The sequence below is a fragment of the Nyctereutes procyonoides genome, unplaced genomic scaffold, assembly GCF_905146905.1.
Source record: "Nyctereutes procyonoides isolate TBG_1078 unplaced genomic scaffold, NYPRO_anot_genome, whole genome shotgun sequence".
NCBI classification, from domain to species: domain Eukaryota; kingdom Metazoa; phylum Chordata; class Mammalia; order Carnivora; family Canidae; genus Nyctereutes; species Nyctereutes procyonoides.
The window spans coordinates 42,403,347-42,519,276 of record NW_026575049.1 but is presented as its reverse complement, the minus strand read 5'-3'; the positions used below and the strand labels follow the sequence as shown (position 1 = coordinate 42,519,276).

General features: G+C 43.7%; 2 protein-coding genes across 2 annotated transcripts; both read right to left on the bottom strand.

The window, feature by feature from the left end:
• Positions 1 to 2,675: 2,675 nt before the first annotated feature.
• CREG2 (cellular repressor of E1A stimulated genes 2) lies at positions 2,676 to 38,589 on the bottom strand. Its single transcript, XM_055329389.1, has 4 exons — positions 38,152 to 38,589; positions 35,630 to 35,799; positions 10,100 to 10,213; positions 2,676 to 7,758 (listed from the first exon to the last, which is right to left on the bottom strand). The coding sequence occupies exons 1-4, from the start codon at positions 38,584 to 38,586 to the stop codon at positions 7,611 to 7,613; spliced, it is 867 nt and encodes a 288-aa protein (XP_055185364.1). The 5' UTR covers positions 38,587 to 38,589; the 3' UTR covers positions 2,676 to 7,610.
• Positions 38,590 to 55,505: 16,916 nt separating this feature from the next.
• Positions 55,506 to 111,985, bottom strand: RFX8 (regulatory factor X8). The gene is made up of 14 exons (XM_055328630.1): positions 111,871 to 111,985; positions 98,520 to 98,581; positions 97,356 to 97,442; positions 82,005 to 82,068; positions 77,514 to 77,624; positions 76,857 to 76,934; positions 74,231 to 74,344; positions 73,277 to 73,427; positions 70,617 to 70,675; positions 68,965 to 69,121; positions 66,719 to 66,813; positions 63,498 to 63,612; positions 61,006 to 61,322; positions 55,506 to 55,842 (listed from the first exon to the last, which is right to left on the bottom strand). Exons 1-14 carry the CDS (start codon positions 111,940 to 111,942, stop codon positions 55,702 to 55,704), a joined length of 1,623 nt encoding a protein of 540 aa, XP_055184605.1. The 5' UTR covers positions 111,943 to 111,985; the 3' UTR covers positions 55,506 to 55,701.
• Between the last annotated feature and the right edge of the window lie 3,945 nt (positions 111,986 to 115,930).

Below are 115,930 nucleotides of genomic sequence, written 5' to 3'. Positions count from 1 at the left end.
CTGTGTGTGTCTCTCATGAATAAATAAAATATTAAAAAAAAAGAAAATAAGAAAATAACAGGACATAATGCCACCATCTCTTCAACCCTTATGGCGAGCCAGGGGCTGGATGATAATCTTCCTACTTTGCACATGAGGAAACCAGGATTCAAGGGATTCACTCATTTTCCAAATTCCCAAAGCTGAAAAAACCGGATTCAAGCCATGCCACTCTATTTTAGAGGCTTTGTCAGCAGTGCTTTGCAAACCACTGCTGCTCGCCTAAAACAAGACACACAGCCCTGCTCCTTTAAAAGCTCACCACTTGGGATCCCTGGGTGGCACAGCAGTTTGGCGCCTGCCTTTGGCTCAGGGCGCGATCCTGGAGACCCGGGATTGAATCCCATATTGGGTTCCCGGTGCATGGAGCCTGCTTCTCCCTCTGCCTGTGTCTCTGCCTCTCTCTCTCTCTCTGTGACTATCATAAATAAATAAAAATTAAAAGCTCACCACTTGAGGTTAGTCTCAGCAGGTTGACAAGATGACAGCGGGCACCACCCCCCCAGCCCCGGGCTCGGTGCCCCTCTTGCCCTCCTCCCTGCTCCCTGTTCACTCACTGACTCAGGCACGTGGCTCACTGTAACCATCATCTTCTGGCCACTTCCGCTGCCGCTCCCACAGCCACGGCTGGCCTTGGTGATCGCTGGTAGCTGGGCCCTGGAGAGACTAGCACCCACATCTCTCTGCTTACCTGGCCTTCCAGCTGGGCGCCTCAAATGCCCCGCCCAGAAGGAAACCTCATTTAACCTGGCGCGACGAGGCCAGCAGGGGAGGCCCTCATGCCCCTCCCCTGGTGGCCAACTGCACACCCAACGGGAAGACTCACCCGCCAAGTAGACAGCTGCTACTTCATTCTCCAGGCAGCAGGGGGAAAGGGCTGTCTCCTGGGTGCTCCAACAGCCCGGCCAGGGAGAGACTGTCACAACTCAGCTGGTGAAAAGCCACTGCAGTTCGAATCCCAGTTTCCGCCAATGAACACTGGGTTCGTAAGAGCTGCCCCATCTCCTTTTCCACCATGAAGGACCCTCCCGCTTTGTTTTGAGGGCTTGGCTAGCATTCTGCTGAGGTTTGCTCGTCCCAAGTTGCCATTCTCTGTTATTCCTGAAAAAAGCCTCTTTTTGATGGGAAAATAACTGACACTTTTCTTTTTAAAGTTAACACACTATTCTTTGCTTTCCTGGGCCCCCTGGCAGCTGGTCCAGCTTCTCCCTGCACCCACCTCTCCTGACTTCACCTCCTTTCCCCAGCGTAGTTCCCATGAGGTGGCACCTCGGCTACCCTTCAAGAACAGCTTCGGTGCTGTCCCCAGTCCCACTCTCCTCCGGGTGCTGGCTTCTACCTCGCCATCACCAGTCCTTGCTGGGCACTACATCCTGCAACCGTGGCCGTGGCCTCGGTGGGAATCCTTGCAGCAGGGGAGCCCGTTGGAAGGGAATAGGAAATTCTGAACAGAGCACTGAGCTGAAGGCTTCAGAGTTCTCTGGGATGGCAGCGAAGTTGTGGGGTCCCAGGGCTGAAGACAGTGGAGAGGCCCTGACAGTCACTGAGGAGAACGGGAAGCTGCTGGTGGGGGGAGCATGCGGACGGCCCAGCTGAGGATGTGGATCTAGGAGCTAAGGTGGGACCAATTCTGTGGCTGTGGCCTTCCTCTCTGAATGTTTGGCTGCAGGGCTGAGCAATCAGTTTATCCAGGGCAGGAGGCTGCCAGGTGGTTCCAACAGAAAATGCTGGAGATATTGGCCAAAGTGTTGGAGTGAAATTTATAGACATTAACCAGATTACCTGACTTGAAAACCTGATCGTTTACTGATTGTTTACAAAACAGAAGCTTCCTGAAGGCAGGGCCTTGCTCTGCATGTACTCCTATCCTGTCAGGGGTCACTTCTTGAGCAAGTGAACTCAGACAGTGGGCATGAAGAACCTCAGTGCTCTGGCAGCAGGACAGAGGCAGAGGGAGAGTGAGAGAGACTGAAGGACGTGTCTGATGGCCCAGTTTCAGAGATGGGTCACTTCTGGAGATGATCTGCTCAGGACACCGGAGCCTGAGGTTGAATGCAGGCAGGTGACCAATACATCTGGCTTTGTTTGGACCTCCTTGACTCTACCATGGAAAGCCCTGTGTCCTCGAGAGCCTTCAGTCCTGGGTAAATTGGCCAACTGGTTACTACATGCTGGACAAGAACATCTCTGAGAAGCCAGAATATTGGTCAGTGGTCTGTGGAAGCTGCAGGATTCCTCACTCCTGTAGGCCTGTGTCAGTTTTTGCCACACTCAATGTGGGACTCCTTGGGCATGTTTTCCCAGCAGTGAAAGGGAGCTTTTTCGTAGCACTGAACTCCAGGAATAACAAGTATGCTAAAAATGGCAAGTACTTCCAAGAGTGGAAACACCAAGGTGTGGCTACATCAGCATTTCCAAATCTGCAAATTAAGTGCATCGTGCTCAGAGCCTTAAAAAAATCCTATCAACACAGCTGCCCTGCTAATTTTTTCTCTTTCTAGTGGAAATTAAACTGCTGATTTATTATAATAGCATCTATTTTCTTAGAACTCTAATAATGTCAATTTGCAATATTACATGAAATGCCTATATATAAACATCATAATTTTAATTGAGCACAAGAATCATATCAAAAATGAAATAGTCTTTGGTTAAATAGACATATCTAGTGTTGAAAATAGATTTCACACTCCACATGCATTACATAGCATAGACAAACCATAGCTTCATTATAATTCAAATTTTCTAATAACTGACTTGCTGTTACAGCAATCAAATGTGCATCGGTAAATTATTCTAGAGAAGCTTTATTTTCAGGACCATATTTGATGGATAAATCATTAAAAATGAAATACAGACTTTCTGGAAAAATTGCAGAAATACATTTCAACTAAAAAATAACTCTCATAATGAGTTAATATATACAAGGTACATTGAAACAAGTAATATCAGAATTATCCTATGTCAACATCATGGATATGTACAGTCACTATAAATAAAACCATAGGGGTCAGGATATAGCTGTTCACAGAAACAAAAGAAGACTTCTTTCCCAGAACATTTAGGAATATTCCAGGAATGTTACTAGGAGTATAGTTCTTTCCTATAATCAGGGGAGAATCAGTATATACAGACTCAGATTCCTACAGTACCTACAGCTTACTCAACATGCTTATGTCAGAAATTTGAAGACAGCCTCCCTTTCTATGTGTCCCACATAAAATCTTATTTGAATCTGTTGAATTCTTATTAATTTGGATTCAATATTAAATTGAATACATTTAGAAAACAAATCTTCTCTTTCACAAGTGCATACATTAATGGTTAACTAAAGAAAACTAATGTCTGTTCTGCTAGATTTTGGCACATAGTTGAGTTCTTCATTTCATTAAGGACCAATGAGATAGCATAAATGCCTTAGTAGGTCTGCTAAGTCTTATATTTTGTTTGTATTAAACTTTTTACTCTGAGATAATTGCAAATTCTAAGATAACTGCAGAAATTGTAGATTCACATAGAGTTGTAGAAAATAATACAAAGAGATCGTTTGCCTTTTATCCAGTTTCCCCCAAGGGTACTATCTTGCAAAACTATTCCATACCACAACCAGGATTTTGACATTGATACAGTCAAGACACAGAATGTTTCCATTGTAAGGATCCTTCCTGGTTACTCACCTCTCTTCTCCAAACTCCTCCTTAGCAACCTCTCATCTGTTCTCCATTTCTAGAACTTTGCATTTCAAAATGTTGTATAAAAAAATGTTGTATAAATGAATTGTACAGTATGTAACCCTGTGGGATTGACTTTTCACTCAGCATAATTCTCTGGAGATTCATCCAAGTTGTTGCTTGTATGAGAGATTATTTTTATTGCTGAGTAGTATTCCAGGGCATGGATGTATCACATGTTTAACCAGCCACCCATTAAAGGACATCTGGTTGTTTACAGTTTTTGAATATTATGAATAAAGCTGCTATGAACATTCATGGACATTTTTTGTGTGTGAACATAAGTTTTCATCTCTCTGGGATAAATGCCCAACAGTGCAATTGCTAAGTGGTATGGCAGCTGCATGTTTAGTTTTATAGGAAACTGCCAAATGGTTTTGCAGAGTGGCTGTTCCATTTTACGTTCCCACCAGCTATGTATGACTGATCCAGTTTCTTTGTATCCTTGCTAATACTTGGTGTTGTTACTATATGTTAGGAATTTTGATAGGTGCATAGTGGTATCTCATTGTGGTTTTAATTTGCAATTCCCTAATGATCAATGATGTTGAATATCTTTTCATGGTCTTATTTGCCATGTGTATATCCTCTTCAGTGAAATGTTTGTATATGTTCTCCATTTTTGAATTGGATTTTTTTAAAAAAATTATTGAGTTTTGTGAGTTCTCTATATATTTCTAGGTATTAGTCATTTGTCAGATATACACTTGCAAATATTTTCTCTCAGTCTGTAGCCTGTCTTTTCATTCTTCTAACATGGTCTTTTTCAGAGCAGAAGTTTGAAACTTTGATGAAGTCATTTATCACACTTTCCTTTATGGATTGTTTATTATCTTTATAGTTTAAGATTTTATGTTTAGAAGTATGATCCATTTTGAGTTAATTTTTACATAAGGTATGGGGTTTAGGCTGAGGTTTCTATTTGCCTGTGGATATCCCATTGCTTTAACATATTTGCTGAAAAGACTATCCTCCCTCCATTGAATTACTTTTGCATCTTTATATAAAACCCAGCCGAATATATTTGTGTGGGTCTATTTCCAGATTTTCTATTCTGTTCTGTTGATCTATGTATCTGTGCCTCCAGCAATAAAAGCCATACTGTCTTGATTACTGTAGTTACATATAAATTTTTATATTGAATAGAGTGATTTCTCCTACTTATTTTTCTTTTACAAGACTGTTTTAGCTATTCCAAGGCCTATGTCTTGGAATTCCTGGAATAAACTTGAATATGTCTACAAACTTTGCTGGGATTTTGACAGAAATTGCATTAAACGATAGCTAAATCTGGAGAGAACCGACATCCTTGCTATTTTGTGTCTTCCAATCCATGAACATGGTATATCTCTTCATTTATTTAGGTCTTTGATTTCTTTCATTAACATCTTTTAATTTTTAACATATAGATCTTGTACATGTTTTGATAAATTTATACCTATTTATTTCTTTGGAGTTATTATAAATGGCATTGTGCTTTTAATTTTGGTCTCCACTTTGTTCATTGTTAGTGTTTAGAAATGTGATTAAATTTTGTGTGCTGATCTTGTATCCTGAAACCTTGTTGAATCCACTAGTTCTGGAAATTTTGTTTTGTTTTTTTTTTTAGTAGATTCTTTGGAATTTGCTATGTAGACAATCCTGTCATTTGTAAACAGAGATATTTCTTTCCAATCATATGCATTTAATTTTTTTTTCTTGTTTATTGCCATGTGTGGAACTTCCAGGACAGCCTTTAACATTTTCATCAATGTAAATATCCAGAGATTTGCAGAAACATACTGTCCTGATGGGGCCCATCATTCTCAAACAGATGTATCTTCAACACTCTTATCATCCAACCTGTTTAGACTTCATTCCCTATAATTTGGATAAATAACTGATAACATTCAGCAGTGGTTTTTAATGGCACCCACAACTGCAAAGCCTCTTGAAGCTAGCAGAGAGGCCATTAATGAGCTAAGTGGAACCTCCTTATAAAAGCAAACTTAGCATAGGAACATTATTCGTAAGACAGAACTAGGAGGTAGTGATGCTCAAAGAATTAAGGTATGAGGTTGACTTATGGAGTATGTGGTTTATCCTTCCAGTTTTCCCCTCTTACCTCTAAATTGAAGGTAGCCATAATTTTTAACTTGGAAATAAAAAGTACCATCAAAGTTACCTTATTCTTATATATTAGAAATTGCTATTGTTAGGAATCCTTTCAGTAATTGGCTTTTGACAAAGAATTCCATGCATCTTTCTATGCTTTTAGTAATAGGCACTTAAAATATATTTTGACATCTCAAACTCTATTCATGTCTTAATTTTTTAAATAAAAGTATAACCATCAATAACATTTTACTTATTTAAAAAGTGTATATTTCCTATAGTTTTGTGTTTTTATGTTATACAACATACCTAACCCACCAAAGAGGGTTCATAGCCATTATAAAAAGACAGAAAACTGGGTACTACTAGATCTTTATAGAGGTCAATGTAAGAGGTCTTGGATGTATACACATAGGCCCTCTATAGGCCTTAGATGTGTGCTCAGGTACTACGTAGTTTCTTGCAAAACCAGGAGCTCCTGCATATAATTTGTAGAAAATTTTAATCTGTAGTAACAATAAAACTTCAGAGACTTTTTTTTTGTTTTTGTTTTTGTTATTTTGTTAGTTAACCATGGCAAATCAGCCACAGACAGGTTAATCCTCACTTTACTGATTTTGCTGATTCAATGACCACCCCTGCATTTCAATAACACTCTTGTCTTGTTCTTAAGGTTGGAAATCATCTAAGTACCACTTCACCAGAAGCAGTAGCTTCTGGAGTCAGACCATGGGACGCTGACTTAGCCTGTCTGAGCCTCAATTTTCTCGTCTGTAAGTGGCAATGATGATATGACTCTCACTGGTTGTAAGGCTTACATGAGATGATCCTGCCAAGGGCCTGGTCCAAGGCTGGGCAGGGAGTGTGCCTTCAATTACTGACTTCCTGGATTCCTCCTCTTGTATATTGTCCTTGCTTCCTTCTCTACTTCCCCCATGCCCTTCTCCTCTCTACACACCACAGAATGAGATGCTTCTTATTTTGGATGCCACTCCTCATGCCTAAGGGAAGGGAACCATCTGACAGAAGCATTAGCAGTTGGGATCTGGGGAGTTTGGTGCTGAAGCTGTCCTGCCTCAAGAATGAATTACCAAGGCCTGCTCACCAGAATGGGGCTGCACGCAGGACTCTGTGTTCTCATGCAGTTTGTCATGTTACAGTGGGACAAAGCCTTCCTAAGTGCCTAATACATTCTAGCAAATGTGACTTCATAATGCATCTGCAGTCCAGTAAGTAGCATGATGAGTGTTCCATAGACAAGCAGCCCTGCGTGCTCACCCCAAACACAAGACTGTAGCCATGTGAGGCATATCTAGTTCCTTTGTGGTTGCGGTGAGCTTCAAATCCAGACTGCTTTGGGCACAGCAAGCAATGAAAATATGCTCACAATACAATGCAATCACATTGCACATTTTTTTTTTTTTTTTGTCCTAAGCAATGGAACAGCAACTGTCTCAACAGGTCACTTTGACAACCAACGATGATTCCCAAGTCAGTGAGACTGGGTTGAGTACGATACAGAGGCTAAATATGTGAGTGCCTGTGGGAACTGGGGGTTTGCAAACGAGCACTCTAATCTCCAGCCTGGCACAGGGTTCCCTGGTCACCCTCCCTCGTTCTGCCATGATGATGACGGGGCGGCTGTGAAGCCTGCAACCAGACAGACAGCAGATCAGTCGCCGTCTGGCAGCGTGACTTCAAAGGTTTTCATTTCCTGCAAACCCCAAGGACTTTCTTCTTACTGCATCAGGCCTTTCTTGGGACTGCTCTGAAGTATTCATCCCTCGAAATGTCAGATACTCCTCCATACCATTTCTGAAGCCAGACATGTTCTATCCTCATCTTCATAAAGAACCACTCATACTGACGAGGCCACTTCCTCATAACGGGGTGTCTGTAGAAATAAAGGAGAGGTCACGAGAGAGCCACTCTCATCAGCGGGTGCGCCCTCCCCGGGCAGCGGTCCAGACTACTAGCATCGGCCAGGTGAGGCAGGCCTCCAGAACCCAGGCCTCGTTTGGGTGGATCCAGAGGCAGAAGCCAGGGAGCCAGGGATGGGGGCTGGGACATCCCAGGAAGGCAGGAAACTGTACCTCCACCGAGGGGCAAACCAGTCTTGTCCCAGGCTCCTTGGTTCCAATCCCAGGCTGACTGCTGATGAGCTATGATGCTTCATGGGCCGTTTGGCCTCTCAAACCCTGCTCTTCTTACCCATCATGTGGGATGATGGTCAGTGCTCAGATCATGGGGTTGTGCAGAGAGCAAACAACTCTGCACATGTGAAGCACCTGCACAGACCAAGTGCTCAGTGAATGCTGGTTACTGTTACCAGGAAACACAAAGACAGGCTTGATGCATCAAAAGAATTGTGAGCCCATGAAATGAATCTGTTCATGGGAAGATCTCCATTCCTGCCAGAGGCTTAGAACTGTTGAACCAAGTAGAGAGTTAGCCAGAATGGACAGGGAACGTTGCACTCCACCTTCACTGACTTGCTTTCTCACTCACGTGTAACCCTACACACACACATGATTCGTAAGGGCAGGGGCTTGGCTCACTTCTTTAAAATTTCATAAAATTAAAAAATTATATTCATATCAAATAATGTTAGAAACAAAATTCAAAGACCAAAGGCAGGCTGGGAAGGATGTCTGTGACAATGTAGATGCAGTAACAGGCTCATGGCCTCTTATAAGAGACAATTTGTTTTGAAATAACTGTAAACGCACAGAGAAGTTGAAAGTACATTACAATGAACTGGGTTTTTCCCCCAAACCACTTGAAATTAAATTGCTGATGTGATGGGCCAACACTCCAAATGTTTGCGCAGCCAAGATAATAAAAGGATTGTCATTATTTTAAGCCAACACCTTTTGTACTTGGAACTGGAACACACTTTGGCACTGGCAGGTGTGGGGCAGGTGTAGCAAATCCTAATCCAGGGGGCACCGGCCTTGCATGCAGGCAACCAGGGGCAGGTGGCAGGAACTTGAGGAGACTCACAGTGGGGGCTTAAAAGAAGCTAAAGATGAAATTAGTCGAAGTGGGAGATAAAGGGACCCATGTAACATAGTGGTGAAAAATTTGGCAACACCATGCCTGCGTGATGCAGACGGCAGGAAATGAATTTAACGAACCCAACGGTCTCCCTGAGATTTTGGCCTCTTCTCACTGCCTATCATAACACAAAAGAGGAGTGTTTAGAAGTAAAGAGGACAGCTGGGCTTGAAAGTATATCACGCATGCGGGCACACACACCCTCTCTGTTCTTCTCTCAGTCTATGTTCAGAAAACCCTGCGTTCGTGTTATGTATCTGATCACGATACGATTCAGGAGTTCGTTCCAATTTTCTCTGTGGATGTGAAACTCTTTTCCACTGCATTGAGAAGCCAGGGTTCCCCTCTCCTACTACTTATTTGATGCTTCTCCTGTATGCTTCACCTCCTGAAGTGTCACCCACACCGCTTCTCCACTTGCTTTCATATTACTCTAACTTAGACAAAGTATTAATCTGCCTGTTTCACCTGCAACTCTGGGAGGGTACCTGCCACTCCCTGGCCCGGCTCTGACCAAGGCCACCCCCCTGACCCATGGAGACAGACTCCACACCCGAGCGACCACCCCTCCATGCACACACCCTCCTCACGTTTTCATAAGCCCTTGACCTCTCACCATCTCTAACCTCCTGCTCACTGGGAACCCCTACAGCAGTGATTCTTAAACTTCAGCATTCATGCTAATTTCCTGGAATGTGCTTTTAAAATTTAGATTGAATCTTCTCTCCAGAGAATCTGACTCAGTCAGTGGGTGGGTTGGGTGGGTGGGGGCAGAAAGCCTGCCGCCGCCAGCATCTTCATGAGTCAGACGGAGGCATCACAGGACCACACTGGAGAGGCGCTCTTTCACCTCTGCACTGTGCTTTGCTTAGCGTGGCCCTTTGACAATGTTTGTTGGGTTGATTTCTCTACAAAGTCCAGGTATTTCCATTTCAAGGCAGGGTGTTGTGGATGGTTGCAAGGGCGCAAGGAAGAGTGCCTCAATTGGGATGCTGTGTAGCCTCTGCTGCCACCTGGAGCAGCCAAGACAGCCAGCGTGAGGTTGGCAGTGCTGCCACCCGAGGGCCACTCAGACCATTACTGTCATTTGCTTCAAAGGCAACAAATAGCACAGTCCTCACCTCTGTTTTTTATTGAGGTTTATTTTGGGGCAAATCAACTTGAAAGCATATACAAACCTTGAAAACATGGCCTGCTTGGCAAATTCTACTTCTTCTGGAGGCACTGCAATCATCTGGCCGGTGAGCGTCAACCGGGCACATCGGGGGTCTTCCGGGTCAACGATATTTTTTCTGCATTCAGAGAACGTTTTTCACATATTAAAATGATAGAACATTGACCTGAAATACTGAGGATTTTATTAAAAATTAAAAATAGCAGCCACACAGCTGGTTGTATCATTCAGGTTTTTACACTGTCCATAATCACTTTAAAAATACTTTGGCACAGGCTATGTGGGAGGTGTGCGTGGGTAAGTTACACATTGGCCTGCACCCCCGGGGCAGCAGAGAACCCCCAAAGGACCTTAGTCAAGGGAGCACGTGCCAGCTTGACCTCTGCAAGACTGCAGTCGGGAGCCGCTGTCCTGAATCATGTTGCTGCTCTGCACAACTCTAGGGGGTGCCACTCACTTAAAGACTGTATGAAAGGTGCTCCTGAAGTAGTGCGGTGCACCTGCCTGGATCCAGGGTGACTGAGACAAGGGTCTTCAGACGTCACTATCAGAACGTGGAGGCTCCTCCCTCAGCGTAAGGGACATTGGAAATAATGAGAACGTTATTGTGACTATATCTGTGACTGCTTGCTAGAAGTGCTTCCACGGTGGCAGACTTCTTCTAAGACCTGCTTTCACTGAAAGAGTCACCTGGCAGTAAGGGTGTATTCTGTATTCGGGACACCACTCTACTTCTGTAATATAATATACGGTATGATATGATATAATATAATTCTCCTAGTTAAAAATTCTCATTAGGATTGCCTGATAAAATATTGCATGACACATAGTTATGTGGGAAACATATTTGTTGTTTATCTCTTTTAATTTTTATAGCTTTACTGATATATATAGTATATATATTTACATAAAATTCACCCTTTTGAAGTGCACAGTTGAGAGTTTTTAGGATATTCAGAGTAGTGCAACCAAAACCATAATCTAATTTTAGAACATTTTCATCACCCCCCACAAAAACCCCTGTGCCTGTTGGGGGCACATTCCTTATTCCTGACCCTTCACTCCATCCACCCCATCCCGAGCGACCTCTGATCTACTGTCCCACCTCTATAGACGTGCCTGTTGGGTCGATCCGGATGGAGTCATACCACATATGGTCTTTGGCGACTATCTTCTCTCACTTAGCATAGTGACTTCAAAGTTTATCCATGTTGTAGCCTGAATCAGAACTTCATTTTTTTTTTAATTTTTTTTACTGCTGAATGTTATTTGATTGTATGGAGAGACCACCTTGTGCTTATCCATTCATCAGCTGATAGGCATGTGGGTTATTCCCACTTTCTGGTCCTTACAAATAATGCTGCCCTTGGCCCTTACAAATGATGTTTTTGTGTGGACATGTTTTTCAGTGGTGGAACTGTTAGAAAGGGAATTGCCGGATCCTATGGCAATTCTACGTTTAACTTTTGGAAGAATAGCTGAATTGTTTTCCAAAGCAGCTGTACTATATTACATCCCCACCAGCAGTGTGTGAGGCCAGTTCCTCCACATCTTTGACAACACTGTTTTAGTGAGTCTAGCCAGCTTAGTGAGTGTGAAGTGGTACCTCACTGGGTTTTATTTGCATTTCCCCCTAATGACATTGCCCACCTTTTCATGTGCTCATTGGCCATGTATCTATCTTTGGAGAAATGTTGCTCAAATCTTTCCCCATTTTAATTTCGACTTGATGTATGTAAATATAATTTAAAATTTTTTCATCAAGTCCAAATTACCTATTTTGCTTTTGTTTCCATTTATGTTTTTTTTTAAATCTCCCACCAAACTAGGGCAAAGGCTATTTATCAAAATCCTACACATATGTTATATTTCATGGATCATGACAAGCGTGTCCATATTACTAGATATTGTGGCTTCTATAGTAAGACAAGAAATAGAAATTTGTATAAAGATTGGGAAATAATAAACAAACGTGTAGTTATTTGCAAATAACATGACTGTATACAAAGGAAAATGCAAGAAAATCCACACTAGGAACATCAGTATTGAGAAGAAAGCTCAGCAAGATTGTTGAGTTTAGGAATAAGATTATGAAACAATTGCATTGCTACTTATAAGCAAAAAATCATTTTTAAATACTAAAAAGTATACAAGATGGTTAAAAAAACCTATAAAATACTAGAAATAAATGTAACAAATATTGTGTAATACCTTGGTGGAAAAAACTGTGACTTTATTGAAATACATAAATGGCCTAAGCAAAGGAAGAGTTATCCCATACACATGAATGGGGAAGCCCAATTTAATGGAGCTGTCAATTTTCCCAGAATTAATCTTTTTCTAAAAAGATTTCATTTATTTATTTGAGTGAGAGAGAAAGAGAACAAAAAAGGGAGGAAAGGGAGAAGCAGGCTCCCCACTGAGGAGGGAGGCCCATGTGGGGCTGGATCCCAGGACCCTGAGGTCATGACCTGAGCTGAAGGCAGATGCTTAACTGACTGAGCCACCCAGGTGCCCCTCAAAATTAATCTTTATAGATAACATAATTTCAATTCAAATTCTGGTATTTTTTAAAGATTTTATGTCTAAGTAATCTCTACACCCAACATGGAGCTCAAACTCACAGCCCCAAGATCAAGAGTCACATGTTCTGCTGACTGCGTCAACCAGGCACCCCAAATTCTGGTATTTTTAAAGTAGAACTAAGCAAGCTGAATCTAAGCTTCACATGGAATAACAAAAGTCTGAGAATAGTCAAAACCATGATAAAGAAGAGCAATATGGTGGGAGGCCTTCCTCTACCAGATAGCAAACCCTGATGTAGAAGAACCATATTAATAAGGCAATGGGTATTGGTGTAAGGATAAAGCAAGGGAACAGACTGGAAGACCCAGAAATAGATCCATGCTTACACAATCCTTGACATACACCAAAGACTGAATTAGAAATTAGCAGGCAAGGTTCTAATTATTCAATAAATGGTGCTGAAAAAAATGGCTATCTGTATGGGAAAAGAAATCTAAAAATAAATCCCTATATCACACCCCGTACAAGTAAATTCTACATTGAATTAATGAAATTAATGATTTAAATGTATAAAGCAAAGCCTTAATACTTTTAGGACAAAATCTTTATGACTTCAGGGTTGGAAAGAATTTCTTAAGCAACACACAAAATGCACAAACCACAAAGGTAGATGAATATGACTTATTAAAATGTCAATTCTTCTTTAATAAAATATTTCATAAGTCAGCTATGGGTGAAGTCTGTTAATTTCCATCATGATTTCTTATTCTCTCAGTGAGCGTGGTAGGCAGAATTCTGGGATGGCCTTCATCATCTCCACCCCCTACTGCTCCACCCTCTATAATCCTTCTCCCAGAACGTGGGAGCGTGGGAGCCGGCTCTCGCTTTTAACCAACAGAATATGGCAAAGGTCACAGGATGTTAATCCCATGCTTATAAGATGTCACAGGCAGTGAGAAAGACTTAGGGACTGTGGAAGAGACAGACTGTCTTACCCTTCCTGCTGGTCTGGAAGAGGTCAGGTGCTGTGAGGTGACCTGTCCTGGCAGTGGAGGGAACAGTGGTGGCCTCCGGGAGCTGAGGCCCCAGTCCTACAACCACAAGGAAGTGAACTGTTCCACCAGGAACAACACTCATGGGAGCTAGAAAGAGGACCAGAGCTCCAGAAAAGGAAGGATGCAGCCCCACTGACATCTTGCTTGCAGCTTCAGGAGACTCTGAGCAGAGGACTCAGTTAAGCCATGCCCAGAACCCTGACCCACAGAAACTGTGAGATAACCAATGTGTGCTATTCCAAGCCTCCATGTTTGTGTTAGTTTGTTACATAGCACAGAGAGTGAATACAGTGGGTCTGTTCAAATTGTAATTTTCAGCTGATAATTCTTTTTCCAGTCCCATTGTTTGTTACTGATTTCCAACTTAATTACATTTTGGTCAGAAAGTTATCCATATGGTATCTTTTGTTTGGTATTTGTTGAAATCAGCCTTGAAGCCTTGTGGTCAACTGCTTTATGCCTGAATAGAATGGGCTTTCTCTAACTGTTCAGTGAAGGTTCTACAAATGACCATTACGGCAAGCTTCTGAAATGTCTTCAAATCTCTTATATCTTTGCTATTTTTGTTGTTGTTGTTTGCTTGCTCTATCAATTACTAAAAGGTGTGTGAAATACTTTAAGGGCCCAATGTCTGGATCTCCATCCTTACACACATGCACACATGCACGCACTCACTTCTCTTCCTCCTAAAGTAGTTATATCATAATTTTTATTTTTATTCATATAAATATTGTGTTTACAGTGAACACAGCATTTACATAAGCCACTATGAATAAAGTTTTTATTCAATCTTTTGTTTTCATTTGGAATTAGTAATAACTTCCCCTTTTTCTTTCTTTTTTAATTTTATGTTAGCATTCTACAAAGTTACCATTTATTCATTCCCAAACTTCCTTTTAGCACAATCAAATATCAGATATATTCTATTATACTCAAAAGAACTGAAAACATGGGATGCCTGGGTGGCTCAGTGGTTGAGCATCTACCTTCAGCTCCGGGCATGATCCCAGGATCCAGGATCCGGTCCCACATAGGGCTCCCTGTGGGCAGCCTGCTTCTCCCTCTGCCTATGTCTCTGCCTCTCTCTCTGTGTCTCTCATGAATAAATAAATCTTAAAAAAAAAAGAACTGAAAACATAAGTTCATACAAAAACTTGTAATAGATGTTGCTAGCAGCGTTATTTATAATAGCCCTAAAGTAGAAATAAACCAAATGGCATCAAATAGACAGAATGTGGGATAAGTCATTCAGTGGAATATTATTCAGCTTTAAAAAGGAATGAAGTACTAGGGTGTCTGACTGGCTTAGTTGGTAGAGCAAGCAACTCTTGATCTTGGGGTTGTAAGTTCAATCCTCACATTGAGTGCAGACATTACTTAAAAAAAAATCTTTATAAAATCTCTCTCACTTCTAAAAAAATGAAGTACTGATCGTATGGGTAAACTCTGAAGATACTTCAAGGTGTGTATGTGTAATATAGATACATAACTCATATATATATGCGTATATATGTGCAGAATATGCAAATTCATAGAGACAGAAAGGAGATTAGTGGCTGTAAGGGCTGGAAGAAGAGGAAATGGGAAGAGAAAGCAAATACACATGGGGTTTATTTTGAGGGAAATGAAAATATTTTGAAACTAGGTAGTGGTGATAGATGCACAAACTTGTGAATTTACTAAAAGTCAGGGAACATCACATTTTAAAAGGTGAATTTTATGGTATCTGAACTCTATCTCAATTAAGAAAAAAGCCGTATTCCACTGAGTTCATATTTTTCTTCTTGGGAATCATCTGCTGGCTCGCACCTGTACAGTACAGGTACTTTCATGCTTGTTGCATGACCATAATCAGGGGAACTCGCTTTATCAATGAGAAATTTCCCTGGTCCTGTGTAGGATCATTTCTTTCCTTTTTCTTTCTTCTCATTTTGGTATAATGATTCTGCCCAAAATATGTACGTTTTCTGAGAAGAACTACATTGGAAGTAAAATTGAGGTTTTGTTTATTTGAGAATGTGATTAGTTTATTCTGATTTCTTTTTTTTTTCTTTTATTTATTTTTTTCTTTTATTTTTTTAAGTAAACTCTACACCTAATGTGGGGCTCAAACCTACCACCCCAAGATCAAGAGTAGCATGCTCCACTGACTGAGCCAGCCATGTGCCCCTAGTTTACTCTCATTCTTGATTGATAGTTTGGCCGAGTAGTAAATGGTATATTTAATGCTATACTAAATGCTGTAGTAAATCCATCATTCTGGGTACCTGGTGAATAGTTTTAAATCTGGAGACTCACGTCTTTTGGTTCTGAAGAATTTTTCTTCAATTATATCTGATAATTTTTTCTTCTATTTTCTCAACTCATCTTTCCTGGAATTCTTTTATTTTAACTGCTGGACCTTTTGGATTAGTCCTTTAATTTTCTTGTTGTTCTTCTCATATGTTTCATCTATTTCCTTTTATTCCACTTTTTGGAAGATTACGTCAAATCTACCTTCTAATATTTCAGTTGAGTTTTTTTATTTCTGTTATCATATTTTTAATCTTTAAGAGCTTTGTTTTTTGGTTAAAGCTCATTCTTCTGCTATATATTATCTTCTGTCCGGAAAAAATGTTTCTTTCTTTTTGTATTGTTTTAATTTTCCCTACTTCTTTTTATCTGTTCATTTTGCATGGTAGAGATTTTCCTCAAATGTTTTCCTTGACTGTTTATATTTAAAATGTGGTACCTCACAGCCAACTGAAAATTCTGACTGCATAGGTATGGCTTTCCGACTAGTGGACTTTACTCTAAGGTGATCAGCTTTGATGGTTTTGCTGAGGGATTCCCTAACTTTTAGTATCTCTGTGTTTGTGTGTGTGTGTATGTGTTTCTCTTGGGCTGTTCAGTAACCCTGGGGAAATCCTCAAAGGATTCTCAGACAAAGCTTTGTTAAAGATGAGCTCAGTCCATAATTCACAGGAATAAGCAAGAGTCAGTAGAAACATAAATAGTAGAATAGATGCCCAAGATACACTTAACTGATTTATAAGATAAGGATATCTAGGGCAGCCTGGGTGGCTCAGCGTTTTAGCACCACCTTCGGGCTGGGGCCTGATCCTGGAGACCCGGGATCGAGTCCCGTATCAGGCTCCCTGCATGGAGCCTGCTTCTCCCTCTGCCTGTGTCTCTGCCTCTCTCTCTCTCTCTCTCTGTGTGTGTGTCTCTCATGAATAAATAAATTTTTAAAAAATCTTTAAAAAATAAGATAGGGATATCTAAAATTAATAAGATATCCCAATCTTTAATTGAAAGTGTAGCTCTTTGGAGGTCTGATTTTATATAGGGACCTTATTTCTAACTCATCACCTGACCAGCCCAAGCTATTGTTTCTTCTTTCTTGTTGCATTAAAACCTAAGCCTTTATTTTTCCCAGACTAGTATACCCCACTAGAAAAGTTCTGGTTCTGGGGTTTTTTTCATCTTCATTTTTAACCCCTGGGGATTTCTTTTTGTTTCTTATGAGTATGCATTTAAAAGACTGTTTTTCTTCCTACTGTTTTTTAGATTAATGAAGTCTGCAGTTGTATTTTATTTTATTTTTTTAAAGATTTTATTTATTTATTCATGAGAGACACACACACACACACAGAGGCAGAGACACAGACAGAGGGAGAAGCAGGCTCCCTGCAGGAAACCTGACATGGGATTCGATCCCTGGACTCCAGGATCAGGCCCTGGGCCAAAGGCAGGTGCTAAACCGCTGAGCCATCCCGGGACCCCCTGCAGTTGTATTTTAAAACTTTAAACAGGGCAGCCTGTGTGGCTCAGCAGTTTAGCGCTGCTTTCAAGCCTAGGGTGTGATCCTGGAGACCCAGGATCGAGTCCCGTGTCGGGCTCTCTGCATGGAGCCTGTTTCTCCCTGTGTTTGTGTGTGTCTCAGGAATACATAAACAAAATCTTAAAAAAAAAAAAAAAACTTTAAACAATACAAATTTTTCTTTTTTAAGATAAAAACATAATTTTCATGTAAAAGATTTGGAGACTATAAAAACATACGCTAGAAAATAAAAATGTGTGTTTTAAAATAAACTTGGAATTTTCATCACTTGGAGTTGCCTCATATAGAGCTTTTATCTTATTTTTTCCACTTCAAAGTTAAATCATGAACATTTTATTTTGAGAAGTGCATGCTGTGAGGTCTATGTACTTGCAGAATTCTCAAACATTTTTCTACCATTCCTGTCTACTGAGTATCCAGAAGGGGCTGGGACGCTGCAGCTCTGATGTTGAATGACTTCACCCTGTATTGCGGGGCTGTGCAGAGAAGCTGAGTCATGGGGAGTGCACGGTGTCTGCTCTCGGTGCGACCACGGACCTTGTGAGCTGAAGCCCCAAGGACACAGCCTCACTTTCCTCTTTGGTAAAGTGAGGACATAAATTTCTTGCCTGCCTTCTTCACAGAGTTCAAAGGTATGTAAGAGCATGATGAGCATCATAAGGAAGTGTTCTCATCGAAACGTGAAACTACAGTAAGTTAACGTGAGTGGGTTCAAGACAGGGAAGCTCTTCTTTGGGGTAGACCGGATCATTTCCCTTCTCCATCAGTCTATAACCCCAAGAGATTATTCTGGCGCTGCATTTCATTATCTAAGGCTAAATGAGAAAATCTTTATGATGGATTGTTCTCCAACATCAAAGGAGAGAAGGCAGCGGGAGAGACCTTGCATTTCCCCTTTGCTTGAGGCCAGTTACAGTTAGGAAAAAGGGAGGTGGAGTACTCTTCCCTCGTCTGTCTTGTACAGTCAGTATCACTGAGCATTCTGATAGACAGTAAATGCAGAAGGACGTGAAAGGCATATAGTGAGGTGGTTAAGAGCATAGACTCCGGGCGCACCTAGCTGGCTCAGTCGGTGTTGTATGTGACTTCCATTCTCTCCCTCTCTCTCTATCTCAGGGTTGTGGGTTCGAGTCCCACGTTGTGTGTAGAGATTCCTTTAAATAAAATCTTAAAAAAAAAAGAGGATGGGCTCCTAATCAGCCCCTTAGACTTGAATCCTGTGACTCAACCTCTTTATGCCTCAGTTTCCTCACCTGTAAGAAACAGACACAAAGAGTTCCTGCCTCCTAGCAGCATTGTGAGGTACCAGTGTGGGAAGATGGAGACTTCCTGGTGCTGTGATGAGGTGGACTCCCCAGGATAACACTCCTGACTCTCTCCAATACTAAGACTTCAGTTAATCATTGAGTCTGAAAGAAGATACTGGACATCTTCTTGCAGGAAGAATCCATTCTGTTCTCCCCAGTCTCTGCCATAAACTGGAAAGACCTGCCACAGCTCAGAGAGGTCCTAGGGTGGAAGTGCTGTAGACTGTGTGAATCTGTCAAATTTGGGAGTCTCCTTGCCCACATTCTCCATGCTGGCTTGACCAATGTTAAAAGTGAGATTTTGCTGTTCCCTCTGCTTTACTCTTTTAGTTCTCAATTGGTTTAGACCAGGCAAACGATGGCCTCTCACTTGTGTTTGGTGTGACAGATAAGAATGGATTTTACATTTTTAGAGGATGGAGAAAAATCAAAAGAAGAATAATATTTTACAACACATGAAATCTATATGAAATTTGGATTTCAGTCTACTTGAAAAAAGTTGTATTGGAGTATAGTCTCACTCATTTGTCTGTGGCTGCTTTCATGCTACAACAGCAGAGTTGAGTAGGTGTGACAGAAACCATATGGCCCCACATCTAAAAAATTTGCCATCCTCCCCCTACAGAAAACATTTTCCAACCCCTGGTTTAGATCATGGGACTGTTCATAGGTCCCCTGGGACTCCTACATGAGGATGAAATGCATAAATTCATATAACATAATTAGAATAGTGCCTGGCCTGTAGTAAGCCCTCATAGAGTCATGCTGTTACCATTCTGCTCAGTTGTCTTGGGAGCTGAAAGGGTGGAGTGGCTGGAAACTTCTGGAATCTTATAGCCTTGATTGGTGGTGGTATTGATCATGAAATATCAAGAAGACTTCTATGGAGTGAGCTGTTTGCCTCTCAAATTCAAATGGTGAACCACCACCTCCCAGTGGGGCTGTATGTGAAAACAGGGTTTTTAGAGAAGTAATTGAGGGTAATTAATCAGTTAAGGTTAATGAGGTCATAAGGGCGGTGTCCTCATCTGATGGCACTGCTGATCTTATAAGAAGAGAGCAGGGAGGGACACGCAGAGGACGAAGCCCAAGGGAGGACCAAGCAAGAAGGGGGCCATCTTCAAACCCAGGAGAGAGGCCTCAAGAGAAGCCAGCCCTGCTGGCAACTTCATCTTGGGCTTCCAGCATCCTGGACTGTGAAAAAATAAATTTCTGTTGTTTCGGCCTCCCAGTCTGTGGTATTTTGCTAATACAAAGTTGGTGGGGACTGTACGGGGACTCTGAAATGGTGAGCACCAAAAGCCTCCTCCTCTGGCTCTCAGGCTGCATTTGTTGCAGAGGTAGGATATTATGGGATGGAAGGAATTAAATTAGTACGACAGTAGATAACACATAATATTGGTGGGAGTTAACCTACAAAATCTTGGGAGTATTTTTTTAAAGCTGAAAATGGAGACCGATTATGTGTGTGGCAGATCCTGTGCCCGTATTGGGAACCTTGGTGTCTAAGGAGTCCACGGAGATGTGGGAAAGACATACTTTAGCTGACTCCCGGAAGTTTGTGTATTTTTACCATCTGAATATTATGACATCCCCTGGCATCATGGTTAAAGCTGTCCCCACTTTAAGAACCTTGGCAGTTTCCAGCTGGGCTGTGCATTTCAATTCAAATCTACCCACCTGGTTACCAATCCATTTGCTTCACTTTGTAATTTGATTACTGCTTGAGAAAATGATATTTCTTTTTTTTTCCTTTTTGAAACAGGTATCACTATTTGCCTTTTACATATCTCCTTTACATAATACTATGTATCTTTTAGGGCATCTGACTTGTTTAATCCTCACGATATCCACGGGACGTAGGTAAGGAGCTAACTCAGCCGACCACAGTTGCTCAGGCCCTCCACATTCCAAAGAAAGACCTGTTTCAGGAGGACTGGCCCTCAGCTGGTTCCTGGAAGATAACTTCTGAGGCCATGACACATCCTCCTTCGTGAGAGTGTTTCTGTGAGGCCCTGGGCCACACAGGATCAACTTTACCTCTATGGGGCCCAGAGACTGAGTAGCTAAGATGAGTCATTTGGACACTATAGTGCCCATGTGACTGAACTACAATAAAAACACTGGATATTGAGGCTCAGGTGAGCTTCTCTAGTTGGCAACACTTTATACATGCTTCATTGCTGGGAGAATTCAGTGTGTCTCCATGTAATTCCGCGGGAAGCGACTCTTGGAAGCTTGGGCCTCCTTACTCTTGGACTTCACTTGTGCAGCTTTTCTTCTGATGACCTTGATCTGTATCCTTTCACTGCAGTAAAGCAAGAGCTCCTGAGTCTCATAAGTCATTTCAGCAAATCATCAAGCTGTTGGGGGGGTGGGGGTCGTTTGGGAGTTCCTGACACAGCTGGCCAAGCAGACTCCCATAGATCTATTTCTCCCAGATGGCATGTGTCATAAAATGGAAGCCTTGAGGCATGATTCATTAAAACTCATTCTCACCCATTAAATTGCATTAAAACCTTGAGAAAGGTGCATTTGTTAAGCAAAGCATATGTTTTGCTTATATTTAAGGAACTTGTTTTCACCTGCCTGGAAGCTTTTCTGTACGACACATCCTGTTGAGTTGTAACACGGGAAAGAGTGGACATGCCCACACTTTCAGGTCAATTGCTTCATGTGAGAACACTGTGTACCGTTTGAAAGTGTTATAGTCTGCTCTGTTTATGACACCACAAAAATGCAGTTGCTGAATTGTGAATTCTTGTGGGGTTATGATGAAAGAATGGTGGGAAGCAATCCACATAATAACTACGAATCTACATTGAACTTGGTGAAAAACCCGACAGGAGAAAAGAAGCAAGAACAGTAAACAGGAACTAAATTTACATATACTAGACAAGACTGTCAATCAGTTGCACCTAATTATTTGTTCACTATTAAGGCTAATTTCTTCACAACATTGCTCTTTGATGAAAGCAACAAAGTAGTACTCATAAGTAAGTCATTACAGGGTTTATATAGGGGGCATCATTTTTATATAGGGAGTGTTTTGCTTCTCCACTGGTGGTGATTATATAGAAAAGAAAGGAGATCATGTATTTAAATAGATAAATAGAAAACTTTCCATTTATGCAGTGGACAACCCAGTGAGACTCTGTAGTTCCTTCCCACCTGTGGCAGGCAGGATAATTGTCACCCCACCCCCCAACAAAGATGTTTGCATCCTAATCTCTGGAATACGTGACTGTGTTACTTTACATGGCAAAGGGAAAGTACCCAATGCCAGCTGGTTTTCCCATTTCTCCTCTCTGCCTTCCCTTCTGCTTCATTTTAAAGATGGCCCCACTTGTGTTCCAGATGTGGCACCAGTAACTTCAAGGCTGTTTGGCCAACCAGCTGGCATTGGATACGGAGACTATCCTGGATTATCCGGCTGGGCCCAGGGCAGTCACAGGAGTCATTAAAAGTCACAGGGGGAGACAAAGGAGAGTGTGAGAGAGATACAGTGTGAGAAAGACAACCCACCATCGCTGGCTTTGAATGTGGCAGGGGCCACAAGCCAAGGAATACAGGCAGTTTCCAGAAGCAGGAAAAGGCAAGAAAATGGTTTTTCCCCTAGAGCCTCCAGGAAGGCACGCAGTCCTGTCTACACCCAGATTGCAGCCTATGAAGACCTGTTTGAGACTCCTGACCTCTGTCACTGTAACAATATATTTGTGTCATTTGAAGCCAGTAGGTTGTGCTGCTTTGGTACAGCAGTAAGAGGGAACTAACTAGCATCTGAAAGAGGTGGGAACTGGGCAACCCTGGTGGTGCAGCGGTTTGGCACCGCCTGCGGCCGGGGTGTGATCCTGGAGACCCAGGATCGAGTCCCACGTGGGGCTCCCTGCATGAAGCCTGCTTCTCCCTCTCCCTGTGTCTCTGCCTCTCTCTCTCTCTCTTTCTGTCTCTCATGAATAAATAAATAAAATCTCTAAAATAAATAAATAAATAAATAAATAAATAAATAAATAAATAAAGAGGTGGGAACCTTTAGTTCCCTGCCCACCCCCCGCCACCCCCACTACAACATACTTGAGGTTCCTCGCAGCTGCTGCTCTTGAGATGGTCGGTAAATGCACCAGCTACCAGCGAGGAGGATGCCCTGTACCCTGGGGACCCTTCCAGTTTATGAGAGCCTCCTTTGGTGAACAGGGGCTGGAGACAGACTCTCCCTCTTCCTGACACTGTTTAGGCATCTGCTTGTCCCTGACACAGCTCCAGGGAACCCTATTCCACCACCCTGATCGTGAGGGCTGGGATTGCCTAAACCAGCCAGCACACTCTGTCCCCTGGCCAGAGTGATGGATTCAGGGATTGGCACAAGAAGTCCGGTCACTAAAGCTCAAGGTGCTCCTTGCTGGGGACCTCTGGAAGGGCAGCCCCCTTACTCTCCTCTGGAGTCTACCTAGAGAGGTGCTCATTCTCCCTGGACATAAAGAGGGAACAGCCTTGAAATTGCTGGCGCCACATCTGGATCACAAGTGGGGCCATCTTTAAAATGAAGCAGAAGGGAAGGCAGAGAGGAGAAATGGGAAAAGCTGATTTGGCCTGACACTGCAGGACCCCTAAGAAAAGCCTTCCTCTGGACTTCCAAATATGTCAGTTAATAAGTTTTTTTCTCTAAGCACTTCTGAGCTTATTTTTTCTATTTCTTGGCATTTCAGGCTCCTCACTGGTAGAAGGGTTTACAGTTCCTGGAGTTCTTCCTGTTCTTAGAATGGATCCTGTGGTTGAGGCATGCCCGCCTAATGCTGGTGGTATTAATAGTGATCCGCAAACTGTTCTCGATACAGGCAGTAAAGTCGTGATGGAACTGTGCAGAGGAGGGAGGTCCCCATCTGCATCCGTTTCTACTAACACAGTATCAGGCCAAGCAAAGAGGGCCCAGGTTTAAAAACTATTCACACTTTGATATGTTTTTTTAAAGATAAGACTCTATAAGTCTTATCTAAGCAGATCTCCAAGAGTATCTCGTGTTTCTGACCTCTTAGGAGCAGAGGACTAGCTTCCTTTGTTCAGGACCATCTTTTCCCAGAGATGTTCATAGTGCAAAGTGCCTTGGAGGGTACAGTGTTTCCCTCTGGGGCAAAGGGCAGGCTTGTTTACGTCCAGCAGGATGAAGATGCTGTCTTTCCCAGGACGGTGGGGGCAGGCAGGCTTGCTCTCGGTCACACAAGACTGAGGCTGAGAGGCTGAGAGTTGCTCTCCTGTTGTGCAACCCACTGTGTGTATAGATGCCACCTGGCCCTCTTCATATCCTTGTGGGAACTGGGGCCCCTGGGAACCCCGGCCACAAAACACTGCTGCACTAGCCACTGCCCTCGCGGTGAGCAACCCAAACCTTTGTCTCTGACTCACGAGTTTTGTGTCCTGTGCCAGCATCTGAGAACCACGGCAGGCTCACTGTTGGTTAGAACGAACGTGGCCAACTTGCTTGCAAATAGGGCAAAATCTTAGCCCTGTCACAGTTCTTGACACCATGTAAAACTGTTAAGTTTCTTTGCTTTGGATTGGAAGTGAATCACTTTGGAATCAGCGAAGTAAAAATAAATAGATCGTGCTGATTGCAAGCTCCGATTTGCATATGTATATATCTCTCTGAGTAATAAAAACAGAGGAATAAGTTATCTTAAAACGCCATCTGCCCATTAGACAAAAATATTTCATATTACATGGATTATAGAGTAAGATAATGAAGAAGGCGCTGCTGGTGCAAACTCTGGAGTCCACTGGTGGCCTTCTTCTTTCTGGATTAGTCCAGGGCCTTGCTGGTCTATCCCCAGACTGGGGGTGTGTGCAGCACTGCAGGAAAGGAACTGCCTCTTCTCCTTCAGAACTTCCCGCAAGTCTGTCCATTCACCTCTTGTTCCCTGTTATTATCTGCACAGCGCCCCAAGTCTGATACCCACCTGCTATTTCTTGACCTCTGACTCTAGCTTAACCGCATTTCTTGGCTCCCGGTGGACTCACCACTAAAGAAACACGAGCTGACTGCAGCTGGCCAGGAATTCCTGCGTTTCCGTGTGACTGGAGTAGAGGACCCGGTGGTGGGAACAGAGGGCAGCAAACACATCTCAGGAAGGGCTGCTCTTTTGTTTAGGAAAACGCATTAATGAGTCTTGATGAGGAGGACAAGGCGAGGCCCCCTCCCCAGGGCAGGGCTGGCACGTGGGAGGAAAGACGGGTCAGCGTGTGCAGTTCTGCAAATGATGCCTTCCCTTGATGTTATTGCATCTTGGACTCCTGTGCAGGCAGGAGACACAGAAGAGTTTGGTTTTGTTCGGGGAGAGTGCTGAGACTCAGAGAAGAGAAGAGCGGAGACACGGGAGTTGAGAAGGGAGGAAGGGAGGCCCAGCAGTGTGGCGGGAGGCTGGGGGTAAGGGGCAGACGTGCTCTCCATCCCTGCAAGGAGGGGTGGCCAGTGGTTGGAGCGGGGACGCCCTGGGATCCTCTGAGATGGGGTTAGGGTGCCCGGGCAGGCCTCACCTGCAGTGCCGGCCTCCGATTGGACGCAGCCCTGAAACCACTTCCGAGATTCCACCCAAGCTCCCCCTGCCCTTCTGCTGGCACTGCCTGAACCCCGTCGTGGGCAAACAGGCCTTGCGGCTCCGCTTGGGCTACTTGTGCTTCTTAGACCCACCATGGCCCTCCTGCCTCAGAAACAGGACAGCGAGTCCCCGTGGAGGCACACAAGACCACAGGAGCCCGCAGAGTGGGCTTTGCTTTTGTCCTCACCCTGCGTGCCCACGCTCTAGCAGTTGTGGCTCGAGCACACGTGCTGTCTAATGACACTGTCCTCAACTGCACGTTCAGCTGTCCTTCCCCAAACCCCACTGCTCATCCTACTCGAAGATGTGCAGCAGCCAACGAAGTAAGCAAGAGGAGCTGCCTGGCACTCCAACACTCCACCCCCTCGGAAGGAGAGAAGGCAAGGAGGCAGCTACAGAGGAGCCAAAAGCCGGAGGATGTGGGCGCTCAGTGGGGAGCAGAGCTGTCTGCAGAGACCATGCGGTGGGCAAGGGGTGACCGAATCCTGAGCCCCCATTTCTGGGCCCCGGCTTCCCGCCCCTCAGCTCCTAACCTGTAAAGTTGAAGGCAGTAGCCCATGGCCAGGCCCTTGCAGGCTGTAAGGACCTCTCAGTGCCCCGGAGCCTTGGCCTGTTGTACTGGGAGAGACTGTGCCCCTTGGAGAATCACGTCTGCCTGCAGCCCAGTCAGGCTCAGCTCGGGCTGCTCTGACACCTAAAGAGGAACAGGGCAGAAAGGCAGCGCAGGACGCACTAGGGTCAGCAGGTGGGGAGCACGCAAACACCCCACTGTCCCGGCAGGTGGGGGGTGCAGGGGAATGGGCTTCTCAGATCTGGGGCCCTGGGACGATGCAGTCCCAGGGGCTGAGACCTGGGCTTTCCTTGAGAGGCAGGCAGAAATGAAGTGCATCCTGGGGAATGAACTGGTAATTACTGGGACTAGAAGGTGTGTTCAAAGCCTTAAGATGGGAAGGAAGAGGCAAAGAAAGGAAGGGACTTTCAAAAGATTAACTTTCAGATCAACTCTTGTTGATTTTGGTTTTGGGTTTATTTATTTATTTATTTATTTATTTATTTATTTATTTATTTATTTATTTAAGATTTACTTTTTACTTTAGAGAAAGAGAAAGAAGGCATGCAAGCAGGGGGAGGGGCAGAGGGAGAGGGAGAGAGAATCTCAAGCAGATTCCGTTTCAGTGTAGAGCCCACCTAGGGACTCAATCTCAGGTCCCTAAGATCATGACCTGAGCAGAAATCAAGAGTCGGACACTTAACCGACTGAGCACCCCCCAGGTACCGCAGTGTCTTAAAGGACAGGTCAGGCTGAGTGGGATGAGATGGAAATGGTGGACAGACAGATGCCAAATGGAGATGCTAAGCTGGTGGAAATCACAGCTACCACGTGCATTTCTACTCATCTACCCCACTGCAGAGATGTGTGGTTTAACAGTTAGGGGCCCTTTACACACATAGTCACTTGTTTGATCTCCCTGTCTCAGTTCAAATGACTGGTGACAAATAAGCAGGGAAGAGCCCATGTCTTTAAGTCCTAATTATGTGCACCTGGCATAGAGGGAGTGTTTGATAAACATTGTTTGAAAGAAAAACTTCTTATTTTCATTACTATATTTAGCATGTTCCTTTGTATACAGTATGCTTAATTCAATTAAATTTTTTTAAGATTTTATTTATTTATTCATGAGAGATACAGAAAGAGAGGCAGAGACACAGGCAGAGGGAGAAGCAGGCTCCATGCAGGGAGCCTGACATGGGACTCGATCCCAGGACTCCAGGGTCACACCCTGGGCCGAAGGCAGACGGTCAACCGCTGAGCCACCCAGGCATCCCTCAATTAATGTTTAATTGATTTTATTGTCAGTATCTCCCCACCTCATCTCTACATTATTAGAATAACAGCTTTCCCTCACAAATCCCTTTGTGATCCAATTAATTAAAATCTTTTTTTCTGAAACATTTTCTTACCATTCTGCACATTAGATCAGTTAGGTGTACTTCTGTATTATCTCAGGAAAGTTACTTCAATTATGTCCTTTTCTGATGGGGGAAGTCCAGCTTATAGAAGCGAAAGAACACTAACCAAGAATATATATAATTTAAATGTCAATATTAAATCCTGAGTTTTTCTACTTCTTCCAATGACAAAAGAAGAGAAAATCAGACAAAAATGCATTACAAACATTTGCAAATTATACATCTGACAAGGATCATATCCAGAATATAGAAAGAACTCTGGCAACTGAATAATAAAAAGAGAAATAGCCCAATTAAAAAAGGGTAAAGGCATTAAATAGTCCTCCAAAGAAGATAGACAGATAGCTAATAAGAACATGTGAAGACGCTTAACATTAGTAGTCATTAGGAAAATGCATATCAAAACCACAATGAAACACCACCAGGATGACCATCATAAACAAGACAGACAATAACAAGTGTTGGTGAGGGTGTGGAGAAACTGGAAACCTCATACACTGCTGATGGAAGGTAAAACGGCGAAGCCCGTGAAGAAAACATTCAGTTCCTCAAAAAGCTAAACATACAGTTACCATATGACCCAGCAGTTCTACTCTTAGGTAGGTACCCTGGCGAATTGAAAGAAAAAGTCCATATGAAAACTTTTAAATATTCATAGTAGCATAATTCATAACAGGCAAAACATGGAAGCAAATGTCCTCAACTGATGAATACATAAGTAAAAATAGATACACAGAATGTGGCATTTTCATACAATAGGATAGTATTTGGCCATAAAAAGGAATGAGGTATGGATACATGCTAAAACATAATGAACCGCAAAAGCTGATGAGAGAAAAACTCTAAAGATCTACCCTCAAGGGAAGCCATTCTAGATTTCTAAGTCAGCATGACTCTAAACTTTGTTCAAACCAAAAGCCTGATTTATGGCCACCATGCATGTATTGTACATCTGCTTTGTGAATGAGTAACCTAAAGAAAAATCATCTTGTCCTTGAGATACGGATCAATGTTCCTGCTCCCTGCATTCCTTTATGATGTAAAACTCTTGATTCCTGCCTATATGCTAATCCATAATCTTCTGAGCTTCTACAAGATGTAAAATGTAGACAATCCTGTAAAAATGACTCATTCTTCAGTACACGTTCATCTCTGTGAAGAGCGTGTTTCCCAGGCAGCCTAACTTGGGCTCAAATAAAATGCTCTTTCTTGCTGTTAGAGATTCTAAAAGATTTGTTCATTTTGCATTGACAAAAACATCATGCTAAGTGAAAGAAGTCAGTCACAAAAAAGCATATATTATATAATTCCACTTAAAGGAAATGCCCAGAATAGACAAATTCAATAAATACACAAAACAGATTAGCAATATCCAGAGGCTAAGGGCCTTATAATAAAACCCTTACCTCTCTCTTAACAACTAAAAGCTTTCTGGAAGGTGTATATTTATAGGAGTTACTTATCATGAATTCATCTCATTTCAGCACAAGGTGAAATCATGTCTAACAGGTGAATAAAACACTGTAAACTGGATGGGGAGAGGTAGTCAGAGATGCCAGAGGGTGTGGTATGAAGACAGGGGAACCAGAATCACCAGTGGACCTGTGAAATGAGTGCCCTGGGATCCACAGGGACAGAACTTCATGGAGCTGAAACAAAATTAGGGAGAAAGAGGTAGCCACAGGTTCCCGGGAGCACTGGCCATGGCAATGAGTGGAAGACGGGAGAGAAAAAGCAAACAAACACCTGCCCAGGAAGCCTTCTCTCCCAGACAGTCTTTTAAAAGCAACTCAGGTTAATGTTAGCTTCAGGATTTCAGGGCTGTGCAGGCAAAGGAGAAGAGGCAACATGGACCTGGACAGAAAGCCATCTATTTAGAAGACCTCTATGCTGCCTTCAAGGAGAATGAACAAAATTCAGTTGAAGAGAAATTGAATTCAGCTTCTTTAGCTGATGAGGGCTGGGCCCTGCACTTTGGAACGCCCGTCACGTCTCAGGTAGACGGAGTGCAGACGGATACACATCTTGGCCGTTAGCAGGCAAGCTGTTGCAAGCACATGCTTACGCTGAGTGTTCACTTGACTGAACTCTTCTAGAGAACAATGGAAAAGAGCGCCTTCCACGTATAGTTCTAGGGGCACAGATCTTGGAGCCTGCATTTGAAATTGGGCTGGGCTAAGGTTTTCGGCTCCCATTTGATGTATCTTTTCTTCCTACGACAGCAGTTAAAAAGATGCAGGCTAAGGGGCATTTGTATTTCTGGAACTTCTTGTAATTTTCTGCAGAGAAGGAAGGATTAAAGTCACTACGCTGTTTGAGTTGTGTGAGCCCACTGAGCGTTTGTCCTGCCTGTGCTCCTGGCACAAAGGCAGACCAGCCCTCCCACGGACACCCTCCCACGTTTCACCAAAGGAGCGTCTTGTCCCGTCAATGTGCCTATCAAATGCGAGGGCTGCTCAGAGGATAGGGCGGGAACCTGTGTCCAAGCACATTGTCCCAAACTCTCTAGTGTGAGCAATACTCTTTTGATGTGGGATTCTTCAGTGTTGAATTCCCTGTGCTGCACGTACCCCTCCAAGCAAATCACGCTGAGGGACCATCGTTTCTGAAGGGCTCCCACTCCGTGTTTTACACACCCAGGGGGCTTCGATCCATTCAGTCCGGCATCTCCCTCTCAGAAACTAGATTCCTTTACAAAACAGAATCTCAGCATCTCCTTTGATGCCAAACCACTCTGAGCCCTGGTCAATTCAAGAGCTTTGACAAGCTCATTGTCTGGACAGGGACCCCTCAGCTGGGGGGAGGGGGTGAGTAGCGGGGGAATGAATGGGCCATGGCAATATTTCATTAAAAACCTTTTGGGGAAAAGGAAACAAGTGTCTTCAGATCCTCCTGTCTTGATAATTGAGTAGAAACCTAGCTTGTGTCCAAACTATCAATCAAATCTTTTTTTCATTCCAGGAAAAGCATCTGATAAACCCCTTTGGGTCCTATTTATTTCCAGATCTTCAAAGTGAAAGTTCATTCTAATGCCAACGAGCAGAATGTCACTCAATAGAAGAACCCTCCCTGGCCCAGAAGGCTTGATTTGCCTTGGCTCTGAGAAGATGCAAACCCTAATAAACCCCACAGTGTTCGAGCCCGCGCGCTCTGTAAGGAAAGATGTTTCTGCAGAGGGGAAGGTCTCCGATAGGCTTTCTCTGTCAATCAATATTTATTGGATATTCACACAACTGGGTCTCTGGTCTGAGCAAAAAGTCACTTAGGCATAGGAGCATCTCTACATCCTTATGCGTTTGAAGGAAGAGGAAAATGAGAGGGGAGGGGGTTGCTCATTGCTGGTGAACCTTGTGAACTGGAATCTTATGCTCAATTTGTCATGTTAACCTGAGCTGGGAAGCCTGAGCGTGGTCCTTTAGAAGCCACCAATCCTGTCCTTTTCCGATATTGAAAGTCACTTTCTGTTTATTGTCCAGTCGGATTCCCTTTCCAAATGATCTCCTCCCGGAGGAAGGGCAGGTAATAGCACCCAGTTCAATACGTCCTGGCATGGGAGTCCAGACAACTGCGTGCCATTACATCTAGTAACTTTACTGTGACATTTTAGGGTATGTTCAGGGACCAGAGAATCAGGGTGGTAAAAAGTCTGGGGGAAATCCCATAACCAGATGGGATGGAGGACCCCAGGCTGCATTTTTAAAAAATATTTTATTTATTTATTCATGAGAGACACAGAGAGAGGCAGAGACACAGGCAGAGGGAGAAGCAGGCTCCTTACTGGGAGCCCAATGCAGGACTCAGTCCTGGAATCCCGGGATCATGCCCTGAGCCAAAGACAGACGCTCAACCGCTGAGCCGTCCAGCCATCCCCCCAGGTTGCATTTTACAGATTCACCAAAAAACTCTCTAACGTCCCCGTAAACCTGTAAAATGTGGAGAAATACGTGTTCCTTGCTTATTCTCAAGATGTTGGTCAGCCTTAGTTAAGGACAGGACATCTGCTATGTATTTTCTTCATCATTAAACCTCCTCGGAGTTTTGGATATTCGATGTCTTTCACCTCTAGGAATTTATTTATTCATTTTTAAAGATTTATTTATTTACTCATGAGAGAGGCAGAGACACAGGCAGAGGGAGAAGCAGGTTCCCTGTGGGAAGCCTGATGTGAGAGTTGATCCCAGGACCCCAGGATCATGGCCTGAGCCAAAGGCAGTCAACCACTGAGCCACCCAGGTGTTCCACCCCTAATAGTTTAGATCCAACTTTATCTTTAATCTACAGGCCAGCTATAGACCTAAGCATCATTTTTGGGGCATGATCTTTGTCAACATACATGTGGTGTTACTGAATGAAAAGCACTTCTCATGTATACAGGAGGACATTAATCAGCTAAGAGAAAAAGGAAACTCTGCTATTTGGGACAACATGGACGCCTCCTGAGGATGCTTTGTTGAGCATGAAAAATCAGGTGGAGAAAGACAAAAATGGTATGATCTCACTTACACGTGGAGTTCAAAATAAACCAAACTCACTCACTCAGAGAGTAGGGTGGTGCTCACCAGGGCCTGAGGATGGGGGGAAACCAAGGAGGTGTTGGTCAAAGGACACAGGTGAGCAGTTGGAAGATGAATGAGCTCTGGGCAGCAAATGCACAGCACAGTGATCACAGGCAATGATACCGTATCACATACTTCAAAGATGCCAAGAGACCAGATCTTAAATGTTCTCACCACAAGAAAGAAATAATAATTATGGGACGTGCCAGAGGTGCTCGCTAACACTACGGTGGTAATCACACTGTAATATGTAAATGTATCAAACCAACACGTTGTACACCTTATATACTGTTCTATGTCAATTATATCGCAATAAAAAAGCGCATTTCTTAGCTACATGCCAAACATCCACATCAGCTTTGATCACAACATGCTTTCAAGGTTAAGCCTCTCAAATTAATAAAACGAGGATATAAATCAACTGGTAAGTCAATTAGCAAAGACTTGGGCTCTCTTACCTATTTTGAGAAAGAGGCAGGCTCCCGGCCATGCAGGGCCTCTCAGGCCATTTCTGAGGATTTTGTTATTTTTCCCAATGAAAGCATTTATGCAGGGGAATCCCAGGATCTGACTCGGGTTCTGAAAGATCAGCTGCTGGATAGAGGATGAGTTCAAGGTGACAGAGTAGACTGGGGGGAAGCCGGGGGCGGGGTGCTTGAGGTATATGCCCTCCGAATGGGTAATTGTCGAAAACGGGACAGTACGCACATGTGCACCCACGCGGCTCAGCCTGCCCTGGCAGGAGAATCCATGCGTGTGGCGCACCCTCGGGCAGGAATAGTGCTTGGCCCTGCTGGCACTGTGTCCTGCCCGGGCAAGTGGGGCTCCCTAGCCTGTCGCAGTGCACACTGTGGGCACCGGGCTAGGCCTGGGGCAGAGGCATAGCCGTAGCTGCAATGCTCCGTGGGCCATTCAGGAAAATGGCTGGGAAGGTACTTCTTTTCCTTCTCTCAGCATTGGTGGCCGCGTTGCTTCCCTCCCGTCTGGCCTCGGTCTGTGGTCGGGTTTCTGAGGGTTCCCCAGCCCCAGCGTGGCCCTCGGGGCCCGCAGAGCCCTCGCATGCAGCACGCAGGAAGAACGGGTCTGGCTTCGTCTGCCCACTTTGGGTGAAACGGGGAAGAGCCAGCCCCTCCCCGGGTGCACAGAGCGGAGAGCACCACGAGTGTGCAGAACGTACCAGACGTGATGGTAAAAATACTGCTGCACGTCTTCAATCCACAAGGACGCCAGCTTTAAAGAATGAAGGCAATTTTCACTTTTCTGAGTATGAGCTGCCTTCTGCAGGTGAAAGGAAGGTGAAAGGCTTTGGTTTATCATCATCATCAGCAGCAGCAGCAGCATGAGAAATGGGAGTTTTGGTTTTTTTTCTTTTTTTGTAATCCCGCGGCTCTGTGGGGAATGCTGTGAAGGGCTTGGCAAAGAGCCCTGGTCTCAGGGGCCATCTCTCTAGACCCAGGGATCAGGTGGGAGGGGCGGCTTCTCACTGCCTTGCCAGGCTGTGGCAGGTCCGAGTAGTTCTTAGTCATGGACATTTTTTTAAAAATATATTTATTCATGAGACACACAGAGAGAGGCAGAGGCACAGGCAGAGGGAGAAGCAGGCTCCCTGAGGGGAGTCCGATGCGGGACTTGATCCCAGGACCCCGGGATCACGCCCTGAGCAGAAAGCAGATGCTCACCCACGGAGCCCCCCGGCTGCCCCAGCCATGGGTATTTGTATCTGATGCCCTGTGATGATCCTGTGACCCGAGGAGCTCCCGCTCGGCTTGTTTGTTCAGGGCTCCAGTGTCTGCCTGGCTTTCTAGTTAAGTCTCTGTGCTCAACATCACCAAGATGCTGGACCCAAAGCCTAAAATATAATGCAGACCTTGGATGCTGAAGCTCACACAGCGGAAACACACTGGGGCATAGGCAGTTCAACGGAAGTAGTGGATCTTGGGGTGACAACAGGCCCCACTGCTTGGTCACCTTAGCTTTGGTGCTTACTATGGCTAACCTTGATTTTGTGTATGTTTCTTTAAGTTCTATTTTAATGCTTCAGAAGCTTAAACAGGGAAAACAGGGAGCAGTTCTGAGAAGTAGTTTCACGTGAGGATCTAAACACAGGGGTAACAACGGTGGCGGCTCATCCCTCCTCTTCCAGGCCAGGCTTATACGTGTGCTGAGACACTGATGCCCTCGGGCCTGGGGTGGCCACTCACGTCCTGAGCGGCCTCCTCCAGTGACCCTGGCGTGCTGCACAGGTGTCTGAACTTTCCAGATGTGGTCTGCATGCATGAAGACGGATGGCACAGATGGTTCCAGGCCACACACACACATACCCAGTTCTTACAGACCTCGATCACCCCAGCAAGGACTCCTGGAAGCCAGATTTCTCGTGGCTGCCAGCTTTCAGCTCCTGCTGACATCCGCCTGAGACCTTCCAGTCGACAATTCCTTCCGCCATCCGAACGCTGCAGCAGCCGTGTGCGCTGCTCTATGTTCTGTTGTCTGTCTCCAAGAGCTGCTGTGGGATCAACTCGCTCAGGCCTCATGACAACCTTTAGGATGCCTGATTTAGGAACTCCTCAGATGTTTAGAAAGGTATCCTGGGAATATACTTCTAGTGCCAGCAAGCTTGACTGGCCAAGAACAGAGAGAATATTCCATGAAAGAAGAACCATCCCTTTTCCTGGCTTCTTGCCAGACCCCACAGGGAACTGGGTCAGCTGAACTGTCTCTAGCCCAATGCAGTCTCTCCTTGTCAGTGTCCCAAAGGTAAGCGACAGAGTCTTTTATCTGAGTGGCATTTTACAGCATGTTGTTGCTTTGATTATTACCACCCCACACCCCAAAGAACTAATCAGTTTGTTTGCTTAATATGTTTTTTTATGCCTTGTGTAAAGAATAATAGAATTTTGGAATTGGGATGAATTCTATCCTAGTTCCTAAAGTGTCACCAAATTTTCCAGTGAAGTGACTGAGTTCTGGGGTTTAAGGGACTTGCCTGAGGCCACCTGTTGCATTTGCTGCTCCTCAGGGGGTTCCTGCCGTGTGACCCCCACACAAGCGTGGTGCAGACGTCTCCCTGGCAGGATGGGATTTCAACCTCTATGCTCTGAATGCAGACAGAAGTGTTGGATTAATGTTCCATCTGCACTTAAGTGTCTTTTCTTTTTAGAGGTTTTGAAAAAAGTGTGTTAAAGAATTTGGGGTCTTTGTGCATACATCTCTGGTGGGAGGGATGGCGGGTTCAAAATTAATTTGAAAAACAATAAATAGAGAGTGAAGTAGGTAGATCACTGGGGGTAGTAAATGGATTCCTTGCTACTCATGGACTATTGGACCTTCCTTCATCAACCTCCCCTCCCTACCCTATTTCCATCATAACAAGAGCTGCCAGTTGCCCACCAGGTATTGTACAAGACCCTCAACCCTCCCAGTAACCCTGTGAGGCAGGAATTATTATTCCCATTTCACAGAGGAGGAAGCTGAGGCTCCCACAGGTGAAGTAACTTGCCCCAAATCACATAACTTGGTGAGTGGTGGAATTCTATTCACCTGATTCCAAGGGGCGGATAGCCACTCCTTCCACTTCAGGTTGGTGAACACATCACTTTGCATCTCAGGGCCCTGGCAAAGTCATGCCACCCAGACAGGACCCACCCCATCGTCCCTCTTCTTTATGCAGAGGACCTGTGTGGGCAAGGCCAACCCCTTTGTCTACCTGCAGAACTCTCCTTCTGATTCTGGCAGCAGGAGGGAGGCCATGGGGTTCTTCATCAGATCGGCCACTGCAGGGTCCTTGGGTGTCACATAGAAGAAAGGAATCCCAGTGCTGTTGTCCAAGGGGCCGTCGCTGATGGGCAGGCAGTTCCCAAACGGCAGTCCTGGGATCTAACAAATAGCGAAAAAGGCTTTTTCAATGCAGGGTTTTGGATTGATCTGAGCTGGGAGCTTAGCTTGTGTCTCTGGTCAGGAAATGTAGCAACGAGGATGGCACGGCATCATCACGGGGTTGACAGGTAGTAAATGAAGCCACAGGGGTTCCCACCTGACCCAGGTCACCCAGTGATGGCTCTACAATTCTACAGAGAAGGTGAGCGGGGCCATTCTGTCTGGGAGAACAGCAAAGGGATTATTCTGGAAGTTGATGAAAAGCATTTGACAAAGAAAAATGCTCACTTTATGCAATTTAAAGCGATCTGTGGGAGAGGTGATGAAATGTATGGAAGGGTGCTAGAATATTTTCCATAAGCTGCCCCTAGAAGCCTCACTCTCCCAAGGTTTTGAAAACTTTGAGAACAGAACTCAAGTCTTAACTTTAATAACTGGTCTTTGGACTCTGGGAACTTTCTATTACTGTTTCTCTTAGGGCCACACCATTTTCTTAGGTATTAGTCACATTTTTTAATTGTAATCAATATTTCATTATATAGTCCAGCAACTCACCCTGGAAGTCCTAGGAACGTACTACACCCAGTTTTGTTCATGATCACCCAGTGGTGTGGGTGAAGTTCTCAGACATGTATGCAAATATATCTTAGGTTTGCCCTGACACCTGCTGGGTGTTGCATCCCTATCTTCATGAGCTTTATTTACCTTCTACAGAGTGTTCCTTATTGTCACTGAGCTTAGAACTCAGGGGCTGTCCTTGTCTTTAAAGTGTTACATGGCGGGATACCTGGGTGGCGCAGCGGTTTGGCGCCTGCCTTTGGCCCAGGGCATGATCCTGGAGACCCGGGATCGAATCCCACGTCAGGCTCCCGGTGCATGGAGCCTGCTTCTCCCTCTGCCTGTGTCTCTGCCTCTCTCTCTCTCTCTCTCTGTATGACTATCGTAAATAAAAAAAATAAAAAATTAAAAAAAATAAAGTGTTACATGGCAACAGTGGAATAAGAGATGGCTTTCATCTTTGAAGGAGACGCAATGTTATGGAGTCTTCCAAAATTGTAAGTTCATTCACAGATTCTTGTTTTTCAGCTTGTCATAAACTGCCTCGAGTCATGCTTTGCGCACATGACATGCATATGGTAAATGCTCTCTGAATGTATTGAATTTGGATTAAATGTCAATACCGCAATAATCAAGCTAAGAAAAGAGACGTTGAAAGTCAAAGTATCTTCAGTACACTGGCACTAGCCTTTTAACTGCTTGAAACAATCTGTGTATTTTTTTAAACATTCACTCTATCTAGATTCTTCTTTTCTAAAAAAAATTACTTTTAATTTAAGTAATCTCTATACCCAGTGTGGGGCTCAAACTCACAAACCCCAGATCAAGAGGGGGTTGGGCTCTTCTGACTGAGCCAGCCACACACGCTGAAACAATGTTTAAAATAAACCAAGATCAGCTTCATAGTTAAGCTTCATATCTTCCTAAGGTGTGTCTTAGGAACGTCATATATGACTGTGAGCCACCATTTGGATGCTGTGACAGGGGTTAAATCATCGCCATAATCAGAATAAACTTCTTGAGATATTTTTTAAAAAGTAAAACAGGAACTTCGAAACTATATAGTCAACCACTTAATTTCATAGACAAGGAAAGCAAAGTGGACAAGCCAGTGACTTGGCCAGTCCCCAAATGGGTGAGACCTGGGTTAAGAGCCTGCCTGCTGGCCAATGACCTATACATTCCAAAAAAAAAAAAAAAAAAAAATTTTTTTTTTTTGCATAAATTAAATAGGAGTTCTAATTACCTCCCTGTAATAAGACCCTTACCAGGCTTACCAGGCCTGAAAGCTTTCTGGAGGGTGTGTACTTATGGATGTCACAGCCTCGTATTTCTCCATGTCATTTTGACTTAAGGTGTGATCCTGGCTAACAGGTGAGTAAACCATTTGCGAACCGAATGATCAAAGTGGAGCAGAAACCGGCTCATTCCAGCATGTGTGTATATATATACATACACTTTGCACCCTAAACCTCCTTTCCAGAGGAATTCTCGAGGTCCATATTTCAAAACGTCACTGTGCACCCCCCGTCCCGTGGTGCCTCCTCCCAGCCGCAGTGTGGGCAGGTGACCGGGAAGCTGGGGTCCGCGGGGCGCCGAGGGCTGGGAGGCGGCGGCGTCCAGGGCCGCCTCAGGTGTGCACTTCGGGCCGGGTCCCCCGCTCCCCGCTCCCCGCTCCCCGTTGCCAGGGTAACCAGGGCGCCGGCCCCAGCCCCCGCCCCCCCAGCCCCCGCCCCCCACCCCCACCCCGGGCCCCGCGGGGCGCGCACCTGCAGCCGGCTCCGGGCCGCTTACCTTCTCGTGGGCGGACACGGTGGCCAGACAGCCCCAGGCGCTGGCGTGGGCCAGGAAGCGGGCGGTGCCGGGGCGCAGCCTCGGGCCGCCCTGGCGCCGGTAGGAGAACATCCCCGGCGGCGCGGGGGGCGGCCTGGCGCGGGCGGAGGCGGCGGCGGCGGCGGCGGCGGCGGCGGCGGCGGGCGGCAGGTGCGCGTCCTCCTTGTGCGCCGAGGCCGGGAAGCTGCGCTGCCAGATGCTGCCCGAGTCCTCCAGCAGCGCGGGCAGCGCGTCCTCGGTGGAGGCGCTGTCCAGCTCCTCGTCCACCTCGTTGGTGACGGCCCAGGACACGGAGCTCACGATCACGTAGCCGGCGGCCGGGGACAGCAGGGCGCCGCAGCACAGCAGCCAGGGGAGGCGGCCGGCGGGCCGCGCGGGCCGGCGGCGCACGGACATCTTGCGGCGGCGCGCCCTGCCGCGGGGGCCGCCTGGAGCGCGCGGGCGGCGGGCCGGGCGGGGGCGCCCCCCGGCGGCGGGAGCGCGGAACTGGGCTGGGCCCCCGAGCGCCCCCGAGCGCCCCCGAGCGCCCCCGAGCGCCCCGCCCCCGCCTCGCGCTCCGCGGCCGCCGGGTCCGCGCCGCCTGCCGGGGCCGGGGTGCGCTCTGCCGCCAGACCGGGTGGGCGCTCACATCCGAACCGACGCGCTGCCTCACTCACCGGCTCGCTTAGCCTCTCGGTGCCTCGGTTTCTCTATTGGAGAAACCGGCAAAGCGCAGGATCTAGCGCCCAGGGGTGCTCTGGGAGAAGTGAACCACGGCTTGCGGAGGCTTAGGGCAGCGCGGGCGTGCGCAGAGGCCGTTGTCATTTCAGAGAGTAGACGGCCAAGGTGAGCTTAGCACCGCGTCAGTCTGATGCAAAGGCCGTGCCCTGCCGGGACAGGAATGCGTCGCCCCCAGCTCCTCTGAAAGCAAAATCAAATGTTTACGAATCAACTAAAGTAGAAGGGAGCGGACGCCCAGAGACAAAGTGGCTGCGGTGGACTGGGCGGAGAATCCTCTGAACCTGCCGGGTTTAAAGCGTTCTCTTATTGGTGGATATTTGGGCTGTTGCCAGTAGTGAAGTTTTATAGACATCAACACGATCTAAATCATTTACCCTCTGAACCTCTGCTTATGGCATTCCCTTATCTGCCCCTATGGAGACATGGTCTGCGCTAGATTTCCTTTCCTATTCTTTTCTTTTCTTTTTTTTTTTTAAGATTTTTTATTGGGGATCCCTGGGTGGCTCAGCGGTTTAGCACCTGCCTTTGGCCCAGGGAGCGATCCTAGAGTCCTGGGATCGAGTCCGGTGTCAGGCCCCCTGCATGGAGCCTGCTTCTCCCTCTGCCTGTGTCTCTGCCTCCCTCCCTCCCTCCCTCTCTCTCTCTCTCTCCCTCCCTCCCTCTCTCTCTCTCTCTCTGTATCATAAATAAATAAATAAATATCTTAAAAAAAACTAAAGATTTTTTTATTTATTCATAGAGACAGAGAAAGAAGGGCAGAGACACAGGCAGAGGGAGAAGCAGGTTCCACACCGGGAGCCCGATGCAGGACTCGATCCCGGGTGGCTCCAGGATCACGCCCCAGGCCAAAGGCAGGTGCCAAACCGCTGCGCCACCAGGGCTACCCTCTGCTCTAGATTTTCTTTCTTTCTTTCTTTCTTTCTTTCTTTCTTTCTTTCTTTCTTTCTTTCTTTCTTTTTTTTTAATTTTTTTTAATTTTTATTTATTTATGATAGGCACACAGTGAGAGAGAGAGAGGCAGAGACACAGGCAGAGGGAGAAGCAGGCTCCATGCACCGGGAGCCTGACGTGGGATTCGATCCCGGGTCTCCAGGATCGAGCCCTGGGCCAAAGGCAAGCGCCAAACCGCTGCGCCACCCAGGGATCCCTCTTTCTTTCTTTCTTTCTTTCTTTCTTTCTTTCTTTCTTTCTTTCTTTCTTTCTTTCTTTCTTTCTTTCTTTCTTTCTTTCTTCTTTTTAAATTATTTATTTATTCATGGAGACAGAGAGAGAGAGGCAGAGACACAGGCAGAGGGAGAAGCAGGCTCCATGCAGGGAGCCCGACATGGGACTCGATCCCGGGTCTCCAAGATCACACCGTGGACTGAAGGCAGTGCTAAACCACTGAGCCACCCGGGCTGCCCTGCTCTAGATTTTCTATCCAAAATCTGATAGTCCTACTTCCAATTTATTACGGATGAAAGAAACAGGAGCTCGCACTAGCATTTTTGTAGCTCTTTTGGCAAATGTTACATGGTGCAGTAACCAGGGGATCTGTTGCCTACTCTGTCCCCCAATCCATCTGCCTCCTCCTTTCCCTTCTCTTCAAAGCCTTTCTTTTTTTAAAAAGTCGGCTTCATCTCCTGGGTGCCCTCCAAGCTGACCTCCTCCCACCCCACCCCCCACCTTTCCACGATGCCCTCTTTCTACCGAGAGCCTAAGGGGAGGCCTGGTATTCTCTCCAGTGATCGCCTCTCCTCCGTGGCTCTGCCATCCTTTCGTGCTGCTGACTTGCCAACCTCTCTCACTCGCCCCAGAGTGATGCGTGCCACGGTCTTGGAGAGGCAGCGTAGCAAGTTATTAAAAACGTGGGCTCTTTCAAATGACTTCAAATGAATCCAAATCCTGCTCTATGGCCTACTAGCTGTGTCTGCAAAATAAGGACAGTCACATCTATCCCAGTGGCCTAGGAGGTGCACGGAGCCGCCACGCCAGATCCGTGTAGCACAGCCGCTTCCCCTGCCCCGGCTCTGCAGGCAGCAGGGCAAGCGCCGCGGCTACTCCTGCCACCGATGCTCTTGTTCTTGACTGTCGGGCTGCGTCTTACTGTGAGGCTCTGGTGAAGGTGGGTGTTGTCCTCTGCCGCCCCAGCACATGATGTGAAGAAGAAATGCCTAATTCTTACTGTTCATTGCCAGCAGGATCAAGTCCAGGTTCCTTAATTCGATATACAGGACCCCTGTAACCTGGTCCCTGCCTGTCTGTCTGTCCCTGGCCATCCTCCACTGCATCTCCCTCGCACACTCTGCTGCAGTCATACCAGCCTCTTTGTGGTGCTACAGTCAGCGAACACCCGCACTGGCACCATGTAGATAATGCAATTACCATTCTGATCTACTTGTGTCCTCACTCTTTATCCCTCTGTTCATTCATCAGGCTACATGATAATAATTTGAGAATATTTTGATTAAGAGATAGGACATATGCAGCAAATGCATAAAATACATGTGTACGATTTAAAGAATCACTAACAAGAAAATCTGCTAAAATCATTCAGTGAGGAAATATTACCATTACCATTACCAGTTCCCCAGAAGCTCTCCATATATCCCCCTCCCCAAATCACAACGCCCTGCCCCCTCTCCTGGAGGTAATTACCATCTTGTCATTTGTGACACACATTCTTTGCTTTTCTTCATAGTCTGACTTCCTACGTATGCACCCTCAATGCTATGGATTCATCTTATTTTGAACTTCATATAAATGAAATCATACTTAATGTATTTTTTGTGTCTGCGTTCAGTCAAAATTCTGTTTGTGGGAATCACCCTTGTTTTGTTGTTTGTGGATGTATATGGCAATACTTTGCATTGTGTGACTATCTGACCATTTATTCAAGTACTGTCAGTAGATGTTTTGATAGGTTTTATTATTCAGGTAAAGTGAGGCCGGCAGATCAAGAGATGACTGCCATGGCAAAGGTAATTTACTCTACTCGTAGATCTCAAGAAAAGGGATCTTTGACTAATGTGGACAGGAGCCCTAGGATAAATACTCCCCATTTCCAGGTCACGGGTGGGCAATTTACTTTACACAGTTTCTCGGGGGGTATCCAGCAGGAATGAGCATGGGTTGCTCACCCCCTTCGAATGGTTTTCCTTCCTCACTGGTTCAATCATTCAAATGATGCGCCACTTCTGTTCTTCAGGACTGACTACATCCCGAAGTAAACTACTGTGTGCCAAGTCCTGGTCTCAGAACTTTGGAGGAACCTAAGCTAAGGCACTGGTGCACACATTCAAGAGTTTCTCTAGGAAATATCACTTGTAGTAGGATAGCTGATTGTGGGGTATAAGCGTGCTTAATTTTATTATATAATGTCAAACTGATTTCCACAATAATTGTACCAGTTTACATTGCTACAATCAGTGTATGATAGTTGCTGTTGCTCCACATTCTCATCAATACAGATTATTGTCAGATTTCCTGGTTTTTGACTCCTCCACCCAGTCTAGTGGATAAATAATGGTAATGAGTGATTTTTGTTTTAATGACTAATGTGGTTGGTTGATTACCTTTTCATACTTTTATTGGCCAGTTGGATATCCTCTTTTGTGAAACGCCTTAATGTCTTTTGCCCATTTTTATTGGGTTGCCTGTGGGGTTTCTTTGGTACTGATTTGTAAGAGTTAATTTTATTTTCTGTATGCCAGTCTTTTGGTGTTGAAAAGTGCCACGGCTTGTCTTTGGGCAGCTGTTAATGCTCATGTTTTTATGCATCAACTTCACCGGGCTAAGGGATGCCTAGACAGCTGGTAAGACATCATTTCTGGGTGTGTCTGTGAGGGTGTATGGGGAAGAGATTAGTGTTTGAGTCCATAGATGAGCAAAGAAGATGGGTCGCACCACTGGGGGTGGGCATCACCCAGTCCTTAAGGGTCTGAATAGAGCTGAGACACCCATCTCCTCCTGCCCTTGGACATCAGCACTCTTGGTTCCCAAGTTTTCAGGTTCACGCTGAGATTTACTCCATTGATACCCCTGGTTCTCAGAGCTTTGGGTTTGGACCGAGACCACATAAGTGGCTTTCTGGGGCCTGCAGCTTGCAGTGGGCAGATCTTGGACTTCTCAGGCTCCATAATCACATGAGCTAATCCATGTTGTTCTATGGATCAGTAGTGCTTTCCTTTTTCTAGGTGACTAATATTCCCTCGTGTAGATATACCACATTTGTTTATTCATTCAACGGTTGATATTGTGTTGTTTGTTTTTTTTTTTTGCTGTTATGAATAAAGCTGCTAATAACGTTCACATACAAGTGTAGGTGGGGACACATGTCTTCATTTTTCTTGAGTAACACTTAAGAACAGGATTGCTGGGTTGGGTTGTGTGGTAATTATCAATTTACCTCTATAATGAATCATCAAGATTTTTTTTTCCTAAAGTGTCTATGCCATTTTGCATTCCCACTGACACTACATGACTGTTTCAATTGCTCCACATCCTTGGCAACACTTGGTATTGGGTGGCTTTTAATTTTAGCCATTTACTGGGTATGTAGTGATATCTCAATGCAGTTTTAATTTACATTTCTCCAATGACTATTAATATTGGGCAGCTTTTTATGTGCTTACCTACTTTTTACCTATCTTCTTTGGTGAAGTGTCTCTTTAATTCTTTACTCATTTAAAAAATCTGGTTGGGTCTTCCTATTGTTGAGTTGTGAGTTATTTTATATATTCTCCATACCAGTCTTTTTCCAGGTATGTGTTTTGCCAATATTTTCTCCCAGTTTATGGCTTGCATTTCCATATTCCTACCAGTGTCTTTTTAAAAATATTTTATTTATTTATTCATGAGAGACACAGAGAGAGAGAGGGGCAGAGACATAGGCAGAGGGAGAAGCAGGCTCCATGCAGGGAGCCTGACATGGGACTCGATCCCAGGTGTCTGGGATCCGGCCCTGGGCTAAAGGTGGTGCTAAACCGCTGAGCTACTGGGGCTGCCCTTACCAGTGTCTTTTGAAGAAAAAAACATTTAAAATTTTGATGGCATATAATTTACCAATTTTTTTCTTTCATGGTTTGTGCTTTCTATATTGTTTCTAAGAAATCTTTGCCTGACCTAAACCCATGAAAAATAGCTTTGATGTTGTATTCTAGAAGATTAATAGCTTTATCTCTTACATTTAAGTCTATAATCCATTTAAAGACATTTTCTGTATATGGGTGAGGTTCATTTTGTCCCCAGAGATTAGATTGATCCATCACTCTTTGTTAAAAAGACTATCCCTTCTTCTGACTTACATGTTATTGTTGTTTTAATATTTTCTTAATACAATGAGACATTGTTATTCTTTTATCCAGTCCACATTTATTCATTTTTAAATATTTTATTTATTTGAGAGAGAGAGAGAAACAGAGAGAGAGAGAATGCGCTAGTGGGGGGAGGGGGAGAGGGAGAGAATCTCAGGCGGACTCCCTGCTCTCAAGACCCTAAGATCATGACCTGAGCTGAAATCAAGAGTTGGATGCTTAACTAACTGGGACACACAGGCACCCCCAGTTCACATTTATTTAGATTTAGCCACATATTCTCCAATTTCCTCACTCTGTCTTTTCTTGTATCTCAGATCTTCCATCTGTAATCATTTTCTTTCCTCCTAAAGGCCCCATATCTAAATATCATCTAAAAGATCATTCTAAAGGAATTATATCCTTTAGAATTCACTTTAATGAGGGTCTACTAGTGGCAAACTCTCTGTCTGAAGTGTACTTCTCTTTCACTCTCAGCAAATATTTCTGCTGAGTATAGAATTCTAGCAATAGGCATGTCTTCAAGACATGGAAGTCATCATTCCACTTTTGGTATCCATGTTGCTGCTGAGAAGTCAGATTTCAGCCTCATGGCCACTCCTTTGAAGACCACTGCTCTTTAGTTCTCCTGTGGCTTTAAAACTCTTCTCTGTGTGTTTGGTATGCATCTGAGTGGGGGTTTCTTCCTCCTCCTTTACTTCTTCTTTCATTGGAAACATTTTAGACCTCTCTGGTCTTTAACCTTTTATATTTGTTGTCTCTTTATCTTTGTGCTACATTTTGGATAACTTATTATTGTGGACAGAAGCTTTGTGTCTACCCCCACCCCCAATTCATATGTTTAGGGGTAGCTATATTTGGGGATCGGGCCTCTCATGAAATAATTAAAGTTAAGTGAAGTTGTAAAGGTGGGGACTGATCTGACAGAATTAGTGACCTAATAAGAACACCAGAGAACTCTCTTTCTGTGTATGAGCACCAAGGAAAAGCCATGTGATGACATAGCGCAAGGGTGGCCATCTGCAAGCCAGGAAGAGAGCTCTTACCAGAAACTGAATCAGCTGGAAACTTGATCTTGGACTGCCCAGCCTCCAGAACTGTGAGAGAAGAACTTTCTGTTCTTTAAGCCACCCAGCCTGTGTATTTTTTTTTTCCAGCGGGTGTATTTTTTATGGTAACCTCAAGCATCTGAATACAATGAATATACTAAAATTGGTTTGTCCTTGAACCTATTGATGGATAATAATCTTGTTACCAGATATTGTCTATTATAGCTAAAGCATCTATAAGTACCCTTGTACAAGTCTTTTTGTGAATATATGTTTTCTTTCTTTTGGGTAAATACCTTGGAATAAAATCGCTGGCTGATAGAGTAGCTATATGTTTATAGAAAACTGTGTTATGGACGGAATGTTTGTGGCCCTGTCCATATGTGGAAGCTCTATCCCCCATTATGATGATATTTAGAGATGGGGCCTTTGGGAGGTGATGAGGATTAGATTAGGTCATAGGGTGAGACCCTATGATGGCATTAATGGCCTTATAAGAAGAGGAAGTGAGAAAGTTCTTCCACCCACCTTCCTGCCCTACTGTGTCTATGCACCAAGGAAAGCTGTGTAAGGACACAGCAAGAAGATAGATAGATGAAAGCTAGGGAGTGAACTTACCAGGAACTAAGTCATCTGACATCTTGATCTTATACTTCTAGCTTCCAGAATTGTGAGAAAATAAATGTCTGTGGTTTAAGCCACTCAGTTTATGATATTTTGTTATGACAGCCCAGGCAGACTGAAACACTGTCAAACTGTTTTCCAATATGATATTTACCATCTTATAGTCCTAGTAGCCTGGTAGCAGTGTATGAGTACCACATGAGGTCTCTAAATGATGCATGTGGTCATAGCACTTACACAGAAGAAGTTATTTTGAATTGGAACTTGGGTTACTTGGCTTAGTAACATTTTCCAGTGATTTTAGGTTTGTTTTACCATAAGCAATCCAGAATCATCGGGTATGTGTTGCTCTAGCAAAGGACTCTCCCACTAGGAAATACTCTCAAGTTTGGTTGTAGGAGACGGGCCATTGGTACCTTTACAAGAATATTTGACTAGTAATGGGAGAGAACAGATTGCAGATCTACTGCTCACCCATTACTTCCCACTCACAAATACTTTGTCAAGAACAATGAGAGGCATGTGGTAGGAGGAAATAGAGCACGGTTTAAAGTTTGAGGATGGGAATGTACAAGATGAGGCTGGGATGCCTTCTCGAGTTAGAAAAGAAAGCTAGAAAAGATTAATAGATCATGTCAGAAGAACACAGGAGGCAACTGGAAAGGTCTTCCCCTGGGAAAAGATGGAATAATTTAAGTATCAAAAAGAATAATAGTGGCAGTTATTTTAAACACTAAACATACATTTATTTACCGTACTCCTCAGCAATTGCTCTCCTGGGCATTTTTCCCAGAGAACTAAAACCATATGTCTCCCACAAAAACCTATAGACATCAGTGTTCACAGCAACTTTATTTGTAGCAGCCTCAAACTGGAAGCAACCCAAATGTCCCTCAATATGTGAATGGCTAAACAAATGGTTCTATCCGTATCATGGAATACTACTCAACAATAAAAATTGATACATGCAACAACTTGGGTGGATCTTAAAAGCATTATGTTGAGTGAAAAAAATATCAGTCTCAAAAAGTCACACATTGTATGATTTCATTTATATGACATTCTCAAAATGACAAAATTATAGGGATGGAAAACAGGCTAGTGGTTGCTAAGGGTTAATGATGGTGTGTGGGGGTGTATAACTATAAGGGGGTAGCATGAAGGAGCTCTTTGTGGTGGTGGAAGAGTTTTGTATCTTTTTTTAAAAAAAGATTTTATTTACTCATGAGAGGCACAGAGAGAGGCAGAGACATAGGCAGACAGAGAAGCAGGCTCTCTGTGGGGAGCCCAACGCAGGACTCAATCCCAGGACCCCAGGATCACGCTCTGAGCCAAAGGCAGATGCTCAACTGAGCCACTCAGATGACCCAAGAGTTCTGTATCTTGATTGTGGTAGTGGTTACACAAATCTACATGTGATAAAATGTCATAGAACTACACACACACAGCACCAATGTTGAATTCCTGTTTTTGATGTTGTACTATAATTGCATAAGATATAAGTCTAGCTAATGGTACTGGTCTCTTGAGTTAATAATGATGAAAAACAAAACAAAAGACAAAATCTCAAGAGTCTTCACTGGAAGTTATCAGGACATCTGATTTATTCTATTTTTTTAAAGATTTTATTTATTTAATCATGAGAGAGAGAGAGAGAGAGGCAGAGACACAGGCAGAGGGAGAAGCAGGCTCCATGCAGGGAGCCTGATGTGGGACTCGATCCCGGGACTCCAGGATCATGCCCTGGGCTGAAGTCAGATACTAAACCGCTGAGCCACCCAGGGATCCCTCCTACTCTATTTTTTTTCTAATGCAAAAATAATCTAAGCATTTATCCTGCCTTTCCTCTTATATTTCAATTATATTTCAAGGTAACCAATTGTTGATGAGGGAAAGATTTTCTTTCTAGATAAATTCCAGCTAATACATCTAGAAGGAAATAGAAAATGATAAAAAAAATCATTTTGCAACCCCTAATGAGGCAATCAATATAGGCAACAATAATCAATATATAAGTACAGCGCAGCCTGGGTGGCTCAGCAGTTTAGCACCTCCTTCAGCCCAGGACCTGATCCTGGACACCTGGGATCAAGTACCACATTAGGCTCCCTGCACGGAGCCTGCTTCTCCCTCTGCCTGTGTCTCTGCCTCTCTCTCTCTCTGTCTCTCATGAATAAATAAAATCTTAAAAAAAAATACTAAGTACAAGTTCAGGTGGAATTTTACACCAGTCTGGTAACACTTGAACCCTGGGATCGATCCTAATTCCTAATTTCACCAAATGTGGGACAAAGGACTGTCTTAGTCTGTTTGGGCTACAGTATCAAAATACCATAGACTAGGTGGTTCAAACAACAGACACTTATTTCTCACAGTTCTGGAGGCTGAGAAGTCCAAGATCAAGGTGCTGGCAGATTTGATGTCTGGTGAAGGTTCTCTTCTTGGCTTGTAGATGGCCACTTCACTGTGTGCTTAGATGACTTTTCCTCTTTTTTTCTTTTTATAAGAGCACTAATACCATCATGAAGCCCCCATCCTCAAGGCCTCATCTAATCCTAGTTGCCTCCCAAAGTCCCCACCTTTAAACACTGGGGTCTCGGGCTTCAACATATGAATTTTGGAGGAACACATTCAGCCCATTACAGTGACATCAAGTATTTCCTGATGTGATGCAGTGGTGTGAGCACAAGTAGGAAATGCACAGGGCTGTCTATGAAGTGTTTAAAATAATTTGGCCTGATCTCTGCAATGGGAGAAGATATATGCAACTGACACATCTGATAAAGGGTTAGTATCCAAAATAGATAAAGAACTTATCAAAATCGGGATGCCTGGGTGGCTCGGCAGTTGAGTATCTGCCTTTGGCTCAAGGCGTCGGGATCAGTCCCACATCGGACTCCCTGCAAGGAGCCTGCTTCTCCTCTCTGTGTCTCTGCCTCTCTTTCTAAGTCTCTCATGAATAAATAAAATATTTTTTAAAAAAGCATTTATCAGAATCAACATCCCAAAAACAAATAATCAGTTAAGGAAAGGGCAGAAGACACAAATAGGCATTTTCCAAAGAAGACATCTAGATGGCTAATAGATACAGGAAAAGGTGCTCAATATCACTCATCATCAGGGAAATACAAATCAAAACTACAATAAGATACCACTTCCCACCTGTGAGAATGTTCTTCACAGGAAACAGCAGATGTTGGCAAATATGTGAAGAAAGGGGAAACCTTCTTTTACTGTTGGTGGGAATGCAAGCTGGTCCAGTCACACTGGAGAACAATTTGGAGGTTCCTCAAAAAGTTAAAAATAGAGCTACCCTTATGACTCAGCAATTGCACTGCTACGTATTTATCCAAAGGATACAAAAATACTGATTTGAAGGGGCACCTGCACCCCAATGTTTATAGTAGCATTATCAACAATAGCCAAACTATGGAAAGAGCCCAAATATCCATCAACTGATGAATGGATAAAGAAGATGTAATATATATGAACAATGGAATATTACTCAGTCATCAAAAACAATGAAATCTTGTCATTTGCAATGATGTGGATGGATCTAGATCACTTATGCTAAGTGAAATAAGTCAGCCAGAGAAAGATAAATATATTACTTCACTCATATGTGGAATTTAAGAAACAAAACAGATGAACATAGGGGAAGGAAAAAGAAAGAGAGAGGGAAGCAAACCATGAGAGAATCTTAACTATAGAGAACAAACTAAGGGTTGCTGGAGGGAGTTGGTTGGGGAATGGGCTACATGAGTGATGGATATTAAGGAAGGCACTTAGTTGGGATGAGCACTGGGTGTTATATGTAAATGATGGATCTAAATTCTACTCTTAAAACCAATATTACATTCTATGTTAATTAACTAGAATTTATTTTTTAAATTTTTCCATAGAACTTTTATTTTTAATTGAATTTTATTTGAATGCAATTAATTAATATACAGTGTATTATTAGTCTCAGAGGTAGAGTTCAGGGATTCATCAGTTGCATATAACACTCAGTGCTCATTAGATCATGTACCGTCCTTAATGCCTATCACCCAGTTACCCCATTCCCCCACCTACCTTCCCTCCAGCAACCCTCAGTTTGTTTCCTATTAACGAACTGGAATTTAAATAAAAACTTGAAACAAAAAATTTGGCCTGAATCTGCCCAAGCTTCTATTTTAACTTCTAGATAACAGAAATATGGAATGCAATGGAACAGGTTATATAATTCAGAATGTGGAACACTCCATGGTACAAATGACTCCATTTCCTCAACAAATAAGTGGCATGAAAAATTATGGGTGTACGGTCATAGATATGAAAAGATTTAGGAGACATAGATGAAGTGCAATGTATGGGCCAACTGTTAAAATCTATTATTGAAGTAAGTAGCGAAATCTGGATGTGGGCTAAGAATTAGATGATAATGAAAGAATGTTGTTATATTTATTAGATGCGATAAAGGATTTTTTGCTAGGTAAAATATTCTGTTACAGAGACATTATCTGACAAGGGACTTGTATCCAGAACACCCAGAGACATCTACAACTCAGTAACAAGAAAACAAGCCTCTTTAAAAATGTGCAAATGGGATCTCTGGGTGGCTCAGTCCGTTAAGTGTCCAACTCTTGATTTCAGCTTAGATGATGATCTCAAGGGGAGATCAAGCCCTGTGTTGGGCTCCATGCTCAACAGGGAATCTGCTTGAGATTTTTCTCTCTCCCTCTCCCTCTGGCCCTCTCACCACTTGCATGCTCTCTCCCTCTCTCTAAAATAAATAAAATCTTTAAAAACTGAAAAATTAAAAAATTAAAATGTGCTAAGGATTTGAATAGACATTTCTTCTAAGAAGATATGCAAATGGCCAATAAGCACACGAGAAAATGTTCAACATTATTAGTCATTAGGGAAATGCACACCAAAACCACAATGAGATACCACTTCACAAAAAGACAGGTGATAAATATGCGGAACTTTTACCCATTTTTGATGAGAATATTCGGTCTGATAACAGGAAATAGGGGTGCTAACTGAATTAATGTTACTCATCTTTTGGGCAATTTTCTCTTTTTCAAATCCCCTGATAACAGCCAGGATTCCCTCCAGCCAGGATTCCCTGTGTACTATCCACACAATTGTTGGTCAAGCTTCCTAGGCTGTGGAGAAGTTTCATAAAATAAAGCTATTTCTTTGGAAAACAGTTGTGTTTTCTTTGGAAAACAGTTTGGCTGTTCTTGAAAAGGTTAAACATAGAGTTAGCATATGAACCAGTGGGATGCCTGGGTGGCTCAGCGGTTGAGCGTCTGCCTTTGACTCAGGGCCCGATCCCAGGGTTTGGGATCGAGTCCCACATCCGGCTCCTGCATGGAGTTTGCTTCTCCCTCTCCCTGTGCCTCTGTCTCTCTCTCATTAATAAATAAATAAAATCTTAAAAAGAAAATAAAAAGCATATGAACCAGCAATTTAGTTCCTAAGTATATACCCAAGATAAATGAAAATGTATGTCCACACAAAAACTTGTACACCAATGTTTATAGAGGTGTTATTCAAGTGGAAATGACGTCATTTCCATTTCCATTCAGGGAAAACAACCTAAATGAGGAATGGGTAAATGAGATGTGGTATATTCATCCAATAGAATACCATTTGTCAATAAAAGGAGTGGCTTCTAGGGGCTGGGAAGAAAGAGAGAAGAGAGGGTGACAGCTTTCCCCCCAACCTGTTACACCCAGCAACTTTGTCACCTCCTGGGTATGGAATAGGGTGGGTGGGGAGGGCAGGGGCACGTTCACTTCTGACTCACCCTTACCTGGAGTGTATAAACCTTTGGATATTCCAATTTGTGAGGTCTGCTATTAGACTCCACACCCTGGAGAGTTTCTGGTATTTGACTACTGCTCTCTTCCCCCTAGTGGCCATCAAACCTGAAGCTCAAAGTTGCATAGATTGGAAAAAGTAGCCTTGGTGCTCAGCTTATCTCACTTAACTCCACTTTCTCTTAGATTTTGATCGGGAGGGCTTTTTCTTTTTTTTCCATCTAGTCAGCTTTCTGATGCTTTTAAGAAGACATTTCCTATTTTTTTCCAACACATATAGTTGCTTTCACCTGATGAATTCATTCCAATATAGTAGCTTGCCATATTTCTGAAACCAATATTGATTTTAAATCCTTAATAGTTTTAAGTTCATGGTCATTAACTTCAAGAGGCCACTGGGGCTGCCTGGGAGAGCTACTCAACTACCCTGATTCATTGTCCCACCCTTCTAGAAGATTCTCACAATTTCTTTTTTCTTTCTTCAGATCTCTTTTCAAATTACACCTTGTGACAGAGACCTTGCTTGAGAACCCTGTAAGAAGCAACACCTGCCTCCCCATCATTATCTCCATTATTGTGTATTATTTTAACTATTATACTAGGTAATAGCAATAGCTACCTAACATATCAGACTTCTGTTGATTAGTTTGGTGTTGGTCTTCTACCAGGAATATAAGCCCACAAGGAGCAGGGATTTGCCTGTTTAGTTCCATGATGATCCCCGATGCTTAAAGAGTAGCACATGAAAAAGAATACATATGACAAATAATTTTGGAACACATCACTATACATTTTAGATCAAATGCCTGTGTTTGCAAGATCTGTCTGTTGCCAGAATGTTGGTAGGCTTCCAATTTTTTTTTTATTTTTAACTTATTTATTAATGAGAGACAGAGAGAGAGAGAGGCAGAGACACAGGCAGGCAGAAGGAGAAGCAGGCTCCATGCAGGGAGCCTCATGCGGAACTCGATCCCGGGTCTCCAGAATCACGCCCTGGGCCGAAGGCAGGCGCTAAACCGCTGAGCCACCCAGGCACCCTCCCTTCCAATGTAACATCACTGTGGGTACAGTTTTATGTTCCAAGATCTATGTACTGTTTGATGTGCTTCTCTTTCTGCAAGCACCATATTGACACTAGTGATGGGCCCTGGGAAGATTTCTGTTTGTACAGGGGCTCATTATTATTTCTATTTCAAATGACTGTTTCAGGAAATATTATTGCCTCTGTGGTAGATGGCTGAGTGAGTCCAGCCAAGGTTCACGGGGTCCGGCCCAGATCAGCATAACCGTCCAAACAACCTGAGGACCCATGGGGGGAATAATACACACATTGTGGCTGTTTGAAGCCATTAAGGCTTAGGCCGCAATCGTGAAGTGATAGATGGTGCAAGCAGGAAACAGTCTTTGCCACTCGCTCTGTAAATTATTTCTGGCTCTTTGATAAAAACCCAGGTTTGGGGAAGGGGCCAGAGGGAGGTCCTATTTATGCTCACGTTCACGTTCACATCATAGACCACCCGTCACTTTCAATCGTAAGCACTGCCATGATTTCAAATCCACTTCTTCATGGTTAAGTGAGGTTGTCTGGATCTAAGGGTGACTTTGTTTACATTCGGGTGCCCATGTCAGAAGGACGTCACAAAGCTGCTGTGCTGAGTGCTTACAGATACCAAGAATCTGTGAAGCCTTACCAGAGTGTTCTGTCCAGGCAGGGCTGCTCTTTGGCGGTCTAGATAGCTCTTTGAAGACCTTGGGACAGTAGCTCCTGCCGTGGCGAGGCTACTCCTTGCTGGCCGTGGTGCAAACCATGCAGTGGCCCCCTGAAGGGGATCCTCTTCCCCACCAACACCAGCGCTTTCGCTCTGCTAGCAAGGTGCTCCAGGGACAAGGCGCCTTCAATCTGTGCTGGCAGCTGGCCCTCAGCTCTTGGTTGGCGAAGCTGACTCTTCTGAGAACCAACTTGTGGAAAGGCACACCTCAATTAAATTTGGATTTTATATCTTTCATCTCCCCTTTGCCTGGAACAGTAGTGTAATTAATCTATTACTGGTTTGGAGTATGTTATTTCTTTATTGGCTCATGAAGAGACATTATCCTGGATGCTGCTGGCTTGTGACATATTATTATTATAAATTATAATTCCCGCAGTGAACTTCCGTTAAATGAGTTATTGGCAAAGACAATCTTGGTCTCTGAGCATAATTTGCCATGAATGAAACAAGAACCCTCTCTGTTGAGTAATTAGAATGTCCGATCCAGTGTAATAACCCAAATGTCAAACTTTATTAAGGATAAGAGCTTCTCCTCTCTCCTGGCTGAGAACTCTGTTGGGTGTTGAGGGAGGTGGATGTGGTTAGATTCTCAGCTTCCTTGCTCGGTCTCCTGCCTCAGCTCACAAGGGGTAGACTGAGAGGGAAAAACACAGATGTGCAGGGCAGGTGTGGTTCCATTTTTGTATCAGGACTCATGGGCCCTGGTGGCTTTTCAACCTGGCTTACTGTCTCTTGAACTCCAGTGTGCTTCTTAGCCATTCTCCCACCAGAAACTTCCAAAACGATCCCCATTATGTATGTAATGCCTTCTATCTATAAAAATACATTTTCGGATATAATATAAAGCAGAAAAGTAATCAAATCAAACCACAAACTTTGTGACCCTTTTTCACAAGGTGAACACACTTGTACGGCCACCCCCTACCCCAGCCAGGAACTGGAGACTCTATGAGGGTCCCAGAAACCCCTTCTTCTCTTCTTTCTTACAACCCACCCCCATCCCCTACCCTAACTTCTAACCCTAGAGATACACAATTCAGATTGTTGCCTTTGACAAACCTGGTTGGCTTTTTCAAGGACAGAATGTCCTCTGCTAGTTCTCAGCTTATCAGTTTACCCCAAAATATGCAAACAAAATTCACTGTTCCCAGACTGATACATCTTGTTGTTACCTTTGTTTCTTCACTCAGTCTCCCATCCCTTTACTTACATGTGAGCAAACAAATGATATGCTAAGTTATTGAACAGTGAGCAAAGGAGTATCTCTGAGTTATTCTTTGATAGACAACCCCTCCCAGAGAGCTTAAGGAATGAGGTAACATATTAAAGGTTGGGGGGAGGGCCCTGAAATATGATTACTTCTTTAACTATAAAGATGAAGAATTCTTAATGGATCTCGAGACATATAGTTCTTAGGTTTCTTTAAGACTTCCAAGCATTTAGGGAAACCTAACTCATTTCTTAAATAATATGAGATCAATAAAATATTATCTCTTCTCTCCACTTACACCAGAAATCATGTTGAGCATGAATTGTTAAATTCCTTTTAAATATTATAATCGGTTATATAAAAATTGATCTGGTTTAACAGGGATCTATTCTTAGTTTCAGCATTCCTTAGGATTTTGCAACAGAGAGGAATGAAAAGTGATTCAAAGCAGGACATCATTTGCTGCAGACACTACTGCTTTCACAATTCCACCTCACTTTACGAATATTCTTAGTGGACCACTGTGTAAGCCTAACGGTGGGTTCAAATTGCATTTTGCCTGTCCCTCACTGCCTGAGGGGATCTTTCTGCAAGGGGAAGAAAAATGTTACCATTGGCATTCTATGGCTTGTATCAGTTTGTGTTCTTCAAACTTTATCTTTCTCTAGAGATCTATCCATTTCTCTCCTCCCAACAAGATTTCTCAAATTTCTCTTCTGTTAAGTCCCCAACAAACATACTCAAAAATCCCTAAAGAAAAGCAACAGAAGCAACAATTATTCTCCAAATCAGTTTATGAGATTCATCAAAACTGGCTCCTTGAAATACAAACGCAAAACAGACAATGCTACCTCTCCCATGTACAGAAAATCTTCTTTCTAATCAATATAAAAGCTTTAGCATTTAATATATCTTTATTTTTATTTTTTTTCATTTAATATATTTTTAAGAGTGAAAAATCTGTCTTCTCGTGTCCTATTCAAATAATAACCTTATATATTAGCATTGTTTTCCCTGAAAAAAATATTTTCAGAGCTTTGGGGGTACATCTGATATGTGAATTACAAATTTTTGTCCATCTTTTAGGGTCACAAGGGCTTCTTGTCCCACAGGAAGGCTGAGTTTGACAGTGCTTTCCATGGCCCTGTCTTCTAGTAATACCTGGATGAGCTGCAAGGAGGAAATGTTTAAATGGCAGGGAAAGATAAAAAAAAAGAAGTTACTCCCTGTTGCAGGACCCACCACTTGTATCCTTCTACCATGCCCTCAACCCACCTAAACCGCAAGCCTGTGCCCTTATTTATTCCTACTACATGAGGTCCTAATTTCTCTGAGGAATGCTCAAGGCCTGGTGAGGACTTCAGGGAAGGAGTCTCATCCATGGGATGGTGCAAGAGAGAGGGGCCACGGGGAGGGGAGGCAGGTGGGCTCTCTTTAGGAAAAGGAGTAGGCCTGCAGTTGTTTGGGAGGAGCAGAGATCAAACCAATACTCTGCTATTAAAGACAGGGGTGAGTGTGGATCCATTGTCAGAAAGGAACCTGTGAAATGTCCATGGGGCTCCAGGTGGCTGGCTGAAAAGCTCATCGCTTTGGCTGCCTTCCAGATGGATACCAATCCCTGTATTCTTGGCTCAAATTCCCACATAGATCCTCCCTCCACCATCCATCAAACATACCAGTAGATAAGGGATGGGCGGGGGGGGGGGGCATGAAAAAAGCCATTGATTAAATTAACACTCCTGGGTACTAATAGATTTGAGAGATTCACAGATTCTGATGTTAGCTTAGTGCCTGCTCTTGGATAAGGCATCTAACTTGCCTGAGCTGGCCTTGCTATCAGAGAAAAAAGGATAATATGCCTCCTTTCCCTTAGCTCCAATGGTACTTGGAAGATTAGTAAATCCTTGGACATGATTACTTTTAAACTGATAGATACATATTTTCTTGGTGTGGTTTCATCGATAACCTCCTTCACTCCCCAGAAGTGAATACATTTTGACAAGGATGTGCACAAGACAACTTCAAATGCAAGGTTAGTGAAATTATTTTTCATTCTTTCTCCCTAAATTTGACAATAACCATCACCACCCAATGAGAGGATGTTTCTCTTCTCTCTCAAAAAAATCATCTTTACCTTTGTCCTATAGCTAAAGAGTCATTTGTTTTTAAATATTTTTGCCATGCTTTAATCCTTCCTTGAGTATATACCCTAAAGTGAAAAATGTTTAGTATGTTATTTATTTTTTATTTCTAAATATATATTTTTTTTATTTTTAAGTGATCTCTACACCCAATGTGGGGTTTCAACTTACAACCCCGAGATCAAGAGCCAGATGGTTTACCAACTGAGCAAGCCAGGTGCCTCCATGTGGTATGTTTTTAAAAAGAATATTTCTTATTTAATATCAGTATGATTTTTTACTTTATTCTTAAAGACTCCTTGGCACCTTCCTATCTTGAATGTTGTTGGAATGTAGAAGAGTGACAGATGGATATGCAAGTCCAGAATGCTGACTTCGGATGTTATCATAGGTGCAGGGCAGCACTAAATTGTTCAAAGAATGAGGAAGCCACAGATGTACCGCTGAATGAGGCGTTAACTCGTGGCAGATGAATGCAGATGGGACACAGAGGGTGTGCTTTTTTGTTGATGATGAGTGCAAATGCTGAATAATGAATGCAATAAAAATTAGATGAGCGTAACTTTTTGGTGTTAGAGTGTTTAAGTCATTATAGCTAATTCAGCAGACATGCACAAATAGAAGCAGGTTTAATTAATCTCTAATGCATATTACCTTGGATTATCTGACATTCATCTGCCTGTATTGCTTTATGATGTAGTTCAATTAAGTATTTAATGTTTTTCTCTATTGTTTCCACCAATTAAATATAGGTCAAAGCCCACTGCAATGAACTTTGGAGTTGCTAGGAGATTGGGTGGAGTGTCAATGGAAAGGCACTCAGATTAGGTTTCTTTGGAGAAATAATAATGATGACTAACGGTTATGGGTAATTACTATGTTCAAGAATTTTGTAACGATTGGCTTATTTAAATTTCATAACAGCCCTATGGGATTAGATATTATTATTCCCATTTTGTAGATAGGGAAACTGAGGAACAGATAAATTAAAGAACTTGCACAAGGTTCTCAGCTAAGAGGTGGAAGATGGGGCATTTGAACCCAGGAAGTTAATGTACATAGAATTTCCCACTTATATTCCCAAATCTTCAGACTTGAAGGTATTTTTTATTTATTCTTGAATCACCACTTTTGGACTTAAAGCACATAGTAGCATCTTCTGGGAGAGAGAAAGTGCTAGAAAAGGATGGTCTTGCAAGGAGATTTACAAAGGTTTGACTCCCTGCTCTGTCAATTACTAGTGAGGTGACCTTAGGAACATTACTTGACACCTCATGAGCTCAGTTATGCTATCTGCGAAATGGAGGCAATGATGGCATATCTTGAGTTGCTGAAGTGATGCATTTAAATGCCCAGCATAAGGAGCTGACAGTGTCTGCTCTCCAGCAGCTTCCAGCTGTGGCCAAAGAAGTGAAAATTTACTCCCAGTTATCTTGGTGATCAGGGGGCATGTCAGATTATCTACAGTCCTAGTTCTCTCCCCAGCCAGGGAGTAGAGAGATGTACACACTTGGAAATGAGTGTCTAGTACAATTGCTTGTCCTGCTAGGGTTCCATAGAATGTTCCAAAGTGTACTCAGGCAGACTTCCTACTGGCCAGCCCTTGTGGGACCCTGTTGTCAGGACAGGGCACATCATCCAGAGGGTCAGGGTGCCGGGAGAGACATGCCCCTGGGCACAGCCTGGCCAATGGATCTGACTGAGCCTTCTGACAATAGCCCTGAAATACTAGCTCATGAGTGATCTCTTAAATGTCCCTGGCTGTTCCTCTCCTAAGGGGGCCCCTGCCACTGGGTCCCTGATTTGAGGCAAGTATGTCACTATATCACTATTTCATCCCTATCTGGCATATGTGCTTCACATACACACTCACAGAGGAAGTGAGTTTCTTATTTATAGACACACATCTGAATCTCCTTCACCAACAGCATCAAAGGCAGCTGGATATATGAACTTACGATTGCAAAGTAAGAAAGCAAAGACCAAAGGCAGAGAATTTGTAAACCTGAGATGCATTTTTTTTGCTCCTGCTCATATTATTTTTGTCTAGTATGGTGTTCCATCCACACATTGCTCAATAACATGGTTCTCTGGGGGTGCCTGGGTGGCTCAGTCGGTTAAGTGCCTACCTCCTGGTTATAGCTTAGGTCATGATCCCAGGGTCTTGGGATCGAGCTCCTTGTCGGGCTCCCCACTCAGCGGGGAGTCTGCTTGTGGATTTTCTCCCTGTGTCCCTTCCCCTTCTCCCCAGAGACCGAGAGCTCTCTCTCTCTCTCTAAAAATAAATACATCTTTATTTAAACACACACACACACACACAAGGTTCTCTGCACTCTGGAATACTTGGAATGAGAGTTTGTTCAGGAAGAAAAGGTCCCTGGGAGGTTCTGGTTATTATGATGACTGACTGGAGGGCACGAACAGTTTCAGGCTATGACTCAGTCCCATGGTCAAGACCACTGTAACTCAGGTGAAGGGCAATGCCTCTGCCTGGGTCTCCTACTCAGCTCAACTCCTCATCTTTCCCAAAGGGGAAGGAACTTGAGGGTGCAATAGAAATAGTATGCAAAGTGGCTAAACTTCCAAACGTGTATAGAAGTTTTAGAAATTAGTACTAAGACAATTGTCTTTACACCAGCCATCCCTGCTTCCTCAGTCAGCAGAGTAGTTTTGGCAGCTTGTTCCATCAGTCTGGCTCCTCTTTCTGGCACTCAAGGCCCCTGCACATCTGCAACCCGTGTCATAATCTTCTGGGGGCATGGATCACCTTCTTCTGATCTTGTGTTATGGGAGAAGAATGGATTGGAGAATAGGCAGGCCAGGGCTCCACTCTCTATTCCATTATTTAGTGCTGTGTGACTTTGTGCAAATCACTTAGCTTCTCCAAGCCTCAGTTACCTCAGCCATGGCATGACAGTGATAGCAACAAATATTCCACAGGACTGTATGGTTTCGAGATAATGTATATAAAGGGTGTGTAGTGGGTGTTAGATAAATAGCAATTCCTTTTTTTTTTTTTTTGAGAGGGACAGGGGAGGGGCTTAGGGAGAGGGAGATAGAGAATCTTTTTTTTTTAGAGTGGGGAGGGGCAGAGAAAGAGAGAGAATCTTAAGCAAGTTCCACACCTGGCATGGAGCCTGATGCAGGGCTCAATCTCACAACCCTGAGATCATGACCTGAGCTGAAATCAACAGTCAGACGTTTAACAGGCTGAGCCACCCAGGTGCCCCAGCAATTCTCATTTTTACATCTTTGAAGAGATAACCCAATTCTATCTTTTCAAAATCCAAAACACCAGACGTGCTTTCAGCGCTTATGTCTTAGTTGAGTTAGCTCAGTTAGTCTTACCATGCCTGGTAAGCTCTGGAAAGACAAGACCCAGGCCATCCAAATCTTCCATACCTCTAAGTGTGCCAGGTACCTATCTATGCACCACAAACTTGAGCCGACCAGTGATCAACATATAAGCTACTATAATCACCTCTGGCAAAATCTCCCAAAGCCAAGATGAATCTAGAATTGTGTATCATTGTTTGGACAAAGTGATCTTTATGGGTTTCTTTTTCTTTCTTTCTTTTTTTTCTTTATGGGTTTCCTAACCATATGATAGTGTTAGGAGTTAGCTGACCAGGTGGGTAGTCAGGGCCAGGGTCCCCAACAAGAAAATATGGAGTCAGGACAGCTAAAATAAAACAGCATTGACAATCTGCTTTGCAGGCCTTGCAGAACTAACTTCTGCAAAATGTCCTAAAACAAGACAATTAACCACAAAGCATTTGTCAATATCATGGGCAAGGGGCAGTGAAGACTGAAGCCCCCAGATGTCAACAAAACAAGACCATCAGCACATGGACATTAACCAAATGGGTAGACAGATAAGTGACCAAAGCCCTGATTGGCATGACTCAGCATACCTTGACTGCTTAAGAAAGTTCTGCAAAAGAGCTCATAAAAAACCCTAAACTTAGAAATTCCGAGGGTAACCCACTCAGGCTCCCTTCCCTCTCAGGGAGCTTTATACTCTTGCCCAATAAACTTTGCTTTGCAGCCCACCACTCTTCATCTGGTCTACCTCTTCATTCACCGAAGCGGCATGACCAAGAACCTGGGCACTAATGGGACAAAAATCCTATAACAATGGTTCTTGCTTCCTTTGCAAAGACTGCAGAAGCCAGGGCCCCTGTATCTGTACCTTATTGCCTGTGTCAGTGTCCACCAGGAAGCCCAGGACCCTGAGAACCACACGGCTCGCACCCACAGGATATCGGCTCTGGCCCATGTGTTTCAGGGTCACCCGGTGTGGATCCACACTTGGGCTGTCATACTCCTGAGTTAGTGAAGAATCTGGAGGGTGGAAAAGTGCCTGGTCTGGCTGGACAAGAGACTGGTCATCTGATAGCATTTCCTTGAGATTTCCCACGTCGTTGTCCTCCTCTTCCTCTTCTATGCATGACTGAAGTATATGAGTTACAAATTCCAAAAGCAGCAAATGAAACAGATGCCAGGAGCCTACATTGAAATAACAACCCCCAAATGAATAATTAGATAGGCAGATGGACAAATAAACAGATCATTGTGGAACTACCAACTTTTCTGGAGCTTTTAACTCCTGTGTATGGGGCCCTTCTCAGTCCTTTAGCAGATCCTTGGCGGGGGAGGGGGGGGTCCTGGGCAGGCATTCCATACCCGTGAACCCCAGCAAGGCGACTTTTGGACAGAAAGCACAGACAGCTAGATAGCCTGAGCCATGAAAGGGAACTTAAAACCCATCTAGTATGAGGTGGGAGAAAAGCAAATCCTACAGAAAAAGAGGTGCTATTCCCAGAGCTGGGGAATGCGCCCCTCAGCACACAGGGCACACAGCTGGCACACAGCACACAAGGGACAGGCTGGGAGAAGCCGTGGAGGCAGAGTATGGAGGAGGCCAGCTGGCGTTGGGAGGCTGGAAATGCAGCCTCGCCTTTCCCCTGTTGCAGTCTGTGGGGTGCCTGTCCTGGGGGGGGAAGTGGGAAGGGAAGCTGGCTGACATTCTCTCCTGCCCACCCGCCTGCAAGGGCTGCCATCAGGGACATTATGTGGGGAAGACAGGAGGGCCTGCGACTCAGCTGAGTGTTCCAAATCCCAAGGTCTTTGGTCTTCCAGGAAAGAAGGATAATTAATGTTCAGCTGAAAAGCAGGGAGGGGGGCCTGGCTTATTGCTATCATTAAAAGATACTTTTTTTTAATGAAGGGAAAACCGTGGATCTCTACAGATATAAAATAAACCTGCATCAAAGATCTTATGTAAGTCGTTTATTAAAGAGGAATTAATAAAATGTTGCAATTGGTTCAAAGGAGAATTCAAAGCACTAAACATATATAGACAGTAAAGAATTCACACAAAGATGCCCAACAGATCTGTCCTCAGGGCAGTAATTAATAGCATCCACCTGACACAACTAGTTTGCATTTCCCTGGAGGAGAATCATTTGCATTGTTATTGATATAATTTAGAGAGTTGCAAAATAACTCAAACACAATGAAAGGTGGAGATAGCTCAGGAGTGTGTACTGAACCTTTCGTTTTTTTCAAAGCCTTTTGTCCATTTCAAGCAAACTTTTGTCGATTTCAAAGCCTTATACAGAGTTTGTTTTTCCTTGATGGATCTGGGTGGGATGGGATGATCTGACCTGGTCTGGAATGAGCCTGACCAGCAACCCCTGGCCTATTTAACTATGTAAAGAGAAGAGACCAATGCAAACACTTTTCTTGGATGTCCTACAGGGGTTGTGTCGGGGGAGGGGGCAAGAGCTTCAGGGCTGGGTTTCTTTCTGTGATTGCACTCCATCACTTTGCTCTGGGAGAGCATTAGCATAAAGCAGAGTCATTTTGTACTTCATCAAAGGGGAGAGTCTCCTTACCAATGGGTGTCACCTACGTGGCAGCTTACAGCAGCCACTCTCGATCGAGTTCCAGAGTAAAACTGGGAAAACTGGACCACAATAGGTTTCACCTACCTGGTGTGAGGGCATCCGGCAGCTCTCTGGAGCCGGGAGTCTTCACCCTGCAAGCTCACAGGGTGGAGACTTTATCCTCTCACTGCAATGCCCTGGAAGGTGCCTGGGACTTTGTAGGGACACAATAAATGTCCACGGGAATAAACGATCCTTTCCATGAGGCTGGAAGGCTCAGGGGTGAACTGCCCTTCCTACCGCTCTCCTATGCGGCATCTTTGCCACAGATGCGGCAGAGGTGACCTTCCCAGAGAAAGACCACCTCTTTGACCAGAAAGTTTGCAGTGGATGCTGCTTTACTCTTTCCACTATCTGCATACAATGATGACTATATGGACTATTATTCACGAAATTTAAATAGGGGTGCCCCAAGGAACCCATGTTCCTTCCCATCTCCATCGGCTCCCTGGGTGCTTTTCTGAACACACTCACTCAAGCACACAACTCAAAAACAGAAACAAGGAGAAGTTTCGTCTGCATCGGACCAGGATGGAATGGGAATGGGAAGCGTGCTGTTTGATGGGCTATCATGTTGCCATTAAAAAAACGATTATTAGGGTTTTTGTGTCTATGTTGTATTTTACATACACAGGTGAAAAGAAAAGAAGGTGACTGGATTCTGTGTGAAACACAGAAAATGCTTATGCCCTAATAGATTTCAATACAAACTGTTTGGTATTCTCGGACTTACCGAAACTCTCTCTGTGGCAGAGGGTCATGGCTTTGCTCACCGCAGTGAGAAGGAAATTCCATCGTAGCTGGAAGCTGGCGGCCAATTGGACAAACTCTTCTTTGTTTCTGCTTGGCTATTACATTTTTGTGAGGGGGAAGAAAAATGCTGGGGTTTATGACCAAGTCAAGAAGATCATGTGCGCACAGCTGCCCTGCACAGATGCTCCCAGGTGGCCGAGCGGAGGAGGAAGAAATGGTCAGGCTGGGACGGGGGCAGAGGCACACTGGCCTGTTTCTGGTCTCCGGCATCTCCTGTGGAGATGATTCCAGGCCAGAACCCTTTGAAGTCGGTGGAGAGTAGAAAAGAGGTGGGAAATTGGCCTACATTTTTTTGTTTTGTTTTGTTTTCATCCCACACGATTGTTTGAAGGCGGTCACCTGCGGGGCGCACAGAGAAGGGCTGCAGGGGCGGCCTCGCGGATGCCATCGGGAGAGCTGGAGGCTCTTGCGCACCTGCCAAGGCCCGTGGGGTGGGGGTGGGGGGGCACAGAATCCCTTAACGACGAAGGTAATTTGGAAAGCACAGAGCTGGCCGCCGCGCCGCGTGCACGGCTGAGCCTGGAGGGTCCTGCGCGGGCGGCCAGCGAGGGGCAGCCTGGGCAGCCGGTACCCGCGAGACGCATCCACGCGCGGGCTGCGCAGCTCCCCCCGGGCTGAGGCTCGCCCTGGGCCGCGGGATCGTGTGGCTCGCGCGCGCGGGAGTGAACGCTCCGAAGCCCTCCCGGGTCTCCCGGGCCCTGGGGACCACCGGCCGGCCGGCCCGCAGGCTGGGGGGAGCAGGCGTGGAGACAGACGGCTGCAGAGGGAATGCCCTCTGCTCTAACCCTAACCCTCCCCCTCCGCCCCCACCGCTGCGGGGCTGCGGGGGGGGGGCCTCCGGGGGGGGGGCTGGGACCCCGGCCAGGAGCAGCGCCCTCGCCCGCGGCCTTCGGGCCCCCGGGCCAGTGCTTCTGACCACCCAAAGCCGGCCTCCCGGGACCAGCCCCGCTCAACACATTCAAGGATAACTTTTTAAAAGCATCGAGAGGGCAGCCCGGGTGGCTCAGCGGTTTAGCGCCGCCTTCAGCCCAGGGCGTGATCCTGGAGACCCAGGACCGAGTCTCACATCGGGCTCCCTGCTTCTCCCTCTGCCTGTGTCTCTCTCTGTGTGTATGTCTCTCATGCATAAATAAATAAAATCTTAAAAAATAAAAGCAATAGAGAAAGTAGCCCTGGGTGACCGGCTCTCTGCACGAACCTTCAGACTCCAGGGGGAAACGGTGAACGCCCTGGGGTGTCCCTCTGGTGCTCTGCTCGCCACCCCACTGGCACTTCAGATTTCCATGTCCCGAAGCTGCTCCAGGCCCGACCCCGCAGGAGCTGGGGGGAAGGGACCCGAGCCCCTGCGACTGTCCCCAGTGCTAGCCCGCTGCCAGATGCTAGCCGCTGAAGCCGTGAGTCATCTCCGGCAGGCCTCGGGGCTTACATCCTAACAGTCTGAGTATTTTACTGACAGTAGTCTGTTTTTTATCAGCCAGGCTGTTGTACAAAAACAAGCCCTTGGAAGGCACGGTTACAAAATACACCATTTTTCTAACATGCCTCATTTGTGAAGGGTGAAGATACGAGGGCGGAGTCCGGGGAAATCCAGCGGGTCCTGCCCCAACACAGGGCGAGCCTCTGGGGCTGCCCCCAGGGGGGGGGGGCATCAGTGGTCTCAGACACAACTTGGTTGAAGTCAGAGGTGGCGTGAATACTCAAAACAAGGGACAGAGGCTTGAAGGCTTCTATGGAGGAAACTTTCCAATGAATACATGTCTCCACAGCAACGCAACCCTAGACACAGGCTTACCACTGTTACAAATAAGCTTTGCCAAAGCCCAATGAGGAGGAATAAAAGCCATACAGAATCTGGAATGATTATCACCCAGAAGCAAAGAATGGGGACAGACCCCTGCCCCCTGCCAAGGATTGGAACTGACTTTCAAGCTCCTTCCTGAAAAGTTTTGTGGTTCATCTCTCTCTATGAGGCGTGTGACCCCACGGCTGCCCGCAGTCTTTGGTCTTTTCTGCGCCCTCTCTCTTCAATGGGCATCCAGACAAGATCAGGCAGGCAGGAAGCGGGAGAGAAAGAAATGTGACTGAGGCTTAACAGAGAAAGCCCAAAGTCGAGTTTCTGGTCCAGGCCCTCTAAATCTTTGCTTTCTGTTCCAGAGACATCTGCTTCTTCTTCAGGAAATATGTCCTCCATTTTTCCATATGCTCCTTCTGCTCATGCCAGTCTCATGTGGGCTGTTCCCTTTCAGAATATTGTTTTAATCCTATTCACCTTCCACATCTTGTTTAAATCTCACCTCCCTCATCAAGGCCTTTTCGAAGGGCCCCAGCCTTCAGAGGACAATGCCTCAAGGTGGGGCGGCCTTGTGCTACCTTGTTTGGGTCTAAGTTTTAATGCATTGCCCCCAGCTCCTCACCCACCACCCACTTTGGGCCACTGGGGCAAGGGTGCTGTGGCTTTCTCTGGCGGTACTCTCAGCTCTTACAGTGTGGCTGCTGAGGCAGAAGAGGAGGACAAGCAAGCCAAAATAAAGCCCTATTCAAGTAACACCCAAGTTTCAAGCTGACCAGAAGGACCAAACTCATCTGTATCCAAAACAATATGTCTTTGATTTTATGAAATCAAGCCTGACACTCTACTGGGATAGTTCTGCAAAGTACCCAGACCTGCACCATTCTCCCCAAATAGACAAAATCCCCCCCCCTTTTTTTCCCTAGACACTCTTGCTTGGTGTACACATACACTCATCCATGCTCATCTGCATACACATGCTCACCTCCACACACATGCTCAGCCACCCTCACACACACTCACCTACATATTCATGCTCACCCCCACACACATGCTTATTCACTGTCACCCAACTCACCTGTATATATGTGCTCACTTGTACACACACCCGAGGCTACACATGCTCACCCACAAACACACGCCTGTGTGTGCCAGCCTCTGATTCCCGTCTTGCTACAGGAGTCAGACACTACTTCCCTATTCTTAATATATGCACCAGCCTTGATACATTTCTAGCCAGAGAAAATTCTTTCATTTCATCAAGCCATGGGCACTGGTGCTAAAACATAGTTAGAATGAGCAACAGCCCCTTCTTCCCTTAAAAAAAAAAAAAAAAAATCATGGTTTTGTACCTGAAGAACAAATGTTTGGAGATTTGAATACAGACAATTCAGGAATACACTGAGATCTGTGGATGTCCCCAGCAAAGCAATCAAACTGCTTAAACCTGTAAACAGAAGAAACAAAAAGACCGTGAGCCAAGTAGCAGGATTTTACTGGAGGTATTTGTATACTAGGTAACCTGGGCACAACACTGGACCTGCGGTTCAAAGGAATTCCCTGGGGCCTCACACTGCTTTTGAACACAAAGGATGAATTCTAAAGCTGTATTTGTCACTTCTGCGGTCAGCTGGTTCAGAGTTACAAGGTCTTGCCTCTTAGGAACCACCTCTGTCGCTTGTTGAAATGGAAAAAAATATATTTTGAAATAATAACCACACCTTGTAATTATACAGAACCTGGCTACAGATGAGCTCATTGCATGATACAGACATGAGCTCACCTCCCCTTGCTGTTTTCACAAAAGGGGTAGTTTATTCATGTCCTTTAAGCCAATGGTGGACCTCAAAGCTGCTGAAGGATGTGCCTTGCCTGGGGTTACAGGCTCAGTGAGTATAGACCTGAAGGGAGCCCAAGCATTTGTGATGTTGGCATTTGGGTCCTCCACCTTCACGGGGAACACTGAACAAAGAATAGCCTTTGGCTCTCCCACCTTTTTGCATGCAGCTCTGTACCAAGCAGAGTTTAGAAAACCAAGTAGGTTGCTGAGGCTGGGCCAGGCCTCATCTGGAGGATCCTCCAGGGATACCTCAAGCATTTGCCTTCTAGGTATCAGCAGTGGGTACCAGAATACTGTCTCCTTGCTGGCTCTGTGCCCCCTTGGAAGTTCTTTTATTCACAAGAGTGCCAGCAGGAGCACAGGAGCCCTGGGCAGGCATCTGGGGAGAGGCCTCATACCCTCCTGGGGCTCCCTGGGCTCTGGCTGGGGGCAAGAGCAGGGTTTGGGCAATCACCTGGAGTTTGGGGAAGAACCATTAGCCTGGGAGGGGGGCCTTTTGGGCTCCTACTAATGAGCATGACTTATCCATATCTCTGAAGCTTGCTAGGTTAGGCATTTACCTTCTCTTTCCTGGTTTGGGAGGGGAGGAGCTGGGATTTGGGACAGTAGAACAACAGGGGCAGGGGAGACCAGCCAACAAGTATGGACCTATTTAAATATTTTAATAACTGGTACAATCCTACCAAAGTCGGCCCTACTTCAAGGTTAAAGAAAGAGGCCAGGATAATTTGTGGTTCATTTATGTACTACTGAATCCCTGTATTCATCTAGTTATGAAGTATGGAAGTATTACCATGTGCCGACACATGAATGAGCCACAGCTGACACCTGAAGAAGCCCACAGGTTCTGGGGAGGCAGTTCCATACACTGTTAAGTGTATCAGGACAGGGCCAGGTGTAGGGGGGAGTAAGGCCATTGTGGTGGAGCACTGGGAACAGGCACGAATGGAGCAGGGCCCTCTTAGCCCCCTCCTGGCAACTCTCATCCAAAGGCCTAGAGATTCGCCCATCGTCTGGGGAGGAGGTCATGCACCTTCTGTAGCTCTCCTCCTGAATCAGCATCCAGCTTCTCCCCATTGAGTGAGGACAGCTCCTTCTCTCACTTTGCTTCCGGGAGATGGAACCGTGCTGTCAGGCAGCTTGCTGAGCCCTTTGTGGAAGGGAGATTTTTTTTTCCCCTTGAAAAATAATTACAACTATCAAATAGCAAAGGGCAGGAATATCGGCCTGCTTAATATCACTTGTTTGGAAAGCAGAGGAATATGGTAAGAGCACCGTGGCTAAACTTGTTCAAAAGAATACTTGGTGATGCTAACAATAGTGAGAGCAGAAGCTGGCCAGACTGGGAGCTAACTGAATCCAATTCAGACAAAGGTAAAAAAAAAAAAAAAAAAAAAAAAAAAAAGACACTGCTGAATCTGCATGTGTGAGATCGATGTGGAAACGTTTTTTTCCAAAGGAGACACTCCAGATTGATTTTTTTTTTTTTCCAGAAAGAAATACGGGAAGCAATAACCAAACTCATCTGTCCATCCATCCAACACTCGTGCATCAGCACTGCTGGCAGACCCAAGGGGAGGCCCCGGAGCGCGTCCCCTTGGGTGCTCCTCACCCCTGCAGGACGAGATGTGGGAGCAGATAAATCATCATACCAAAGAGTAAAGTAGGTTCTACCTCTATTAAGAATTCATAAACTACTCATGGCCACGCCAGCCCCAAATAGATCCCACATGCTTTAAGCCGCAGGAGGAAGATTACATTTCATCTCCGTGTGCATCTCCAGGTCAACCGAGCTACTCGGGATACTGGACAGGGCTTTCTTAGAGAGGTCCAGAGTGCCTTGTTCGATGATGGCATGCAGATCTGACTTCAAAACGTGGACTCCTCTGTTATTTTCCAATAGCATTCTCATAGTCTAAAGATAATGGAGAAGCGTAATACTTCATTAAGTCTTGTCCTTTGACTTTTGCCTAATCCCTCTCTCCAAATGACCATTTTTTAAATTTTAACTTTTATTTTTTGAGGAGAAAGACAAGTGGATTTGGGTATTATCCTTTAAAACTGAATCCTAAATGACAATTGAAATGTTTGAATTGCACACATTCTAGAAGAGCCTGTCTGAAAAATCACCATTCGGAGAGCTTCCGCTCAGAGGCAGATGTGGTCAGGGCTCTCAGGGCTCTGTGGCTCTTCTTCCCCAGTTCTTATTCTCTGCACCCCATTCCATGAACCTGAATTACTCTAGAGAGGAGCACAAAGGCTCTGCCTGAAGTTCTCCAAGGAGAGTGTGGTGCTGCAGACATGACTATTGACCTAATCCAGACGGTGGCTGTGGGCCCCCAGACACTGTCTCTGTCCTTCCCTCTTGGAGGTTTGGGCCATGAATTCAGCTGCTGGGAACTGATTTCCTCAGCTGTCCAACAGGGGCAACCCAATTCCTTACATACTAGAGTCCATCCAGACTCTAGATGGGGTGGGTCATCCTCACACCAGCCTGAGGAGCAGACACTAGAGCCACCTCCTCCATCTGATAGGGGAGGACCCCGAGGGCCCCTGGGTGTGCGTAAACTTTCCCAAGCAACAGTGTTCAGAAAGAGATTTGCCACTTGGGCTGGGGTTGGGATGGAGGCCTTGCTGTGGGGCCATCACCAGTTGATCAAACAGAAATGAGAAAGTGCTGGAGAATGGGATGGGCTGCAAGCACATAGGCAGGAAACAACCCCAAGAAATGTGAAGTCAAGAGGGAGTTTTGTGCTGCGGGGACAGAGGTGGGTAAGTGGAGGGCCCAGCACAGCTCCTGCCGAGCCGGGATTGGTTTGGAACAGAGCAGCAGTCTAAGTGCTGTCCTGATCTAGTGTAACAGGATTTCAGAACAGGCAGCTGAGGGGCCAAACGCCGGCATTATATAACCTTTCTTTCAGCCCTTCTCTGCCTTCCTCTAACACTGAAGCTACATAAATAACCTGGGAGGGGAAAGGTCAGAGCTGAGAGACCTGGAAGCCCAGACACCCGGAGTCCATGGGGCCACACACAGGGTGAAGGGCTCTGTCTGGCTGTCCCAGGCTCTGTTTCGATGCCCCTTCACCTTTGCCACTGGCTGGCCCTGGTCAGCACTTCTGTGGGATCCTCCTCTGGAACTTTAGAATGTTGACCTGCTTTTGCTTTTTCTCCTGCAGGGAGAACCCTTCTCAGGAGGGGAGCAGAGGCATTGGCTTCTAGCTGAGTTTGGGGTGCACTGTGCCTTCCCATCAGTAGCCAGCAAGGTCCTCCTGTCTGCCTCTGCCCTCCGCGTGGATGGACACAGCCTCCCTGCAAAGGGAGCTACCCCTGCTCTCAGGGGAGACTGGCAGCTTTCACTTTTTGCTGCAGGAAACAGCTTCATTCCCTCCTTCCTGCGGGCTGAAACCTACCTTTGCCATGTTGGAAAGGTATGTCTTTCTTCTTAGTCTCTTGACAAACACAGTAACTTCTGTTGAGAACAATACACATGGCCGTTATTGACACTGTGGGGACGAGGACATGGCATAGACACGAGGCACACACGTTTGTCTAGGCAGGTACAGCCGCCTGAATTGCCCTCCACACAGGGAGGCCTGGTCTTCCCACCGCCCACTGACCCTTTCCCGAATGGCCAGGAGGTGCTGTTGGGGGCCACTTGACTACAACACTGCTTCCCCCACCCCTCCGTACCAGGAGGTGATGCGCTCCCAGCATCTGACGTGCCTGCTCAAAGGAGTTTAGGACTTTTGCCCAGGAAGCTTGAATTTCCCCAATTTTGTCTTCTCTACAGTGCTCCCCTCCAAAACTGATCCAAGGAGGAGCCTCCAGGAGCCTTCTGGGGGGCTCAGTCGGTTAAGGGGCTGACTCTTGGTTTCAGCTCAGGTCATGATCTCAGGGTGTTGGGATCGAGCAGTGCATCAGGCTCTGTGCTCAGCAGGGAGACTGCTCAGGATTCTCTTTCTCCCTCTGTGCTTCCCCCAGCTCTCTCTCTCAAATAAATAAATAAATCTTTAAAAAAAAAACAGATTCAATAAAAGGAAAGGGTGAAATGAGGAAACAAAGGGAGTGTGTGCATGTATTCATCTGGCAAATATTTATGAGGGACACTGGTGCAGTGTGTGCTCCATAAATGTGTGTGGGGTATTTGCTGGATTGTTGGACAAAGGAGGGCAGCCTCAACTCTCTAGGGAGGGCCTCACCTTCTGAGGATGGGTCACCAGATGTGCAGACGCCTTCCTCAGAACAGGCTAAGTGCCCCCCTGTCCTGGGGAAGAAGGAAGGAAGGGGGAGGGATGTACAGAGGGAAGGGAGAGGCCTGTTTGGAAAAAGATGTCAGGTGTGGCTCCACTTAGAATGTGCAAGGTAGGAGTTAGGGAGGGGTGAGGGCTTGGCAGGGGGGGGAGGCAGGGGTTGAGGATGGGTTTGGCAGTCTAGGCAGAGACAGGAGCAGGAATGTGGACCTTTTTGGAGACAACCCGTGTTGTGTTGCTGGGGAGCACCCATGGGAGGACTCCCTGGAGGCTGGGGGCAAAGATGAGGCCAGAGGCCAAGCTGTAAATGACTCTGCCTAGTGAGTGAAGGTGTGTGGACCATCCAGGCAGCAGAGGTCATGGAAGGTTTCATGGGTCAGATCACTCTGTAGAAGGATCACGGTGGTTAGAGGGAAGTGTGACAGAGCGGGCGAGGCTGGAGGTGGTGGACGATCAATGAGGAAGCTCTGAGGCAGCTTGGGGGAGGGCCAGAGGGAGACTGGCCTTGAGTGCTGAAGTTACCATAGGAAAGCTGGAGAGGGGCTTTGTCTCCTCACTTGACCCTCTGCCACAGCAAGTTTCAGACCTCATGTTCCCTGCAATCCCCCCTCTCTGCCAGTCCTTGTCTGGCAGTCTCACAGCTCAGGGCCCCTGCCCGGCCATGGAGCACTTCCAGGGGTCCCACAGGATGGAGATTCTCCTGTGAGTGCTGAACACAGCAAAGGGTGCAGGCTGGTGGGTTACAATGAGATATGGTGCTGTTCCAGGAGACAGCAAACAGTATGCTGAGTCAGCCCAGAGCAAGCTGGGCCAGGAAGACAAGGGCCCAGGTAAGGAAGGCATTGGAGGTAGCTATGGGTGGTGGAAGACCCCAAGGGGCAGGAGGGAGAAAAGAGGTACTTTCAGGACCATGTCACACAAATAAGGGTGAGTGCTGGCATTGTGAGCCATTGTAGGCCTTGAGTGGACAAGCAGCCTGGGGGCAGTAGTATTCAGAGACTACCACCTGGCAGTAGGATGGAAGGGAACATGTTCTAGAAGGTGAGCGGGGAGACTGAGACCACCAAATTGTGAATGCCTCAGTGGCCCAAGAGGTATGAATAAGTTAAGGACATGGGAAGAATTTCTTTCTTTCTTTTTTACCCTAAAGATTTTATTTATTTATTCATGAGAGACACAGAGAGAGAAGCAGAGACATGGGCGGGGGGGAGAAGCAGGCTCCATGCAGGGAGCCCGATGTGGGACTCGATCCCAGGACCCCAGGAACATACTCTGAGCCAAAGGCAGACGCACAACCACTGAGCCACCCAGGTGTCCCAAGGGAGGAATTTCTAAGGAGGGAGTGATGTTCTTTGAAGACTTGCTGGGAGGCCACACAGAGCACAAAGAGGCAGAAGACTCTTCGAGCCAGAACCCTGTTCAGTCCTGCTCACATGGCCCCTGAGCCCAAAGGCTGCCCTCAGGGGACTGCTCTAAGAAGGCACACATCAGCCACCAACTGGACGCACTGCTGGCTTCTCTCCTGCCTGGACCATAGTCAGTGGCACCTTTTCTGCACCTCTAACTAATAACCCTGTGGGCCTGTCAAAAATCTACATTAGTATTTATAAGGGGCAGTCCATGAAAGGGTGTGGATGGATCAGCACAAGGACCTAACACCCTAAAGAAAATGCCAGCAGATCCGAACTGGTCAGGCCTTGCGGACTGCAGTTTAGCACAGGATGGGAAGAGTTACCCAACAGCTGGAGTGACCTGTCTCAGTTTGAAAGTTAGATACCTCACCTACTCTCACCGAATTTCTGTCTTTCATTGAAACCTACCTTTGAGTTTGGAGATCTGTACAAGGGCTGGAAAACCTTCCAAAGCATTAAGTAGCCACAGCTTAAATTTCTTACTGAATAACCGGACAGATTTCAGGTACTGAATAGATACATCTTCCAAAAAGTCATGAAGGAGAATGTCCTCAATGCCCTACAACAGAATTGTCAAGGTGTGGTGACTGCGGGCCAAGGCAGGCATTCTTTAGTTGCAAGTAGCCACAGTCATACATGCCACAAACTCAGAGAGAAAGCTACCATGCAGCCCTAGCCACTGCTCATGGTACAGGGTATATAGCCAGAATGGGATTTTTTTCAAAGATCTTAAAATATTGACAATTGATTGAAAATTTGAAGAGATACTATTTTAGCCAGTAGTAGGTGGATCAAACCCAAATATACAAGGGTTGAACCCAGCCTCCAGTTTTCAACCCTTGTGTTCAAAACTTTGAGGCACTAGATTATTTCTAAAAAATAATCTAAAAAATAAGTAAGAGGTAAAGGTTCATGATCAGCTTGAGGAGAACCACAGAAATTCTATATAACAGATTCCCAAGTAACAATAATCACTTTAGAGATAGAGCATTAAACAAACCCAACAAGAACCATATGTATATTCCAAAGCAATTATTCCAATTACTCATTTTTAAAGGCTTCTTTTGTTGAAATTACCAGAGAAAGAAGTTTGACTCAGTGCAGGGTTCACTAATCACTGGAACCATACGTTACCATGTGTATTGGCTTTTTTGTTATATGAGGTAACTCTCGCTGAATTTAAAAAGAAAAGCTGAGTTTTAGGGAAAGTTCAAAATGCTCCGTCAACACCATGATTTACTTCTTAGAGGGCCTGAAGTCCACAGAGACTGCAGAACAGAATCGCTGCAGTTCTAACCCTAGCATTTGGTATCAGTTTCTGGAAAGGACACAAACCAGCAAGGCCAGTAAATGTCATCCTACCTTGTACAGCTGCACATCATAGTATTTAAAGAGCTGGCACACATCGGGCAATGACATAAGCATGACTGTGTCTTGCTGCAGAGATTTCCAGAAGGAAGTGAGCAAGTCCTCCACCTGATGAGGGAATAGAACATACCTCCAAGTGATCCCCTCTTGTATACCTAATCAGCCCTAAATGATAATGGGATGGATTTCAGTCCAGTTAATGTAAAGCTTGGCCTTTGAACTTTTCCAAGCTGTGTTTTAGAGGTGTTCTGCCCAGGGATCCCTGGGTGGTGCAGCAGTTTGGCGCCTGCCTTTGGCCCAGGGCACGATCCTGGAGACCCGGGATCGAGTCCCACGTCGGGCTCCCGATGCATGGAGCCTGCTTCTCCCTCTGCCTATGTCTCTGCCTCTCACTCTCTCTCTGTGTGACTATCATAAATAAATAAAAATTAAAAAAAAAAAAAGAAGTGTTCTGCCCAGCAATCCATCAGTGAGCAACTGCCAGGTGGATGGGATAATGTGGAACATGGTTTTTCATGAAATTTTCTGGAAGGAAGGCTGTTTCTGACCACAAGGGGGCTCCTTTTGATTGTAATAGGATAAGCCACAGGGCATAGACCACGGTTTAGAATAAATGTTCATTGACTGATTGACTCCCTCAGTTATTTGTCAGCTCAGAGGATGTGTAACAGTATGTAATCAAAGAGGTCTCCTTGAGAAGTTAGAATTCACCTAAGGACCGTGTGAGCAAAAGGGCACCTGTATCATTCTACATAGGAGCCTTCTTTAAAGACTACAAAAGGTAGACACCTTTTGTTGTGGAACAAAATGGTAGCTTCCTTACTTTTTTTTATGTTTGTCCATGTTGACTCTTCAGACTCTATTATTGAACCAGGTGGCCAATCTGAGATGCCAACTGAGAAAAACTCTTGCCTTTTTGGGATTTTTGCAGGCTCAAATATTTTGCAGCATTGAAACCCTGAAGTGAGGACCCAACAATGACTCCAGGCAAGGAACTATTCCTGTATATAGGCTGTGAAGGAAGTTCTGGCCAACTCTCAACATACCTGATGATGAGGCTGTGATTTGGAATCCTATTATTGGGGCATTAATTTTAGAGAAGTCATCTCCAAATGACTCATAGATACTGAACAAAAAATACAATAATAAGATGAGCAGGATTATTTAATTCTTTTACTGTCAGGTTGGTAACTTTGGAGCATGGCTCTTTGAGGTTGGTGGGTCTGAATGAGGTAGCAATCAAATGCTCATCTCTGATGACTCCCTCATCACCTTTGTCCAAAGTCATCCAATCCTGCTGCATCTGGTTCAGAAACATTTCTCCAGTCTGTCTATCTTTCTCTCTGATGTCATTGTCACTGCTCCAGATTGGACACCACCTCATATACCACCATGACAAAGCCTCCTGAATGCTCTCTGCTCCAATATGGCCATCTTGCATCATTGCTCCCCCACCTCCTTCTCAATCAGAATTCTTCACAGGGCACGAGGCCCTTTCTAGCACCAGACTATTTCCCCACATCCCCTCTGGTTCTCTTCTTAAGAGATATTAATTTAGTCAGAGTGACCTTTCTGCTGTGTCATGCCTGTGAACATCTTGCTGCTTTTGCCTACACCATTGGTTCTACCTGGAACCCCTTTCCTACTGCACTTTTAAGAGTATTTGAACCTTTGCTTTTCTACTGCAATCAACAGTATCATGGATTCCCCTTGGGAGACTCTTTGGCCATCTTTGTTCCAAAAATCTTCCTCCTGGCACCCACAAAAATCTAATCAAGTTGTCATTCTAGAACTTGCCATATTGTATCATATTTATTGACTTATATTCCTCTTTTAGTACCTGACTATAAGCTTCTTGAGGCTTATGGAGAATACCTTCCTAGTTCTAAAATGGCACTAGTCAAGTGTAAGAATTAGGTTAATGTTTGATGAGAAAATAAAGGAAAAGAGTATATTAGATATTTAATGTGGATGGATATTTCTAAAATTTCATTGGTAGAATAGGGGCCATCCTGAAGACATCTTGGTCTCCACTATAATGCTTTACACTGAATAAGTACTAAATGAACTCATGCTAAATGAATATTATCACCATACTTAAAGTACTTCTAACACTAGGCATCAGAAAAGATTTCATTTAAATGTGTGCCCAGGAATTTCTACTTCAAAGGATAAAATTCAGAATGGTTAAAAGATTTGTTTGTGTTTCCCACAGTCATTTCTAGAATAAAACCCAATCATTACAACACAGATGACCCTGCTTCAAACTCTTGCTTCTTTTTAGTTAGTATGTATCAATAAAATGGCTCTTTAGCATTACTGAAAATTCTAAGGTGGACAGTGTTACCAATACTTTATTCAAAATCAGCAGGAATTAGATCTTTAAAAATAGCTGAATTATATTTGAAGCATAAGGCTATATTCGCACCTCAGAAAATTTCCAAATGATTAAAACTGAATAAAAATATCACCTCAGATATCTCCTCAGTATCCATAAATAGCTGACTTCTAAGCACTACAGTGCAATAAATTACCACTTGATACCCCTTCAGGGGGTCTTTTCAAGTGAAAGGATTAATAATGAGCCATAAATACTTGTATTTTATAGATAAAACCCTACCCTCTCAAATTCTTGGTTCCTCACGTTTTGTAGAATGTCTTGGCAATAGTTGTAGTAGTCATCAGCAAGAAAGGCCATCTAGGAAGGATATGGAAAATAATTTCAGGTGACTTCAAGAATGAACTGATGCTTAAAGGCCTCTTTAAGCCCTTTAGAAACTGCTGCTTATATTGCGATGTTGCAATTCTGATATGACAGTAGCTGAGCTCTTCCAGTGTTGTTTATTTTTGGGTAGCAATACATACATATTATTGGCCTAACATCAATATAGCTTCAGTTTTGATGTCATAACTCCAGGGTATGTACCACCCACTAAAGAGGCCACCAATCTCTGACATCTCTCTCCCTAAACCCCAATTTCCCCCTCCATAGTCCCCAGTCCCAATTTCTAGAAAATCTGCCTATCTATTCTCTGCTCTGTCACTCTAGATGACAAAGTGGTCTCAGGTAGAGCCTTTCTATATAGGATGTGAGGGGAAGACCTGCATTTCCTAACTGCCAGCAAACCCAGGAGGGAACACTGGTGCTCATGGGTTTGGGGAGAAGGCAAATGTTACTCCATTTGGTTCAAATGATCATAAGCAAAATAAGAAGACATTTACTCCTCTAAGCATCAAAAGCATGAAAAGTTAGTTTCTCCCGAGTGTGCAAGCCTACCATTTTGTAGGAATACTTCTTTGCCAGTTCTTGCTCCCAGAATGGACATCTCCTGAATTCAGACAAAGGGGATCCAACTGGGTCTGTCTTTATCGGTGAATGATTTTCACACTAGAAACCATTTACACATGGATTATCTCTTTAAAATAAAATGGATTTTCTTTCATATAAACCATGTAATAATCACATTGCTAGTACAGGTTAATGTTCTATGTAACCTTTATCCACACCTCTGGACATATTATTGATCCTAGCAACTTTTCCCCCTTATTTCATTCCAAGTGATATTAACTTTCCCCTATGTTCCATAAACTGTGGTCATCAGGAAGCAGTTAGGACTGAATATATTACTCAAATGTCACTCTTGTGGTCATGTATTACAAGTGCTGTATAGCAACATGGGATGAAAATATTATCTATGAATAATTTAATACCACAAATACATTTATAAAATCTTTGTCTATGTACCTGTCCCTCCTTGAAATAAAACCATATCCTGCTAGGTCATGATGCCTGTATTATAAAAAGGATAGTTGTATCAGAAATCTTAGGGCCTAACTACCATGGAAAACGAAGAGCACAGACTTCAGAAGGACAAACTACAGAATGGCAAAACATTCCATCAAGGAAAAAAAAGGCAACATCGCAGAAAGCAAATCCAACATTCCTTCCTGCTGTCCCCTTTGAGCAAGGGAAGGCATGATCCCTCCTGATTGATTGAAGGACCTTGATTTTTTAAATTTTTTTTATTTATTTATGATAGTCACAGAGAGAGAGAGAGAGAGAGAGAGAGAGAGAGTGAGAGAGAGAGAGAGAGAGGGGGGCAGAGACACAGGCAGAGGGAGAAGCAGGCTCCATGCACCGGGAGCCCGATGTGGGATTTGATCCCGGGTCTCCAGGATCGCGCCCTGGGCCAAAGGCAGGCGCCAAACCTCTGCGCCACCCAGGGATCCCAGGACCTTGATTTTTATCTTAAATGATTTCTTCAAGATTTTTCAGAACAACTTTTGAATAATTTCCATGTCAATAGAGTAGGATGAAGTCATTTCTAGGAGTTGGAAATTGAGCTGGCTACATTGGATTGTAACACGTGTGAAAGTTTTCCTCTTCATTCTCCAACCCAATGGTTTGCTCTGTGACAGTACGGTTCCAAGATCAGTATTTCACCCTTAGATCTTATATCCTCAGATCTTACATACTTAGAGCCTCACTGAGCTACTCACTTATATCTTGCTTAGTAGATTGTTTATGTGGGTTTGCAGTATGTTCCTGTCTACAAGTCATGTGAGGGAAGAGCAGCCTTCTGAACTGCCTGCCTCACCCTTATGGAGAGGAGTGGCACTCAATGACCACCCCACTTGGGGCTTCCAGCTTCCTCCTTCTCTCATACTCTCCTGTTATCAACCCATATCACAGTGAGGATCAGTGGAGCTTCAGGGTCATGGCCAACAGTCTTCTCAGTGTCCTAAAATCTTTACTATTTAACTCTTCATGGTCCTGAACCCCTTTGAGATCTGATGAAAGCAACTGACCCTTTCCCTGGAGCCATGCACACTATGCACTTGATACTATGAAGTGCCAAGTTGAAATTCCCCTTGTTGATATTTTTGGAATAAATAGAGGTGTGGGTGTCTAAATACATAAAGTAGTCGCACAGAAAGGTGACAGCTCAAAGGATGTCATTTCCTATGGCTGTTTGGTTTCTACTGGGTTTGCACTGGGTACTATTCAATTCCCATTTCTCTCACTTTGGAACACTGGCTTTATTTGGAGTCATGGATGGACAGCCCTTGTAGTACATGGGTGTGGGTCATCAAGAAGGATGGAGCTATTTCATGGAGTTCACTGGTGTGGCCATCCATCTTCTATTAGAGAAGCACTAAGGAATACCAGCATTGGGCTAGCTTCTCCTACCTTCCACATTTTACCCTAACTATATCCGTTTTCTGTAGAGCACACCTTGAACTCCTGTATTCATCAATGCTCCTGAGGCTGATGTTGCTATGATCAAAGCCCGTATTTCTCAAGTGTGGTCCTGATACCATGTACATCAGAATCCCTGGGAGCGCTTGGGGTTATATCCCGAGGGCCCTAGTAGATCAGATGAAGGCAGAAATCTGTCATTTTAATCAGCCTCCCAAGGGAGCCTTACACATGCTCAAGTTAAGAATCGCAGTTCCAGGCAGACTGTTCTTTGTCACGCTGCAGAAATTGCTACATTTCAACATGGCAAATATATCACAGTTCTACCTGTTTAATGTACTATGTACTATTGTAGCAATGTACTTTTGTAGTAACGTAAGGAAAATGTAAAAGTAATCAATTACTAAGAAATAACAAAAAGCAAAGTTGTGTGTTCCTGGAGTTCATCCTTTCCAGGCTCTTCCTGTGAAAAGAACTGATCTTTCAAAAAAATTTTGTTTTAAAACCACAAATTGAAATCTTTTCCTTACAACATAAACAATCAGAAATCTAACGTGGAAGTATGTTACAGAATCGTTGAAGTCAGAATTTCCGCAGGAGAAGGCATTCAGGAAAGAATCAGAGGAATTCCCATTCTGGAGAAATAATTCAGCAAAATGACAAAGAAAAAAGTGAGAGATTCTATTTAGATTTTCAAATATCTATTCAAACAACTATTTAGTTTTTAAAAATATTTTTAAATTTATTCATGAGAGATAAGCAGAAAGGCAGAGACATAGGCAGAGGGAGCAGCAGGCTCACCATGGGGAGCTTGATGTGGGACTCCATCCCTGGACCCCGGGATCATGACCCCTGGGTCATGAGTGGTTTAGACCCTCAACCACTGAGCCATCTAGGTTCCCCCAAACATCTATGTAGATGTCAAATGCAGTTTGGGATTTTCAACAGTTCCAAAAAATGTCATTGTAATCTTCAGCAAGCGCATACTGTGTGTCATACCCTAGAGATACAATGGGAGACCTTTCTAGTCAATATTGATCCTCTAGGCATTGTCTGCCTTCCCTATCAATTCTCCTGGATGCCATTGGTCCTTCCTGCATCCTTGACAACACTCATGCCTCTGTTATCACCCCCAAAGCAAACATAACCTGTCATTCTTCTTCTAAAGATGCCTCAATGGTGGCCTATAGTCTCCACCAGTCTTCACTATAGGTGAAATGTAAATTCTTTGGCCTGACATTGACAAGCTGTCTACCATCTGACCCCACAGAGTCAGAGTGCAGAGAGAGCAGTACAAAGTCTACTGCCCACACACCTCCCAGCATGAATGCAAAGTACACCCTCAACATGAATGCCTCCTAAAGAAGATCCAAGTGATCCCTCCAGGCTCAGCTTAAGGAGGAGTGTGGCAAGCAGAATAATGGCCAAAGATGTCCACATCCTAATCCCCAGAACCTTAGATGGTGAGAGGGACTCTGCACATGTGATTAAGGATGTTGAGATGGGGAAATTATCTGGATCATCTAGGCAGTTCCAATGTAATCACAAGGGTTCTTAACAGCAGGGAGCCCTTTGCAGCTGCAAAGAGCCAGAGGGATGGCAGTATGAGAAAGACTCAGCCTGCCTTTGCTGGGTTTGAAGACTGGTGAAGGGGTCATGAGCCAAGGAACATGGGCAGCCTCAAAAGTTGGAAAAGACAAAAGAACATGGATTTTTCCCCCACACCCCCCAGAAAGACTGTAGCCAGCACTTTGATCTTAGTCTGGTGAGAACCATGTCACACTGTGACTTCTAGAACTGTAAGAAAATAAGTTTGTGTTTTAAATCACTACATTTGTGCTAATTTGTTATAGGAGCAATAGGAAACAAACACAGGCCACCTCTTCCATGAGGCCTTCCCTAATCACTCTGGCCCACTACAGTCTTTCTCTTCCAATCCCACTTTGGACTTCCCAACCCACCTATAGCCTACCCTGCCCATATCATAGCACACCAGTTATTTCATGTCTATCTTATTTCCCCAACCATGAAACTGTATTCTATTCAAGTATAGAGCATATGTTTTTACTTTTCTTTCATACCTCATTCAGTCCTCAAGAGTGTTGGTCACAAAAAAAGGTTTTTTATAAACTCATCCATTCAATGACACCGATCCACAAGACAGTATCAAAGTACTACCACGTCATCTCAGACAACTTAAGTAAAATTCAACTCGTGATGTCATAGATTAGCTATGAATAATTCTGGTGTCCTAATTCAAAGAGCTATAATTGTAATATGGAGATGCTTTCACACAAATTGATTGCTAACAACTTATACATCCTTCTTAATTATAGCAAAAGAAACACAAACAGCTGATGTGCAGTGAACAGTATACTCCTTGAGGACATCTGTCCCAGCACAGTGTGTGGCACATTGTGGATAATCAACAACCCTGGCCAAATGGGTGAGTGTTTAAGGGTCACACATAATATGACCATCAAACACAGGAAAACAGTTGCATCTGATCTAGCAATTACTGACTATTGCAGGGTCTGTTATAGTAACTCTATTTTATTCCATACTCACTGTTCCTTTTTGTTGGATAATGCTGTTATAATTAGGAGATTTTTCAAAGGCAATGATGTCTCCACTGTGACAGAACAGATAACAGAGAAATAATTTTAGTAAGCCACCTGTTTCTGAGCGCAAGCATGAAGTAATTTTTTTTTTTTGCAGCAAGTTTACTTATATGGGGTATAACTTTTATTTCAAAACTCTCCTCCAAGTTTCTATATATGACTGGTGATTAGCACCTGCTTGGAGTTAAAAAAATCAATTTCTGTGACTGAGACTGCCATGTATTTCTTTTTAAGGGTTTATTCCTAAAAAAAAAAAAAAAGGGTTTATTCCCCCTTAGAAGTAAGGTTATGATGTCACCATGGGTAGAGCTTGCTCCTGAAAGAAAAGAAAAATCATTATGGAAATGAAGTTTTATACTTCCTGATTTGGGGCTTTTAAATTGACCAATTCAGAAATGATAATATCTTCTGAGTTGATGATGTAGTAGGCACCTTCGCAGAACAAGGAAATGGAGGATAATGAGATGCACATTGCATTTCCCCATGCCTCTTGATTCATACCTTATAATGAAGACATTTGTATGTCATGGAGAACAGATTCAGTCCTCTCCATGTGGTGTGGTACATTTTCCCTCTAATTCTGGGTATTTGAGAAACTGGGAGCCCAGAGATGACCCCCTTTGCACAGGAGATGTGTATTTGCTGGCTGCCAGAGGAGGTGGCATCTCCTTCCCAGTTCCCCTACCGTCCTCAGAGCTGTGGAGGCTCTGTCCACTCCAACTCAATGCACATCATTACCCCAGATTGTTTCAACTCTATGTAAACATACAAAGAAAAGAGGAAGGCAGTAGACTAGTTCTTTACATCTGGAAGCAAGGCGGTGGTCTTCAAGATAGGATGGCCTGGGAGGAGGTCAGAGTCCAGGGGAGCAGGGGAGATGGAAGCCAATGACTTTTATCTCACACAGGGAGAGACTACAGCCCCTTCCAGCCTCTCCAAAGCCCCAGAAGCTCCCTGCTGAAGGTTTCTGTGTCTCCAGTCTCCAACCCAACTTGTAGGAAACTGAGATTACTTGATACCCCTCTGATGAATGTTTCTAAGTAATATTCTATTTCAAAACAGGGCAAATAGATTAGGGTTTGGATACAGAACCACTAGAAAGCCACCCTCTTCACCTTCCATTAAGAGTTGTTATCACAACGGAATTGTACTTTGGAGTGCTCAATGACAAGAGGGTTTCAGAACATGGGATCTGAACAGAATCTGGAGGAAAGATATATTTATCTTTCTCTACATAGCATGATGGATTGATGGATGGTGCAAGGAGAGCCACAGGTGAAGAATTTGAGATGTCTTGGAATTCTACTTGTCATATCCCAGTGGTCTCTCGGGTAGGTATGGACAATGATGGAGTTTCTCCAGGTAAAATATGTAAACAGCCCATTGCCACTCAGGTTCTGAGACAGTTCCTCAAGATCAACAAATAATAAACAAAACATTGGATAAAACCTAGAATGAAAGAAGACAGAGGAAGGGTGCCTGGATGGCTTAGTCGGTTGTGTCTGCCTTCAGCTCAGGTCATCATCCCCGGGTCCAGGGATTGAGCCCCACATCAGGCTCCCTGCTCAGTGGGGAGTCTGTTTCTCACTCTCCCTCTATCCCTCCCCCCTGCTTGTGTTCTCTCTCTTGCTCTCACAAATAAAAAATAAAAGATCTTAAAAAAAAAAAGATAGGTCAGAAAGTTCACTGAGTAAACGGCTAATAGAAGAGGAATTTATATAAAAATATATAGTCATCAGCCTTGAAGAGATGTCCTAAAAATCACTTGTGAGGCCTCTTGTCAACTAAATTGGAAGGAAAAAATTTCTCTATAATTCCATATTCTGTTAATATGCTACTCCTAATATATTCTCTTTGGAAAAACGAATGCAAGATATTCATTCAAAATATGAGTGTATTCAGTGTCATCCATCCATCCATCCATCCCTCATCAAATATTTACTGCATGCCTACTATATGTCAGGCACTGCACTAGGCTTTGGGGGATATAGCTATGATCATGGTAGAGAGGCTGTTCTCACAGAGGTAACAGCCTATAGAGGATAAAAGATGCTACATAACTGCAAAGATACTGCATGGGAGTTAAGACGGTTGCAGTATGGGGTGTTAGGGGAACAAATGTCGGGGGGCCTGTGCTATCCCATTGTTAGTCTACGTGTCTGTAAATTATCAGTTTGATAAGCTCAGGAGAGCTTCACTTGTGATTAGTTAGCCCCTTTGGTTGGTACTTAACAACACTTGGACAGCACTTACTAAACTCTTTTGATGATGACAGCAATCTTCCTGGGACATTCCTTTAGCTGCTTAGAAACAGGAATCTGGAAGCTAGAAGGTTTGATTTCTGACTTAAAGCAAGACAACAGGGATGCCTGGGTGGCTCAGCAGTTGAGCCAATGGCTTCAGTTCAGGGCGTGATCCTAGAGTCTGGGATCAAGTCCTACATTGGGCTCCCTGCTTGGAGCCTGCTTCTCCCTCTGCCTGTATCTCTGCCTCTCTCTGTCTTTGTGTCTCTCATGAATAAATAAATAAAATCTAAAAAAAAAAAAAAAAAAAGGCAAGACAAGGGCAACCCTCTTGCCTTATTGCTCAGCCCCTCTGCTCTGACCCTGATTCTGGCAGCTTTGGAAGCCAATCAACTGAGAGTATAAATGCGAGTCCCAAGTTTCTGCCATGTGTTTAACATAGTATATGAGTTTAATTTAACAACCATTGAAAGGAGCATGGTGTTACCCTCCTCACTGTTCAAAGGAGGCTGAAAGGGAACTTCCTGCCATATAGAGGCCTTTGTGTATCAGACTAGGAAACACAAGCCCCCTATTCTCAAGGGGGAGTTGTTTTATTTTCATAACATTTAGATGGGGGATTTTATCCTTTGAAACAATAGTGACAGGAAAAATAAAATCTCATCTTCAAAGAGAGATGTTACAAAAAAGTGTCCATCTCTTTCTGGCCAGACAGTGACAGCTCACTTGTTCAAAAATGGCAAGGTTTTTGCCATTTTTGCCAAAGGTTGCCTCTTCCAACCTTTGGATCCCTTAATTCAGGTCAATGGCTCATAACATGCATCTGGGCTTAGTGTAATCCTATCTATTTATTTAAAAAATTTGCTAGTCTCAAAGGCCCCCTTCAAGCAAAGATGCATGAAAGTATGCACCAGTTAGTGAGAGAGAGGGAGGCAGTATGAGAGCAAGGCTACAAAGCAGGTGAGCAGAGGGTTGCTGTTGGAGACCAGTCTTGTGGCAAGAGGGGGATCCATGGAGGCCCAGGGTGAGGGCATTGGTGCCCAGAGGATCTGGCAAACTAGGCCAAACAGACACTGTAGACATTGGCCCCATGCTTTAATCTTAAGACAAGGCTGGGCTGAGCTAGAAAGGGAGACTGGAAGACAGGATAGGTCTATCACTCAAGGAGAGAGGCAATCAGGGTGGAGAGGGTAGGGAGGCCAAAGCAGCATTGGAGGTGACAGTTTCAGCTCTTTGGGTGCCAGCCAGGATGGCCTCGTGTTCTAGGGGTCACTGTTACTGCATCACTTCCCTTGTGTGGTTCTGATTCAGTCCTTTGGGACATTTATTAGGTTGTGGTCAAAAGCATAGTCATTGCTGAAATATGGTTCTAATAAAACCACACTAACATCCAGAGCCAGCCTTGCCATGAATGAAGGGCTTCCAGTCCACCAGGTCTTCTTCCACCATTCCCTGAGGCCTGAGGTATTTCATGGTGTCAAATCCAGTGAAGCTCAGGGCTTAAGAGAAACCCCGAATCAAGTCTGCCCGGTGAAGTCACTTGTGTTCCTTATGAACTGTCTCCTGAGCCCCAGGCCCAGGATGTCAGGATTTAAGCACTAGGGATGGGGTGGTGGTGGTCAGAAGGGGCCACAAAGGGTCCCCTGGAAATGGAGGGAGAGAGACTTAGGAAGAAGGAAGGCTCAGAATTCATACAGTACGATAGAGAATCTGGAGCAGACTCCCTCTTGAGCATGGAGCCCGATGCAGGACACAGGGCTTAATCTCATGACCCCAAGATCATGACCTGAGCAGAAATCAAGTGTTGGGTGCTTAAGAGACTGAGCCACCCAGGCACCCCATTACTTGAATTAGTTTTTATGATAAATTTGGCTAAAAAAGGATCCATCATGAGGAGGACTGCTATGTGGATTATATGGCACACAACTCATTTTTTTTTTTTTAACCATAAAATCTTTCAAATGCAGTGTTAGCTCAATACACTTTTTGGCATTTGACTTTCTTATAGTCTAAGTACAATTTGCATTCACATTCTCAGGTTTTGACATCATTTGTCATTAATCCAGACTTTCATTTACATCATTTTGGCCTCGTAATTTGTCCTCTCAAATCACTCCAACAGCAGTGAAACAACTTGAAGCAATTACAAAGGTAAGAGGATAAAAATGTAATAAAACCTAATTCGTGGACCATACTTGTTTGGTGTCAGATTGCAGAGCAAAGGTGCTTCACTTTCCAGTCATTAAAGGGTCCAATTTCAATTTTTACTCAAAGCACATGAATAATTATATTTCAGTTTGATTAGATGAACTTAACTTGATGAATATTTTTATAGCTAAAATTAAAATAATAAATGTATGTAGCTGTAGAAGGACACATGTCATTAGGATTGAAAAACAAAAGCTTTCTTTGATATAATTTTGCTTTTACCAGTGATAATAATCCCTACAATCCACTGAGCACTTAATTATTGCTAAGTGCTTTACTTTGTATTACCTAAATTCTTCCAACATAACAATCCACAAGGTAGATAGATAATAGTTCATTATTATCCCCATTTTATGTATCAGAAAAGAGAAACAATTCAAAGAGCTAGAGACCCAGCTCTGACTGCAGAGCCTTATCTCTATCCATTCTGTCTTGCAAGATGTACGTTTAGGATAAAAAACAGTGTACATGAGGACAGAGTAAGACATCAGGTATTTGAAACTTAAAACAGACAATAACTACCTTATTTTAAAAACTGGTTTGCTGAGTGTTCGTGGATTAGTCATGTCCTGCATTGGGGGCTGCTGGTTTTTATACTGCTTAACCGTACCCTGACCCATTAGATTTTATGAGCAACTTAACTGCAAAATGATGACTGCAGGGAACACCTTTGCAAATGTTGGAAGTCTAATCCATTCACCTTCACCCTCCTGAGGTAAAACTCGGCAACCAGAAGTCAAGTTTCACCGGCAGAGAGCAAACAGCACGTTGCCTTGTAGCGGCCCATGGGTGAGGGAGGGAGGCTTTGAGCAAACCGGATCATCCAGCATTCGCGAGCTCGGGAGTGCTACCTGCTTTTATAATCTTTTCCAGGCAAGGCGCAGTCTAGGGTATAATTCCCCACACGTATGTTTCTCGAGCTGCTAGACAGCACCCAGGTAATGCGTATTTTTTTAACCTTCGCATGTTCTAACCAGCCTTGAAAACTATAGGGTGGACAGGGCCAAAAAGCGGGTTGCAACTTGGACACCTTGTTAGTACCTGAGAGTCAGGCCCTCTGGGGCTCACCAGAGCCTGGGGCCGCGACCCAAACCGATGGAAAGGAAGCCGTTCTTGGGTCTGGAGAAGGACTCTGAAGGAACTGCTGGTGTTCGCTCTGACATCATTAGGTCTGCGGTGCCCACAATTGCCAGGCTGACAGCTCCCTGTGAACTCATTCTCCTCAAGGGTGGTGTGGTCTGAAAGACGAACCCTTTGCCTTTCTGCTTTGTCGGCAGGACTAGCCAGCCTTGGACTCACAGCCCTGGATCCCGCAGGCCCGAGGCCCACCGAGGCAGCCCCCTGAGCTCATGAGCTGGCCGAAGAACAAAGGGCCAAAGAACAAAGCCATAGAATGTCGAAGGCACAATTTTAGAAGATTTTAAAGGGCTTTTAATCTCCTAAGTTTGAAAAGCTGGGAGAGAGAGAGAGAGAAAGAGAGAGAGAGAGTGAGAGGGAGAGGTGGAGAGAAAGAGAGAGAGAGAGAGAGATTGTTGCTGGGAGAGGAATGAGGGCAAGGGTTAGTTTCCATATTTCCTGAGAGAAATATGAGCCTCTGTACAACTGATTTCAGAATTTACATTAGGTAGAATGGGAATTCATCTATTTGCAACATGACAAAGACGTTTTCCTTGGAACATACTAACGGGGATTTTGCCTCAGAGGAAGAGCCTAACCGTGAATTAAGCAGGGTTGTTTCTCTAGATGTGACAATAATACACACACTCTCCTCCCATTCCCCTCTTTTTCCCCAGACAATAATAAAGCATTTTATACTCTGGCCTCAATTCTTCAGTGAGTTTCTAGGTCAGCAATTATACCCAGGTCCAAGTCTCAATCTGGTTGCCAGCTAAACAAGATTGGAATCTGGGGAGGCCTATTCCCTGTAAAATTATGTTACCCCGGAGAGGGGAGCAGGAGGGAAAACGTTCTGGATTTTGTGAAGGGGTCCTTTTCATATGGTGCACACTGCATATTTATAGTTATTTTTCTTTTTCCAAAAAAAAAAAAAAAAGGGAAGAAGAAGAAAAGCCTCAAACTTTTCATTTGCTTTGAAAATCAAACCTCGGTCTCTGCTTGGTTCAGGGCAGACGCTGCCTCAGCAGTTTTTAGTGAAATTCAGCACCACCCCCACTCCACCCCACTGCAAGCGAATGCTGTTGACACACTGGACTCCTGATCTGCTCCTTGGCCACCTATTTAGGTGTCCAGTGAAGGGAATCATCAGTGAATGTGGCCCCTGGCTCTGAATCATGTCTTCCTGCTGCTTTTGTTTGCTTGCATGGAGGGCTTGCATGGTGGGATGGATGGTGTCAGAGACCTGGGCATCAGAAGTTCTAGACTGATGAGCCTTTGGAGGAACAATATGGAGGAAATAGGGAGGAGATAGGGACTTATTTTGATACTAAATCTATGTTAATTAGGTTATATGCTTCTTTGCAGCGCTTGGTGGTGGTGGTGAGGAGAAAGCGAAGTCCCCCAAAGCAACCTGGGTTCCTTGTCAAATCTATGTTGACACTCCTATTGGTGTTTCCATTTCTTTCCTTAACACAAGGTCCAGAAGGCATAAAAGGCAAACAGAATGCCCTCGAACAGCATGCACACAGCTCAATAACTCAGGTGGTTGTTGCTGGAAATGGAGTATATTCCACTCTAAGACCCTGCTGACAAGCCATGCTGTTAAAAATAAAAATGAAACAAAACAAAAAAACCAACCACAATAACAACAAAACCTAAAAATTCAGATTCCTATTCTTCTCATAGGCAAATTTTCATAAGATAGTTTTTGTAAATTAGTCTTCACAGAGAGATGTGCCTGCTTCATTGGGACATTCAACTTTTGGAAACTATGAATATACTCATCTGTGGTTTGCTGTGGGTTTCCTTCTGTGTTTTAAACACTGGGGAGATCATGCTCCTGAAGGTGAATGTAAACATGCTTCAGCAGCAGATGCAGTTGCCCACTGCCCACAGGGCTTGAAGACTTTCCCAAGCCTGCAGAGGGCCCCTCCAGTTCTGTGCCTCTTGGCTCTAACGAGTCTTGCTTGGTTATGGTAATGAGGCCATTTAAGGTCTCCAGAGGAAGAACAACTGGGCTGCCATTGCCACTTCCACACAGAGGAATGTGCAGGAGAGTGCTTTGAAATAAAGAACTGAACTCTGTGAGAAGAGAGAATGGGTGTGGGCAGAGGAAACCCTAAAACCTTGGCAGATACGGCCTGGAAAAATGGGCAAGGGAATACTGTGGGGATACTTCATTGGACCTATCATATAGGATTAGGCCTCATTTATTATTTGAAATCGAAATTTTTAATTGAGTTAACTGTAGATTGACATGTAGTAAGGAATGATTTGAAGAGCTTCCTTTTATACTCTGTCCAATTTCCCCCAATAGTAACATTTCACAAAACTATAGTCAATGTCCCAACCTGGATGTTGACGTTGATGCAATTCACTGATCTTACTCAATTTTATCAAGTTTTACCTAAACTCATTTTTATGTGTATTTAGTGCTATATAATTTTATCACCTGTGGAGATTCATGTGTCCATCCCGCCACAGACAACATATAGAACAGTCTCATGATCACAAGGATCCTTGTGTTGCCTATCTATAACCATACCCACCTCTTGCTTCTCTACCCCTGGTCCCTGGCAACCACTAATTTGTCCTCTATTTTAAAAATTGTGTCATTTAAAAATGTTTTATAAATGGAATCATAAGGCATGGAACCTTCTGAGACAGGAGTTTCTTCACTTAGCATCTAGAGATTCATCCAAGCTGTCAAATCAGTAGTTTATTCTTCTTTGTTGCTGAGTAATATTCCATGGCATAGATGTACCAGAGTTTGTCTAATCATTCACCCAATGAAGGAAATCAGGGCTGATTCTAATTTTTGGCCATTATAAAGAAAGCTGCTGAACAGCAGTTGTGTTGTTTTATTAAATTAATTAATTAATTAATTAATTAATTAGAGATAGAGTGAGCATGTGAGCACAAGCAGGAGGGGCAGGGAAAGGGAGGAGAATGTCAAGCTGACTGTGCTGAGTGTGGACTCTGACATGGGGCTTGACCTTATAACTGTGAAATCATGACCTACAACTGTGAGATCACAACCTGAACTGAAACCAAGAGTCAGATGAGGAACTTACTGTACCACCCAGGCACCCCATACAGATTTTTATGTGGATCTAATTCTTCATTTGTATGGGATAAATGTCCAAGAGTACGATTGATGGTTTGAATATTCATTGTATGTTTAGTTTTATAAAAACTGCCAAACAATTTTTAATTCTTACCAGCAATGTGTAAGTGATGCAGCTTCTCTGGATCCTCATCAGCATTTGGTGATTGCTGTTATTTTATTTTAGTCAGTCTGATAGGCATGTAGTTATATTTCACTATGGTGTTAATTTGCATTTTTATAATGATTAATGTTGCTGATCATTCTTTCATGTTCTTATTTTCCATTTGTATCTCTTCTTCAGTGAGATATATGTCTTTTGCTCATTTTCTAATTTTACTAATTTTTTTTACTGTTTTGAGAATTCTTTATATATACTAGTTACTAGTCCTTTCTCCCAATTTCTATATTGTCTTTCCGTCTTCTTCATACCATCTTTCACAGAAAGCAATTTTTAATTTTGGTGAGATCCAACTTATTAGCTTTTTCCCATAGGCTGTGGTTTTGGTATCAAGGGGCACCTTGGTGGTTCAGTCAGTTATATGGCTGCCTTCACCTCAGGTCATGATCTCAGAATCCTGAGATTGAGCCCTTCCTTGGGCATTCTGTTCAGTGGGGAGTCTGCTCCTCTCTATCCCTCTGTGCTCTTTCTCTCTCAAATAAATAAAAATAAAATCTTAAAAAATATTTTCATGGTTTAAAAGTAAGTCTGTGATCCATTTTAGTTAATTTTTGTATAAGTTGCGAAGTTTAGTTGTGAGTTGTTGTTGTTGTTTTTTTTTTAATGTGGACATCTTAGTTGTTTCAGCACCATTGAAAATCTAGTCTCTTTCCATTGAACTTCTTTTGCACCTTTGTGAAAAGCCAGTTGAGTATATTTGAGTGGATCTATTTCTGGATTCTCTACTCTGCTTGATCTGTGTCTGTGCCTCACCAAAACCACACTGCAGTCTTGATTACTGTAGCTATATTACTTGACATTTTTTTTTTTTTACTTGACATTAAGTATCAAGTAGTGTTTCCTCCCACTTAATTCTTCTTTGTCAGGACTGAACTATATTAGGGCCTTGCCTTTCCACATAACTTTTAGAATAAGATTGTCTATGTCTACAAAAAACCTTGCTGGGATTTTTTTTAAACAACTTCACTGAGAGATAATTCACATACCATACAATTCACCCATTTAAAGAGTGCAATTCAGTGTTTTCTTCATATATTCACAGGGTCATACAATTGTGCAGAAAACAGATAACACAGCGGCACTGAGACTGCTCTCCTTAGAAAGGCCTGCTTGCAAGATTGGCCCTTGGCTGGAGTCTGGGAACTTGGTTCCCAGAGTGTTCTCAGTTAACAGTTACTGATAAGAGTGGTTCCCTGTGCCTAGACTGTTTGTGCAAACAATATAATTTATGTTGAATAACATATTTTCTTTCTGGGACTCCGTCATTTTGGCATATGCTAGGAAGAATATGCTTATGACCAGCCCCCAGTAAAAACTTTGAATGTGGAGTCTCTCAATGGGCTTACCTGAATAGAAACATCACATATCTGTTGCTGCATTTTTGTTGCACAGAGGAGTATGCTCTGTGTGATCCCTCACAGGAGAGCAAGAGCATATAGAAGCCTAAACATGCATGCCTCCAGACCTCTGCCTCTTTTCCCCTTATGTTCCAACTGTGTATCCTTACTATGTCTCTCTAGTAAATTTTAGCCATAGGTATGAATATATTATTTTGGTTTGCTTAGTTTATCTAGTGCTACTGGGGCTCCCTCCTAGTGCTACCTGAGGGAGCTGGAGGGCTATTCCAAGATTGGGTGAGGGGTTTCTCTCTGTGGGGCACGGGTTCCCTCCATTGGTGCTCCCCAGCTCCCTCTGGGTGCAGTAGAGACAGAGGTTTCCTAGACTAGGCCACTTGCTATAGCTGGGTCTCCCTTGACAGATTAGCTCAAACTCCTCAGTGTATCTCTTGGTGGAAAAGGGGTATCTCAGACCCAGAGAGTAATGAGAGTGCTTTCTTTGGCTACTTAGTTTTGGTGAGACTTCCCTTGGCTGCTATTAGAGAAACTAGAGGAGGAACAAGTCTACCCAGATGCCTTGTCTTGCTAGGTAGGGGGCTGGGAACCAGTGGGTCTGGGTGAATGGGGGAAGATACACAGTGCCCTATCACAGTGCTGGTTGTGCAGTCCTGGGGTCCCCAGCCAGCTCACTTTCTTCTTACCACCTTTCAGAGTTTTCCTTTCTTCTTGCATTATTACCAGGGTTTACAGATGTGCTTAGCAAGGAGGAGCAGAAAGAAATGGGTGTATGCCATCATCTAGGCCTGGCCAAAAGTCCCTACCATCATTTTTAACTCATCATATTTTAATTTGTTAGGCACAATCATATAATCAAGCATTCCAATCACTGGTGACATTAATTTATAATGTATACAAGGTCTGCTTTCAGAAGGTTTTGGATGCAGCATGGATGATGTACAGGGAACAAGATACTCAAGATACTGTGGATTCATTTTTCCTTGCTGATTCCCTCTAATACAAATAGATACCCTGGAAATTTTTCAATGGGACATGATGAAAGTGCTCTGAAAGCTGGAAAGTAGAAGGTAGACTGACCAGAGAAGAGATAGTGTGGCAAGTGCCTGAAGGCACTTTTCTTTTTATGTCCCACTCATAGTTGGATTGGGTACTGGAGAGACCTGTAACCCAGAACTGTCAGTAGGAATAGGCATAAATCCCAAGAAAAATCTACACTCTCTGAACAAAGTGCTAGGAAAGGGAAGTCTAATAGAGACCCAGAGGGGGCTGCAACCTTTGCTTCTGGAGCATGGACTGGCAACCCAGTTTGACCACAGTGGCAGTCTCAATACCCAGGATGCTGATCCACCTGCAGAGACAGTACTGAGTTCTTTGGGAATTCAATGGAGTATAGAAGGGCAAGCATGCTACCCACAGGAGCAATGCCAGCAGAACCTAGTACTTCCCTGCCTGACACCAATTAGCATAAAAGGACCCAGACCCAGCCACTCTGGCTTTCTGCATTCCCCACAGAAGATGGCCCAGGGGAGCAGCAGGTTCAGCCCCTGTAGGTAGCACCAGTAAGGAATTGACCAGCAGTCCCTGTGGTGCCAGAAGAATGAAGCAGACCAGAACAGCATGCAAGGGCTCTGAAAATTAAACCATCTTTAGTCTACAGCACACAAAAGTAGGCCAGAACCTATATGCTACACCTAAACAGGGTGACTGGTAAAGTAGAAGATTTAATAGGATTGAAAATCTTCTAACAGCATAACCCAAATGCTTGGGATACAATAGAAAATCAATAGAAAAAGCCCAAAATAGAATAGAAAAATACATAGATCAACAGACCAGAATAGAAGGGCCAGTAGTAAGCCCATACATTTATTGTCAATTAATTACAACAAAGCAGCCAAGAATATACAACAATAAATGATGTTAGGGAAACTGGACAGCCACATGCAAAGTAAATGCTAAAGATTTTATTTATGCATGAGAGACACAGAGAGAGAGGCAGAGACACAGGCAGAAGGAGAAGCAGGCTCCATGTAGGGAGCTCGATGTGGGACTCGATCCCGGGACTCCAGGATCACGCCCTGGGCCGAAGGCAGGCGCCCAACCACTGAGCCACCAGGGATCCCCTCATGCTGCCTTCTTGAGAGAATTAAACTTATTTCAGTGAGAAATATCAATGGGCTAGCTCCGCCAGGGCTGCTGAGAAAGTCTTCCATCTGGTCACTCTGCCTCCATTTAAAAGAGGCAGAGGCAGAAGGATCTCCTTTTAAAATACGAATCAGAAACACCACATGACCCAGTAATTCTACTGCTGGGTCTTTACCCAAAGAAAAGAAAGACGCTAATTTGAAATGATGCATGTGCTCCTCTGTTCATTTATGCAGCATTATTTACAATAGTCAAGGTATGGAAGCAACCCAAGAGTCCATCCATAGAGGAATGGATAAAGAAGATGTGGTGTATATATGCACAATGGATAATATTAACTATAAAAACGGATGAGATCATGTCACTTGTGACAACATGGATGGACCTAGAGGGTTATTATACTAAGTGAAATAAGTCAGATAGAGAAAAAAATACCATATGACTTCACTTAACAGTAGAATGTAAAAAACAAAAATGAATAAACAAAAAGCAGCATCAGACCTACAAATAGAGAACAAACTGGGGGGTGCCAGAGACAAGGAAGGGGGAAGGATGGTCACCATGGGTAAAGGAGATTGGGAGGTACCCCCAAATTCCAGTAATGGGGTGAGCACAGCATAATGTATATAGTTGTTGAATCACTATGTTGTACACCAGAAACTAATGTAACAGGTGTGTCAAGTATACTCAAATTTTTAAAAATTCAAATAAAAAGAAATCAGATTGCTTCACTACCCAGCCTGAGACTCTCAAGTGGCTCTTTATCACACCCACAACAATATCCAACCTCCTTGCCAAGACTTTTAGGTCCTGCTTGTATGTTCAGATACAAGAACTCCTCCCACTCTTCTGCTCATTCACCAACCTCCACCCTCAGACTTTCTTGCTGTTCTCTGGAGTCATCCCTGCCTCAGGCCCTTTGTGCTTGCTCTTTCCTCTGCCTGGAATACTTGTCCCCCAGATCTTCACTTGGCTGGCTCTTTTTTTTCACATTTCTGCTCAAAAGGCATCTTTTCAAGGAAGTCTTCCCATGACTTAATTTTATGGTCTTCAGAGTAATCTTGCAATTGTTCCTTTTTTATTGTCTTACATCTTCACCACTAAAACTGACAAGAGGGGAGACCTTGTTTGTCTTGTTTACTGCTTTATTATCAGTGACTAGAACAGGGTCTGACTTATTGTGGGAACTCAAATATTTGTTGAATAAACAAAAAAATGAATGGATGAGTTATACAGTTTTCACTGGAGAAATGAAATTTTTGTTTTGAGACCTAATTTTTAAGAGGAATTTGTCATACAGATCCTTCTATAAAATGTACAATAGAAGACATTTTCATCTGTGTATTTCATAGATTATTAATAACAGTGTATCACTTATTATATTTCTGCATTCTAAAATACATATTAAGTATTTTCTAAAATCTGGAACCAGTAAGGCAGTTAAATCTTAGTGCTTTAAAAAATCTCTTAAATGGCCAAGACTGTAGAGTTTATCAATTATCAAATATTATTAAATATGTGTTGAGCATGAAAAGCGCCTGGTGTTGGGCTTATCTCATGGATCATCCAATGTCACCCCTGTTCTTATCTCTCTGTCTCCTGATAGCCCTCCTCTTCCTTGTTGAGGATAAAACCTACATTTTTTCCCACAAAGACCAGTTCCAGATCCTCTCTCTGTGACATCAACCCAGAGACCTTAGGACACTCTTGGCATCTCACGCTGCTGAGTGCCAGTCTTATCATGCTGTGGGGCTCTCTAAACTGTTGGCTGGGTGCTCTGGGGCAAAGCGAGATGCCAGCTCTAGCCTTTCAAAAGTGTATGGGTCAGTAAGTGAGAGAATTTGCACAAGGAGAGTTCTAACCCTCACTGAAATAAATCTCCTATCTATTGCCTTCCCTAACTTCTCGATTTTTGTTGATGAAATTTTTCCATCTTTGTGACTAATCGATGAATAAGACATTTAAGAGGAAGAGCTGGTTGGAGGAGGAACATAATGACTTTATTTGAGGTTAAGTTTGAGGTTTCAGAGGGACAGGCTGGGCTGAGTCAACCAACCGAAGACCCTGCCTTGGAGAGGGCTTTCTGATCTGCCACATTTTTGATTCAGGCACTCATCCAAATGACCACAGCAGTCTTAGAACTATCTCTTAGGCTGAACCTCTCTTCCCATTCTAGTCAGGGATGACTTTGGGGTGACACTTTGTGCAGATTCTATCTATTGGTAGCCTAGATTAAAATAAGTCAAGAGGAAGTCAAGAGGCAGAGATGTTTTGGAAGGAGATTAAAAATTTAGATTTCTGCGTACTAAGTATGAGGCACCAATGGGTCATATAAATGAAAATATCCAGTAGACTGAGAGGAATGGCTGGGAGGTGAGAGAGAAAGGCCCATCAAAAATGACTTAGGAGAAGGAGTCATCCATGGGGGCATGGTGTTAGGTGAAGGATAAAGAAGGATGAGATATCTTGGGACCATAGGATAGGAAAAGCTCCACTGGTTGGGTCTCAGGAGAATGTCTGCACATAAGAGAAGAGAGCGATAAGGAGACCAAGAAGGGGTCACTCTGGGGAAAAAATTGGAAGAAGCAGTCTTCAGAGCCAAATGAAGTTTCAAGAAAGAAGTGGCCAATGCTGTCATATTTTACAGAGAATTTGAGAAGAACGAATAAAAAACGGCTTTGGCAATTGGAATGATAATTATAATGAAAAGTATCCAAGAAAATGAACTGGAAATGCCTTTCTCTGGCTAATGATGTTGCCAGAGACTGATTTATTGCCCATGTCAAAGCCATGTCGACATGATGATGTGTGTGTTTCCATCCTTTAGAAGGATTAATAGCAGAACAGCCAAAAAAGCCAGTTAGGTTCAACTAAAATATGAATGCTTCTCATATTAATCAGGCTGTAACCTATGACCAAAATACCTAAATGACAGACAGATACTAACCTGTGATACCTTTTTTCACCCAGAAGGTAACAATACTGGGCATAGAAGAAAGAACTTTTCTTGATACAGATTCCATCATAATGATACCTGAAAAATAAAGATTAAGATAAAGATTAATCTTTAAGATGTCTTAAAGATTATGTCAAACCACTGACATGCTTTACAAAAGCCACCGAATAGGCTAGCTCATGAAGACCTGAGTTTCATCTCAGTTTTAGCTATGACTCCCTTTTATTAGCTCCATTAGGTAGACAGTTTCATACTATTTCATACACACTAGCTTTGAAACAGGCTCACAAACGTTCTACTCTGCTTTCCCAACTTAGGACACCCCAGTCTTAGAAAGATGTGGCAGGGAAAGCCTTCTGCTGCACCTCCATGAACCTTTTTAAAGTGAAAGAGAGCGACACCAATGTTCCCTCTACTAAGAACCAGAGTCAGGTTCTCATAAACCCAAGAAGGAAGTTAGTTCCTGCTCTGCAGCCCAGGCACTTTGCTGAGCTGGGAAAATGCAGCTGCTTGTCTAGGCTCACAGCAGCAGAGCAAAATTTTTTCAAGTGAACTATTACCCAATGTTTAGTTTGGCAAATGCTTGGGCTTGTCTTCATTCCCCTGTGGGTAGCAGGCCCCTTTCCTAATTTGGCTTCTATCCCTTCGCACTGATTTTCTGATCTCACTGATTTCTCCTGATTTTTCTGGATTTAAAAGAAACAACAATAGGAATTGAGTGACAATTATAACCCGATGCACCTGATAACACTGGAATTTCCTTTTGCATTAAAAATACAAAGAGCCTGGGTACCTGGTCTCCTGAAAATTCAAATATGCTAATTAGATGAATACTTAAAAATTTTAGTTCAAAGAGTAATTAAAACAGTGTGTGTGTAATTATTTCGATATTTCAACAGACATTTAAAGTGTTGAAATAAGAAAACATTGTGATTTTGGTATTTTAACAAAGTCACCAAGAAAGTAAAAACTATTTGCTTCTAGTATCACCCAAATTATTCCAGGCACTAGGATATCATTTGAATCATGGGAACTCTTTGGTAAAGCATTGATTTTTCTAGTTTGTTTAGTTTTGCATTTTTTTGTCATCCATTTTGAGATTTTTCAAAATGTTTGTTTTTAACACTTCAAATAAAGCAAAAATGATAAGCCTACCTGGCACTTCCTCTTGTGCCTAGTCTCCGGGTGCCGAGATCAGGAAAAACCAAATGCACAAGCTAAAAGAATAAACCAGATTTAAAGCTGCACTTAGAAAATTTAGAAATAAAACTTACTGTTTCATTTATAATGTTTCAATTTTTTCCTTTTTTTTATTATAAAGAAAATATATGTAAATGAAATTTGAAAAAATCAGACAAGTATAGGAGAAAAAAAAAACCATACCATTCAGGGGAACCATCATTTAAACCTCAGTGTGGTTCCTTTCAGTCTTTTTTGTTTGTTTTTTTAAAGATTTATGAGAGAGAGAGAGAGAGAGAGAGAGAGCGAGCACACTTGTGTGGGGAAAGGGCAGAGGGAGAGAGAGTCTTAAGCTGACTCTCTGCTGAGCTCAGAGCCAGATCCAGGGCTCTATCTCAAGACCCTGAGGCATGAGCTGAAACCAAGAGTTGGTTGCTTAACTGATTGAGCCACCCAGGCACCTCTTTCTAGTCTTTTTTGCAAGCCTCAATATGTGTATGTATTCTGTGGGTATAACATAGGAAACAACTAGTGTCACACAATTAGCATGTGTGCAGTTTTGCTTTTGACTTTGTCCCCTCTACACTGTAACATAAATGTTTCCCCTTGTTATTAAGAATTCTCTAAAAACAAGAGATTATTAATAGCTGCATAATAGTCTACGTGAGTTGCCATAATTTTACTATTTTCCTCTTTTTCCAATGTGATAGTCATTTTCATTTTTTATTATTCGTTTACCCAATTTTTTCATTTTAAAGGTTTTAGTAGCAAATGGTATTAAAATATTGAATAACATAGCTACTTCTGACTCAACTTCTCATCCCCCAGTTATGTTTTTGATGTGTTTTGTTAGCACCGATATTATATTTATGACTAATTACACTTAAAAAAAATAGAAGTCTGTTCCAGTTTCCTAATTAGAAGAGGTCCATGACATGCATGGTATCCAAGTGCATGTCTGTTGAAAGTAGAAATCCTGGGACGCCTGGGTGGCTCAGTGGTTGAGCATCTGCCTTTGGCCCAGGGTGTGGTCCCGGGTTCCCGGGATCGAATTCCACATAGGGCTCCTCATGGGGAGCCTGCTTCTCCCTCTGCTTGTGTCTCTGCCTCTCTCAGTGTCTCTCATGAATAAATAAATAAAATCTTAAAAAAAAAAGTGGAAATCCTGGAGCATGGTGGAATTAGAAAAATACAGAGCATGAAAGGCATGGTGTTTAAAGCAGTTAAGTAATGATTTCTGCTATTTTTCTACAATCCCCTCCATAATCATTCAGCTTCTGCTTCTGCTTGGTTTCTTCTTACATCCCTCTTTTTTCTTTTTTTTTTTTTTTAAAGATTTTATTTATGTATTTGAGAGACCATGAGAGAGAGCAGGGGGAGGGGCAGATGGAGGGGGAGAAGCAGACACCTTACTGAGCAGGGAGCCCAATGTGGGGTTCTGTCCCAGGACCCTGAGATCATGACCTGAGCTGAAGGCAGTTGCTTAACTGACTGAGCCACCCAGGTGTCCCTTCTTTCTTTTTTTTCTTAACTTCTAAGCAGCAAGGTTTGACAGTATTGTGTAATGTTTCTCTTGTCTGGTTCCAGGACCTACCTTTTCCTATGGGAAGCCACCCAAGCCTGGGTATGGAGGAAGAAAAATGAAGGAACAGGAAAGGCAAGTCTTGCACAATTAAACATCAAGGTTGTGAGGGCAAATTGAGAAGTTCCTTCAGGGAAAAGGGTCCAAAATGTACAGATGAAGAATAAATGACGATAAAAGAAAAAGCCAACAAGTCTAAAAATGCAGGATTAGAAGCCAGAAATTCTTACTTTCAACAAGAGATTCTGAAAATTCCATCACCTCCTAAGAAAATCACTTACAACCGTCCCTCTATATCTACTTGTAAAATAGTGGGTACCTAGAAGAATTATTATGAACTATGCAGCAGGCTCAGATTCAAGGCCCTGGGAAATAATCTGGTGTTTTGGAGAGAGAATCAGAAATAAATTGCCTAGTTGTCTGGCAGCATAATAATCTGCACATTTTATTTTATTGAGTAATTCCAACCCCAGACTATCCTGTGTTTTCATTTTATGATCAGGTATGCCGCAGTTAAATTTAAAAACCAACTGAGATGATTATTTCCAAAAAATGTAATAGGAAATATATATGTCTAATATATGGACAGCTCACATAAATTAATGGGTAAACAACAATACCTCAATAAAAAGTGGTCTGCTGATAATATGTATCCATATTACATAATATACACACAAGATCCATACGACCAAAGCACATGCAAAAGTGCTTACCTTTCCTAATCATCCAATAAGTGCAAGATGAAACAGCTAAATATAGTTCCTTTTTTTTAAAGATTGCATTTCTTTGTTCATGAGAGACACAGAAGGAGAGGCAGAGACACAGGCAGAGGGAGAAGCAGGTTCCTTGAAGGGAGCCCGATGCAGAACTTGATCCCGGGATCACGCCCTGAGCCGAAGGCAGATGCTCAACCACTGAGCCACCCAGGTTTCCCAGCTATACATTTTCTTGGTTAAAATTTTAGAGACTTGGCTTACCAAATATATCAGGAACTACCATAAGGGCTGTGAATTGGTTATAATTGTCTAGAATCTCTCCTAGGGAAGCTATCACATACAGGTGGGGACTTACAGTAAAAGAGAAAAATTATAAACAACTAAATTTCTATTTTTTTTTTTATAAATTAATTTTTATTGGTGTTCAATTTACCAACATACAGAATAACACCCAGTGCTCATCCCGTCAAGTGTCCCCCTCCGTGCCCGTCACCCATTCACCCCCACCCCCCGCCCTCCTCCCCTTCCACCACCCCTAGTTCATTTCCCAGAGTTAGAAGTCTTTATGTTCTGTGTCCCTTTCTGATATCTCCCACACATTTCTTCTCCCTTCCCTTATATTCCCCTTCACTATTATTCATATTCCCCAAATGAGTGAGAACATACACTGTTTGTCCTTCTCCGATTGACTTACTTCACTCAGCATAATACCCTCCAGTTCCATCCACGTTGAAGCAAATGGTGGGTATTTGTTGTTTCTAATGGCTGAGTAATATTCCATTGTATACATAAACCACATCTTCTTTATCCATTCATCTTTCGATGGGCACCGAGGCTCCTTCCACAGTTTGGCTATTGTGGACATGGCTGCTAGAAACATCGGGGTGCAGGTGCCCCGGCGTTTCATTGCATCTGAATCTTCGGGGTAAATCCCCAACAGTGCAATTGCTGGGTCGTAGGGCAGGTCTATTTTTAATTCTTTGAGGAACCTCCACACAGTTTTCCAGAGTGGCTGCACCAGTTCACATTCCCACCAACAGTGTAAGAGGGTTCCCTTTTCTCCGCATCCTCTCCAACATTTGTTGTTTCCTGCCTTATTAATTTTCCCCATTCTCACTGGTGTGAGGTGGTATCTCATTGTGGTTTTGATTTGTATTTCCCTGATGGCAAGTGATGCAGAGCATTTTCTCATGTGCATGTTGGCCATGTCTATGTCTTCCTCTGTGAGATTTCTCTTCATGTCTCTTGCCCATTTCATGATTGGATTGTTTGTTTCTTTGGTGTTGAGTTTAATAAGTTCTTTATAGATCTTGGAAACTAGCCCTTTATCTGATATGTTATCTGCAAATATCTTCTCCCATTCTGTAGGTTGTCTTTGAGTTTTGTTGACTGTATCCTTTGCTGTGCAAAAGCTTCTTATCTTGATGAAGTCCCAATAGTTCATTTTTGCTTTTGTTTCTTTTGTTTTCGTGGATGTATCTTGCAAGAAGTTACTGTGGCCAAGTTCAAAAAGGGTGTTGCCTGTGTTCTCCTCTAGGATTTTGATGGAGTCTTGTCTCACATTTAAATCTTTCATCCATTTTGAGTTTATCTTTGTGTATGGTGCAAGAGAGTGGTCTAGTTTCATTCTTCTGCATGTGGATGACCAATTTTCCCAGCACCATTTATTGAAGAGACTGTCTTTCTTCCAGTGGATCGTCTTTCCTCCTTTGTCGAATATTAGTTGACCATAAAGTTCAGGGTCCATTTCTGGATTCTCTATTCTGTTCCATTGGTCTATGTGTCTGTTTTTGTGCCAGTACCACACTGTCTTGATGATCACAGCTTTGTAGTACAACCTGAAATCTGGCATTGTGATGCCCCCAGCTATGGTTTTCTTTTTTAAAATTCCCCTGGCTATTCGGGGTCTTTTCTGATTCCACACAAATCTTAAAATAATTTGTTCTAAGTCTCTGAAAAAAGTCCATGGTATTTTGATAGGGATTGCATTGAACGTGTAAATTGCCCTGGGTAGCATTGACATTTTCACAATATTAATTCTGCCAATCCATGAGCATGGAATATTTTTCCATCTCTTTGTGTCTTCCTCAATTTCTTTCAGAAGTGTTCTATAGTTTTTAGGGTATAGATCCTTTACCTCTTTGGTTAGGTTTATTCCTAGGTATCTTATGCTTTTGGGTGCAATTGTAAATGGGATTGACTCCTTAATTTCTCTTTCTTCAGTCTCATTGTTAGTGTATAGGAATGCCATTGATTTCTGGGCATTGATTTTGTATCCTGCCACGCTACCAAATTGCTGTATGAGTTCTAGCAATCTTGGGGTGGAGGCTTTTGGGTTTTCTATGTAGAGTATCATGTCATCGGCGAAGAGGGAGAGTTTGACTTCTTCTTTGCCAATTTGAATGCCTTTAATGTCTTTTTGTTGTCTGATTGCTGAGGCTAGGACTTCCAATACTATGTTGAATAGCAGTGGTGAGAGTGGACATCCCTGTCTGGTTCCTGATCTTAGGGGAAAGGCTCCCAGTGCTTCCCCATTGAGAATGATATTTGCTGTGGGCTTTTCGTAGATGGCTTTTAAGATATCGAGGAAAGTTCCCTCTATCCCTACACTCTGAAGAGTTTTGATCAGGAATGGATGCTGTATTTTGTCAAATGCTTTCTCTGCATCTAATGAGAGGATCATATAGTTCTTGGTTTTTCTCTTGCTGATATGATGAATCACATTGATTGTTTTACGAGTGTTGAACCAGCCTTGCATCCCGGGGATAAATCCTACTTGGTCATGGTGAATAATTTTCTTAATGTGTTGTTGGATCCTATTGGCTAGTATCTTGTTGAGAATTTTTGCATCCATGTTCATCAGGGATATTGGTCTGTAATTCTCCTTTTTGGTGGGGTCTTTGTCTGGTTTTGGAATTAAGGTGATGCTGGCCTCATAGAATGAGTTTGGAAGTACTCCATCTCTTTCTATAACAACTAAATTTCTAATAAGGGAAATGGTTAAATGAATTCTGGAACATCCAAAAAGTATTTTACACCATTTATTTTAGAACATTTTAATGTGAAAATGTTTATGATATTCTAAGTGATAAATGGGCATGTAATTATATGTTAATTATTTCTTGAGTGCTTCCTATGTGCCAAGATCACTTATTTCTTTTTATATGCATTATCTCATTAATTTCTTAAAAGTATCTCTTAAGGCAGGTACTGTTATTAACATTATGAATCGTTTCACTTTGCAGTTGATGATGTTGAGGCACAAAAAGATGAAATAATTTGCCCAAGGTTATAGCCTAATTAGTTGGATTCCAGGCTTAGTGCTGTTAAAATCCATACCATATTACAAAATCAACAACACAAGAAACAACAAGTGTTGACGAGGATGTGGAGAAAAAGGAACGCTCATGCACTGTTGGTCGGAATGCCAGCTGGTGCAGCCACTGTGGAAAACAGTATGGAGGTCCCTCAGAAAGTTAAAAAAAACAAAAAACAAAAAACAACCTCACTTCAAATGGATACATGTACTCTTATGTTTATAGCACCATTATTTACAATAACCAAAGTATCGAAGGAGCCTGTGCCTATCAATTGATGAATGGGTAAAAAAAAAAAGTGATATATATTTAAGGGAATATTATTCAGCCACAAAAAAGAATGAAACCTTGCCATTTGCAATGACTTGGATGGAACTAGAGAGTATAATGTTAAGCAAAATAAGTCAGAGAAAGACATATACCGTATGACTTCATTCATATGTGGAATTTAAGAAACATAACAAGCAAAGGAAAATGAGTGAGTGAGACAGACAGACAAGACAGACTGACCGAACAAGAAAAGACTCTTAATTATAGAGAACAAACTGATGGCTACCAGAGGAGGTGGGTGAAGGGATGGGGGATACAGGAGGTAGGAATAAAGAGTATACTTATTATGATGGAAAAATGATAAAAAATGCCATACTGTATGCTGTCTATCCACCTGTCCATTCACCTTTCTGTCTGCCTATCCACACATCAATCAATCCATCCCTCCACGTAGTATCTATACAACAGGATGAGGCACGAAGACAGCAGACATCAAAGTGAATTGTGAGACACACACATCTCAGGGAACTTATACCCTTAGACATTTATCTAAAATTGGGTATTAAAACCCTAAAAAGTCCTCGTCTCAATTTGCTCACGATGAGATAGAGAGAAGAGGAGGTCTAAGAGGATTTCTTGTGGTAAGAGGACCTTCTTACCTGTAGAGGGTGTGTGGGACAGAGTGTGGCTCAATCATCTCGAGCCTAGCAGAAGAAGATTCACAGATCACTCCAAGAACTCTTGGGGAGGTCCCTGGAATGCGTGTCTGGCTATGGCATAGGACTCCTGATAGACTACAGACAGGCTGGCCAGTGGCCTTGGTGGACAGGCAGAGGTGAGTGTCAGTCAGCACATCCACAGTCTGTTTAGTTCGAGAATGGCTGGGTAGTTCCTATGGCCAGAAGTTGTCTATGTGTGAGAAAGAGCTGACATGTGTAAGAGGCCAGACTTCGTCCAGCAAAAGGCCCACAGAATGGACAGTCAGGCTGTAGAAAGAGTCATTCACCAAGACAAGGAATGCATACTAGAACATTCCCAAGGGCTGCTTGGAAGAAGCCACCACAGGGACCAGGAAACAAGAGTCTGTCTGGTCTCCAAAATGTAAAGCTCAGTAGTAGGAACTTTCCAGCCATTTTTACCTCCTCTGCTCCCAGAGCGGTCAAACCAACCCCCAGTAAGTTTTGGAGAAGAGGAATATAGGGAGGAAAACAGAAGCCCTCGTGCCAAGTTCTCTGCAGGCAAGAAACGACCCTGGAGGAGATAAGGAAAAGATTTCACTTTAAACCTAGTTCAGTTTTGATATTATATGGAACTGGATATTCTAAGTATCAGACTGATACCATGTGGTAAATTAAGATAAGGGTGACAACAGGGCTTTGTATCACCCGAGGATTTCTAGAGAGGTCACACTGCCCATTTGTGTGCTCATTCAGGAGTGGAGGAAGAACCAGCCAACGAGCAGGTTCAAAACACCGTGGGACATGAAGACAAAACCACTGTGTGATTAGTCCCTCAGCTCTTGCTGGTCATATGTGTGTGCATGTTTGTGCAAATATGCAAATAAACACATGTGTGGCTGCATATCTGGACAATGAGGTTATAGACAGTATTTATTTCCCTCTTTTTATAGTTTTCTCTAAATCCTATACTTTCTATAAAGGGACTGTAATACTTTAATAATCAGAAAAACAATCAGTAAATGTTATTTTTAAAAAGGAAGTCAGTGTTATGGAAATTCCCTAATCCATGTGAGATATCACTTGCACCAAGAATGAGCACTACCCATCACATGCCCAGGGCTGCCAAAAAGAGCAAGAAACATTCCAACATCTGCACAGGAACTTGATGTGGAATCTGGAATCAACTCCATTCCCAGGGGAAGGGGGAGGAAATGAGAATTGGGTATTTTGTTGTTTCTCTTGTAAACATGCTTTGGGATCATATCCTTTTCCCCTTCCTCTCCCTTGTCCATTAGTCACAAATTCAGCAGCAAGGGTCCCTTCCCAACATGGGCTCCACAGAATGGCCCATTCTTCAGGCAAACCCCCAACGAGAATTGAACGTTAGTTGTTTTGAAGAATGATTCTAAGTATTAAAATGAAAAATGCGAAATAAATGCCCATCGCCACACACTGGAGTCTCTTTTTTATTTTTCCTTTGGAATGTTCTGCAGTGAGACTACCCTAGAGGGAACACAACTTACAAGGAACTCTAAAAAAGATTTTGAGAAATAGGCTTTGGCTTCTTAAAAAATCAAGTAGAAGTCTTGCAGAGCCTAAACATGTCATGCTCAAGTCATGCCACTTCCATCTGATCAAGTTGTTGGGCAGGTAGATAAAGAAAATGCTGTACAGCCAGGGTCCCCAGGAGTGGGTCCCTTGAGGAAATGCTCCAGGCTGCCAAGTGACGAAATGGCAAAATGTGGGCTTAATGATAAGCTAGCTGAGGGAATTCCTGGTTGGCTGGAAAATTTTACTCAAGGACACCTTGTGAGCACAGAGTGTACTCAACGTCTTACACGTACTCATACTGCTTTCATTTATTGAATGAGGGATAAGAGATACACTTTTCACCAGGTTGAGAAGACTGGATGACTTACAAGATTCAAGAAGATACTGGCAAACAGAACTGCAGTTTGAAATTAAGAAGCTGAGATATAGGAATAAGGGAATGGCTGCTCCTGTGTTCAAATAGTTAAAATGACAATAATCTGAGAATAATATTTTGTATTTATGTGGAGTATTTCACAGTTTCCAAAGCAGTTTTTTTTTGAGGGAGAGAGATAGCTTGATTTTAATTCATGTGAAAAAATATTTAGGTGTTATTTTTGTTGACCACAAGCTTAAGATGAAACCAACAGAGTGACAGGGAAGGATAAAAGCCAATAGTAGTCCCCCCATAAAAGTAAGAGCCTCTGTCCTCTGAGTACTCCTAAGACACCTTTTAAGAAGAACATCAATAAATTGAAGTCATAATGAAACAAGTGAGTATGAAGGTAAAAATTCGGGAGCCAAGGAGTATTTAGTGTGGAGAAGCAAAGACAGGGAGATGTAAAAAATTGCTTCAAATATTTGAGCAGCTGCCATATTAGAAGATTCTTCTATGTATTTTATTATTATCAAAAGTACAGGACTTCTACCAATGACTCTAAGTTTCAGGCATGAAGATTTTGGTCTGAGGAATGGATCAAACAAGTCAATGTTTTGGAAGCAACATTGGAATCCACAGAATTGCTTGTGGGAGGGTAACCTGGAACAGCCACTTTGGAAAATATTTTGGCCCCATCCTGAGACATCACAGTCACACCCCCTCCTTAGCTTGCAAGGTTCACTCCTTGCCCAAGAGAACATCATGTGCACAGCAGGAAATGTACACATGAATATTCACAACAGCAAATTCTGGAAACAATCCAAACGCTCATCTGTAGGACAGTGGATGAGAAAATTATGAAATATTATACAATAGTGAAATGAATCTAGATGAATTTTAATACAATGTTAAGTGGACTAAGTCCCAAAAGATGATGAATAACATAACATGATACCCCCTTTTAAAAAGTTAAGCCACAAAAATTAAAAATATGCTTTTTAGAAATACATGTATGAAATAGGTTAGACAAAGAAAGCCAAGTACCCTATGATCTCACTTACATGTGAACCTAAAAGACAAAAAACAACAACAAACCAAGGTTGTTGAGATAGGTTGGTGGTTGAGAGAGGCAAGGGGCAGGGGAGTGGGCAAAAGGGGTAAAGGTGGTTAAAGGGTTAAAAAATACACAAAAATGCACTAAAACTCTTTTTTAAAAAGCAAGGTAATGATGAGAAGGTTGACGGTTCCCACCAGTGGGGCAGGCAGGGAGATGGGTCATGGGGAACTGGTGATGTGGTTCATTTGGGGTTGTGGGTTCACAGATATTTACCACATTGTTAAAAAGAACTAAGTAGGGCAGCCCAGGTGGCTCAGGGGTTTAGCACCGCCTTCAGCCCAGGGCCTGATCCAGGAAACCCAGGATCGAGTCCCACGTCGGGCTCCCTGCATGGAGCCTGCTTCTCCCTGTGCCTGTCTCTCTGCCTCTCTCTCTCTCTTTCTGTGTGTGTCTCTCATGAATAAATAAATAAGATATTAAAAAAAAAGAACTAAGTACCCAGATAGAATTAAGCCATGGGTAAGCCCATGATGAGAGTGTGTCATGCATCAATTCAGTTCTGTCTATCTGAGCGCCATGGAAAAGAGGGAGAAGGAACAAAAGAAGGAAGGGAGGTATGGAAGATACTGAATTGGCATCGTTGTGGCCTGGTCAGCAAGCTCCTTGTCACCCACATGATTTCAGCCCAAGTTGGGTGGCTGCCCAAAGTGGTATGGTTGTACAGGTTGTGAGGTGCACCAAGGTCACCAATGAGGAGTCAAGCAGGTTTTCATCAAGCTGTGCTCTACTTGTTAAGGAAAATCCTGCAACAGGACTGTGTTTGCTCAGAGGAAGAGCACGGAAGCCTGCTGCCCCGTCACCTATCTCCGCCCAGAGAGGGCATTTTGTTCTCATAAAAAGTTCCAGCCAGAGGTGCTTTCAAAGGGATCTTGCACCGGGATGGAACTGGACCAGGTGATGGTTAAGGTCTCTTTGAACTCAAGGATATTTTTGATGGAATAACAAGTGGAAAGAAGTCTGACTCACAATTCAGGAGACTGAATGTGAGGGAAGCAAAATTTGCCACCCCAAAGTGTATCTCTATAGTAAGCAGGTTATTTTAGGTATATAGAGGGCTCCAGAAGAACCTTTGACCTTTCCCCTAATTGCCTAAAAGAATTTAGAGTACCTGTTATCTTCTAAGGGAGGTATCTCTACAGAAAAGTCTGGTATAATATGAATGAAGTGAGGAAGACAGGGAGGAATTTTAGCAAAATCTGTTTGCTAAAATTCCTCTCGTTGTTTCTGTATGGCCCAGCTAAAGTTTACCAAACATTCACTCTTTTTCATCTTTCTGTGAATTGCATTTCTTCCCTTTTGAAGTCCCACAGTCTCACCCCCTTCTCCTTGGTGCTAGATGGCATATAAGCCTCAATTGCCTGACTGCCAAATGGTCCATAATAACGCCCACGCACACAATTATGTGTGTGTAAATTTGATTTTCTCTTGTTAATCTGTCTCCTGTCGATTTAAATCTTAGACCAACCAAAAGAACCTGAAAGAGTAGAGGAAAAAAATTTTTCCCCAACCACCACCCAAGCATTGCAACTAGCTGTGTGATCCTCAGCCTTACTGCTAGCTTGTTTCCTTGACTTCTAATGCTGCCTGCTTCAGCCAACGGCTATGACACAAGACAAAGCTTTAAAAATGCCAACCATTTCCTCCCTGCCCACATGTCCTTCCTGCAGGCCTCTCTTGCCCAAAGCCTGTTACGGTATGGGGCACTGGGGCAGAAGGTCAGGTATAGGAAGCACCATCCAAGCAGCCATCATGGGAAATCAGGAAGTCAGTGAAGGAAGTTGGCTTCTCAGAAGGGACATGGAGCAGGCCCGTGGAGAGAAGCAGAGTCCCAGTGGTGTAAGGATATACTGGAGAGAAAGAAAAGAGATGCCTGGCGACTTAGAATCTAGTTGTGGGCTGAGATGGGGACCACCAGCCACATGTGGCTACTGCACACTTGAAATGTGCTAGTCCAAACTGAGATGGGCTGTACATGTAAAACATACACCAGATTTTTGAGATTTAGCATAAAGAAAAGAATGAAAAACTCAATGATTTTATAATATTGATTCCACGTTAAAATAACATTTTGAAAATTTTGGATTACATTTCAAAATAATAAAAAATTGCACTTTTTAAAACAATCCCAAAATGAGGATACTAGGATTTTTTAAATTACATCTGTGGCTCCCATTACATTTTTATTGGGCAGCAATGGAGTAGACTCTATGAAGTCTGAACTTCTTACAAGAGGATTTAATGAGATATTTCTTTTCCTTTAAAAAATTCTCCTTCTAACTTGTTTTGAGTTGGTGTGTGCCTATTCCTGAAAAACCAGATGGGTAAGTGCCCTGAAAATAAATACAACTCTATCACTGGAAGTTATTATTATTGTTAATTTAATAACGATTATGTCTTATGATTCTATTAATTATTTCCATCAACAAATCCTATTGGCTGTTTCCCAAATATACCCAGAATTTGACTTCTTCTCCCTAATACATCTCTGTCCATTCTTGGCACAGCTGGCTCCTCTTGCCTCCCTGATTTGACCTCAGGGTCCTGAGGACCATCCTGCTCCTCTCTCCCTGTTCTCCTCCCTCCAGCTGTTAGTCTCCTTGCTGCTTGTGCTCCTTCTTCCCTCAGGGCCTTTGCACTGACTCTGCCTGCACTGCTCTTTTATTCATATCCACATACTCACTGCCTTATCTCTTCAAAGTCTGGATTCAAATATTACTTCTGAGGGAGGCCTTCCTTGTTTGCCTTCCCTAAAACTACATTTACACACACACACACACACACACACACACACACACACACACCTTATCTCCTTCTGCTCTATTATTCCCCTTAGCATTTATACTGTCTAATATACTATGTATTTTATCTTATATATATTTCTCTTCCAACTATAATAAATTTAGCAAAGGCAGGAATTTTTCTCTGTCTTGTTCATTATTATATTCCCAGCATCTAAAACAGTGCCTGGGACATAGCAGCTGCTCAGTAAATATTTGTCATATGTGGAGGGTCTCAGATAGACTACTCTTGTGCTAATAAGTGCTGTATATTACATGTTCTACACAAAGTTCCTGACAGAGCTCTTAACCTCCAGAGGAGGTATTTAAGAGCCAATAAATTCTCTAAGTACAACCAAATTATAAGAAGCACCAGCTGTCTGACACCACAAGTGGTGCTTAGAGTTTGTGTGGTGCAAAGCATTGGCAATTCTTTTCTTTTTTTAAAAAAGATTTATTTATTTGAGAGTCAGAGAGAGTGAGCATGAGTGAGAGGGGCAGAGGGACAGGAAGAGAGAATCTGAAGCAGATTCCCTACCGAGCATGGAGCCCAACATGGCTTGTTCTCACAACCCTGAGACCACGAACTGAGCCAAAACCATTTAAGCAACTGCACCACCTAGGCACCCTAAGTGTTGGCATTCCTCTGCAAGGAATATCGGCCCAGCAAACCTGGCTGAAGTTTTGGAGTATTTGGAGCTGCCGTGGGTGTACTTTCTTAGGCACCGTCCATTCCTTACCTTTCCAGACCCCTTACCAAGAAGTGTGGACGAAGGACAGAATGGCTTTTCAAACAAGATGAAGAAGTATATTAACCATCTGGTCAGCTTCCAAGCCAATTATTCCCACTAAGAACCCATTAGACCCAAATAGATTTTAATATTTCCTCATCAGTTCACTCACACACTTTTTTTACTCAACGAGTACTATATTTTTATCTTCATAACCTCATAACCTACCTTCCCAAATGTGGCTGGGTTGACTTGATTCTGAGCATTCTGACCACAGGTCTCCACATAAATCTCATACATCAGGCAGCGAGGCACACTGTATCCTTCACAGACACAGAAATTGTCAACCAACCTGCCGGGAGAGGAAGACAAGGCAGAGGTGAAACTGACATTGGTTTGTCTGGAGTAGAACATTTTGATAAAGATCAACAGTCAGACACATGTGTGGGATCCAAGGAAATGAAATCTGTTTAAGTATTAAATGCAAAGGCTCACCAACCAGCATCGATAATGTATCTTTTTTTTTTTTTTTTAAGATGTATTCATGAGAGACACACAGAGAGAGGAAGAGAGAGAAGCAGGCTCCATGCAGGGAGCCCTACATGAGACTCGATCCTGGGTCTCCAGGATCACGCCCTGGGCTGAAGGCGGCGCTAAACCGCTGAGCCACCCGGGCTGCCCAATAATGTATCTTTTTGTTCTCAGCCCAGAGTACATTGATCATGGGTCTTTAATTTTTTTAGTTATTTAATTTTAATTCGAGTATCACTAACATACAATGCTATAAGTTTCAGGAGTACAATACAATCATTCAATCCTATACATCACTCAGTGCTCATCAAGATAAGTATACGCTCCTCCCCGCTGGGAACCATCAGCTTGTTCTCTATAGTTAAGAGTCTGTAGGGGCGCCTGGGTGGCTCAGTTGGTTAAGCATCTGCCTTTGGCTCGGGTCATGATCCCAGAATCCTGGGATTGAGCCCCATATCCGGCTCCCTGCTCAGTGGGGAGCTTGCTTCTCCTTCTTCTTTGCTGTCTCTGTCAAATAAATAGATGAAATCTTAAGAAAAAAAAATCTGTTTCTTGGTTTGTCTCTCCGCCCCCCCCACTTCCTGATCATTTTTGTTTCTTAAATTCTGCATATGAATAAAATCATATGGTATTTGTCTCTGACTTATTTCACTTAGCATTATACTCTCTAGCTCTATCCATGTTGTTGCAAATGGCAAGATTTCATTCTTTTTTTATGGCTGAATGATACTTCAATGTGCATATGTGCCACATCTTCATCCGTTCATCTACCAATGGATAGTTGGGCTGTTTCCAGAATTTGGCTATTGTAAATAGTGTGCAATGTACAGGGGGGCACATATATCCTTTTGAATTAGTGTTTTTGTATTTTGGGGGTAAAAACCCAGTAGTGCAATTACCAGATTGTAGGGTAATTCTATTTTTAACTTTTGGAGGAATCTCTAGACTGTTTTCCACAATGGCTGCACCAGTTTGCATTCTAATTATGGGTCTTTAGATTATCAACATGTGGGTTTTTATTGTTTTGTTTGTTGGTCTGTTTTTGTTTTTAGCATGTAGGCATATTGAAAAGAAGCCTAAATTATTGGCTCAGCAGACACTTTTTTTAAAGGTTTTATTTATATATTCATGAGAGACACATGGAGAGAGGCAGAGACATAGCCAGAGGGAGAAGCAGACTCCTGTGAGGAGCCCAATGCAGGATTCGATCCCAGGACTCCGGGATCACACCCTGAGCAGAAGGCAGACGTTCAACCACTGAGCCACGAAGGTGGCCCAGCAAACACTGTTTTACGTACTATTATAAATGTTGCAGCCAAGATCTCTACAGCAATAAAGTGAGAATTTTTTTTTTCAAGATTTTATTTATGTGGGAGAGAAAGGGCGAATAAGAGCTAAAGAGAGAGCACAAGCAGGGGGAGGGGCAGAAGGAGACAGAGAAGCAGGCTCTCCTTGGAGCGGGAGCCTAATGTGGGGCTCAATCTCAGGACTCTGGGATCATAGCCTGAGTATAAGGCAGATGCTTTGCCGACTGAGCCACCCAGGTGCCCCTGAAGTGAGAATTATTTACTTGCTATATCACCCCTGCAGGCGACTGCTTGTCCCAGCATGGCTTGCCAGTCCCTGTGTGCCTGTGACCCTTGTGCAATGCTTTGCCTCCCTCCCCCAGTGGTTTGCACAATTTTTAAGCCTGAGTCATCTAGGGCAGGCCATGATATTTTGATTCTTTAAATTGAGATGAGATGTAAAATGCAAGACACCAAGAGACAGAGAGGCAGTATGCTTTCCCTCTCCAGCTGAATGGCATTTATATGTGATCTGCAGCACTCCAGGCCTCTGCTCAAGTGCTCCCACACTTGGGGGCAGGTGGTGGCCCCTTGGCAACGAGGGGCTCTGCCTCTGGCTCACAGCCCACAACCAGCCCTGTGGGGACAGCCAGGTCTCTGTTCTGGCAACTGGTATGTGTGTGGGGCAAGAAGTGGGGAGACTGAGATCAGAAAGTGTGGTCCAGGGCAGCCCGGGTGGCTCAGCGGTTTAGCGCCGCCTGCAGCCCAGGGTGTGATCCTTGGAGACCCTGGATTGAGTCCCACGTCAGGCTCTCTGCATGGAGCCTGCTTCTCCCTCTGCCTGTGTCTCTGCCTCTCTCTCTCTCTCTGCATCTCAATAAATAAATAAAATCTTTAAAAAAGAAAGAAAGAAAGTGTGGTCCATAGTGACATCTGATCACAACCCTCCCTTTCCTGGTTGAGGAAAGACTCTCAGTGTTCTCCTCATCCTTTTAGAGAAATATGCAAAGCAAGCCAATATCATTTTTAAACACAGAAGAATGTTTAGCAGGGAATTTACCAATACATCTTCTCCTTTTTCATTGATTATATACAGCTTATTTTCTGGGATGAAGAATGCTGAGGCCCAAATTTACTTTCCCTGAGAGCTAAAGACCACACAATTGTCAACCCCGTCAGCTTCCTAGAAAAAGGAAAAACCAACATAGGGAAGGTGGGGGAATCTTTGGCCCTAATATGAGGTATACAAATTACCACAGGCCAGGCAACTTAAAGCAATAGAATTTGATTCTCTCCCAGTTCTGGAGGCTGAGAATCCAAAATTCAGGATGTCCTTAAGGGTGGTTCCTACCAGAGGCTCTGAGGGAGAATGTGTTGTATGCTCTCTCCTAGTTTCTGTGGTCGCTGGACGTCTTTGGCTTATAGATGTATCACACTTATGTCTGCCTCCGTCTTCACCTGGGCTTCTCTTCTCTGAGAGTCCTCTCCCCTCATGAGGATACCAGGGAATGGATTTAGGGGGCAGCCTAACCCAGTAGGATCTGTTCTTAATTATATCTGCAAAGGCCCCATTTCCAAATAAGGTCACATTCTGAGCTTCTAGATGGATATGTATTTTGGGGGGACACTATTCAACCCAGTACCTGTCCAAGGAGGGGGTTTTTCAAGGGTCTCCTTAACATCATGTGAGAACATGCCACTTGAGATACTTTACCCTGGTTTAAATATAGCTGCTATAGCACCAATTATTTGGCTCAATGTTGAATACAGGAGGATGTCTATTGGTGGGGAGCAGAGTGGCAAATTCATACAAGTAGGTGATACTTCTATTCCTCTTGTTAAAATATTACTCGTTGATAGATGAAAAACCTACACTTAAAGTATCACAAAAGCTCACTACACTTGGGGAGCTGCTGCAAAATGTGATAGATGTTAACTTAAGGTCAAACTCACTGTTGTTTGTTTATAGCTGCTACTGATTTATCATGGGATGGTTTCCTTTAAAAAGAAGCATGCAAAATGCTCCTTAAAAATGAACTCCAGGGCAGCCCGGGTGGCTCAGTGGTTTAGCGCTGCCTTCGGCCCAGGGTGTGATCCTGGAGTCCTGGGATCGAGTCCCACGTCGGGCTCCCTGCAGGGAGCCTGCTTCTCCCTCTGCCTGTGTCTCTGCCTCTCTCTCTCTCATGAATGAATAAATAAAATCTTAAAAAAAAAAACTCCAGTTAAAATTTTTGCGAACCCTTTTTCCTTATCACAGAAATTCCTTTGTTCTGGGCCTCTGTGAACTGTGTCCTTCTCTTTCAAAATGCCATTACCGAGTCTGCCTGTTATCTGGGAACACAAGTAAGGCCAAATAACACTATCAATGAGAATAACAGTAAGGGTCTATGATGAGTGTCTTCTCTGTCACACACTGAAACAAAGGGCTGCCTTTCTGGTTTTAAGCCTTGCACTGCCCCCTTGGTGACTTT

Excerpts from the sequence above, each read along its gene's own strand:
- RFX8 (XM_055328630.1), bottom strand. The coding sequence starts at position 111,942 with ATGTATGAGATTTATGTGGAGACCTGTGGTCAGAATGCTCAGAATCAA. Across the intron at positions 82,069-97,355 it reads GGTGAAAAAAGGTATCACAG|TGGAGACATCATTGCCTTTG; the intron begins GTTAGTATCTGT and ends GTTCTGTCACAG. Across the intron at positions 55,843-61,005 it reads ACACTGACACAGGCAATAAG|CTCATCCAGGTATTACTAGA; the intron begins GTACAGATACAG and ends TCCTCCTTGCAG.
- CREG2 (XM_055329389.1), bottom strand. The coding sequence starts at position 38,586 with ATGTCCGTGCGCCGCCGGCCCGCGCGGCCCGCCGGCCGCCTCCCCTGG. Across the intron at positions 35,800-38,151 it reads CCGTGTCCGCCCACGAGAAG|ATCCCAGGACTGCCGTTTGG; the intron begins GTAAGCGGCCCG and ends GCTATTTGTTAG. Across the intron at positions 10,214-35,629 it reads TCAGAAGGAGAGTTCTGCAG|AAAAAATATCGTTGACCCGG; the intron begins GTAGACAAAGGG and ends CTCTGAATGCAG.